The 144,179-nt window shown below is 37.2% G+C and overlaps 3 protein-coding genes, 1 long non-coding RNA gene and 2 pseudogenes across 7 annotated transcripts in view; 2 read left to right on the forward strand and 4 right to left on the reverse strand.

Annotated features, from left to right (window-relative positions):
- The first annotated feature begins 2,140 nt into the window (after nt 1-2,140).
- On the forward strand, nt 2,141-13,914 carry LOC148878309 (uncharacterized). Its single transcript, XM_088952666.1, has 3 exons — nt 2,141-2,588; nt 3,478-3,501; nt 13,214-13,914. Exons 1-3 carry the CDS (start codon nt 2,369-2,371, stop codon nt 13,537-13,539), a joined length of 570 nt encoding a protein of 189 aa, XP_088808792.1. The 5' UTR covers nt 2,141-2,368; the 3' UTR covers nt 13,540-13,914.
- Nucleotides 13,915-14,158: 244 nt separating this feature from the next.
- LOC148878310 (alpha-1,3-arabinosyltransferase XAT2 pseudogene) lies at nt 14,159-19,556 on the reverse strand (annotated as a pseudogene). The gene is made up of 3 exons (XR_016101665.1): nt 19,305-19,556; nt 16,157-16,307; nt 14,159-15,858 (listed from the first exon to the last, which is right to left on the reverse strand). The product of XR_016101665.1 is annotated as an alpha-1,3-arabinosyltransferase XAT2 pseudogene (transcript).
- A 5,300-nt stretch (nt 19,557-24,856) lies between these two features.
- LOC148878311 (uncharacterized) lies at nt 24,857-45,503 on the reverse strand. Its single transcript, XR_016105807.1, has 5 exons — nt 45,370-45,503; nt 28,006-28,124; nt 27,620-27,859; nt 27,425-27,538; nt 24,857-25,617 (listed from the first exon to the last, which is right to left on the reverse strand). It is a non-coding gene; the product is annotated as an uncharacterized LOC148878311 (long non-coding RNA).
- Nucleotides 45,504-47,538: 2,035 nt separating this feature from the next.
- Nucleotides 47,539-48,563, forward strand: LOC148878312 (putative pectinesterase/pectinesterase inhibitor 41 pseudogene; annotated as a pseudogene). Its single transcript, XR_016107741.1, has 2 exons — nt 47,539-47,602; nt 47,685-48,563. The product of XR_016107741.1 is annotated as a putative pectinesterase/pectinesterase inhibitor 41 pseudogene (transcript).
- Nucleotides 48,564-49,394: 831 nt separating this feature from the next.
- On the reverse strand, nt 49,395-52,992 carry HPL1 (hydroperoxide lyase 1). 2 transcript variants are annotated; one of them, XM_088952667.1, is made up of 3 exons: nt 52,821-52,992; nt 50,731-51,075; nt 49,395-50,615 (listed from the first exon to the last, which is right to left on the reverse strand). In XM_088952667.1, the coding sequence occupies exons 1-3, from the start codon at nt 52,929-52,931 to the stop codon at nt 49,584-49,586; spliced, it is 1,488 nt and encodes a 495-aa protein (XP_088808793.1). In that variant the 5' UTR covers nt 52,932-52,992; the 3' UTR covers nt 49,395-49,583. The 2 variants fall into 2 exon arrangements, with proteins under 2 accessions (XP_088808793.1, XP_088808794.1); XM_088952668.1 differs by having other exon boundaries at nt 50,731-51,341; nt 52,821-52,941.
- A 73,957-nt stretch (nt 52,993-126,949) lies between these two features.
- EMB2795 (condensin complex subunit) overlaps nt 126,950-144,179 on the reverse strand; it is a 19,137-nt gene continuing 1,907 nt past the window's right edge. Inside the window, exons 4-13 of the mRNA XM_088952672.1 lie at nt 140,684-140,754; nt 140,554-140,614; nt 140,269-140,469; nt 139,880-140,163; nt 139,583-139,736; nt 139,236-139,492; nt 138,850-138,883; nt 137,813-137,952; nt 132,997-133,107; nt 126,950-127,359 (exon numbers count right to left, since the gene is read on the reverse strand). Coding sequence (XP_088808798.1) covers nt 127,147-127,359; nt 132,997-133,107; nt 137,813-137,952; nt 138,850-138,883; nt 139,236-139,492; nt 139,583-139,736; nt 139,880-140,163; nt 140,269-140,469; nt 140,554-140,614; nt 140,684-140,754 — 1,526 coding nt within the window. The 3' untranslated portion in view covers nt 126,950-127,146. The remainder of the gene's footprint in view (nt 127,360-132,996; nt 133,108-137,812; nt 137,953-138,849; nt 138,884-139,235; nt 139,493-139,582; nt 139,737-139,879; nt 140,164-140,268; nt 140,470-140,553; nt 140,615-140,683; nt 140,755-144,179) is intronic.

The raw sequence follows: 144,179 nt of genomic DNA on the forward strand, positions 1-144,179 counted from the left end.
GGAGATGTTCTTAACATGCAACCGCAGTCATTTGTTGGGACAGTGTTGAGAGCATTTTGTTGGTAGAAGATCTTTATCCATATCTACTATGATAATGCAAAACCACCATGAAACTGGGACCTACCGGCCACTGTGTCTACAATATGTAGATGCAAATCATGTTGAAATGTGTTGGAGCATTTTTTTTATTGTGAGCAAATATGACCTTGACAATACATTGAAAATAAAATCCCCATTATTTATTTATTTATTTTTTGGTAATAGAATCCTCATTTTTATTTGCAATATTATTATTTGGTTAAAATTGAACTGAAAATTTCAGTTTAGGTTTTTCAGTTCTATTATTTTGGTATTACGAAATTTCAGTTCAATTAATTCATTTTTTAGATATTTTGGATTTGGTTTTTAGAATTGAAAATTTAATTAATAATCACATGGATTTTCATTCATGGGGAGTTTTTGATTGATAAAAAGCCTATCCAATATCATGCCTTTCTCATCATAGATTTTTCTTATATTCAATATATGCAATGAAACCCAGTATTAATAAAAAATTATTCAATTTCAATTTTCAATCAATTATTTCGATTTATTCCACTCAATTTTTAATGAAACTAATAAGCGTGCATGTGTTTTGCACGTGGCAATTCTAAATGATGACAATGGTATTAATAATATATCCAAAAATTTCTATAAATATGTATTTCAATTTTTTATTTTTTATTATTAATCGGATGTAGATTGCAAAATCCAAATATTACATAAATACCTCATCCAAATATGCGATAATCAAATCGAGTTGTGAAGTTTCAAATATCATTAACAAGCCTACCTACTTTGCTAGATTCTTCTTTTTGTATGTTTTATCTTTTGGGTGTATTTTTTTATTAATTTATCAAAAAAATAAAGAGTTGAATGAAGTGAAAAGTAGTAGTTCAATTTACAATTTAAACCTCATAATTAAATACAGACTAAATTAAAAAATGAGTATTTTAGTCAAAAGAAAGTTTCACAATCTTATTCATATTTTTAATAGCAGTGTAAATATAGAATTATAGATGTGCTCAATTTTTTCATTAATTTTTTTGTATTTCTGTGGGTAAAAATAATTTTGATATGACACACTTACTTTTTGTTTAATATGATAGTTATATGATATTATATATGTGCTTGGATTTTTTTAGAATTCATATATTTATATATTTTATTAATTTTTTTTTATTTATGACATTAAATGTCAACATATTTGTCTCAAAAGTTTAACTATTGATTTTTTCCAAACATTAAATTGATTTTATTTTTTGGTTAGTTCTAAATTATGTATTTTATTTTCATTATCAATAAAAATAATTCTTGTTTATTACACTTTTTTTTTAATTTTGATTAATAAAAATATCATAAATGTATATTATTTTTTCTACATTTTTGTAATTTTTTATTTTTATTCCTATTTTATAAATTTTATCACCTAACTATGACTTTATAGGCTGATCTTTTTGATTTGGATGATGGATTATAAAAAAAATTGGTTTGGATGATTGAATTGCTTAGCCACCACTTAGATAAAAAGGATTTTGTTTTTGAGCCAATTTTAAAATATATGAGTTTATATTATTAAAAATATTGACATATATCTAATTAATAACATCTATTAGTAGAAAATAACTTAAATATAATATTTAACAAGAGAAAATAGAGTTGATACCTTAAGTATAAGACTTAATGAGAGGGAATTAAATGGGGTGAAAATAATAATTAAAGTTATATTTTCAATAATTACAATTAGAGATGGACTAAATACGCAAATATGGACATTTTAGTAGCCATAAAGACCGTAACAAAACGATTTGTATATCTTTTCTCAAACAAAGAAATAGAGAGTAATTTTAATAAAAAAATTTCATTATACATTCACAAATAAGTATAAACTAGTAAGTATGCACGTGAGAGGTTATCGTGATAATACATTCACAATATTATTCATTCATGGGAGGTGTTATCAATGCATAATGAGATGAACACGTAAAGTGGTTGTGAGGCGCCCTATGTGAGGAACTGATCCCAATTCGGTTTAAGCGCATTAATTGGTTGGGCTCGGCCCTGACCCTGAATTAATTAACGCTGAAGTGGATATATATATATATAATACTCAAACAAACACGTAATCTGGTTTCTCAAAATTTCCCACCATTACCAGCACGCTTTTACGGCAGTGAAGTCGACTGCCAAGAAGGGCCGTCGGTGATCGCTATACATTGGCTTTCGCAGTCTTCAGATCTGTGGCACTACTCTCAATACGCCATTGAAACTGAAATTTCCGGTCAAGATCCTCTTCGCTTACCAGATTACAGAGAGAGAGAGAGAGAGAATGGCTGTGAATCGGACTGGTTTGTGTAGCCCCGGCGTGTTGAAGGTGGCTTTAGCTGTGATGGCTATGTGCTTGGCCGGATACATAGTGGGTCCGCCACTGTACTGGCACGTTACCGAAGGTTTGGCTGCAGTTAGCCACGCCTCTTCTTCTTCTTCGGCTTCTTGCCCTCCTTGCAATTGTGATTGCAATTCTCAGCCCCTTCTCTCCTTGCCCGAAGGTGATCTTCCCTAACCCAGTAGATCTGTTTATAATAGTTCTTATTTGTTTAATCTCTAAAACCATTTAGGTTCCTTCCATAATTTTTTTTTTAATTCGATGTCTAATCGAGTATAAGTCTGTCTTTTCCAATCTAAAATCGAGAGCCGATGGTATTAGTAAATTTCGATTTGGTAATAATTTATTTTAATTCGTACCCCATAGTCTGCGAGAAGCCTCATTGCTATAATCGAGAGCCTTGACCTCAATATCGTTGTTGTAAAACTGAAACTTATTTTGGAACCATTTTGAGGGCAACTATGCATTTACCATTTTGATTTGCACGGCCCCTTATTTATGAAAATAGCAGAGCTAAGCTACTCTTTCAGATGACGGCTTTTCTTCATATGTAGTTAATCCGGCTAGTTATTTTCTGAGGCATGGGAGCGCATGCTCGTGCTAAAGATTTATGACTCTGGATTTTGTTTTCGTACTTTTTTATCTCTTTTTTGTCCAAACATGAACAAAACAATTACATGTCATGGATGAAGTAAGTGCTGTTAAACATGGAGTGTGTTAGGTCTTGGTATGGAATCAATTTTGACATATCTCGGAATATAATCTCAAAACATGCACAAAATACATGGAAATTGTGTTTTCATTTCTTTGCTGATTGATGTAAAAATTATATATTCTTAATGTACTTGGTTAACATCATCAAAGATATTATTTTGTACGTTGGGCTTCATTATATAAACCACCAATGCAAAGCCTATCCAAGGTTTCCTTTTTGCATTTTTGAGAATTGCATTTCTCCACTTATTGTTTTTTTTTTTGTATTTTAATTGCTTCTCACTTGGTCAGCATGTGCTCATTTTATTTTATGTTTTGTGTTTGCACTTTCCATGCAGGGTTAAGCAACTTCTCCTTTACAGGTTAGTGTTCCTTGTACAAACCTGGGGAGGTAAAATGGATTGATTTGATATACGAAACCAGATTTTCTATTAGTTCTTGGCTGATATTTATTCATCTCATATGTACCATTGCAAATGCAAGTAATGTCAGATATATTATCAGCATTATCATGTAGTTTTTTTTTCTTTTTTTAGTTATTGTGTATTTAATTTGGAACTTTCACAATTATAAGCATTAGGTAATAAGATACATGTCTGCCATTATGTACATTTGCATTTAAAGTGGAAAGCCTTTTCCCCTTCTATTTGGGGGTTAAATTTGCTTAACATTGAGGTTTCTAAATTATTATGTAAAACTAGAGCCAATGTGGTCACTTTCAGCCTCGTTTGGATTATATGTTAGGTATTTAGGCACCATCCATTCCTTTCAGCCTCTAAGCATAGCTTGCATGTATGATCATTGAAGGTCATACTTCATCCAGTCAACCTGTCAACAGTGAGGTATTCAGAAAAAAACAGTTGCCTTTATGATTTATGGATGGAATTTTGGAGAGGACGGATGATACACAAAATTTGGTAATAATGGAAGTTCCCATGGTGCAATGTAGCTACCTAGAAAAGAGTGAGTGACCTGTAAACATGCCTGAAGGATAAAAGGATGATCCATCCAGCTTCTAGCATCAAGCTGGTTCACATCTAGGGGATGGTTTTGATATTCCTTATTTTTGATGCCCCAGTTGTTAAAGTCTTGGAGGAACCTTAAGTTCAATACAATCTCTTGATTAGGACTTAGGATCTCTTGTAAGACTCATGATTACGGCATCTTTGTTGTCTGTAGCCAAATGAGGATGGAAAACCACCATGCAAGGACCTATTAGACAATTTTGCTGATAAATCATATAATTATTCTCATCATCCCTTTAACTCATATCACCATATCCCTACAACTTAACCCTACATTGAATTTCCATCTTCTCACCATCCAAAACTGTCTAATAGGTCATTGCAAGGAACTGTAGAGGTGAGCGTAGACAGAAATGGCATGTTCATCGCCACAAGAGGCTTGGAGAATGAAGAGAGGAAAAATTTTTTAAGAACCCGTTTAGTTGGTGCAATCACCACCACGAGACAGTTAGTGGAGATTAAAAATTAGGTCATCCGAGGATGGAAGGTTAAAGGTGGCTTGAGGTTACTGAGGCTGCAGGATTCGAGGATTCTCTTCATTTTGCAAATGAGGAAGAAGCCAAAAGGGTTTGGTCCACCAGAGATAGGAATTTTGACGGGAGAATTGCTTCATCTAGTCTCGTGGGACATGGGGAGATTGTATTGGAATGCAGAAGGAAGGCATACTAGCTAAGAATCTTCAGTTTACCTCTTCATCTCTGGATTACTAAGGTGGTGGAGAAGATTGGGGATCTCTATGGAGGCTATCTAGAGACTGACAACTCAGATTCAGCTAAAGAAACATCTTAATGGATCAAAATCAGAATGCAAGGCTATCCCCCGACTTCGATAAAGGTGTTAGACAGGGACACGATGGTAGAACTAACCATATGGCCTAAGATACTCCCAGAGCGAAAGGCAAAACCAACTAGTTGCATTGACTCCATGCCTGTATTGCAGGAGTGGATTTGAAAGTCACTGGCAGGCTCAGACATCTCATTGGATGTGGGGAGAAGATTAAAGGGAAAGGAAGTGCTTAGAGAGGAAAAGTTGGGATGGGTGGTCAAGGTCGGGAAAGGTGGTAGAGACATGGTGAAGCAGGTGGTGGAGGTGAATGAAGGGGCCCACTAGGCCAAGCTCAGGGGTGATGTTGTGGGTTCTAAGAGCTTTGACTCTGTAAAAGAAAGGATGACCATCGAACCGGCCTGTGGAGAGGACACTTAACGGATGCTTTGAAATACTTGGTGAAATGGGGATAGGGAATTGGAGCCGATCTGAACACGTGGCAAGAAGGGAGCTTAACCCTAGACTAGATCTTGCCCCTGGCCTTAACCCTATTTGTGCATCAGATATGGGACGGGTATAAGAAATTGGGGGCGTGTGCTCATGAGACTGAACCACTCTTTGTTGAGGGGGAACACCTTGTTCTAATGACTAAGTTGGGGTCAACCCAAGAGCTCGGTGGTCCAACCAGCTCAGGTCCCTGTCCAATCCACAACCAGCCCAACCCACATCCTCGTAACTCTATTAATCAAAAAGAGGGGCTTTCATCCCGATTTCAACCTTCGCCTCCCCTAGTTGAAGAAGCTATGACAAATGCCAGCCTTTTGATGACTGAACAAATTGCTTGAGGTTTTCAAAGGGAGCTACCATTGAGAGCCACCATTATGGAAAACAATGCTACTCAGGGCACCCAACAATTAGAGGCTTCCTCTTTGATAGATGGAGAACTTATAGGTCCCAACGAGTAATAAAGCAGATTTGGCCTTAGTACTTCATGGAGATGATACGAAGGATTTGGAAGACAACATTGAAATGATAGAGGTGAGTCCCCCTGTCATTAGTTTCAGCCAACTGGCTCATGGTGGGAGAGGCTTCAAATAGTTCACAGAAAGGAAGATCAAAGAATGGAAAGGAGAACTTGGTTCTAACAGGAGGTGGATCTATTACTGAGCCTTCTTCTTGGGTTTTTTCTAAGTTCATGGAATTTGGTGTGTTTCTGGGGTTGTCTTTCAGGGGTATGGAAGAAAAAACTTTAGCCTTCCTAATGGATGTGGAAAGAATGTTGGAACAAAAAGGCAGGAAGGGCAGGAAAACTCAAAGAGAACTTTTTAGGCTTGTGTGGAGGTTAAATGATATCGCAAGAGCAGTGGCAAGAGTTGGAAAGGAGGGTAGGAGGGGGGAGGACCGCCCCTTAAAGAAGTCGATCTCTTCTCCCTTAGACAAAATCCGGGAGTCAGCCATGAAGATAGTCTCTTGGAATATACGGGGCCTGAATTCTGGTCGCAAGCTCCTATGTGAAACCTTGGGTGGCAGCTATTCTTTGTTTGCAAGAAACTAAGATGGAACTTGTGGAAGACCACATTATCAGACGTATTTGGTGCGACTGTAGCTGTGGCTGGGTATCTCTACCGAACTGTAGGGACTTCAGGGAGTTTGGTAGTCATCTGGGACAGATCTGATCTGAGTGAAGGACACAGAAGTGGGGAAATTCTCCATCTCTCTATGGTGCTACTTATTAAAGGATGGCTGGGAGTTCTCTCTCACCTCTATCTATGGCCCAAATGATTGATAGATTGAGGGAAAGTTTCTGGGCAGAGCTTGATGGAGTTAGATAAAGAAAGGGGGGGGGGGAGTCCAGAGTGAATAGGGGAATGATTGGTTTTGCTGATTTCATGACTAGATGGGGAAGAAAAAACTGAAAGCTCTAAAAGGAAAAATATAGGTGTAGAAATTTGAAGTCTTCAAGGGGCTGGAGAAGAAAAAAGCAAGTTTTTGGAAGCAATACAAGAAGTAGATAGGGTAGAGAAGGAAGGTCAGATATCAGAAGAGCACAAGAGCACAAGACTATTTGCTAAGTTAGAATTTGATATGGTGGCCTTCCAAGAAGAAACTAAATGGAGACAAAGAGACAGATGTCTTTGGCTCAGAGAAGAAACTAAAACATGTGCAGTAGAGTTTTTCTGAAAATCTCTATAAAGAAAATTGGAAAATTAGACATAATATTGATGACCTTGATTTTGAGGGGATTTCAGAGGAGCAGGCAAGGGAGTTGGAAAAGGAGTTTAAAGAAGAGCAAGTGAGAGAAGCAATCATGGAAATGAAAGGGGAAAAGGCTGCGGGACTAGACGGTTTACCATGGCTTTTTACAAGTGCTGTTAGGATTTCTTGAAGACGGATATAATGATGGTACTAAAGGAATTTCACACTTATGCAGCTTTGGAAAGGAACTTAAACCCAACTTTTATTTCAACTATTCCAAAGAAAAAGGAGCAGAAGAGCTTAAGGATTTCAGGCCAATCAGTTTAATAGGGAGTATATCCAAAATCATAGCCAAAGTGTTATCAAAGAGGCTGAAATTCATTCTGAACTGCATCATTTCTGAGAGTCAGGATGCTTTTGTGGAAGGGAGATTGATGGTGAATGGGGTCCTCATTGCAAATGAACTTTTAGACTAAGGCTGAGAAGTGGTAGGGCTGGACTACTTTACAAAGTGGACTGGGAAAAGGTGTTTGATTATGTGAACTGGAACTTTTTAGATTATATCCTTGGAAGAAAGAACCTTGGACCTAAATGGAGAAATTGGATGAAAGTGTGTGTTACCACACCCCCTTTCCTCTTCATTTGCATTATGGAGGCTCTCAGTAGAATGGTGAAAAGGGCTGCTACAGATGGTTTTATAGAAGGTTTTGAACAATGTTTAAAAGGTGGAGGCGTGATGTGAGGCATTCCACTACCTAGAGGCGTGATGCGAGGCGTTCCACTACCAAGAGGCGTGAGGCGTAGTTTAGAATGTAAGAGGCGTAAGCCTCCTTAAGAGGGGGGGGGGATGAGGAGGAAGGGGGCGTTAGTTCACCTTTTCTTTCCCACTTTCTTTCCCCTTAAGAGGTGTAGGAACTATCTCAATGGGCAGATGAATTGGGATGTAAGATGGGAAAGTTATTTATCGAAAACAAAAAAGATGGGAAAGTTACCTCTAAAATACTTAGGAATGCCTTTGGGTGCAAGGTGCAACTCCAAATCTATTTGGGAGCCAATTATTGAAAGAGTTGAGAAAAAACTCGCCTCCTGGAAAGCAAAATGCATCTCCTATGGAGGCAACATTACTTTGGTGAAAAGTGTGCTGTCCTCCCTTTGTATTTACTCTCAATGTACCTGATATCCTCAGGAATGGCCAATCCTAGAAAAGAAAATGAGGGATTTTCTTTGGAGAGGTTGGAAAGAAGAAAAGATGTTTCATCTAGTTAATTAGAGCAAAGTATGCAGACTGAAAACCCAGGGTGGTTTAGGGGTGAGAAGAGTCGAGGATTTCAATACTGCCCTTCTAGGAAAATGGTTTTGTTGTTTTGGGGAAAATCAAGGGGGTTCGTGGAGAAGAGTGATCCTTGCCAAGTATGGCAACAGAAATCTAGGGTGGGACCCAGTAGCTGCTAGCCAGTCCTATGGATGCTCAGTCTGGAAAGGGATTGAAAAGGTTTTTGGTGCTTTTGCAAAAGGGGTGAAGTTTTGGAGGATGTTTGATGTGGAGAAAGGCCATTGGCAGAAGCTTTCCCTAATCTCTTTGAGGTGGCAGTGGATAAAGAATCCAAAGTAGCCAACTGTATGTAGCTGCAAGATGGAAGTGTGGTGTGGCATTCTCATTCCAGAAGAAATTTAAATGACTGGGAAGTGGACGCATTGATGGAAACGTTGCATCTGCTATACAACACAAGTAGAAATTGGGAGGGCTGACTATAGAGTTTGGAAATGGGACAAGGCAGGAAAGTTCTCAGTCAAATCTTTTCACAATGCTTTAACCTTTAGAGAAGACCAGTTAGTTCCTGCGAACATCATTTGGTGCAAGAATTTTCCCTCAAAAATTGCGTTCTTTGTCTTGACTGCTTAATTAAACAAAATCCTAACCAGAGGTAATCTCCTGCAGAAGGGAATGCTTTTGGACTCATCAGATTGTGTTCTTTGTGAAGGCCACTCAGAATCTCTGGACCACCTGCTGTTACATTGCCATTTTTCTGCTGTGATATATGGTCCGGAGTAGCTCAACCTTTTGAGGTGCAAAGCTGTTGCCTAGGATCAGTAGCGGGGTTTTTAAATGGATGGAGGGTGGAAGGTCTGAGAAAAAGAGGAAAACTCATCTGGAACATAATCCCAGTGGTGGTGTTTTGGTGCTTATGGCAGGAGAGAAATGCAAGAATCTTCAAAAATAAGATTAGCTCTTCAGATTTTGTTTTTCAGAAAGTTTTGGGGAAAATACACTCCTGGCTAATGGCACATTCGTTTTTTAAGAATATATGTTTCAATTCCCTTTTTATATATGAAAATCTGTTTGTAAAGCAGGTTGGGGTCTGCCAGGGCAGTTTTGTGATTAGTCCCTGTGTACATCATCTTGTTGTACATGCTTGTTTTTCTTAATATATTCTTACCATAGTTGTCAAGGCGATGCCTAGGCGACAAGGTGCCCTTTTGAGGCATGCCTCACCTAATCGCCAAGCAGTTTTGTACTATGGTCTATGTATTGTAAAATACATTTTTATACTTTATTTTTTGACATTATAATTATAAAATAGGCACTATTGAACTAAAATATTCATTTTGTGTGTTTATATACTAATTTCTTTTTATTATTTTCTCGTTTGTTAGGATTTAATCAATACAAACATTGCTAAATGCTGTGTTGAACCCTCAAAGACTTTAAAACCTGAACCAATAAGGAAGAACTTAAAATTTTGTCTAATCAACACATTTTCTACTACTACTATTACTACTACTACTACTACTACTACTACTACTTTTTCTTTTCTTCTTTTCCTATAACAAAAATAAGGGCTCAGCCCCCCTATACTTTTTGAATTTTCTTTTCCTTCGTTTTTTTTTTCTTTTCATGAATATGTTGATTTTCTATACTTTAACATCAACTCTATACTTTTCTTATGAAAATTATGAATAATTATTAAGGAAATATTGCTATGGTACCTAGGGAACTACCCTAGGATCTATGTTTTCTATATAAAAAAATCCATCACCTAGGCGACAAGGCGCCCCCCTGATGCCCAGCCTCGCCTTGGCGTCTTGAAAACTATGATTCTTACTTTACCTCCTTTCTCTTTTTTCTTTCTTTTCTTTTTTGGAGGGGGGTATGGGTAAAATTGTATGTTCTCAGGTCTTTTTGATTGCTCTCTAGCATTTTTGCAAACCTTCAACTTGCATTAGATTACTCCTTACTGTGCAGTAGGTGATTTTCCTGCACTTTAGACGTTACACTGTTATACCTCTAGGTGGCTTCTAGTTCTATGATTCTAGTATTGCCTCTCATTTATCTTGACACTCTTATCACTACTATATTATTCTATAAATTTTGTGCTTTTTGATTGCCCTATGCTCTGCCCCCATAACATTGTTGGTCTTACAGGTCTCATGCATAATTTTGCTTTTGATCTGATTAGTTTCCCTATTACACCACTCTAGACATGGCTGACATGCCTTGGCACTAATTTCATCCCAATCAAACTATATGAACAACCTCCTCTTCAATCTCTCCCTATAAATTATCAAACTAATATAATACAAATAGATGCTTTGAGGTATCTTTTACTCCTGTTATTCTAAATTTGCATAATGCGCGTCAGATAGACTTTTTTCTTTATTGAAACGTGTCTGGAGAAAAGACAGGAAATATTTAATTACCTTTGACTTCTTGATTCTTCTTTAGGCCTTTTTCCCCTCTGACATAAAGAGTTCTATTAAGATGGGGGAGACTGGGAGAGTAGTCTTTCTATGCTATTACTATAATTCCTTTAGTTCCATATTTATAGCAACTTTTCTTATCTGATATAGTAGGATATTTTTCCAAGCACCGATGTAGCTGGGAATGACATTGGGTAATGACCTTTTTTATGTGCTAGTATATTTCACCATATGTGTAGGTAGGCGTGATTGAAGAATATGGACAGAGTTTTTTCTTGTATGTATGCCTCTGTATATACATGGCCAATGTGTAAAACTTCATCTTTTTGACAGGGTACACATGCTTAAAAATATCAATGACGCATTTGTGGGAGTTATTAAGTATAGGTTACTGAGATATCCTCTTAAATTTTATCAGTAATGATAAGCTCAATCTGTTACTTTATTAATTAGATAAAGCTTTAGGAATTTATTTATGATGGACTGTCCATGGTATGACCATCCTATAAGCTCAATCTGATGAAGTGCTTGACTAGGAACATACAAATCAAGGTTCAATGAGTTGGTAGTAGAATGGCAAATGGTATGGCTGATATTTTAGCCAAGCAAAGGGCAAATAGAAACCTGGTTTTCGGGGCTGAACTCTAAAATGTGCAATGGGGGAGAGAGCTGGCACTATGCTCCAATGGGTTGTCTCTTGTATAGTTTATCTCCAAAGTGGTATACTTTTGCAAATTATAATTAATGAAATGTTGTTATTACTGATAAAATAAAAGGGGTGTAATACACAAAATTATACCTAAAGTCTAAAACACTGTTCACCAATGGATTGATATCTCATTATTGTGGGTTTGTCAAGAGGACCAGACCGGACGGTTGGACCAGTTGACCCAGGAACCAGTCATGAGTCCAGGTCTGGTTTTTGACCCCAAAACCATCCAACCTGGGTTTGGACCAGATGGTGAGACTGTTTGACCTGGGAACCGGTAGCCAAAACGGTTCCATTTCCGGTCCGGTTTTCAAAACCATGAACAGAACTATCCATGAGATAAAAGAGGACTCTCTCTTCTGTTTGATTTTTTTTTTTCTCTTTTCAAGCTATTACCTTGATTTCGTATACTTGGATATGCCATTTATCAACATCATTTATATATAATAAAAAGTAAGAGTCCAGTTTAGCCTTATGTGGTCTATTTTATTTAAAGCTATTCATTATTAAATTATCAACATCATTTATATATAATAAAAGGTACTGTTCATGATTTTCTATGCACATGAGTGAATCATTTTAGTCTATTTTCTTTCACTTTATTACTTATTAGAGTTATTTATAAAAAAAATAAGTCCAAACATAGTAGCAAAAAGGCATGATACCTGAAAAATTAATAAACCAATCAAAATGGTATTCATAAAATTTGATCGGGTGAGGTTTTGATCAATAAACTGGATTAATAAATGTGATAGCGAATAAGGTGTTGTTTATCAGAATTCATGGGTGGACTTTGATTGATCAAAACTCATTCCATACCATATCTTTCCCATATCACAGATTTTTCGAAAGAACAACTCATTAATAAGCCAGAAATGGTGTTTAATTGGCCAGTTACTGCCTGAAAATATTATAAGGGCTGTACCTGGTTCTGGACTTTTTATTGCATCTGGGCCCAGGCCTGACTAATATGCCTGAAATGGTCTTAAATGGTCCAGGTACTGCAAACAGAGATAAGAAGATTCGAAGAAAATGCAAAAGCAAGAGAAGGGAGGTGGTAAATGCTCATGGAATTAAACTTCAGGTAGATAACATTTTTGAAGAAAAGAAAAAGTATAATTTACAAATATGGTATTAGAATGGTAATCACACAGGAAACCCATATGGTCTATATCCTTGAGAAGAATAGAAGAGACCAACAAGATTGCCCAAATTTATCTCCATGATAATCTTCCCTTAGTTGAAGAAATGTCCCAGATAGAGTGGGAACCAATGTTTTGAAATCCAGACTGGGCTGACTGGATGTACTGGGAACACACCCCATTATGGTTCAATGATAACTGGCCGGTTTTGGAGGTTCTGAGGTTAAAAACCCAGCTAAATCAGGAAAACCTGGTAAATTCCTTTCTGTTTGATATCTGATAATAGTTTCCAAAACATTGGTGGAAAGCTGTCATATATAGGAAACTTCTACTCATAAATTTCTAGTGATTACTCCACAAACTTGATGGACTAACTCATGCTTGTTATAAAAATTTTTACCTAGTGGAATTTGGCTGCGATGTGAGTGAATATAACCATAAACTTATTGATTTTATTAAATTATTTGGCAAACTTTGGATGTTGCACTCCAGTTCTTTGACTGTAGCGTCTCTCATTTTCTATTGATAATTTGTGCAGACTGTGCAAAGCATGATCAGGAGGTAAACGAAGACATGGAGAAGAACTTTACAGATCTATTGTCAGAGGAATTGAAGTTACGGGAAGCTGAATCATTGGAAAACCAACAGCGTGCAGACATGGCATTACTTGAGGCTAAGAAAATGGCATCTCAGTATCAAAAGGAAGCAGACAAGTGCAATTCAGGGATGGAAACCTGTGAAGAGGCAAGGGAGAAAGCTGAAGCTGCATTAGTAGCACAGAAGAAATTGACTATAATGTGGGAGCTTAGGGCACGGCAGAGAGGTTGGAAGGAAGGAAGCACACAGTCTCATGCTCAGTCTTGAATGGATGTCCAGGTGATGTATGGGCTATTCAAGGGAAATATATTAGGATGATCTCAAGGGCCTCTTTCGTCAACATTACTTACTCTTATTGATGAATGACAACATTCTCAATAGCACACCAAAGATGATAATTTGGTGGGGGCTAACATGGAAGAGGTTGTAGGCTATATTGTGATTAGTGAATCTCACAAATCACAATTGGTTCACTCATCCGATTTATTGGTTATCTTTTTTTCTGGTTGGCATAGTAATATCTCCTAGTCAGTTTGGCTTCTGGAAGCTTGTTATATGTAAAAGAGCCAAGGCTCCAAAAGTGTTGAGCACGTTTCTTACTTTTAAGTTTACAAAGAGCAAGGGTCATCTGTCTTCTTTTAATGTTTTTGTACAAAGCCTTGGTAAGGAGGTTTCATGAATCAGCAAAAGAAGGAAAACCGCAAACAAAGCGAGACAAGAAAACTAACAAAAACAACAAAATACGAACAAAGACCAATCAAGGAGGATGTGACTGACTGGTGAGCCTCTAGAGTCTGAAGCCATCCTAAGGTCCTCATCCAAAAGATCAACAAGCCAGCTGGGAGTTGATTTTACATCCAATAATAGATCAGCATCATATGTAATTGGCATAGGGAATTTTGAATTTACCTTTTATGAAAATTTCCGCAAATTTCGTTCTAGTTGATTTTACATAACAAAATGATACAGTATGACTGAATCAGGATTAGCCTGTACATGATTTGCATCAGGACCAATGATATTTTGCCCCTATTGTAGCTAATTTAATAAAGAAGCAATATGCCTGACAAGTGACAACAACACTCTCTCCAGGACCAGGACCAACCACTATGTTCAAAGAAAACATAATTATAAAAGGTTGTACTTGGTTTTGATGGGCCTTGTGGGCCGAAAACCAAGGCTAGGCCTGGACTTTTAGTATGAATAATGTCGCAATTCACAAATGATGCTTGACCCATCTAGCACTAGAACTCCATCAGAGCTTTAATTAGGTGATAAGCGTCCCAGAAGATAAAGTGCGTGTTCAAGGGTCTCTTTAAATCTATCAATTTTGAGCCTAAGATCCTGGCCGTATAGAGACGCTGAATCGGTGATTACGGGGTGATCTCGACCGTATATTTTCACGAGTGTGCTCTCGTCCGGACTGATCCGGTACTCTATGTAATGTAGACCCATCTGGCGGACCGGCCCACCAAAGTGAGCGTTGGAAGGGCGGTCCAGACCCCATGGCACCACCTGCACCAGCACGGCTCCTGCAGGCAAGAACACGGCGTTTGTGAGTCCCGTCCCATGAGCCCCCACCAGAACGCTACATGAATTCACCAACTCAGACATCTTCTGTAAGTTGGACTTCCGGCCAGGCGAAATTACGGTGACTCGGAATCCTAGTTCCTTCGCCGCCCTCACCATATCACCTTCATTCAAGAACTTTATTGAATTCCTGCGTGAAATTAGGATGAGATTGAGCTTTTCTATCTCGAATTCATGCTTTGTTTTCAGGTTGAATGACTCTCGAAGGAACCTCTTGAAGTCTAGCATGGAGTATCCACCCGGAATACTACTAGTGTTGCAAGAGAGGTTGTCGTGGTACTTGAGCCCAATCACAGCTCCGGGAAAGCAATGCACCCTGTCGTCTTTGCCTGAATTGATGATCCCATACCACGATAATTTGGAAAGATAGGGACCGAATTTTCTGACCCACCAAGGCTTGAAATCAGTGATGATGAACCTGATACGGGACCGGAAATGGCGGCATGTGATGAATAGGGGGATGATGATTTCGTTGAATTCATGGAAGAGGTTGCCGGTGAGACCGCCGGAGGAGAATATAGCAGCAGGGACCTCGTGGGTGATATCACACCGCGGAGGGCTATAGCTGTTCGGTGTTCTGATCTCCACTGGAGTTACTTGTTTCATGCTGTTCTCGTCTCCCTTCTTCGCGTATGGTCGAATAGTATGACGCAAATTAGGAAGAATCTGATTGGATGACTCCAGATGAACTGTTAACGTACGCAGGTCAATCTTCACAGGCTGGTTGGCAACGCAGACATCAGAATGTAGATCAGAGTCGCATGAGAATCCGATGCTATCGAGCTCCACTCGATTTCTTCCTGTTTGCAACTATATATAGTTTCATTTTCCGTTCGTATAGAAACTAAACACACACACACACACACAGAGAACCTCGTACTAATCTTCTCAGATAGAACTTCAGAGGATCCTCCTCTTCGATGATTCCTGTGCCTCCGTCAACGTCTCTGCTACTGACGACGAATCTCTCACCCCAACCTGCTAACCGGTGCTCCCCTTCATATCAAAACAACAAGAATTAGAAATGGGGTACCCGTTTCTAGTTTTCATCAATCAACTTGAAGTACTGAACACTATTACTTATAACAAAGTAAGCTCTATTTTAGTACTAACCAACGCTTAACAACCAAGTTATTTCTCTGAACAATATCCTCCTGTAATTAATTTGATTAATCCATATTTTATTTAATCATCGTAATCGATCAAGAAGATCAGAAAATTAGAAATGGGGGGTACCCATAATAAACCACATCAGAAACAAAGGAAAGAGAAAAAAAAGAGTCAGGTGAATTACATAAATCGACGGAGGAGATATCAGATTGGAAGAGCACGGCGTAGAGCAGAGGAAGGAGAAGTAAGGCTAAGCAAGATACAGTACAGAAGGCCAGCCTTGGTGATTCATTCGCCATTCTCCACTGACCCGGAGAACATGGTGATCATCTCAGCTGTTAAAAGAAGAGGAAGTTGCAGATGTGGAAGAATCTCCTAATACAACTACGTACAGGAAGTACAGCAATAAATAAATCATAAAAACAAAAAACATGGTGGGAAGTCCACGCTCCCTGCTACCCTGTTTCTGCTGGTTCTCTTTTATTAGATCATTTACTTGGTCTTTGTTTAGTGTTGCAGAAACTGCCCGCTAACGTGCTAATGAGGTTTTTGAATTCGTTTCTTCTTCAAGACTTGGGATTGAATCCAACCTTCACCAGGAGCAATCTGGAGTTACAGTTGGTGGCTCCTTACCAGCTTATTCGGTTCATCAAGCAAAAAAGGAATAAAATTTTGGTAAATTGTAGATAGGTACCCTCAAAGTTGTAGGGGTATCCTGGATTTCCTGCCTGAATTTTTAAATGTGTCAATTTATTACCTAAACTTTCATAAATATATATTTAAGTCCAACTCGTGTTAATGGGAAAGGCAAAATTATGAAAATATCCATATTCTGATTCTCTATTTTCAATATTAGGCTGTATTTGGCATTTCTTATTTTAAGGACTTATCTCCTATTTATTGTTAAAATGCTCCTATGAACACTGAGATAAAATTCTTAAAATAAAGAACGCCAAATGCATCTTATGCCTGGACTTCAGATACAAACCAGTGGCATCAAAGCAAACTCGCCATTGTGGTTTGTGTTCAAAGTCTATAGGTAAAAGAAAGATGAACGGTAAAAAAGTGGAATCAAAATATGGATATTTTTGTAATTTTATCTCTCACCTTAATGTTAGTTTAATGGAATTGGATTTAAAGGCTCAGTTTGGAAGCAGTACAAATATAAATATGTATATAGGTTAAGAAATGTAAAATAAAATAGAAGGCTTTGCTCTGTACATATTTGTACTTGCACTCTTTCCAAACTAAGCCTAAATGTATATTCTTTTAGAAATTCAGATACTAAAGTGGCACATTTGAAAGCTCAGGAATTAAGAATAGAATTTTTTCTAAAATATAGGGTACCTATCTGCAATTATCTATAAATTTTTGCATCAGTTTTTGTGATAGATGAAAAGGTTAAAAAAATGACAAGCCAGGTGATCCCTTCTTTCTTCTTTCTTGACAATGAATCAGTCTTTGCTCAATGTTTTCTAACAATCATTTTACCTGCAACCAAACACCATAAGAAATAAAAAAATTTCAGACAATCATTCCTTTTTTTTTTTTCTTAATTTTACAAGCAACTCAATTGAGCCTACACACCCTTCTTTTTCAATCCCCAAAAGCGATGAAATAGGCAAATAACCATGGGTCAATCCTTGTAGAAAAATTTATACCAAGGAGAATTAATAGAACACAACACAAGCTTACCATTTAGGCTTAGGATTTTGGAATTTCGAATTTGACTTCTTATTTGGGGCCCACAACCTGATATGTTTGAATTTATTTCGTATTTTCCAACTATATAATTGTCATCCTCAATATTTTAATTTTTAGGCATGTGCTCACAAGCATATACCAAAAAAAAAACATATTTATAATAATTTATTATTGGCCTTAACTAAGTGATATCATCATAATTAAACCTTGAAAAATGATGGGTAGCATATTTATTTCCAAATTAGGTAGAAGTGACAGATTATTTTGTTAAATATTGGTGAGACAGCAGAAATAAATCAATAATGAAAAGGGAAAAGAACAAAACGATTAGAAATACGATTTGATATACATACATTTTCATCAAACGTGAAGGGTGACTGGTAAACAGCTTGGGGCTTTTTAATTTTACAACTTATTTTTATATTTATCTAAAGAATACGATATTACAACTAGGAAAAGGTAGTCTCATGACTCATCAGGTCGACAAGGCCTCTTAGCTGGATGGCCCTACATGTTTAATTTCTTCAGGTGAACTAACCAGGTGGCTAATCTGGATGGTTCATCAGATAACGGATTGGCCATGTATTTCAATTTTAATTAAGGGCATCTTTGGAACTGATGCCGTTTCCTCGGAAAATGGAGTCATATCGGTGCCATACAGGAGATTCGGTGCTGGGAAAATGATGTCTGTTTGGGTGGGCATTTTTTAAAAAGGAAAAAAAAAAAAAACTTTCTTAAAAAACGGCACTGGTTTTACCAAAGAATAAGAAAATGGCACTAAAAAACAGTATCAGTTCTAAAATTATCTAAGGCTCAGTTTGGAAGGAATATAAATACAAATATAAATCTATACAAAATATAAGGTTTTACATTCTACATATTTGTATATGTACTCCTTCGGAACGGAGCCTAAGGTGTAGTAGAAGTGATTGCAATTAGGGCTGTAAACGGATTAAGCCGAATTTAGTAAAAGGTTTATCTGATCCAATCTGATAAGAAATCCAATTGATCTGAATCTGATAAAAATCGGTTGAATTTTCAAGAGTATGATTTGATTTCAAATTCAAATATCTTATCAGATATCTGATTCGAATTTGATTGAATTGGAATTGTAATAAAAAATTATGATATAAATTTGTATACTATAATAATATATAATTATATAAAAAATATATAAACAATATTTTATAATTAATGGATCAGATCAGATTGGAGCATATCTGAATTCGATCTGTTAACTAAACGATTTGACTTTTCTGATCCGATCCGATTTGTTAGGATCAAGGGAGATATCTGAATCCGGCTCTTATGGGATCAAATTCAGATTCAAATAAGATCTGATCCAACTTATTTGCAGCCCTAATTACAATTGGGATGTGCCATTGGGGTGTGTTCTGTGGGATATCCTGTGGGTATGCTAGGTGGGAGCCAACATTATTATAAGTTGAAATTGACTCCCCCACAAAATGCACCCCACAAAATATCTCAAACGTGCATTGTGAACATCTCTCCATGACAAACTTTGCTATTTTATTTTTTTAAGGTAAAATTACAGCGTGTCAAGCGATATTTAAGATATGTGTATTGATACTTAAGGGCTTCAACTTTCATCTGTGACAACAAGATACCTTGTACTTTCAGATCCTTGATCCTTCTTCTAATTGAAAGAGTCTCAATGTTATTGTGCCTTTCCGGTGATAGACGGCTTAGTATTTAGATGCTCCAAATCTGCATACAAGAAAAATGAGAGCAGCAATACAATAAAGGACCCAAGACACTGAATCCGCTTGAGCAATGCACAGAATGGAATGGCTAAATCCGATTGAGCTGAATAAAATGGAGGTTAATAATCCTGTGTCAAGGTCTCTTTTCTCTTATACGATTTCCCTAAGATGAGATGACATTAAATAGAGGTTAGTCCAATGCTTCTTTCCCTACTTTTGAGGCGAAAACATAATAAATTTATACATTGCAAACAAGACCAATTCAAGCTCCTCGACAAGTGTTTCATTGAGGAGGGATCTCATTACTTGATCATCCCGTCCCTACACCAAGTCAAATGGCTTTTTCATTGACCATTGACCTAATAAGAGTTGGAAATAGAATCCAATGTAATCCAATAATAGTGGCATCAAAATTCATATTTCAAGTAATTGACCAAGTGAATTCGAAGGGTAAATTTTGTTTGCAGTGATATTTCATTTGCCCTGATGCAAACGTAGGCCGGTGTAAATTCTGTTTATTTTTGTTACCTCTTTTTATTTTATTTCTTTACATTGGAGATAAAGTAAAATAAAACCTGAACCAAAATAAATATTATCCAAAACAGATGTAAACCAGAATTTGCATTCTTCTTATTTGCACTCTAATGCATTTGTATTGATACAAATGAAATGTCACCACAAACAACGAGTTGGGGTCTGCTCCTCAGAGAGCATCTCACACCGATTTCACAGACATATTCCACCGTGTATCGAGAACATCTCTCATGAATAATAATACATAAATATAGGTTGAGTTGGGTCAGGTTGAGGGTCAACCAAAGCCCAACCTCAAGTTTAGGCTTAATCTGACTCAAGATTAAGTGCAAGTTCATCAACCTAAGCCCAACCTGAGCTTAATTCAGCATCTCAAGCTAGGTTTGGGTTTGGGTGTGTTGAGCTTTGTAGCCCAATTTTCAAAGCTCAGATCTGCTCCTTGTAGAGTGCACCTTACCAGGATGTCACAGCCCTATCCCACCGTATAATGGGAACATTTTCCCATGAATAACGACACAAATGATGATATGTTCCCAATACACAGTGGGATAGGTCTGTGAGGTCCTTGTGAGGTGTGCTATGTGAGGAGCAGATCCCGATTAAGTAGAATATATTAGGGGTGCTCACGGTTCAATTTTTTTAACCAAACCAACCCGATCAATTTTTTAAATATCTAAACTGAAACCGAACCAATGCACTCAAAATTAAAAAAAAAAAAAAGGGAAAAAGCCTTCCCTCTTGCAATCTTGCATCCCTAGTTAGTTCAATTTTGAATACCCAATCCACCTCGTTCATTTTATTTCTTTTTTCTTTTGTATCCTCAAAACAAATGATTTCTATCTATATAGAAACATGTCAATAAAGCCCAACAGCCTAGTGAAGATGTGGATGATTTTACTGATTTATCAGCAAAAGAAGCATACAGACCACCAAAACCATTTCATGCATGGGAGAATAAAAATGCTAATGAGTAGCGTGCTCTGCAAATGTCACCTATATGAATCATAGTAGGGTTCACCGGTTCAGGTTGTTTTGTTTACAAAATTTCCAATGCCTTGATCCCATGATTAAGCAGAAGTCCTTGAAAAGCACAGCCACTTGGCTGCATCTTTGACAAGGCAGTGTCCTGCAAAATTGGGTATCTGTGATGGGAGGAAGACATCTCAGACTTGCTCAAGCACAAGATTGCATTCAGAAGCCTTCTCGAGTCTCTTCCAAAGGGATGGATTTCAGACCTTCAGGTCCTTAGACTTGACCTTCCACAGCTGAAATTATCAAAAAAAAGTCAGCACTTAAATTTTCTCGAAGACAATAATTTGTTCAAGACAAACAAAGGAAGATAGGAATGCCATAATCATATTAAACCTTTGTTCAAATGAAAAAGGAAATAGGAGATGGATAATTTCACAACCTGTTGAATAGATGTTCCCTATGGGTGATTGATTATAGGACAGATCGATATCGATATGGCAGCAGAGCGAAGCTTTAAACCATCTTCTTCCCATTTAGACTGTGGAGCAGTAGCTCCAGCAATAAATACCTGCACAGTGCATATTTATAGTCTAATACACAGGTATGATTTTACAATATTGGCACAACGAGTGTACCTGAGACCTTCATCTTCCTTGATTTTGATCGTGCAAGTAGAGTATAAGGTTGCCCCATCTATACAATAAAAAAACCAGATAGAGCAGAATTTGATAACTGAAGATGGGTCTTTGTTCTCATATAAAGTAGATATACCGTGATGAAGACTTAAAATAGCTACTAAAAGAAATTATCCACCAACAACATTAAATCAAAATTTTGTCATCTACTACTATAACCTTGATCAAAACATCATTAAGTCAGTCCCATGGTCTATAAAAGAATTTATAGTCATGTTCTTAGTAATTATAAGCAAAAAGCAACTTAAATGGCAATGTGCTTCACCTTAGATATCCAAGCCAAAATATGAAATAAAATTGTCACCACTTCACCATTCCATGGAGCAGCATAGTAATAACTTTGAAGCCTACTATTCCAAGCCATTTCCTCTCCATCTCCCATCAAAATTTCTTCTCTAATGGTTCAAACTTTAGAGAGGAAAAACTTAATTAATAGAGTTAGAACCAAACACAAGTATGATTGCCAAAGAATTAAAATAAATAAACAAATGTGTATGACCGTCAAAGAATTAACCAAGACAAAATCAGTCCTATAGTAAAGATATTCTCTTTCTCTTGCATCCCTAGTTCAAACCACAACCACAACCATGCAATTTGCATCATAAAAATCACAACCACAAGTTCATAACTATAAAAAAATTAAGAAAACCATAAGGTTCACAACCACAAGTTTACAAGGACCACAACTATAAAAAAACAGGTTCATAGTTTCATACTTCACACTTCACAACTACAAACACAAGTTCCATAACCACTCAACCACTTAATCATCAATGTTGACAAGAGGATGCTCCTCGATCAAGGATAGCATTTATTCAATAGAAAGACAAATGCAAATATGAATTACTATAACAAAATAAACATGAACAAGAAAGACAAAATTGAAAAACACAAACTTTACCTGATTCTATATTTTCAAACTCATCTAAGTTCTCCTCTATATAAAGATAACCACGTGACATTCACAACCAATTTTGTCTACAAATGATAGCTTTTATCATTCTCGGAGTTAGAGAATTATGAAATGAATCAAGCACATGACTTCCAGTGCTAAAAACTTAGATGCAACTGTAGACACATGAATAGCTAATAAATCTTGAGCCGTCAAAGAATGCACTTGATATTTAGAGAAATTGGTTTTCCACCAAGCAAATATGTCAAATGATTTACTTTTTGGATCTTCACATTCCTCCTCTAAATATTTACCCAATTCCATTTTGTTCTTTACACCTCCTTGGCCTGCTTTTTGCTTGTTAATAATGAATTCATGAAATCAACAACATCCTCCACATTCTCAACTTTCATATCATTTGGATCCTTAGATTGATTACTTGAGTGAATATTAGGAAATGACTGGGCTAAATTATAAAACTCATCAATAGAAATCAAAACTTGTTTCACTTTCTCATTTAGCACTTTAGTAGTATCAACATCATATGACTCACTAATAACCCAATCCACATTCTCCAATTTACATAGGGGATCAAGAATAATAGTAATGAATAACATGGTGTTGATATTATTGACATTTCCCCAATACTTGTCATACTTCCTCTTCATCTTAGAAGTCATAAAACTAATAGAGAAATCATCACTCTTACACCTTTGAAAAAGAACAATTTCAATACCATAAATTTCTTTGATGTATTCATTTCTAGTTACATAAAGTGAGCTAGACAATTTCAATATAGTTTCATAGAAAATTTTAAGAATAGGTAGCAAACCACGAGCATATTCCCAATTTCCATCAGTAGACAAATCCTTGCTTTTAACATGAGTAATCTAAATACCTAATATCAACACTTTCTAATAAATCAAACACCTTTTGAAATTTCAAAGAAAATTCCAGCATTAAGTAAGTAGAGCTCCACCTAGTTTCAACATCTAGGAAAACAAGACCCCTACTCATTATCTTTTCTTTCTCCATACAATCCTTAGATCTTTGCAACCTTACTGGTGAAGATCTTATATATTTCACTGTAAAACGAATCTTGCAAATAAAATCATCTACCTATGACAACCCTTCTTTGACAATTAAGCTCAAAATATGTGCACCACATCTCATGTGTAAAAACTCACTTTTTAAGACACTTCACTTCCAATTATTAAGTCTTTTCTTCGGATATTGAATCCTTACATCATTAATTTGCATTGTCCATCATTACACTGAACACTCTTTCAATGCCCCAATCAAGTAAACACCTCTCAGTGGCCTTACCAATTATCTCTCTTGAATGACTAGAAATTGGACAAAATTTTAATTTTTTTTGTGCAATTTCCATTCATCGTCAATGAAATGAGCACTGACATACATATAATTAAGGTTTTGAGATAATGTCCGTGTGTCTATAGTGAGGAAAACCCTTGATGATAGTTTTTTAAAAAATTATTTCAACATTTTCTTCTCTTCTACATAAAGACTATAACAATCTATAGCTATTATGTGGCGTGAAGGAACTACAAATCTTGCTTAAAAGGTAATTCATCTACAATAAGCATTATAGCAAGTTCCTTTCTACATTCACCTTCGTCAAACTTGTAAGGCATAAGTGATGGTGTGATGCTACCCTCTTTAGAACTTTGAAATAAAGCTTCCAAAATCTTGTCGCTTGTCTATATTATTAAGGGGATACTGTTTACATCTAGACAAGTGATTACTTAAGAAACTAGTATCATTTGTAGATGGACAAGTTAGGTCTTTACCACAATAGTTACACTCTGCCCTTTGTTCACTTTTGTTCTTACAATTAAGTTTAGTAAAATGATCCCACACCCAAGATTTTTTTTTTCTAGAAGTGGTACAAACTTTTGAATCAATCTCTGAAGTAGTTAGAAAAGATGAATTGCCTGCATTAGTTGAAAGTGCAGGAGATGGGTTTATGCTTGTGGTTCTAATTAGATGATTGGCGCTTTGACTTTATGTCATTGTATTGTTATCCCCCGTACTTGACATATCTGATAAATAAAAAAAGCATATGTTTAATTAGAAAAAATAGACATTATTTAAGCCAAAAATCCAAATTTTCCATAAAATCAGAAAAAATACACATACGATTTATGTCAATTTAAGACAAAAATAAACATAAAATCAGGAATCATCTCATCTCTAACTTTCCATGTTAAATCAAGAATCATCTTTGTTATTTATGCAAATAGAAAATCCAAAACTAGACTACTATTTATTCCAAAAAAAGCATTTAATCATTCATTTATTCTATGTCTTAACAATCCAAAAAAATGAAAAATATACTACTGTTTAGGAAAGAAATATAAACATTCATTCATTCATTAATTCTAACAGTCCCAAAGTGTTATGGGCCCGGGCGTAGGATCTCATCACGGGGCGGTCCACGGGGAAAACTCCTAGCCTTCCCTTGCCCTTCCCTTTGTGTGCTGACCCGATTGTGGCGAACTAGAGGGTGATTTGTCTAAGAGATCACCTTAACTCTCCTAAGCTCTTTCCTTGATCGAAAATTCAATGCCTTTACTTCAATTCGTAGCTCCTTAAATAGGAGATTACAAAAGGAAATTCCTTGTTGGATTCGGCTAGGCTAGGGTAATCCAACTCAAACTCAAACTCCTAATTACCCACTCCTAATGGCAACACAACTCTTACTTAAGAAGATAAGATAAGATAAGGATAAGGGATGAGGAATGATGTAGCTGGCGGCAAGTTGGCGAGTAGGACTGTTGTGATAAAATAAGTGTGGACCCACCCTGATGAGCTGTAGTGTGGGCCCCACTCTACTGTTGCTGCAGGGCGGTGCAGGCGGTATGCGCATCTCACAATGCTGCTGCCGTGTGGTGCGTGTTGTTGTCATGCAACGCGTGTTGCTATCTAGTGCTACTGCCGTGCGGTATGTGCTGCGCGCTGCTGGGCGGTGCGTGCTGCTGTACGGCCTACTGTGTGTGATGCTGCCTATGGCTGTGCAGCAGTGTGCTGCCGGACGGTGTGTCCATAACATGCTGCTACCGGCCGCGGTGGTTAGGCTCGCCTACGAGTGTGTCTACTACTTCTGTGTTTGCAACACAAAGAATGAAAAATATACTATCATTCATTCATTTAAATTTCTAAATTCTAATAGTCCAAAAAAAAATTCATTCAAGTTGAAATGAAAAATGCAACAAACATTCATTCATTCTAAAAATACAAAAAAAAAAAAAAACCTAAAAGAGGTGGTGATTTGCCGGTGTCGGACTGGTTGGAGGTTGTTGTTGGCTGTCACCTGAAGTGAGATGAGATGAGAGACTGAGAGACCGTTGGTTGGTCGGAGGCCATCTGTTAGTGTGGGCTTTTTCCCGTTGGGGAAGACGAAGAGAGAAGAGAGACTGAGTGAGAACTGAGAGAGAGTAATTGAAAGACCGTCGATTGGCTGGAGGTCGTCCGTCACCGTCGGTCTAGGCTTTTTCCCGTTGGGGAAGAAAAAGAGAGATGAGAGATTGCGAGAGAGAATTGAGAAAGAAAGGGATTAGGTTTAGGTTAATTCGTAGAAAGAAGAAAGAAGGGGTATAAAGGTATTCAATTTTTTAAAATATAAAAATAAAACTATAATATATATATATATTATAGTAATTGAAAGACCGTCGATTGGCTGGAGGTCGTCCGTCACCGTCGGTCTAGGCTTTTTCCCGTTGGGGAAGAAAAAGAGAGATGAGAGATTGCGAGAGAGAATTGAGAAAGAAAGGGATTAGGTTTAGGTTAATTCGTAGAAAGAAGAAAGAAGGGGTATAAAGGTATTCAATTTTTTAAAATATAAAAATAAAACTATAATATATATATATATATATATATATATATATATATATATATATATATATATATTTTAAAGAGAGATGAGAGATTGCGAGAGAGAAATGAGAAAGAAAGGGATTAGGTTTAGGTTAATTCGTAAAAAGAAGAAAGAAGGGGTATAAAGGTATTTGATTTTTTAAAATATAAAAATAAAACTATAATATATATATATATATATATATACTGACTGGTTCGGTTAATAGAAACCAAACTGGAACTATCGATTTTTTAAAAATATCAAATCGAAGTCGAACTGACCAATTCAATTAACCAAATTTTTGGTTTGGTTTCAGTTGGTTTTTTCAAAATTGCAATGTTGAGGTTCGGGCTACCCAAGGTCTCAACCCCATGCCTAACCTAAGTTTAGGTTAGGCCTGAGTTTTATGGGCCAGCTGGTTGGGCTTGAATTGGGCCTATCAAAATTGCAATGTTGGCTCCTTTTGTGTCAAAATCTTTTAACATTACCCATACGGATCTCCACTTACAAGCTTCTTTCCGCTTTTAGTTCTCTTAACAATGCCCATGCATCACACACGAGTGTAGACTAGTAAAGCATTCCACGTGTTACCCACCTTCCCCTTCATCCATCCTCATTTTCTTTCAAGATCCCCATTCCAACTTTCTCGATTTCTTTTATAATTTTTTGGGTAAAATACAAAAACCTCCCCTGAGTTTTTTGATAATCATTAAAACCTCCCTTGTATTTTCATTTTAATAGAAATCTCCCCTGTACATTTTAGAAAATATGCAACTACCTCCCTTGGTTGAAAAGCTGATTTAATTTGCATGTTTTTTTAAATGCCTATTTTGCCCTTATGTCTATCTATTTAGATATAAATTTATTAAAATACCCTCCAAAATACTGTTTATTTTCTTAGAACCAAATCCGCCAGCCTTCTCTCTCTCTCAAGTTTGTTTTACTGTCTTTTGTTCGCCATATCCATCTCATACCCCTGGCCTTAATCAATTCTAGAGTCTCCTTAGCGTGTCTTGAAAATGTTTTACTGGATTGGCAACGGTACGAAACCCACCATTATAGTAAACGGAAGCATTTTAGTAGAATTTTTGGAGATCAAGTGCTCTGTAATTAAGTATCTTCTGTGCTTCTGGTAGGCAGTAATGAAGATCTAAATCCCCTCTGTGCTCTGTAATCAACGTTTCGTCAAAATTTAGAACACCATAATCAAATTAACACATATAGGTGAAATTAAAAAATTTTGAATTACCTGTGTAATTGAGAGTATAAGACAAACCATTGCAACCACAAGCTTTGACACCAAGCTTGAGAAACTAGCTTTGTCATTTCTCTAATAGATGGCCTATTCTAACCACTACAACGTCTATTAGACCATTAGCATAAGTATTTGTTACAGCTCTGGACCAACTTGTAAATATTATTTTTGGCTGTTTTTACCCTTGCTTTGATCTGCTCCAATTATGCTCATTTTTTGTCTTATCACCAGTTCCTACATTCCAAGAGAAAATACATTTTGCTGTTGAAAACACTCAAAACCAACCAAAGCCTAACTGTTTAGAAGATGATTCTCACCTTTGCTCGGTTGATGGATCGAAGAAGAAGAAGAAGAAGAAGAAGAAGAAGAAGAAGAAGAACCTTTGTCGCTGAAGTCGAAGCCCATGAGACTGGAGATGGTGTCAAATTCCGATTAGAGGTCTTGCAATGCCAAATTATGACTATGCTTCACATCAATGAAATCGGAGATGATAGCTCCTCTGCACATATTTGGTTCAGATAGAGAAACAAATATCAAAATCAAATAAACCTAGAGTGATTCCACCACACACGCCTTTCATTTATAATGCATCCGTTATACTTACATCCCTGAACCATCCATCCAATAATACTAAAAATGAACAAAATCGTAACTTTGCTTTTTCTTTTTGGTGCAAACATCTCTAATGGAGGGCAAATTAAAGGACAAAGAAGAAGAATACATAATGTATGACGGAGATCATGGGTGATGAGGAGGGGCATGTTTTGAAAATTTAATCAAGTAAGGAAATTTTTGTCTTTTACATGAGAGAAGACTGACGACTCTGGTCCTGAGTTCTCGAGAAAAAATAAATAGTGTTTTGAAGGATATTTTAATAAATCTACATCTAGGCATAAGGGCAAAATAGGCATTTATAAAAAACAAGCACATTAAATCGGATTTTCAATTAAGAAAGGAAGATAGTTACATATTTTCTAAAAAGTACAGGAGAGGTTTTTGTTAAAATGAAAATATAGGAGAAATTTTTATAATTGTCAGAAAACTCAGGAAAGGTTTTTGTATTTTACCCTAATTTTTTCAAAACCTACATAATTGAGTACTCACCAATGAGTAATGAACGTAATGTAATACATCTAAACGTCTTCTTCGTTGTCGTTGCTTTGTTTTCTCTAATAAACCAACCCTTAAAAGGAGTTGTTCTAATAATAAAACATATTTGACTTTTTCTTTTTTACGCTAAACAGATATTATTTTGGATTCTTAGCCACTTAGCCGAAATTATAGGAAATGATTTTGGATTCTCCCAATAAAAAGAAGTTTAGATTGGATAGATGGAAACTAAAAATAGGAACTATAGTGCTTTTCTGTTTTCTTCTTCTCCCGCTCCTTCCAATTCCCGCTTCATCATCTTCCTTTCAAATTAAATTTGTCTTGGGTTTTGGATATTCCTTCACAGACGTCTATTCAAGGATGTTAACTCCTCTCTTCCACCCTATTTGCTTTTTCAGAACAATTAACAATCTTATTAGCCCAAAAAAAGGAAAAATTCCCAATTAATACTAGTGCCATTTTCATCTCCGAACTTTAAAATCTGACAATTCAATACATAAACTTTTAAAACATGCCAATAGGGGTGTCAATGGTATTCGAAAATTCGATTTCGAATTGATTAGCCACGAGTATGGGGTTTCATACCCACACTCAGACTCTAGTGTGTGGTTTCATACCCACACCTAGTTTCTAATTTCTATTATTAGTAGTTTCTAATTTCTTTTATTAGAAGTTTCTAATTTCTTTTAAGTTGGGCCAGCTGACCTTATTGTTTCTAATTTTTGTTTTCTATGAACCTAAAGCTATAAATAAATAAGTGCATTGGGGGGGGGGAGATCATTAACCACTGAACCCCTTTTTTATTTTCTCCTCTCTTCACTATTCTTCTTCTTCTTCTTCTTCTCCTCTCTCTCTCTCTCTCTCTCTCTCTCTCTTTTTCTTCTTCTTCTTCTTCTCTTCGGACTTGTATTATTTCTCTAATATAGTAAACAATTCTTCTTCTTCTTTCAAATTGGTATCAAAGCCTTCGATCTAGGGTTTCTCATGTGAATTTAATTCAGCTGATCACATGAGAATTGTTTAGGGTTGAAAGTTCAGAAAGATCCTTACTTCGGCTGATTCTTGGAGGTTGCAAGAAGGCTTTAGCAGCTGTCCTAAGATTGGAGAGTGCTTCTTGTAATCAAGAAGAATCAGACAAGAATTGAGTGATCAAAATCGATTCTTGATCAAGACTAGAGGTGCCGATAAGCTTTTTCTTGGTTCTTTGATCAAGACTCAAGGTGTTGACAATAATCGATTGATCAAGTTTGAAGACTGAATGTAGCAATCAGTTTTTTGGGCATTTTTCTTCATAAAGTAAGTACATTTTCTTGAGATTGATATTCAAAAGGACTTTGTTATTCAGAGGTATGGATAGAAAATCTCATGACTGATATCAATTAGTACAGGACTGATATCAATCCCAGGATAGTAGTTGATTGCTATCTAACTGCAAAATCATTGTCCTAGGTCAGCTGTTATCAGCCTTGAAATACAGTTTTTTAAAGCCTCTTCTTAACTTAGAGTGGAATACAAGAACCAAGGGGAAGGTGCTTTTGGGACTAGTGGTTCAGGTAACATCACTGAAAACACATTTTAGATTACAACTGTTAAGTTTGATTGATCAAACTACATAGAATGGGCCCAATCAGCCATGATGGCTATTGAGATAGAGGAAAATTGAACTTCCTTCTAGAGATGTGAAGGAACCCTATAAGTAGGACCTCACTTATGCTAGGTGGGTCCAAGAAAACTTTTTGGTGATGACATGGCTATGCAACTCTATGCAACCACACATCAACCGAAACTACTTGTGGGCCAAAACAACTAAGGGAATATGGGATGTTATAAAGGAAACCTACTCTAAGCCCCTTAATGTTGCTAGGGCTTATGAGCTAAAATGTGAGGTTAAAAATCTAAGGTAAGGAAAGAAACAAGTCTCTGTTTATTTTTCAACCTTAAAATCCCTATGGCATAAAATTGATCATCTTGAAACAACTAAGTGGGAGAGTCTGAAAGATGCACAAACATATAGAAAGCAGGTTGAAACTAACAGAGTTTTTGAGTTCCTAGCTAGTCTGAATTCTGAATATGACATTGTGAGACAGTAGTTGTTGACAAGAGATAGTGTGACTTTATCACTAGCCTATTCCCTAGTGCATAGTGAAGAAACTTGGAGAAATGTTATGTTGCAGCAATAGGCATCCAAATCAGCCTTGGCAATAGTTGTACCTAAACCTAGGGGGATAAGGAGAAGAAAGAAGCTAAGGACTTAGTATATGAACACTACAAGAAACCTAAACATCCTAAGGACACCTGTTGGAAGTTTCACCCTCATCTAGTTCCACTGAACCCCTTTTTTATATTCTCCTCTCTTCACTATTCTTCATCTTCTTCTTCTTCTCCTCTCTCTCTCTCTCTCTCTCTCTCTCTTCTTCTTCTTCTTCTCTTCGGACTTGTATTACTTCTCTAATATAGTAAACAAATCTTCTTCTTCTTTCAAATTGGTATCAAAGCCTTCGATCTAGGGTTTCTCATGTGAATTTAATTCAGCCGATCACATGAGAATTGTTTAGGGTTGAAAGTTCAGAAAGATCCTTACTTCGGCCGATTCTTGGAGGTTGCAAGAAGGCTTTAGTAGTTGCCCTAAGATTGGAGAGTGCTTCTTGTAATCAGGAAGAATCAGGCAAGAATTAAGTGATCAAAGTCGATTCTTGATCAAGATTAGAGGTGCCAATAAGCTTTTTCTTGGTTCTTTGATCAAGACTCAAGGTGTTGGTAGTAATCGATTGACCAAGTTTGAAGACTGAACGTAGCAATCAGTTTTTTTGGCATTTTTCTTCATAAAGTAAGTACATTTTCTTGAGATTGATATTCAAAAGGACTTTGTTATTCAGAGGTATGGATAGAAAATCTCAGGACTGATATCAATTAGTACAGGACACCTGTACTAAACCTAGGGGGATAAGGAGAAGAAAGAAGCTAAGAAGGACTTAGTATATGAACACTACAAGAAACCTAAACATGCTAAGGACACCTGTTTGAAGTTTCACCCTCATCTAGTTCCAGCAAAGCTCAGAAATAAGAAAGGGAAATGCTAATATGGTTGTCAATACTGATAGTACAACTTCATCAGGAACAAGAGGCACTCCTCTAGATACCCTAGCTGCAGTCTGAGCTGCTCTAACTCAACTAGAAAATGAATTTAGTAATTCAGCTTAACCTACATCTGCTCAATAGCCTACTTTAGCCCTTGCTCATATTGGTACAAGAGCTTCTGCTTGCCATGATTTTATCCCAAGTAATATTAGACCTTCTTAGGTAATAGATTTAGGTGCTTCAGATCATATAACCAACATATCTACTTTATTTAGCACCTATTGTTTATCCTCTAGGAGAGAAAAAAGTTTCTATTGTTGATGGCTTTTTTGTACCAATTTCTGGCAAGGGAGACATTAGATTATCAGATACCATCACCCTATCCTTAGTTTTGCATGTTCTCAATCTTAGTGCTTACTTACTTTCAATTAGTAGTATTACTAAAAATCAAAACTGTTTGGTAATTTTTTTTTCTTGATCAGTGTATTTTCAAGATTTAGAAACGAAGAAGTTGATTAGGATTAGCCATGAGATGAATGGAGTCTGCCTACTGGAACATTCATAGGGGGAGCAAAGTGAAGCAGGGAAATTGTTTGTTTCTCAGTTTTGTAGTAAGATTATGCTTTGGCACAACCGCTTAGGCCATTTATCTTTTGGCTCTTTAAAGAGTCTTTTTCCAAACTTGTTTGAGTCAGTAGAAGTGTATGGGTTAAAATGTGAAAATTGTGAATTTGCAAAACATAGTAGATCTTATCCTTTAAGTAATAAAAGAAGCAACATTCCTTTTGAGATTGTGTATACCGATGTTTGGGGGCCCTACCATACTCCCACCATGGGGGGTACAGATATTTTTTATTATTTGTTGATGACTATACCTGTTTTTCATATGTCTATCTTATGCATTCTCGAGATGAAGTCCCCTCTCTGACCCAAGCTTTCCATCAGATAATCCTAAGTCAATTTGAAACCAATATCAAGATTCTTAGATCTAATAATGCCAAGGAATACTTTGCGAAATCCTTGGCACCCTAACTCCTTGATCATGGGATCATTCATCAGAGCACATGTTCTCACACACCTCAACAAAACGGGGTTGCTGAGAGAAAAAGCAAGCATATTTTAGAGGTAGCCAGAAGCATCATGCTCAACTCCAATTTTCTCATACGCTTTTGGGGAGATACAATCCATACAACTATATACCTCATTAATAGGGTTCCTTCACAGGTCCTAAACATGCAAACCCCGTTCAGTCTTCTATATCCAGATAAGGACCTATTCACAATTCCCCTCAAAACTTTTGGGTGTACTTCTTTTGTTCAAAATTTTGGACCTCATCGCTCCAAGTTTGATCCCAAAGCCACTAAGTGTATTTTCCTTGGGTATGCACAAAATCAAAAGGGATATTGTTGTTATGAGTCAATTTCAGGGAAGCGTTTTATGTTCATGGATGTCACATTCTTTGAGGATATGTCTTTCTATCATAAGACTTCTCCTCAGTGGGAGAATAGTGAAGAAGAGATTTCAATTTCAGCTCCAAGAGTTCTTTACTTGTCCCGATTACTAGAGGGGAGTTGAGAAGAAAGTTGTCAAAAACGCAGGGAGTTGAAAGTGTATCACATAAGGTTGTGAGGCAGGTTGATTCTTGTACTCAACAGCAATCCAGGCCAATTCCAACATCTTCTACAACTCCAAATCCAAACACTACTACTACTTCCACTGTTGATTCCATTGTTATAGATGTTCAACCTTCACCGACAGATGACCTTGATCTTTCAATTGATATTCATAAAAGGAAGTGCCATTGCACCTCATCTATTGCCCATTACATCTCCATGTTCGTTTCCTATAATTGTCTCTTAGAATCCTACAAATCTTATTGGGCATCTATTTCTACTATTCCTATACCTAGAAAAGTGCAAGAAGCTCTTTTGACACCTGAATGGAAGGAAGCAATGCAAGTGGAGATGGATGCTCTTGTCAAGAAAAACACATGGGAACTAGTTAACCAGCTTGAAGGGAAGAAACCTGCTGGATGTAGATGGGTGTTTACTATGAAATATAATGTTGATGGTACTATAAAGAGGTATAAGGCCAGATTGGTTGCAAAGGGATTCACACAAACATATGTCATAGACTATACAGAAACCTTTGCACCTGTTGCAAAAATGAACACTATCAGAGTTCTTTTATCCATTGCTGCGAACTTCTTATGACCACTATTTCAGTTGGATGTTAAGAATGCCTTCCTTAATGGAGACTTGCAAGAGGAAGTATACATGGAATTACCCCTAGTTTTTATAGTACAGAAGCATGAAATAAAGTTTGCCTTTTGAAGAAGGCATTGTATGGGCTAAAACAATCCCTGAGAGCTTGGTTTAATAGGTTTAGATTGGCTTTGAACAAATTCGGACATACGGGCTCAGTCAAATCACAGTCTCTTTTTTAAGAAGATAGGTCATTCCCTAACTCTACTTGTAGTCTATGTAAATGACATTGTGATAATAGGAAGTGACACTAGTGAAATTGAAACCTTTAAACAACACATTCACAAGGAATTTTAAGTGAAAAGCTTAGGAAAGTTACACTATTTCCTAGGAATTGAGGTAGCTTGATCTAAGCATGGCATTTTCATCTCCCAAAGGAAGTATGTTCTAGACTTATTGGAAGAAACTAACAAGATAGAAGTGAAACCCACTGATACTCTCATTGAGCCTAACCATAAGATAAGTGCAAAAAGTGGAGAACTCCTTGAGGACAGGGCTATATACCAAAGGTTGGTTGGGAAACTTCTTTATCTTTGTCTAACCCGATTAAATATTTCTTATATTGTTAGTGTTGTCAATCAATACATGCATTCTCCTAGAACCACCCATTTCCTTGCAGTAGAAAGGATCCTTGCATACTTAAAGAGATGTCTAGGGAGAGGTATACTCTTCAAGAATAAATGTCATATGAAAATGGAAGTGTATACAAATGCGGGTTGGGATGGATGTGTTGATGATAGGAGGTCTACCTTTGGATATTGTGCATTTGTGGGGAGAAATCTTGTTTCTTGGAGAAGCAAGAAACAAAATGTTGTTCATCGCTCCAGTGGAGAAGTAGAACAAAGATCCATGGCCAATGGTGTTGCAGAAGTGTTATGGATGAGATCCTTGCTTAATGAGTTGGAGGTTGATTATGAGAAGCCTCTGATGTTGTATTGTGATAATCAAGCTGCACTTAATATTGCCCATAACCCAATACAGCATGATAGGACTAAGCATATCAAGGTTGATAGACATTTTATTTGAGAGCTAGTCGCATCTCAAGAAGTATGCCTTCCATACATTGCCTCAGACATGCAGTTAGCTAATTTCTCCACCAAAGTAGCCAAAAAAGCATATTGGAGACAGATTTACGCAAGTTGGGCATGACAAATATCTACTCCCAACTTGAGGGGTAGTGAAGAAATAATTGGTTAGCCATGAGTGTGGATTTCCATACCCACACTCAAGCTCTAGTGTATGTGGTTTTATACCTATACCTAGTTATTTCTAATTTCTTTTAAGTTGGGCTGGTTGGCCTTATTGTTTCTAATTTTTGTTTATTTTCTATTCTTGTAGGGAACCTAAAGCTATAAATAAAGAGGTGTATGAGGCGGCATATCATTAACCACTGAATCCCTTCTTTCTTTTCTCCTCTCTTCACTCTTCTTCTTCTTCTTCTTCTTCTTCTTCTTCTTCTTCTTCTTCTCTCTCTCTCTCTCTCTCTCTCTTTTCTTCTCTTCAAACCTGTATTACTTCTCTAATACAGTAAGCAATTCTTCTTCTACTTCTTCTTCTTCTTCTTTCAAGTGAAAATAAAAATAAAAATACCATTTTTGCCCTTAATAAGACACAGGCAATACTCTATTGGATATATTTAGTCAATTTGTTTTCTATACAAAAAAGTGTTAAAGGTATTTTTGGAATAAAAAATCATGGGCCTAATGGCAAAACAAACTCTCCTTAATGAAAGGTTGATTAAATAAATAAGTTGTAAAATATATGGGATGTTTTAGTAAAATGAAAACTATAAGGTAGGTTTAAGTAAATATGTAAAACTATAAGGTGTATTCTAGTAAATGACCCTAATAGAAACACATAAAAGTACATAATTGTTTTATATTTTCAACTTCTAAAATAATTAATAATTATTCATATTTTGTATAATATTTTTAATAAATTTTTTATAATACAAAAATAATAATAATTAATTTCAGTTAGGTTTATTCGTCAAACTGATGAAACCGATCAACTTGACCCGAGTTGGTCGGTTTTCGAGTATTTTAGGTTGGCTTTGGCAAAAAAGTTTCTCAATTCGACCAAGTTGGATCAATTTCAATTTGGCCATTTGTAAACCGACCAAAATTGAACGACCTAACCATGGATATATATTAATATTTTATATTTTAAATATAATTTTTAATATGGAAAAGTGGGAAATGTCCCATATTTCTTAGTCTAAAATGTTTTTTATCATAAATCTAATTTTTAAATTTAATTTTTTAATAATTGCATTGTAATTTTTAAAATTAAATTAAATTTTTAAGTTTAAATCTTTTGAACCGATTGACCAAACAAAAAAATTAATCCAAACCGATACAACTTGAGTGGGTTGGTTTTCATAAAAAGTCAGTTGGTTTCAACTGACCAACTCCCCAACCTGACCAGGTCAGATTGGTTGGTTACATAACCTACGACTGAACCGAACCAACTCATGAACACTCACAATTTCTACTAAATTAATAGTCTCACCTTTGATAAACAATAATAGTTTAATCTCCAATAATTATTGAAAATTTATAGCAAAAATGCAAAATTATTGAAAATATATTGATAATAAAAAATACAATAAGTACTAAAAATATATTATCTTAGTTAATAAATAGTATAATCCCAAATAATAGTTTAATCTTTAATAAATATTAATCAATAAGTTATAACAAAAACACAATAAATACAATAAATTAAATTTAAAATTTTCAATAATAGTAGTTCAATCTCTAATAATTATTGAAAGTTTTCTGTTAAATAACAAAACAAAATAAATTTATACATAATCATTAAAAATACATTTATCACAAAAATAATAAATAATTACTGAAATACAATAAGTATTAAATTTGGTATATATAATTATATAATAAATACAAATTAAGAGTTTAAAATATTATTAATAAATTTTAATATTTTTGAAAGTTATTTTCTTGAATTATTACTTGATATAAGTGAAATTAGTTATTTACAATATTATATAAAAATATTAAATTATTATTAATTTCAATATTATGTTATAATTATTTTTCTACTTTTTAGATTTTTTTAATTTATTGCATACTTTCTTTATTTTAACTACTTAAAATATAGTTATGTTAAATATTTTGTTCTTTAAAATATTTATCTATTGATGCCAAATCCATGGGTAGGATGCGGTTTATAGGGGGGCTACTAGTAGACTATGGGGGGTTATAATTTAGAATTCTGCATTGAGTTGCAGTATACTTGACCCAAAAAATTAAAATAGAAAAAAAAAAAACTCCTCGCATACCGAACTCAAGAGATTTTCCATGTTTATATTTAACAATATTTTCCATATTTATATGTTAAATTAGGAAAATATTTCTGATATGTGACTGAATGCCCTCAACATATTCACATACTTATAGAATGTAAGAACAAAGTTACAAATCACTCCCCACAAAAAGATGTATGAATGAAAGGGGGTTAACAGCTCGACTCGGACAATCCTTGTATTGTTCGAGAAAGGTAACTTTGCTCTCAAATTCAAAGAGGGCAAATTTAGAACTTAGACTTCAAAAGCAAGGCTAACCGTGAACAAAGAACATCTAGTGTTAGTAATGTCATTGACAATCCATTAAATAATGAATAAAATAATAGGAAATGTTGGTGTGACTAGGTTTAGGGTAAAACAGTTTAGTGGATTGTGAATTACGTTACTAACACTGGACATTATTTGCTTAAGATTGGCCTTATTTTTGAAGTCTAGGGTCTAAATTGGCCCTTTTTATAGTTCGAGGGCAAAATTGCCTTTCTCAAATAATAAAAGGGTTGTCAAAGTCATTAATTTGAATGAAAGGGGGGAGCAATGTTTTTGAACCTTTGTTGATCCAGATGGTCGGACCGTTCAGCCTGGGAACCGTCTAGGCAACCGGTTCTGTTTTACCCTAAACCTAATCCCTAGCCAAAAACCGTTGAATTGGTCAATGACTCGTTGACTCGGCGATTGAACCGTCAACCCACTTGACCTATTCAATGATCTTTGGCCTTTTTTATTTTGATTGTTGTTTTTATTTATTTATTTATTTTTGTTAAAGTGGGTTATCCCAGAAACCAGTGGCAAGGACGATTTAAGTTCTAGGTCATTTTTTAAAATATTGGGGGGGGGGGGCAAAAAGTTACTAAAAGCTTAATTTGGAAGGAGTACAAAAACAAATATGTAGAGCACAAATACATGCAAAATAATACAAAATACAAGGTTTTACACTCTATATATCTGTATATATTTACACTTTTACTCCTTCCAAACTAAGTCTAAATAGTATAAGATGTGGCATATCTTGCAAGCTTGTGAACTACCTAATTACACCTTCTTAAATGTAACCAAGGCTGTGTTTAGTTGCAATGCAAATAAATTTGCATGATGCAAAACTTTGGTAGTGCAATTCTGACTTATTTTTATTTTAAAATTTAGCTTATTTTGTTTGATTGCATTATAAATGAAGTAAATTAAGACATGAAATAGAATAAAGTAAAAGCCAAAACAAAATTAAATGAGAATTTGCATTTTTTTTCATTTGCAATCCCATGCATTTGTATTAGTGCAAATAAAATTACACTACAACCAAACATAGCCCAACTTCCACAATCAATGAACAAATGCAACATGGTGGTTCTATAGATTCCACTAGAGGTGGATTCAAGCTGAGCTGAATACATGGCTATTCGAGCTCGATTTGTTGAAACCGTATTAGGCTCAAGCTTGACTCGAGCTAGAGACTTGAGCTCGAGCTCGGCTCGTTCAAACCGTGTTAGGCTCAAGCTTGATTCGAGCTAGAGACTTGAGTTCAAGCTCGGCTTGGTCCAAAGCTCACAAGTTCGAGCTCGGTTCGAGCTAGATTACAAGTCAAGTTTTTTTCTAAAAAATAAGAAAATATACATATATAAATATATTTTTTATTTTACATACAAAAATTAAGAATTATAAAAAATGATTTATTATTATACATATAAAAAGTAAAAATATTCATATAAATAATGTTTTTATTTTACATACAAAAAAATAAGAATTATAAAAATTATTTACTATTATACATAAAAAATAATAGTATGCCCGAATAAAAATAGACATGTAGTTATATATCCGGCCTTAGTATGCCCAACTTAGGCGAGTTGCATGCATAAATAGAAGTAGGGAGCCACTAGGGGTGGATTGGAGTTAAGTCGAGCTGAATAGTATCAGGCTCAAGCTCGGCTCAAGTCAAGATTTCATAAGCTCGAGTTTGGTTCAGCTCGGCTCATTTTATATTTTATAAAAATATTTTATTATAAATATATTTTATAAAAATAAAAATTTATATATATATATATATATTTTATATTTAAAAAATTAAAAATTATAATAATAATTAATAATTATAATATTTTTATGATATATATTATTTTCTATAATTTTATTATATATATTCAAGTCAACTCGCAAACCTCATGAGTTGAGCTCTACTAGACTCAAATTCAGCTCGTTTAACAATTGAACCACTGAATTAGACTCGAAATTGATTAAAATCGAACTAAGTCAAGCTCGAATAACTTATGAAAAACTCGTTTTATTGCCACCCATCCATTAATCCATTCCACATGCATCCCCCTAGGGAAGTCTGGCATTTCTGTCCGTTTCCATCTGACACACAACATCTGGGCCTCACCACCTATGACTTGCTTGTCCATGACCATATGTTATGCTAGCTCTATTAAAACAATGAAAACATAGGTCCTACGTACCATCCATGCATGTGTACGAATTGGATTTATTGCAAGTTAGCCATGAAAATGAAAAAGTAGCTCCCATCAGACCTATTGTCAATTATAAGAAATTTATGGAAGCTATTTTACAGATAAGAAATTAAGTACAATTTTTTTTATACTCTTTTGGTAAAAATAAAGTATAAAAGTTGCTGGCCTATTACAACCCGCCAATAAACCAAATGGCAAATGCCCCATTAATATTTAATACTGTCCATGTGGGTGACTCGTCACCACTCACCACTCACTCGTGCCTCAATAATTAATAATTCAGCTATTTTTACACACATCTATTCTTTCATCAATTTTTAATAGGTGGTAATTATTTTTATATATAAATATTTTTCTAAAAATACAAAACATTATTCTTCTCCTTTTCTCCTCTTAGAGGTGTAAATGAATCATTTTTTGAATTGAACTAGACAATATTCGAATTTGAATCTAATTAGAAAATTTAATATCTGAATTCGATTCGATATCTCATGATTATTGAAAATTAATATTTGAATTTAAATTCTATTAAATATTTGAATATTTGATTTAATTCGAATTTGATAAATTAATTATTTTAGGTAATTAATAAATGTTTTATTTACATGAAGTATATAAATATATAAATTATTTATATATAAAATAAATAAAATGTATAAATATTCGATTTGAATGTTTGGCTCCCACCACCCTACCATTAAGAAGAGTTTCCAGATTGTTGCTGAAAGTGATGTATTATGTCAAATAAAAATGAAATGTGGTCCCTATGGGGGGAAGAAGCCACCAGAATTACTAATTTGATTTGTCGTTCAGCCTAAGTCATTGGATCTGTTCAAGCTTGGGCCACTGTATGAGACCGGATCTACTTCTCACACCTGGCATCTCATATGCACATCCTACCATGCATTGGGAACATCTCCCGTATTTATTAATTATTATTTAGGGGAGATATTCCTAATGCACAGTGGATGTGTATGTAAGGCGCCCATTTGTGAGGAGCAGATCCCATTTCCCACTGTACAGCTTTGAGACCCTGGATCTTAGGCTTAAACAGCAACTAGTTTTGTCGTTTTTCTCTGCTAAAGAAACGCAGTGAACACTAAACAGCAACCGGTTAACTGGTTTACACCACAAAGAGGAGATAAAAGGGGAAGAAATGTCTTTTGTGGGTAAGGGTAACCATACAAGATTTATTGTTCAAAAATAAAAAGTTTAACTTATGCATAAAAATAGGTGTTTTATAAAAAATAGTATGTAATTAGGGATTAATGCTTGCGTAGCAATTGCGAAGTTTTAAAACACTTACTCACATGGGGTGGGGACAAGTGGCATGTTTTAATTGGGGTAGTATAGAGGAGAGTAGATATTACTTAGTAGTAATTCTTCAACGTGTAATTATTACATGGACCCTACTTTGGTTCAAGCAAATATACAACAGTGCAAATATATGGATAATGTTAGATACATTTGGGAAACTCTCATAAAACCCATAAATACATTAGTAATACTAAATTTAAGGTTCAAATAATTATGAATAGTTTTTTCGAAAAAGCATTATCAATAAATTATAAACACATAATAAATGCATACTTTAATCTATCTATTCACCATGCCTCTCCCTGCTTCAAACCCCTTTTCCTAATTTTCTGTTTTTTTGAATTTTTTAGTTTTTTAGTTCTACATAATTACCCATTAAACCAATAAGGAAATAACATAGGTTTAACTATTCATGACAATCATAAAGAAAGTGGGATTTGCTTTTATAATGTTTAGCTAAGTGGCACTACTTTCCCCCACTTTCTCCTAAATTGTCTCTTATTCCTTTTTATCTCTAAATTATCTCTAACTCCTATTTATCTCTTAATTTATCTCTAATTTAGTACAAAAATTCCCTCCTAAACTATCTCTAATTCCTATTTATCCTCTCCCCCACTTTTTATCTACATCTATATAAAGAAAGTTTCAATTAAAAATTTCAGAATTATTTAAATATTATAACAAAATTACATACTAACTTTAAAATATTTATTCAAAACATAAAAATTAATTATAATAAATTTAATAATATTAAAAATATTAATAACTATATTTTTACAAAATTTATCATGAAATTATGTAGTAATAATATAAACTATAACTTTTTGAATTATTCAATTTAAATGTTATTCAAATAAGAAAAACTTAATATAAAAAAAAATAAAACATTACTTAAACATTTCAATAACTAAATATCATAAATAAGAAAACATCAAAATTAGCTAAATAATTATATAACAAAATATTTCATATTATGTATTAACTTTAAAATAAATAAAATTCAAATAATGAAAATTTTAAATATTTTACATATTATTTAAATATTTAAATTATGAAGTATTTAACATGACTAAATTTTAAATAGTTAAAACAAAGAAATCAAGTAATAAATTAAAAAAAAAAATCTTAAAAGAAGAAAAATAATTATAGTAGATTTTATAATATCCAAATTAATAATAATTTAATATTTTAATATTGTAAATAACTAATTTCACTTATATCAATTAATAAATATAGAAAATAACTTTCAGAAATTTAATATTTATTAGTAAAAATTTTGCAATAATAGTGTATATTTATTATATAGTTATATGTACTAAAATTTATATTTATTATATATTTAGTAATTATTTATTGTATTTTTTTGATAAATATATTTTCAATAATTATTTATAAATATATTTTTGTTTTTTATTTAACAAAAATTGGTCAATAATTATTGGAGATTAAACAATTATTATTTAACTTTTGAAATTTAATTTATTGTATTTTTGTTATAAGTTTATTTTTAGTTATTATATATATTTTATAATTTATTGATTAAAATTTAGTAATTGTATCTTCATTATAAATTTATTTTCAATAGCTGTGTATTTTTGCTATAAATTTTTAATAATTATTGGAGATTAAAATATTAATTTAGCTAAAATTGGGAGTGTTCATGGATTGGTTCAATTCAGTTGCATGTTGTGTTGCTTACCAAATTGACTTGATCAGGTCGAGAGTTTGTCACCTAAAACTAACTCACCATTAGTGAAAACCCGCCAACTCGGGTTGTATCGGTTTTGGTCTATTTTCGATTTGGTTTATTTGTTCTAAAGATTTAAGCTTAAAAATTAAATTTAAATTTAATAAATTACAGTGGTATTATTAAAAATAAAGTAAAAAGAATTAAACTTATTATATAAAATATTTTAATACTAAGAAATATGGGAATTTTCTCACTTTACAGTATTAAAAAAATCATATTTAAAATAAAAAATATTAATATATATCTATGGTCGGGCCAGTTCAATTTTGGTCGGTTTACAAATGGCTAGACCAAAATTGAACTGACTTGGTCAGGTTGAAAAGTTGCTGAACCAATGTCAAACGAAAAATACTAGAAAACCAATCAACTCGGATCGAGTTCTATCGAATTGGTTATTAAAAAGTTAAAATATAAAACAATTATATACTCTTATGTATTTCTATTGTTTAGCTTTCGCTTAATAAAGCCCATGCATCGCATGCTCCATTACCCCACCCAACATTCTCCTTGACTCTCTCTCCTCTCCCCTTTCCACTACTCCCATTAAGCCATGCCACCATTCCCAACTCAACTACCTAAAAATATTCCTGGAATCTCTCTCATAAGGTATTTCCTCTAAGCCATTAGGAACATATCATGTTACCCCGCTCCCCAATCAATTCCTAAAATCTCTCCTCCTAATCTATATCTAGTATCTCTCATAAAAAAAATCATATTAATTAATAAATAGTTAAATATGGTTAATATTTAATCCAACCCATATTCAATGAGTATTAAATAGTGCTATTACCAAAAGTTAATAAATACGGTTAGTAAATTATCAAAATTAATAAATATTACTATTAATTAACTCATCATGACTTTTTAAAGTATTTTGTGTACATATTGTTATATTCATGTTAATTAACAACATTTTATAAAAATTAAAAACTCTTTAACCAATTTCTATAAAATTGAGAATTATATTTAACAATTATCAAAAAGTATAAAATTTTAGTTATTGCTATTATTACAGTTAATAACCGAATGCAAATGGGGAATCAAATATTATAATGTTGGAAAATAAAATTATTAATTAATTTATATTGAAAAAAAAGAATAGTTAGTGTAATTTTATTAGTAAACTACCTAATAAAAATTTAAAATAATTTTCAGTAAATCTCCATAATTACACAAACATAATAAAATTTTCAAATACTTTCACAAACTACATTTTCATAAAATAACATTTTGGACTTGCCTGACACTAGAGACGGGGTAGGGATGGGGTAGAGTATATTGACTACGAGGTGGGGACAGGGATGGGTGCCCCGCCCCGTTGCCATTCCTATATGATTGTTAATTATTAATGAAATTAATAAAAATGTTACCTTTTGTAATTATTTTTATTCATTTAATGTCAATCAAAATTTTATTTAAAAATAATGAAAATAATAATAGTTATTAAAATTATTACAAATGATTAATAAAATTAAATTTATTCAAAATATTTGTTCATATTAAATTAACAATAATTATTTTTGTAAATCAACATTAAATGAAAATACAATTATTAAAATTTTAAACATTAACAATAACCTTGAATACTTTTTGTTAATTAACAACAAATTTTGATTATTAATTTATCAATTAATTAATAGTAAATAAAATTATTCAATCTTTTAGATTTTCCCATACATCGTATGGATCCCCACTAGTAGTTCATATGAAGAGATGTATTACAATCATCAATAGCGTAAGTAAGAATACATCAAATTAACAATATTTTAAGCTTTCAATTGAGGTGGTCATTAAAAACTGAAAAATCAAAAAACCAAACTAATGATGACCGACTGGTATATGCATAAATGAGTGCATATACATACAATACATGCATCTCTCTCTCTCGCTCGCTATATATATATATATTATTTATTATTTATAATATAATGTTTTATATGTATTTCTAGTATTTTTATTATATATTTATTTATAATATATATTATAAATATAAAAAAAACTGACAAAATAAATTGGTAGTTAACTGAACCAATCAACCAATTAATCGATTTTCTTTGGTTTGGCTTCGATTACCGGTTTTCCAAAAACCGATAATACTAATTCAGTTAACCAAATTGTGAACACCCTACTTTCAATCTATTAAAAGAAATTATTTTAGTAATATAAATATCATTTAAGACATAAACTAAATTATATTTATAATTTTGAATTTTCTATTTTTTAATCCCAAAATATGTATATCAATTGAACATGAATGATTTTTTAGGCAAAAAAAAATATTAATATGATGGTTAAATAAAAAAATAAAACTAGCCCCAACTCTGCAGGTTGGGAGTGAAGAAACAATTCCAACTGTAATTAGGACAAATTAACATTAATGACAAATTTTGAAATCTTGGAAAATTTGATAAAATAAATTCAGAAAGCAGAAATTATACCAATGAATGCATCATATCCATGCGTATCCATCCTCACCCACCAATAATTTGCATCAACGTGGTCCATGTGGTACTGGGCCTATTGGCATGGGTAGATTTTATGCAAATCTGTCCACTCCATTAATACCATGCATGTATCCACCTGATCCCTCTTGATATAAATATAAGTAGTAGCAGGGGCTGGAATAGAACCGTCAACTTGTTGACCCTTTGACTTGGTCTTTGGCCAAAAATCATTGAATCGGTTAATGATTCATTGATCTATGCAGTCAAATTATTGACCTGTTGACTTGTTCAATGGTTTTTTGCTGTTTTTTATTTTTTTAATTGGCCATCTAGGCAATCGGTTCCATTTTATCCTAATCTCGGTCTGTAGCAAAAAGTCGTTGAATCGGTCAATGATCCGTTGACCCAGGCGGTTGAACCATTGACCCATTCAATGGTTTTTGGTCATTTTTTCATTTTTTTTTTAATTTTTATTATCTGAATGGGCCATCTGTTCAAACTGAACAGTTGAACTATTGACCCAAAAACTAGTGGCTAGAACGGTTCCATTTTCAGGTTGTATAAGTCACACGCTCGTGACATAACATGTATGGTAAGGCTTAATGGACCTCACACACTCAATTTTTTGCATGTAATTTTTGTTGTTAGAATGGGTCATCCATTTTTTTTTATTGAAAACTGTCCAGGAAACCAGTTCCATTTTACCCCAATCCTGGTCCCTGGCCAAAAATCATTGAATCGGTAAACGATCCATTGACCTGAGTGGTCGAACTGTCAACTCATTGACCCATTCAATGGTTTTTAGTTGTTTTTTTTTTTTTTTAATTTTTGTTGTTATAATGGTGTTGTCCATTCAAACCAGACGATCGAAACGTCGACCCAAAAATCGGTGGCCAGAATGGTTCCATTTTTGGGTCATATGAGTCATACGCTCGAATGACATAACATGTATAATACTGCTCAAAGGACTTCACACACTCAATTTTTTGCTTGTAATTTTTGTTGTCAGAACAGACTATCCATTCAAACTAGACGATCAAACCGCTGACCTGAAAACTAGTGGCCAAAACGGTTCCATAAATTTTTGCTTATAATTTTTTGTTGTCAGAACGATCCGTCCGTTCGAACCGGACGACCAAACCGTCGATCCAAAAATCGGTGGCCAAAATGGTTCCGTTTTTGGGTCGTATGAGTCACACACTCAAATGACATAACACATATGTATGATACTACTTAATGGACCTCACAAACTCATTTTTTTGCCTATAATTTTTGTTGTCAGAACGAATCGGATGATCGAACCAACCTGAAAACCGGTGGCCAGAATGCTTCCATAATTTTTTGCTTGTAATTTTTGTTGTCAAAACGGGCCATCCGTTCGAAGTAAACGGTCAAAGACTCGGTTGTCAAAACGTTATTAACAACATTTATCAATAATAGTAAGTAATTATACTATTTAATTAAATAATCATTAATGATAGTTTTAATAATATTATTTAGTTATTTTTAATATAACAATAATTATTAAATTTATGAATAGGATTTATTAACAATATTCATTAAACTAATAATTACCAAAATTAAATTAAATTAATAGTATTTATTAGTAATAGTCAATAATTATAATATTTTATTAAATAATTTATTAACAATACTTTTAATAACATTTTTAATTATTTTGAATATAACAATAATTACTATATTTATTAACAGTATTTATAATTTTAATTTAACTAAATATCTATTTAACAATATTTATAATAACAGTAATTATTAATTATAATCACTAATTATATATTTATTAAATTACTATAATAATCAGTAATTATTAAAATTGGGTTACTAAATTTGTTAACAGTATTTTTTAATAACAATATTTATAGTTTTAATTTAAAGTAAAATTAAAGTAAATATCTAGTTATTTATAATAACATTAACTATTAAATATAATCACTAATTATATATTTATTAAAGGGAAAATGTCCAAAACCCATCATCAGTTTTTCCGAATTCTCTTAAACCCACAACTTTTTGAAACGTCAAAAACTCACCAACCGTTAAAGCTGAATGACCCAAATTGTCCACGTCAACCTAAATGAATATTTTATGACTAAACTGCCCCTAAATGGTGACTCAACCTGTTAAACAAATTTTTTGACTGAAATGCCCTTAGGCACCCAAAATGGCACAGCAAGCCGAATGAGCGAGAGTGTCGAGACTGGAGAGTGTACTCTGAGCGAGAGAGAAAGAGGAGAAATCATCTTTCCTTCCTTCACAACAACTCACTCTTGGACCCAAATTCGTAGCAGCGAAAGCAAGTCCATCTCTGGTTATTGAAGCAAAGGCCAGAGGGAAAGCAGCTGTAGTTGGACAGGGGTTCGTCGCTATAAATATAACGGCTCGCAACACTGCAGGGGCAATCAAGCACCAGGCAGTGGTGGTTCGGAATGGAGGAGACATGTCGACCTTCTACAGTTGCAGCTTCGAAGGCTACCAGGATACCTTATACACCCATTCCCTTAGGCAGTTCTACAGGGAATGTGATATATATGGAACTGTGGACTTCATATTCGGAAACACTGCCGCTGTTTTCCAAGACTGCAACATATATGCTCGGCTGCCGATGCAAGGCCAGTTCAATGCTCTCACGAACCAAGGCAGAACAGACCCAAATCAGAACACCGGAATTTCCATTCACAACTGTAAAATTATGGCAGCTCCAGACTTGGCTTCTAGCAATGGCACCACAAGATCTTATCTGGGGCGGCCATGGAAAGAATACTCCAGGACTGTGTATATGCAATCTTTCATTGATAGTTTTATAGATCCCACTGGTTGGAGAGAATGGTCTGGTGACTTTGCACTGAGCACGCTCTACTACGCAGAATACAACAATACAGGGCCCGGAGCAGTGACAACAGACAGAGTTACTTGGCCCGGTTACCATGAGATAGATGACACAGACGCAGCCGATTTCACTGTCTCTAATTTTGTAGTAGGTGACTATTGGTTACCTGCCACAGGAATGGAGGCTAGCTGTGAAAAACACTCTGAGTCTGAGATGGGTTTTACTTCTATTGTTCATCCTTTTGCCTCTTGTTTTGTATCGATCGTTTTAGTTAATTAAACAGAGATGCTAATCCTTCAATTCATAATAGCTGAATGAAGAATACGTTCTAATGTTTTAATGATCTTTTAAAGCCTTAACTACTAATTAAGCACAAGAGTTCATAACCCTATGCCTTATCTTGATTGTTGATGGCTGGGGAAGGGATTGCTCACTGGTGACCTATGCTCACACGGACACACCTGTCAAATGTATTTAATACCTGTGTCGAATGTGTTCTCACGGGTGTGCTCTTGGGTGAGAAGCTGTCTCAAACAGTTAGGGTTTTTGGTTTTCTCAGATGGGAGACGCAATATTCCGAATGTCGATGAGAGAGGCAGTAATCCGACGGTTCTTCTTCTTAGACGATGAGAGAAGCAGCGGCCGGTGAGAAATTGCGGACTGTATTCGGACTGCTCTTCTTCTCCTCAGACGAAGGGAACAGTCTTGATATGCACCCGGCCGTTCTTCTTATCAGACGAAGGTACGAGAGTTCTTCTTCTCAGAAGTTGTGGACTGTTCTTCTTCTCAGAGACTCATCCTGTTCTTCAATCTCAAACAAAAGGGAAGAAAGCAGCGGCTAATGCTTGGTTTTTGGGTTGAATAATGACGGGGGTAATTTTGGTATTGCAAAATGGGCCGAAAATAATAAAAGGTAAAGTGATAAATTAATGATATTCGTTAGCGAAGTTACTGGTATGAGTTTTTGACGTTTTGAAAAGTAGTGATGAATAGACTTTGGAAAAACTGACGGTGGGTTTTGGATAATTTCTTTTTATTAAATTATTATAATAATCAGTAATTATTATTACAGTATAATTAATAATATAATTATACTATTAATTACTGTAATTAATTAATAATTAATAATTAATTATTAAAAATGGGTGTTCGCACGTGGGAGTAGATTCTATTTCTGAGTGCAGAGAGCACTAAGATAAACCCCATATATTGACTATTGAGCATATTCTATCGATGCTTTGAAATAAAGAAAAGGCATATGCCATGGACCGGTACAATGATTTTATTTGGACAAATAAAAAAAAAAAGGGCACACCCATCTTGAGATGAGAAATTGAGAATGCCTCCTCAGTCCTCACTCTTATTTTGCCTTCTCAACGGCTGTGATGGAGGAGCCATCGGTGGTGAACGAGTCGTACCTCAGAAACAAGTCCGCTAAGAACAGGCACGCCGTCACAACCACATGGTCCTTGGCTGCACATTGCTTATTGGACGTGCTGGGTGAGCCCGTCTGCGGTCCATTGGACCAGTAGAGATAGTTCAGAAGCTGTTGCCCTTTCTCTTTTGTAAACCGTTCTGGTTGAAATGTCTCCGGCTCATCGAACACTTTTGGATCTCTCATGGCCAGTAGTTGGTATCCACACAGGAGCTCACCCTTCTTGATTTCGTAGGACGAGTCATACGAACTCAGTATGAAATCCTTCCTAGCTCGGGCAAATTGCAGAGGAACCGGTGGGTTGTACCGGAGTGTCTCGTAAACAAATGATTGGACGAGTTCCATTTCCCTCACCGAGTCAAAATCGAGTGACGACGACCCAACCTTTTCCCTCACCTCCTGTCTTAGCTTATCTTGTAACCCTGTTTTACCACTCCCAAGGGTGGTTATCAGAGAAGGGAAGAAAACCGAGAAGCCACCGAAGGCGTTGAAACCTAGGACGAAGAGTAAGTTGTGAATGGTTTCTTCTTCACCCAGTTGGAACTGTGTCTCACCTCTTTCTATCACCTCCCTCCCTTCTTTCTTTACGAAGTCGTAGAGTTTCTGGTAAGATCCTTTGACCAAGAAGAATGGGTAAGCAAAAGAGTGGAGAAAAATCTCCTCCAGAGGCTGCAAAATTCCAATCTTCACAGTCGGGAGGAGCTGAAGCGCCAACCATGCATCCAGCATGGCAAACCCATTATCGGCGATTTCAGGTGAGTTTGACGTGTCGGCTCCAACCAGGCACTTGGTGAGAAACCGAAAAATGCACCGCTGCAATGGTACAGGGAAACTTGCACTCCCCTTCGCCGTGATATCCTTCTCGATGGTATTCCACATGACGTCGAGGTTAGAGACGAACTCGGAGGCCCAGATGCCGGAGCTCCTTTTGAGGATGTCAGTGGCAAAGTTCTTGACCTGAGTGAAGACAATAATTATATTGTTTGGTGTTTGTCAGCTGCCAAATGATCCAATTGCAAAAATGTATTTCAAATTAAGGGCCGTAACTCTGAAAATTAACTAATTAACAAACCAGAGCGTGTTTGGATTCCGACGGATCGAGATACACACTGACGCGAATGTTGCCGGTGAAGCTAACACTAGGCATGAAATCACCAACAAGGACATTTTTCTTGTCGACGAGGTCCATGTCAAAGAGGTGGGAGAAAGATTTGCAGTCGAGGACGGCGATGACATTCGGGTTCACGGATGGGAAGAAAGGGAAGGTCGGAGGAATGTTAGTACGAAAGACAGTGCTCTTGTATTTCTCCATTCGTTTGCGGAAAAACGTCTCGGAACCTTGGAACCAAAAGTAGTCCAAACGGTCCGACAGAGGGCCGATCAACGGCAAGCCATGGGTGCCGGGAATTGTTCTGATCTGCGGCACCGGATGCGTTGGAGTTAGCGAGGGCATGGAGGATGCCGGCGGTGGAGTCATCATCTTCAACATCGTCATTGCCATTGCTTATGATCTTTTATTTACTATGCTGTGTTTTGTACGAGTATATAACGCAGCTTGAGTGGTAAAGTCAAAGGAATCGAATTATTAATTGTGTCATGAAGACCCTTATCTCCACGCGTTATACATATGACCACTTGACCAGCAACGAGAAAAATCATATATATATGTCATCGCTTCCAATCCTTACCACACAGTCACCGGTCAGAGTCAGGAGGAAGGAACAGTATAATGGGTTAACATTAACTCTTGTAATGGGTTAAGGCGTTAAGCCTTAGGGAACAGCATTAAACCCTCCCCGAGTTTTCTACAATTATAAAAACTTTCTTCGGTTTTGATTCTAACAAAAACTTCCCTCATAAATTTAAAAAAGCATACAATTAGCCCATCAACATAACGAATACAGATGAACCAATCCGGATCGATCATGTAGGCACACACACTATAAGCAATTGGAAGCAACGTTCTAAATATCGATTGTCGGTGCTTTTTTTGTGTTTTATTATTTTTTTTTCAAAAATAAAAAATGATCTGACCCGATACAACCCTGTAGTATCGGGAAGCTCTATGTATCGGCCGATACAGGCCAATATGTATCGATAAGGGTGTTAATGGATAAGTTTTAGATTAGACCCCGTTCAGTCCAAAATCAAATTGAATGGATTGGACGGACCAACAATACATATTGGATTGGACCAATCCAGTCCAAAATATTTATTAGATTAGATTGGACCTGGTCCATCTATAATAAATTTATATTAAATTGGGTTGGATTAAGCCAATATCTGGTCCATTGATATAAGATAAGAATATAGGTGTCAATCCACCAGGTTTAGATTAAAACCAATCGAAATCAAAACGAATTTGAACAGATTGGATGGTCTAGATATTGAATTGAATTGGTCCAAAATATTCATTGAATTGGATTGGACTTGATCTATTTATAATGGACTCACATTGGACTGGATCAGATTGGACTAAATCCAGTCTTATTAACACCCCTACTATTGATACTATGAACCTTGATTGGAAATATTTTTAACACTTGTCCTTTAACAATACTTACATCTTATATATTCTTGAAAAAGATTAAAATCAAATCAACTTTTGATTTATTGTGTTTTACAACGTTGCGCCTATTAGATCAGGACTCGAGAAATTCCTTTGTTATAACTTAGGATAAATTTTTTAAGCTATCCTTGTGATTTAATTAATTTACTAAGTATATCTTACACTTACTGTTTCTAACAATTGACTAATTCTTCCCCTGTGATTAACATCGGTTAATGCTCGTTACAATTTGTGCGCATATGACCCATGTGACAAATTTTTTGAAAATCCAATATTACCCTTGTCCTCTCAGGCTTGAACCCCCACTCTCTCCATTCTCAGACTTCCCCCTCCACCTCAGTCTCTGGTTTCTCTCCCCTTCTTCTCTCCCCACTCTCTTCCCTTGTCCCCTCTGCATTCAGAAGAAAAGGACAAAATCCCTAAGGTGATTCTAAGAAGGAGCACTCTGACGACTGACGTATGCATGTAAACTTGAGTGATTGGCTAAATTGAGCTGATAGCCGAGCTAAAGACTTTGGAAAGCAAAAGAGCAAAAAAAAACCAGCAAACGAGAGAGCTAGAGTGTGAGAATGTGGAAGAAGATAGGTAAATACCAACTCGAGAGTGCCATTGTATTCCTGCTTGAAGGACATGTGTTGTATCCTGAGCTCATCTTCGACCGAGGTTCCAACGGTGCACTCTGCATCTTCTACTATGTGAGGCATAATGAGGAGTGTAGAAGGTTGGCTCCATTTGTAGCCAATGTAGCAGAGCTGAGGGCTTGTGGCAGTCCATTTTAACTAGACTGCAATTCCCCACGCCACACATTTCCCTTTTCTCTTTATTGATTGTCATTGGAAATCTAAACTAAATAGAAATTTCCCACGCCACACATTTTCCTTTTCTCCATAGAACCTTACCATACCATACATTTTCCCTTTTTCTCTATATTGATGGTCATTGGAAACCTAATCTGATTAGAACTTAAAACTACTTTGCAAGTCTGACACTTGCAAATAAGACAAATTTTCTTTTCAGTGGATTAGAAACAAGTTCCACGAGATTAAAACAAACAGAAAATTACGGATGGGCACAATGCAAATTCTGATTTCTATTACAGAGTTATAAATATTCAAAATGTCAAAAACCCTCACATACCAATGTCTGCTTGCAAATTGGCATCAATTTCAAGCTAATACTCACTCTCGCTATAATTTGGACTTAAAAATTCTGACCCTAGGAACCGTTATTCTCCCTGAAGAAAAACAAAAGTATTTTCTTCATCTTTAGTAATTGTAGGATCAACTTTTGAAATAATTTCCATTTTTTTAATTATTTGATGTGTTTATTATGGATTTCTATTTAATAATATCTCGGAAAAAAAATATTGAAGACAAGAAAGAGATCTTCATCTTTTATAACAGTACAATTGAAGTTTAGAAAGAACTGCAATCAAAATTTGCTAAATCTTCAAGAAAGTGAGGTTTCCTTCTAAAAAATAATTTAGTTAACAGAGGGTTCACGTTTGTTGAACATTTATTGGGAGGTTAGACAAATAGGGACAGGTGGCCTGATTTGAGTGGGTTAGTAGAGAAGAGAGGAGGAAGAGGTTAGCAGGAAATCCGAATTGACAAACAAGCATCCTCCTCTTTATCAGGATCACCTCCCAACAAAATATGTTCAAACTAGACCTGTTCATGGGCCGGGCGGGCCGGGTCGGGCTCGGGCCGGCTTTTAGTGCTCATTAACAGAAAAATAATAGGCCCGAGCCCGAGCTCGGCCCGACCAACGGGCCTAGAACTTGGGCCCGAGCCCGGCCCTGATAAAAAGCTCGAAGCCCAAGCCCGAGCCCGAAGCCTGACCTAATAAAAGAAAATCAAAATTTTCCCTATTCAATAGACATTATCTATTTGAATTCAGATGTTTTTCCCCTATTTAAATGAATAATGGGCCTACAAGTGAATCAACGACCTTCTCAAATCAAAAAATCTATTCAAATGGGCATCACATAGGGTTTTTACTTAGGTTTAACTATAGGTCGGGCCGGGTTTACTTAGGTTTAACTATAGGTCAGGTCGGGCCGAGCTATTTTGGCAAAGCCCGAGCCCGACTCGAATTTTATGCAGACTGGGCTTTTTGGCCCGAGGTTAAGCCTACGGGCTAAAAAGCTTATTCAAGCCCGTCCGAGGGGTCGGGCCGGGCCAAGCCGGGCCGGCCCGTTAGGCCACCCAGCCCGTGAACAAGTTTAGTTCAAACACCCTATCACTACATCTAACATTACACATCTCATACATAACAGGTCCCACTTTTATGGTGGGCCCTAGTTTCATAACAAGATGTACGGTGTTGGATGAAATGAACAGGGTGTTGGAACTTGTTTTGTTGGTAGGTGATCCCAACTTATATATACATGTTTTTTCAAATGAAGAGAGGAATCCAAATCTCTTTCCCCATTGAAAGATGAAGAATAATAAGAAAGCGACAACAACTACATCACAATCAACAAAGGAATTTCTCATTGGTTTGAATCTGTCATTCGATTCTGTTGATTGACTAGGTTAGTGTTTTCCGCCCTTGTTATTATGGATTAATTTTTCAAAATACCTCCTTATTCTTATGGATTTTAGTTAATTTTTTATTTTTTATTTTTTGCAACGATGAACCGAGGATTTATTTTAGGCCCTGTTTGGTTCGCTGGAACAGGGATCTAGAATCGGATTCGGAATAGGTTATTCCAATTCCCACCATTTGGTTAGGTGGAATTGGAATCCCATTCCCTTTCTTGTTGGAATGGCACATTCCCCCATTTGAGGGAGTGGTCATTCCTTGCCCCTTGGGAATGAAATCTCATTTTTACTGATTCCAATTCCCACTCCAATTCCTATGGGAATAATATAAATTATTCCGATTCCGACTACAAACTAAATGAACCATTAATTGTTTTTTGTACCAGCAGCAGCTTTGAGATTGCAATCGCACCACAGCGGCACAGCCCCTTATTACTCACTAGCCTTTTTCCGTTTAACTATCGAGCTTCAGATATTATCATGGTCCTCACGTTGAGTCCAATGGCACATTTGAAAGCATTGAAAAGTAGGTATTTCCTCCCTAAGGATGACTTACATGGATGTACCTGGTTTGTCAAAGTCTGATAATCATCTGGTAAGCATTTCTTCTATCCCGGATAGTTCCAGAATCTGGAATTTGAAAGAGTATAAAATGGTTGAGTTTCAAATTCCATTTAACAATAATAGTTGTCTGTGATGTGTTGCTTACAAGTTACAACCTTTCAATATAATCTAAAGTACAAATCCTTTATTCAAGAAAGAGTTTGCGCATGTAATCGTGCACTAAGCCTGAGTCATCTCTTGTTTCTGGTTCCACCAGGAGACTGGCTCTACAGTTGTTGGGCAGAGAAAATGGAGGGGGTTATATATGCTGATTCAGGGTGAATGGCCAATAGTGAAGAGAGTGGAGTACATAATGCATACTAGCAACAGCAAAAGCACAAAGACATTGGCTTTCTGTAGGAACAATTTGCTATTTGGTTGTCAAGAGCTGGTTCTCGCTGCAAGCAACAACTGCATGCCTTGTACAAAAATAGCTTGCGGTTGCATTGAGAATTAATGAAAGCATTTTGGTGATACGAAGTAATAGAAAGGAAAAATGTGAGGTCAGTGAAGAATGAAAGTGTCTGATTGGAAAGGAGAGCCTCCCCCAAGTTTACAATCTCACGCCTGGGAAAGTTTTGGATAGGGATGAGCATGGGTTGGTACGGTTAGGTTTCATGGCAGAACCTGGAACCTATCTTGTAGGGGTCGGCTTCAGGCTTTTGGAACCAAAACCTATCTTGTGAAGGTTGGTTCCAAGGTCAGTTCTGGCCCTGGCGGTTCTGGGGTCGATTTCAGGGTCTACCCGTGGAACCTGTTCTTTCTTCACTCTTCCCTTTTAGAAAAAAAAAAATGAAACATGTCCTTCAAAAACTTGATTTTCAGTAATGATAATATATAGTTTAAAACTTATATTATTTTTATTGATTAAAATGAGTAATTTCATATGTAGATTATCACAATATATTATTATATGGTTGAAAATTTGTCATTATAATTTTAATTTTGTAAATATTAACTTTTGCATTATTTATTATACACATACAAATGTTAAGATGAAAACAAATGATCAAATCACTTAAATAATTAGATGGTCAAATGAGACCATAGCTTTTATAACCATGAGTGCTTGGCTTAAATCTTCACATCATTAACAATATTTTGTGGTTTATTTTAAAGCTAATTCAGTTCCAATGCCGATTCATCATGTTGGTTTGGGTAGGTTAAACCTCTAGACCCTGGATCCAAACCGGATGGTGGTCTGTTCCAAGAATTTGTAATCAAACTCTACCCTGTAATAAATCGGATAGGATTGGTTCAAGGTTGGTTACAGGTAGAACCTATCTATTTACTCACTCCTAATTTGAGATGTCAAACAATTGGGATGCCTCCACCATTTCAGAGTTCACATCAGTGCCCCACAAGGGAAACCCCACAATGCCCCACAGCACATCCCAATTATGTATTGGGAACTATCTCCGGTGATGTCTCATTATCTCTTGTGATTGTCATCGGGAGATATTCCCAACATACAGTTGGAATGCTGTCGTGCATTGTGGTGTACCCGCTTGTGGGGCACTGATGTGAACTCACTATTTCGGCCATGAGGTTTTTGACTGGCCACGGTGGAAAAGCTTCCTCCACACACAAAGTCAAGACTGTTGAAGTCATCATATCTTTTTTTTTTTTTTTTTTGGCACACAAAAGCAGCTTTATTGATTAGAAAATAATTGTACATGATTGTGGGTAGTAGAATGATATGCTAGAGTGACTTTACCCTTACAAGGAAAGTAAGCAAAAAGATGGGCCTTTGGATTTAACTCTCTATTTACATGAATGAACAAAAAGGATTGAAAACTAAGCAGCAGACTCTAGATGTGAGCCCAATGCATCTGTTCTACCCATGAACTTGGTTTGACATGAATTGTGAAGAAATTAACAAGTTTTTGACAATCAGAATATATTGTTATATCAACTATATGGGCTGTTGAAATTGCTTCTAGACACTAAGGCATGAAGCTCCGCATCATAACTTTCTACGACCCAAAAATTCTTCCATCAGCTATTGTGAGGTTTCTACCGGTGTCTTGAAGATTGAAAGCCTGTCCTGCAACAACTGTGTTTGGGTCAAATGAGTCGTCTATGTGAAGAGAAGCACAATCCCCTATACCTATCCTGTTAATGTGTTGTGTTTGCATACCCCTTTCCAATAGATTGTTGTCACTGGAGAGGTAGTATTTGGCTTTCTTATTATATCAAAAGACATCACCTCAACTCCATCAAATATTTTATTTTTGCGTGCTAACCATAGTAGGTATACCATTGATGAAGGGTAATTTGGCCCGACCTATAGACAGACGACACGTATACGTGACCCAACACAAGCGACAACCTGACATAAGCCAGTTTGGTATAAAGCGAGCTCGGGTATGCTAGTACTCCGAACAGGAATCACCTCAGCCCAAGAACACTTCAGCATTCACAAAGGCAGACCAAGGCACGAGCTCGAGAAACTCGCTACTCACTAGCTCGCTACCAAGTAACCGGGTATCCCGCAGATAGCCCATCTACCGTACAAACCTCCGCATGGCCACCTCGAGGAATGCACCCCTTTTTTCCTAAACCCCACTGGACCGTACTTATAACGGTAACATTAGTTCACCAACTCCCCGTTCTGGCGGGAAGTGACAGTATTACCATTTGGTGGCGCTTCAACCACCTAACACGCGACAAGTCCCATCCTAACAGGGGTTCAATAACCGTTCCACCTACCCACCTGAGCCACTGTATAAAAGACCCCGCACTCACCTAGGGCAGAGGTATGTTCTATTACTATTATTGATTGTGCAACATCTCTACTCTCTGAGCTCTCATTGTTATCATCTCCAAGCTCTATACTATCACTGTGTTCTAACTTAGCCATCGGAGTATCCACGCTGGGTGAGTCACCCCGGGATCTCTGAGCTCCTCTCTTTTAGGAACCCATTCTTGTCGTCGTTGGAAGCCAGGTCAACTCCAGTAGGGAGTAGCCAGATTACACCACATCAATTGGGGTCGTTTGTGGGAACCTCTTACAAAAAGCCTTTTTATCCCCCTTTCTGAACACCTAGAAAGTTCAAAAACCAGACCTATGGTCTCTTCCAGCAATGCCGAACAACTCAGGGAAACGAACGCCTCTGGGGGACAACTTCAGCCCCAACTATTTGTGTAGGCCAGTTCACCATACCGCTTCCCGCTGATGGGATCCCAACACCTGTGGTTCCCCAACCATTTGGGCCTGGGAGCACCCCATTCCCTCCTATAGTAACCCCAACCTTCGTGGAACCGTCTGTAGCTCCACTGAGAGTAGGACACAACCAACTAAACGGCCTAGTATACTACCTACGAGCTATGCAAGCCCAAATGCAGCAGGTCCAACAGTTCCAACAATACCAACAACAAGTTCTGCACCACATGTACCAGTAGCAGTTTCCACCACTGCGGCAAAACCAGCAACCAACCCCACCTCAGTGCCCAATCACCCCGAGCAAGCCACACCGCCAAGGCAGCCGCCCTGACCAGGAGGAAACCTCCCAAGCCTCGCCTCACGACAGAAAAGAGAAACAAGTCCACCCCACCTCACTCCAAGTGACCAGGTCGAAAGATACTCGACACACCAGAGTCATCCCACCTCGGCCTTCACGACTTGAAGGCCTTCTTACAAAAAATCAGTTCAGAGTCCTAGCTGAGGACTCCAGGCAAGGCCTCTCAGCCTGCAACAGTCGGCAGTCCGAGTCACACCCGACCAAAGCACCATCCGACAGTACGGAGGTTAGCAGCACCGCTACGGAACCATCTGAGCAATGCCAAAGGCCTACCGAAGCATCAACCTGACCTAAGCAGCCTAAAGGTAGGGCACGAGTAAGCTCGAAGGTCACCAAAACTGCTCCCCTCCTTTTTGTACCCTCTCTGCTATCCCCCGAGCTCCTAGCTTCCCCGATGCCAACAAACTTCAAGGTTCCTCCCCTGGACAAGTATGACGGGTCTTTCGACCCCAATGACCACGTAGATTCGTTCCAGTCCCAGATGCATCTCACCGGAGCTGACGAGGCCTGTATGTGTGTTGCCTTCTTCACGAATTTCAAAGGAGTAGATTGCACTTGGTATAGAAACATTACGCCTGGGACGGTTAAAAGCTGGGCTCAGTATAGTCCAAAGGGAAGGAGAGTCAATCAGAAGCTACATCAAACGCTTCAACGATACCTGTTTGTTGATCCCAGACTTAGACCCAGCTGTGAGACTTGCGGCAACCAAAAAGGGGATTACTCACAGAGAGTTTAAATGGCACGTGGTTGCGAAAAAACCCAAGGACATTATAGAGTTCTTGAAGCTCACGGATCAGTTCATCGGCACTGAAGAAGAAATGAACCAGTGGACCGAAGCCCCAGTGGAGAAAAGGAAAAGGGAAAACCACAGCTCGAACAACGGAGTTGGCAAAAGAAAGAAAAGCATGTCCCCTGTCAGGGGGAACATGTCAGATTTTCACCCCCGAGCTCCCCCGGTTGAAAGAACGAGCTTCACGCCCCTCAACACGAAGCGTGGAGAAATTCTCATGGCCATAGAGGATGCCTCCTTTGTAAAGTGGCCGCCCAGGTTGAGAAGCGACCCGACCCATAAAAATAAAAATGTATATTGTCATTTTCACAAGGACCACGATCATAGCACCAAAAATTATAAGAACCTCCATGACGAGATTGAAGAACTCATCCGTCGCAGGTACCTGAGGAACTTTGTACAAAGAAGTAATAAAGGCCAGACAGACCAACGAGGGGAGCAAAAGAAAGACCCTCTCGAGTCCAGCAGAAGGCCAAGTGAACAATGACAACTGCCTGAGGAAAGACTAGTCGCAAAGTAATCAATACAATCACCAGTGGGTCGGTTGTTGCGGGCTGTTCCACGACAGCGGGAAAGATTTCAGCTTGCGAGCTAGAACATGAGGAGCAAAACCCTCCAAAGTGGCCGCGAACTGAGGATCCTATATTCTTTACCGAGGATGACGTGCGAGGGATTCAATACCCCCACGACGACGCAGTGGTCATCAGAATGAAGATCAACGACTTCGAAGTCAGGCGCATCCTGGTAGATTCGGGAAGTCCGACCGATATCCTATTCAGAAGCACCTTCAACAAGCTACGGCTCTAGGAAAGCGACCTCCAACCTGCCAACACTCCTTTAGTGGGTTTCAGTGGAGAAGAGGTCAAACCCCTCGGACGAGTTTCCTTACCTGTGGAGATCGGTACATGGCCCAACATCGTGAGGTTCGAGCATGCCTTCCTAGTAGTCGCAATCCCCTCCCCATACAACGCCATTGTAGGGCGGCCCGTCACTCACACCCTTCGTGCAGTGGTGTCAACTTACTACCTGGCCATGAAGTTCCCCATAGACTTCGAGGTAGGGGTAGCTCAGGGCGATCAGCTCGAGTCCCAAAAGTGTTATGTCGCTGCTCTCAAAGGAAAAGACAAACTGACGGATGACCTCAAATTAGAGCGGCCTACGAAATACTTCGAAGAACGAGCCACGACCACCGAAGGAACAATCCACATTCCGACCTCAACGGAAGACCCAACCAGAACTCTCCAAATGTGAACCATGATCGAGGAGCCCCTTTGCTCTCGGTCGGTAAGTTTTCTACTTGAAATTTTTGATGTATTTGCCTGGTTCACGGCAGAAATGCCCGGTATAGACGCTAAGGTTATAACTCATAAATTGAACACTAATCCTTTAGTCAGGGCAATTAAATAGAAAAGGCCCACTACCCGAGCTGGGTGGCTAACCCCGTTCTAGTAAAAAAGGCCAACGGTAAATGGCGCATCTGCGTTGATTACACCGACCTGAATCGAGCCTGCCCGAAGGATTGTTTCCCTCTCCCCAAAATCGACCGTCTAGTGGATTTGACCTCAGGGCACGAGTTGCTGAGTTTTCTCAATGCATACTCGGGCTACAACCAGATCAAGATGGACCCTTCCGACGAGGAAAAAACAACGTTTACAACTGAGCTAGGCTTGTACTATTATAAGGTTATGCCTTTTGGACTATAAAATGCCGGGGCAACCTTTCAAAGACTTGTCAACAAACTTTTTGAGGTGTTAATCGGCGATAAGGTTGAGTGTTATGTAGACGACATGGTCGTCAAAACCTGATTTTCAGACAGTTTAATAAGTGACTTGCAGTGCGTTTTTGAAATCCTGTGCAAGTATAATATGAAGTTGAATCCTAGTAAGTGTCTTTGGTGTCACCAAGGGAAAATTCCTAGGTTACACAGTTAACCAGCGTGGAATCAAGGCAAACCCCGAAAAAGTCAAGGCTATCCTACAAATGAAGCCACCTCACATGTTGAAAGAGGTTCAAAGGCTGAATGGCCGCATGGCTGCCATAGGTCACTTCCTATCCAAGTCGGCAGATCGTTGCCTCCCCTTTTTTAAGGAAATAAAGAAAAGTAAAGACTTCGAATGGACTAAAGAGTGCCAGCTCGCCTTTGACGAGCTAAAGAATTACCTAGTTAGTATCTCGGTTTTGACCCGACCCGAGGAGGGTGATATTTTAAAGTTGTACCTCTCCGTGAGTGATGAGGTAATCAGCTCGGTACTAATAAAAGAAGTAGATTGGGTCTAACGACCTATCTACTACATAAGTAAAGTTTTGCAGGATGCAAAAACCAGGTACCTAGAAATCGAGAAGTTGACGTACGCACTGGTCACGGCAACTCGGAAGCTCCGCCCATATTTCCAAGCTCACACTGTCGTAGTCCTCACAAACAAGCTTTTGAGACAAGTCTTACTCAAGCCCGAGGTATCTAACTCAGCGAATACGACCTCCAATACGAACCTCGGATGACAATTAATGCCCAAGCCTTGGCCGACTTCATAGCAGAGTGTACCTTCAGCACCGCAATCCCTGAACTACCAGAGATCGAACATGGAGAAGAGGCTTCAGCCAGTACGGCACCAATCCCGACCAAAGCAGGGCCAACTTGGGATGAAGAACCCTGGATCCTTCATGTGGATGGGTCATCCAATCAACAAGAAAGCGGAGCCAGTGCCATACTACACGGACCAAGCAGAGTGAAACTAGAGTACACACACCGGTTCGAGTTCGCAGCATCCAACAACGAAGCTGAGTACAAAGCGCTACTAGTCGAACTCGCATTAGCAAGAAGTACAAGGAAAGCACATCGTCGTCTGCAGTGACTCCCAGCTCGTGGTCAATCAGATCACCGGAGACTACGGAGCCCGTGATCCTACCATGGCCGCCTATTTGGCCAAAGCCGAAGAAATCCTATAAGACTTTCGGTCTTATTTTATCAGGTAGATTCCAAGGTCTGAGAACGTTGAGGCTGATGCATTGTCCCAATTAGCCAGCATGAGCAACAACACCAAGAGGACCATACACATAGAAAATTTGTTTCGACCCAGCATTCTCAGGGGGGAGAAGAGGTCACTCCTATTATACAAGCTGAACCAAGCTGGATCAATCCACTCGTGAGCTACCTACTTCACGGAACCCGACCTGCAGATCGTAACGCACCCATGAGGATAGAACGAAAGGCAACCAAGTATGTCATGATAGACGGGCGATTGTACCGAAGATCCTACATGCTCCCCTACTTGCACTGTTTGTGACCATCAGAAGTTGAGCTCATTCTCCATGACACCCATGAAGGCCTATGCGGCGGACACTCGGGGGGTAGGGCTCTTGCACAAATGTCAAAGATACGCCAACATCCATCACCGACCTGTTGCCAACCTAAAGTACCTCACCAGCCCATGGCCCTTCGCACAGTGGGGAATCGACATCCTCGGACCATTCCCGCCAGTGACAGGACAAGGGAAATTCTTAGTAGTAGCAGTAGATTATTTCACAAAGTGGGTAGAAGCAGAACCCCTAGCAACAATCACAGCTCGAACCGTGCAGAACTTCTTTTGGAAGAACATAGTATGCCGCTTCAGATTGCCCCGAGTGCTCATTTTCGACAATGGTAAGTAGTTTAAAGATATCAAGTTCCAGAATTGGTGTGTGGAAATGGGGATACAACAGAACTTCACTTCGGTAGCACACCCCCAGGCAAACGGGCAGAAAGAAGTCACGAACCGAGCCATACTCCACGGACTGAAAGCTCGCTTATCACGAGCTAAGGGGCTATGGATGGAAGAATTGCCCAGCGTACTATGGGCCTACCGAACTATAGCCAAGACTGCCACAGGAGAAACCCACTTCAACCTCACATATGGCACGAAAGTAGTAATCCCAGCCAAAATTGAGATACCCACACTACGTCTAGAAGCCTACAACAAAGAGGAAAATGGCGGCGAGCTCCGCACCAACCTCGACCTAATAGAAAAAGTACGGGACCTTGCGGAAATCCAGGCCGTAGCCTACCAACAAAAAGTAGCCCGGTATTATAACGCCCGAGTCAGAAAATGACACTTCTGCATTGGAGACCTAGTCCTCCGAAAAGTCATGGTGCCCAAATCCGGTATAAGTAAGCTAGGACCGAACTAGGAAGGTCCCTACCGAGTGAAGTGGATACTAGAAGAGGGCACGTACGAGCTCGAACCCTCGATGAAAAGAAAGTGCCCCGTGCATTGAACATCAACAACCTAAGGCGATACTATCTTTGATTACGAACCAAAGCATCAGCCCCAAAAACAAGTAAGCAGGCTCTAACTCTCAGATTGTGATTTCTAAGCCCGCCATCTAATATGGGAGTACTAACTTAGCCATCGGAGCAACCCCACTGGGTTAGTACCCTGGGTCCTCTAATAGCTAGTTCCTTACAGGTCTCCAAGGAGCAACTAAATCCAGGAGCGGACTATGGGTCCCTCCCTAAGCCTAAGGGCCACAAGAAGACCCTAGTTGCCACTTCAGCATGGGTAAAATCCAGGAGTGGACTACGGGTCCCTCCCTAAGCCTAAGGGCCACAAGAAGACCCCAGTTGCCACTTCGGCCTGGGCGAAATCCAAGAGCGGACTACGGGTCCCTCCCTAAGCTTAAGGGCCACAAAATGCCAAACTGACAAGAACCTGGTTATCTCTAACCCTTAAGGAAAAGACAACTCGGGTATGAACCCTATGGTGTCTACACCCCTGCAGCTCTTACTCAGCACGGTAGCCCGATAGTTCAGAGCAACCCACGAAACCCGAAGTAACACAACTTCACTCAGTCCGGAGCAACCCACGAAACCAGCACAGAGTCCACTCACACTTAGAAGTATTTTTGCACTCAGAAATATTCAAAAGAAACTATACTTCATTAAAAAGTGAGTTCAGATACAAGAATTTTTACCCGAGCTCAAAGGCTCGGGACAGTACATTCATAGTTCAGAAAAGGGAAAAAGAAAGGAGCCGTCACTCAAAAGGGTATGCCGCCTCGGCCTCAGTGTCGCCCTCCTCCCCCGAAGAGTCAGGCTCTACGTTTGCCTCCTTGGCCACTTCAGGGTCCAAGCCCGCCATCGTGATCCCACCAAGATCAAGGTCGGGAAACTTCTAACAAACTAAGTAATGACACAACTTGAACCCTGTGTGGTAGGAGTCTGATCCATATTCAACATGCAAAGCCTCGAATTCTACGGACTCCTTGAAGCTCTCCACGACCTTGATCCTCTCTTGCGAGATAAAAGCCTTGAGGTCTGTAATCTCTCGCTCCAAACGCATTTTCTCCTCGCTCAGTGAGGAAATCTGCCTCTCCTGAGTTAGGATAAGCTCCCTCTTGGCCCTAAGCACCTCACCCCGAGCATGGTTCAAGTCACGGTGGAGACTTAGCATCTGCGTTCTGGCGTTGATAGCATCCTTCGTGTGGATCACCGCTTGGAAAGCCAACGCATGAGCAGCGGAGTTAACCTGCAAACCAGAAAGCCGAGGTCAAAAAAAAAAAAAAAGAGAAGAGAAGAGAAAGGGGGAGAGGAAAGGTAGAAAGCTCACCACCATACAATGGCTAGCAACTAGTCCCAGGAGAGCGCTCGGAGCCAACTCGGCCCACTTCGAAACTTCTTATTCAAAGACAGCCTCCCGACTTTTCCACATGGCCTTGACATGGTCCATGATGTTGTCCTTCATAGCCAAAAGATAACCTTCTGGTCCATCCACAGGTATAGACAAACTCCTCGGCTCTTCGGACCAAACTTCCTTACGCGGGACCTCAGCCGAGGGGCAGCAGACTAGGCCTCCTCCTGAGGTACGAAAGATGGTTCCACGATGACGACCTCGAGAGATTGCTCGGCTTTCATACGCGATCTCTTCGTGCCCCTCTTCCTCCCTTTCTGGGAGTGTTGAACATACAATTTATCTATAATTTATGAGGTCTTTGCATGGATTATTATGTCGGTTTTATTTAATTTTGCTCTAATTTAGCTTAATGCTAAGAAAAGATTTCAGGGGTAATTAATCCAAGAAAAAGAAGGCAAAAGGTAAGAAAAGAAGGTCCAAAAAGACCAAATTCAGCCCAGCCCGGTGATGGAAGCAAGAGAGCACACTTCGACCCGAGAAGTACAAGCTGATTCCTTGAGAAAACCCAAGAAAAGAAAGCCTAGCAAAGAGTAAAATTCGGCCCAGTAGAGAAGGCCCATTCTCAGCCCAAAAGAGCAGCTCAGAGTGTAGCTATCATGTGCTAAGAAGGAGCCTAAGTGCAGCCCAAAGAGCTAGGGGCGGAAACCCTTAGAAGGCTTTCAAGAGAGAACTCTAGAAAGTTCAAGAAGGGGGTGAGGTTTTCAATTGCTCCCTTCAAGAAGGGGCAAGAGCCCCCTTGAAAATCTATATAAGGAGGCCTCTAGAGGGGGAAAAGGTGTTGAGGTAGTAGGTTTTCCTGTGCTCGGGAAGAACATAGGAGGAGTTTTTCTTTATAGACAGGATGGTGGAAAAGGTGTTGAGGTCAAGGGGAAGACAATACTCATAAAAGAGCGAAATGGTCCCTACCACATTACGAACAAAGTTCGGGTGTAATTGATCTATGATTATCTTAAAAGACTTTAGGACCTTGGTGATCAAAGGATGTAACAGAAGACGAAGACTAGCTGCGAGCTGCTCTTCAAAAACCACAATCTCGTTATGATCGTGCTCCCAAGGAAAGTTACCACGAGGAAGGCTATAGGAGAACTCCCTCGGGAGGTGGTACCGGTGAACTAGAGCCTGAAGTCGGTCCGAGGTCATGGTTGAAGGACCGAAGTTGTCTGGCTCCCGACCTCGGCAAGAGGTGGATGCCTGACCACCCAAAGCCTCTCAGGGATCCTGTTCTTTAGAAGGGCCACGATCTGCCCCCGAACTCACAATGGCCCCGTCCTGGCCACCGACCAGGGCCAAGGCACCCACCTCAGCCTCATCAAGAGGCCCATCGGAACTAGAAGCCGACATGGCGATAAAACTGAAAAAAAAAAGAAAAGAAGCGAAGGGAGACTCACCAAAAAATGGACGACCTAACTAGGAAGGAACAACGAACCGGGAAACCCAAGCTGAAGAAGCAAGCATGACCTCAAGACAAGAGCTGATGGATTCGTAGCAAAGGAAAATGGGTCCCAGAGGACACTATTTATAGCCCCAGTGCCGAGAAAGCAACGGTCAAGATTAAAATGATCTGATGGATCCTAAGAAAACCGGCTGCACAATCCTCGAGACCAAAATCAATTTAGCGCATTTTTTGGCATCCGTAGAGCTTATAAGATCGCCTGACGTCCGCGCGTAAATCGCACATGGTCCATCCCACATTAGCTTAAACTCTGAGTCAAATCCACTTGTCACATCATGGACTTCTAGCACCAGGTTAGGACCCCTAGCTCGGGGAGTGGGGGGCAATTGATGAAAGGTGATTTGGCCCGACCTCATAGACAGACAACGTGTGTAAGTGACTCAACACAAGTGACAACCTGGCATAAGCCAGCTCGGTATAAAGCGAGCTCGGGTATGCTACTACTCCGAACTGGGATCACCTCAGCCCAAGAACACTTCAGCATTCACAAAGGCAGACCAAGGCGCAAGCTCGAGAAACTCGCTACTCACTAGCTCGCTACCAAGTAGCCAGGTATCCCATAGATAGCCCATCTACCGTACAGATCACTGCATGGCCACCTCGAGGAATGCACCCCCTTTTTTCCTAAACCCTATTGGATCGTACTTATAACAGTAACATTAGTTCACCAACTCCCTGTTCTGGTGGGAAGTGATAGTATTACCGTTTGGCGGCGCTTCAACCACCTAACACGTGATAGGTCCCATCCTAACAGGGGTTCAGTGACTGTTCCACCTACCCACCTAAGCCACTATATAAAAGACCCCGCACTCACCTAGGGCAGAGGTATGTTCTATTACTATTATTGATTGTGTGGAATCTCTACTCTCTGAGCTCTCATTGTTATCATCTCCAAGCTCTACACTATCACTGTGTTCTAACTTTGCCATCAGAGTATCCACGCTGGGTGAGTCACCCTGGGATCTCTGAGCTCCTCTCTTTCAGGAACCCATTCTCGTCATCGTTGGAAGTCAGGTCACCTCCAGCAGGGAGTAGCTAGATTACGCCACATCAACCATCACACAAAATTTTCCAAAGTAATATGAGATTTCTTGCTTGGTCATTTGAAGTTGCCAAGAACTAAGGCACTCTTCAATTAAGAGTTGTAGAGGTTGCGTCACCATTGCATCCGGATTAATCCCAATATGTGCTTCACACCAAACATCCCTAGCATAAGAGCATGTGAAGAAGAGTTGATGAAAGGTAGGGGTGATAATTTTTAACCCACCCAACTGGCCCATTTACTTGGTGGATTGTGTGATCAATTCATTGCCCAACTCGCCCATTTAAATGGGTTGTGGATAACCATTGGGTTAACCATTATAAACATAAGTATTAAATCCTTAGCCTTTTTTTTTTATTTTCTTCATTTGAATTAAATAATTTATAATTAATGCATTAATTTTCTATTAATTATTGATTAAATTTAGTTTTATCTTGAATCAATACACTTCACCCAATATAAATCCAAATAAAATTGACCCGAGTCCGGACCAGTTCAACACGGTTTGACCCGATCCAGCATATATTGGTCTGGGTCGACGCGAATTCGAAATAGACCTCGGATGGGATGGTTCGTTGCTGCTTGCTCTATCCGTTCTGGGTCGTTCGGTCCAACCAATATGCGCATCCAAAACAATTTCGTGAGGGATGATTCAACCTCCGCGTGATTTGCCCGATCTGGACCGCCCACCCAACCAATATCCACACAACCCGGCCTGAATCTGGACCGACCAGATCCACTTACGTTGACCCGATTCGGGCCAGCTGTTCTGGTCCCAAACCTGTTATGGTCCTGTCCAAGTCAATCCACCATTGAACGAACTGGTCTGGTCCAATCCGACCGTACTTATCCAAATCTAAATGGTTCAACCACCCTTGATCCTAAGTGGTTTAAGTTGGCCTGACCGGTTTGAACCTAAGTGGTTCGGTCAAACCCAAAATCTGAACATAGTCAAATGGCTTCCCCACTTGTGTAAAAATTACATGCATGTAATGTGATTTGAACTTTCATCACTTGTGTAAATGGTAACTACAATTACCACAAAGCTATGACCAACTTATTTGTTAAGAGAAAGATAGCTTGTTTTTTAAGTCCATAAATATAAGATTAATGGGTTTGGGCGGGTTGGATTGAGTTAAAGCGAGTTTGGGTTGAACCCAACCCATTTAATTTTATATAACTGGGTCTTTAATGGGTTTGTGAGTTAGATGGATTGGGTTGAATCTCAACCCAAACCAAACCCAACCTAACCTGCCCAATTGCCACTCCTAATGACAAGTTTCTTGCTATTGTAAACAAAAACAACAAATTTGATCATGTGAAGATAGCCATTTAGCAAACTTGTCCTTTGTTAATACACCATCCCATAATGTTTCCAAACAAAAACCCCAGAATTGGTTCTTTTCCAAATCATTTGATCCCTTACAAGATCTGTCTGAGGTCTTATTTGTTTGGTGTGACTCATTGTAGCCTCATCAAAAGAATTGTTGTAGCACTCTTAGATCCCATGTACCTTCCCCACTTGGAAGGTCTACTACCTTCGGCTTCAAGGGAGCTTTTTATATTTTACACTAAATCTTAGGTATTATAATCATAATTAACAACATAAAGTTTGCAAATTAAAAAAGAAAAATCAAAATTCAAAAGATAAAACGGAAGAGTGAGCTCTATTGTCTCCTCCTATGACAACGGAGCAGGCTCATTGTGGGAATCATACTTCCCATCCCTAACCCTGATTTTAAATAACTTCTAAATCCTGAGTTCGATGTAATCGGGCCTATAAAAGATTCTCCTGACAAAGACTGCATTTGGGATTTCTTATTTCTTCCAGTTAAAAATTTAGTGTTTATAGGGATAATTTTAACTAGAAAAAGGTAGGAGTGAACTAGAAAAACCAAACTGAACCGAAAATTCTAGTTAATTGAACCAACCAATATACATGCATACATATATATATATATATATTACAAATGAATATATATGTATTATATTACTTATTATTTATAATATTTTATATTTATTATATATAATATTTCAAAAATCAAAAATTCAAAAAAACAATGAACCGAAATGGTGGTTAATTGAAGCAATCAACCGGTTAACCAATTGACTTTGATTCAATTTTCCATAAATTAGTACCATCGGTTTGGTTAAAAAAAAACAATGATTAGTTAAACGAACCGTGAACACCCTTACAGATAAATCCTTAAAATAAAAAAATGCTAAATTTAGACTAAATCGGATAAAATTTGAAGTCATAAGAGGAGTGGAGTAAAAGAGAGCTGGCAGGATGCACCCCTGAACATTGCCAACACGCAACTACAGAATAAGCCTTAGTGTATACGTAATTTAAAATTGATACGAAAATAAGCAGACCCATCCACGCATAACAACTAGAACCGATCCCATTATTTGTCGGGCTTGTTTGGTTTGATTCATCATGCACCAATTATAAATGGAAAAGTCACTGGTCAGTTATTTAATAATATTGTACAATATACCTGCTAGTCTTATGGGCTTGTTTGGATTGATCCATCATACATCAAACGTATGTAAAACATGAGATCATTAACTTGTGTAATATTACATTAGGGTAAGCAACTTGTGCCAGTTGGGTTGAGAATTTGTTAAATTTTCAATGGGTATGGACTCTCACCTTAGCCTAATGTAGTCTGATGAAGGGTGATTTGGCTCGACCTAACGAAAAGGGGACACGTGGACACGATTTGACCAAGAGATAACAGCTCAGCCTGACAAGATTATTTCGCAACAATTGAGCTCGAGTATTCAATCACCTCAGAAAATGGGCCACCTCGGCAAAGGCTCACCTCGACACAGGGTCAACTCGGTGCAAGATCACCCCGGTGTATAGTAACCTCGGCATCGAGGCACCTCGGCACGCAATCTAGTTTAGAACTAAAGACAGAAATATCAGCTCGGGGCTACCGATCTAGACCATCACGTAATGATCCCAGAAGTCCCTCCAACAAACTCCGAACCTCACGGGATCACATCGTGTAATGGCAGGCCTTATCTTCTCCCTACCCGGTTCGGGTAGAATTGATAATCTTTATTAATTGATAATGTTACCCCCCAATTAAAGCGAAAACGGATCCCATCAGGGCGAAGATCCCGGAACCAGTCCGCAAAACCCGCGAGGGCTCAACTATATAAAGGCACCGACCCCAATGACACAAGTTATGCGTGATTTTTCTACTCTATAGCTCTCTACCTCTCTAGGCTCTCGAAGCTTTTTAGCTCGCATTAGTTTACTGACTTAAGAATCGGAGTGACCTCGCCGAGTAGCAACCTTAACTTCCTTCAGTCTACATTGGCCAGTTCACCATCCCACTTACTACGGCTGGGGTTCCAACACTGGCCATGCCACCAAACACCACACAGGTGAACGCCCCACTTCCCCCAGTGGTAGGCACAACCTTTTCTGAACCATCTATGGTTCCCCCCGGAGTTGGGCAGTCACAATTTGACAACCTAGTGCAGTGTGTGCAGACCATCCAGATCCAAATGCAACAGGTTCAGCAATTCCAATAGTACTAGCAGTACATGTTCTACCAGCAGTTCCCCCCACTACCGCAGAGCCAGCAGCCGGTTCCCCCTCGGCACCCAAGGGCCCAGCAGAATCATAACAGACCACCTCGCGTGAACCAGAACATTCGATCTCCCCACCGAGGCAAAGAGACCTCCCAAGTCCCAGTTCCTTCCAAGAGTCAAGTCTCACCCCACGGGAGGGGAGACGGTCAAGTCACTCCACCTACTTCACAAGGGAACCTCAATAAAAAGATCTGAGGATACTTAGCCTAACAGGGCTAATCTTCCTAGGCGTTCGCAGCAAGAAGGTGGGTCGCTCGCAGGTAATCGGTTCGGGGTTCTGGGTGCGAACTCAAGGCAAGGCCTCTCCGTCCATGACAGCCAGCCCTAGAATCCCATGAGGAACTAGGAGTTACCTCATGGCAGAATAGTACCGAAGCATATCGAGATCAGTAGCACCAATGCTGAGCCAATAAAGAAGCAGCAACAGAGGCGTCGCAAGGCACACCGTACTTCAGCTTAGAGCAGTCATCCAGTGAGACCGAACCAACAACAAGAACAGGCTAAAGATAGGGAGGAGGCGAGCTCCGTAGCTGCAAAGGCCACTCCTCCCTACTTTCCGAGTCGTCCCCCTTGTCTCCCGAGCTCTTGGCGATCCTGATGCCCAAAGATTTCAAGATGCCTCCCTTGGACAAATACGATGGGTCTTTTGATCCTAATGATCATGTGGAATCCTTCCAGTCCTAGATGCAACTAGTTAGGGCCAACGAGTCTTGCATGTGTGTGGCTTTCTCAACCATTTTCAAGGAGGTAGTTTGGACATGGTACTGGAACCTTGCACCAGAATCGATCAAGAGCTGGGCGCAGTTCATAGAGTTGTTTACCTCGCATTTTATCACCAGCAAGAAGTGCCAGAGGTCGTAGGAGAGCCTCCGCAACGTGGTTTAGAGAGAATAGGAGTCGATTAGAAGCTACATCAAACACTTCAATGACACCTGCCTGTAGATCCCCGACTTAGACCCAGCGGTAAGACTCCCTACAGCAAAGAAGGGAATAACTCACAGAGAGTTCAAATGGCATGTGGTGGCCAATAAACCAAAAGACATCATAGAATTTCTCAAGCTAGCCGACTAGTTCATCGGAATCGAAGAGGAGATGAACCAGAAGACTGACAACCCGACAGAAAAAAGAAAAACAAACAGTGACAAGGCAGGTAATGATGGGCATAAAAGAAGAAAGAGTATGTCCCGAGCAGGGGAGGAAACAAGTCTGGGAGCCGATCTCCTTCGCGATCTCGCAAGTCAAGTCGGCGCTCCAGGACCCCACCTGTTGAAATGATGAACTATACACCTCTCAACGCTAAGCGAGGAGAAATCCTAATGGTCATCAAAGACTCCTCCTTTTTCAAGTGGCCTCCTAGGTTGAGGGGGGATCCTGCAACAAGAAACAGGAACATCTACTGTCACTTCCACAGAGACCACGGGCATAGTACGAAGAATTGTAGAAACCACCGCGACGAGATAGATGAGCTCATCCGCCCGGGTACTTGAAAAATTTTGTACAGCGAGAAGAAAGTAGTCAGGTAGATTGGCAAGCAGACCGACAAGGGGACTAGAGAAGGAATGCCCCCAATTCCAGCAACAGGAAGAACGAGCAACCGCCACAGCAGTTGCCTGAGGAGAGGTCGATCCATGAAGTAATCAATATGATTATTGGCAAGTCCATCATTGCAGGGTGTACTTCAGCAACCAGACGAACCTCAGTCTATGAACTAGAAAATGAGGAGCAGAACCCGCCAAAGCGACATCGACTTGAAGAACCAATTTACTTCAAAGAGGATGATGCGTGGAATCCAATATCCTCATGATGACGCTTTGGTGATAAAACTGAGGCTCAACGACTTCGTAGTCAAGCGCATTCTAATGAACTCGGGTAGCTCGGCAGACATATTGTTCAAGTACTCCTTCGACAAGCTACAACTCCAGAAAAGCAACCTAAAGCTGACAGATACTCCCCTGGTAGGCTTCAGCGGTGAGGAGGTCAGACCTCTCGAGAGAGTTTCAATACCCGTAGAGGTCGGCACATGGCCGAATATCGTAAGGTTTGAGCACACATTTCTGGTGGTCACAAGTCCCTCACCTTACAATGCCATAGTAAGTCGACCCATTACGCATGCCCTACGTGCGGTAGTATCCACCTACTATCTAGCAAAGAAGTTCCCAACGAACTATGGGGTAGGAGTTGTGTAAGGTGACCAGCTCGAATTGCGCAAGTGCTACATAGCCTCCCTCAAGGGGAAAGCAAAGCTAGCGGCTAACATCGAGCTTGAGCGACCAACGGAGTATGCCGATGAGCGAGATACAACAACAGAGGAAACGGTTCACATCCCGATCTCCGCCAATGACCTAGCCAAGACTCTCCAGATCGGCGCTTCGATCGAGGAGCCACTTCGCACTTAGGAGTTAAGATTCTTATTACAAAATTATGATATATTTGCTTGGTCCGCGACAGAGATGCCCATAATAGACTCCAAGATTCTAACTCATAAGTTAAATACCGATCCCTTAGTCAGGCCAGTTAGACAAAAAAAGTGCAACCTCGCCCCAAAAAGTTGGAGGATAGTCAATGAAGAGGTCGAGAAGCTCTTAGCGGCAGACTTCATCAGGGAAATCCATTACCCGAGCTGGGTAGCTAACCTAGTTCTGGTAAAAAGGGCCAACGACAAGTGGTGCATGTGCATCGATTACACCGACTGAATAGAGCTTGCCCGAAAGACTACTTCCCTCTACCCAAGATCGACCGCCTAGTGGACGCGACCTCAAGGCATGAGTTTTTGAGCTTTCTCGACACCTATTCCGATTACAACCAGATTAGGATGGACCCCACCAATGAAGAAAAGACTGCCTTTATAACCGAGCTCGGGTTGTATTGCTACAAGGTCATGCCCTTTGGACTAAAAAATGACAAGACAACCTTTCAAAGACTTGTAAACAAAATTTTTGAACTGTTAATCGGCAATAAAGTCGAATGCTATGTTGATGGCATGGTCGTGAAGACCCAGTATTCAAATTCTTTGTTAGGTGATTTGCACAGTGTTTTCCAAATTTTATGAAAATATAACATGAAATTAAATCGCAACAAGTGTGTCTTCGGGGTCACCTCGGGTAAATTTTTGGGCTATATAGTCAACCGATGTGGCATCAAAGCCAACCCGGAAAAAATAAAGGCCATCTTAGATATGATACCACCCCGCAAATTAAAAGAGGTTCAGAGACTAAATGGCCGAATAGCCGCCCTGAGCCATTTTATGTCTAAGTCGGCAAATCGCTGCCTATCCTTTTTTAAAGCCATAAAAAAGAGTAAAGATTTCGAGTGGACTGCAGAGTGTCAGCTCGCATTTGACGAGCTAAAAAGATACTTAGCTAGCGCCCCGGTTCTGACCTGACTCGAGGAAGGGGATGTATTAAAGTTGTACCTCTCCATGAGTGACGAGGTGGTCAGCTTGGTACTAATCAAAGAGGTAGATCAGGTCCAACGACCCATCTACTACATTAGCAAAGTTTTGCAGGACGTAGAAACCAGGTACCCGGAGATCGAGAAACTAGCATACGCGCTAATCATAGCAGCTCACAAGCTTCGTCCATACTTCCAAGCCCACACCATCGTTCTCCTCACCAACAAGCCTTTGAGACAGATCCTGCTCAAGCCCAAGGTGTCCGATAGATTGACGAAGTGGGCTATCGAACTAAGTGAGTACGACATCCGGTATGAACCTTCAACGACCACCGAAGCCCAAGCCTTGGCTGACTTTGTGGCAGCATGTACATTCAGTACCACAACTCCCGCACTGGTCGAGCTTGAATAAACAATGGAATCATCAACCAGTGCGGCACCAGTCCCGATCAGAGTAGGTCCAACCTTGGACGAGGAGCATCCAACCAACAAGGAAGCGGTGCAGGAATAATTTTGTACAGCCTAAGTGAGGTGAAATAGGAATACGCACTCTGCTTTGGTTTTGCGACATCGAACAACGTAGCAGAGTACGAAGTGTTGGTTGCCGGGCTCACCCAAGCAAGAGAAATGAAGGCAAAGCTCATCATCATATGCAGTGACTCTCAGCTCATAGTTAACCAAGTCAGCGGCGAGTATGAAACCCGCAACCCCACCATGGCTGCTTACTTGGCCAAAGTTTAGAAGATCCTGCTCGGCTTCATTTCTTACTTCATCAGATAGATTCCGAGGTCCGAGATCACTGAGGCCGATGCCTTGTCCCGATTAGCCAGCACAAGATGCAACACCATGTGGACCGTGTGCATAGAGGACTTACCTCAGCATAGCATTCTCGTGGGGGTAAGAGAGGTCACTCTTGTAGTACAAGCAGAACTGAGCTGGATCGACCCACTCGTGAGTTACCTGCTTTACGGGACCCTCCCTACAGAACGCAATGCAGCCCGAAGGGTAGAGCGTCAGTCGGCTAAGTACGTCATTATACATGGATGTACAGAAGGTCCTTCACGCTCCCTACTTGCATTGCTTGCGACCCTCAGAGGCTGAGTATGTGCTTTGCGACACCCATGAAGACGTTACGGTAGGGCTACTACTGGCCCACGACGAAGGCAGATGCACTCGAGCTAGTCAAGAAGTGCGATGTGTCAGAGGCACGCTAACATCCACCACTGACCTGCTGCCAATCTGAAATACCTCACTAGCCCGTGGCCTTTCGCACAGTGGGGAATTGACATACTTGGCCCATTCCCACTAGTGACAAGACAGAGGAAGTTTCTAGTCGTAGAAGTAAACTATTTTACAAAGTGGGTGGAAGTTGAACCTCTAGCAACAATCACAACCCACAACATACAAAATTTCTTTTGGAAGAGCATAGTGTGTCGCTTCGAGCTACCTCGGGTACTCATCTCTGATAATGGGAAGCAATTCGAGGATATCAACTTTCAGAATTGGTGTGCCAAAATGGGAATTCAGAAAAATTTCACCTCGATACCACACCCCCAGGGAACGGGCAAGCGGAAGTCACCAACAGAGTTATACTTCACGGACTAAAAGCTCGCTTAGCTCAAGCCAAAGGATTATGGGTAGACGAACTGGCCTACCAGACTACCATGAAGACCGCCACAGGTGAGACTCCTTTTAATCTCACTTATGGCATAGAAGCGGTGATCCCAGCAGAGATCGAGGTGCCTACACTACACTTGGAGGCTTACGACAAAGAAACGAATGATGACGAGCTCCGTACTAATTTGGACCTGGTGAAAGAAGTACGAGACCTGGCATACATCCAGACTGCAACTTACCAACACAAACTAGCTCGGTATTATAATGCCCAAGTCAAAAAGTGACAATTCCGCGTTGACGACCTGGTTCTTCGGAAGCTTATGGTACCTGAGCCTGGTGTCGATAAGCTCGGACCGAATTGAGTAGGTCCATACCGTGTAAGATGGGTATTCGGGGAAGGTACGTATGAGCTCGAGACTCTGGAAGGGAAGCAAGTACCTCGAGTGTGGAACATCAGCAACCTAAGAAGATATTATTTGTGATCACCGAATTGGAGAGATGACTGCTACTGAGTAAGACGGGTATTCAAGGAAGGTACGTATGAGCTCGAGACTCTGGAAGGGAAGCAAGTACCTCGAGTGTGGAACATCATCAACCTAAGAAGATATTACTTGTGATCACCGAATTGGAGAGAGGATTGCGAGTCACTCCCAGAAGCCCAAGGGCCATGATGCCGAGCTAAAATAAGACCTTGGCACTACGATAAGTCCCAATCGCCTCTTCGGCATGGGAAGACAAGTCCTAGTCACCTCTTCGGCATAGGCAGACAAGTCCTAGTCGCCTCTTCGACATAGGCAAATCAGTTTTCATGCCTAAGGCATACACAGTTCGGGTACAAACCCTACTATGTCTAGCCCACCTTGGCATATAACGACAGGTTAATCCCATTGGAAGTCAGTCCCGATGGCTCGGCACTGAAGGATAACTGGCACTTAAGCGAATAGCCCGTGTGCAGACAGGTCGAGTATATACCCTACAATGTCCGCCCACCTTGGCGTACAATAATGTGAAGTTACCCTTACTCGGAGTCCAGTTCGTTAGCTCAACAGTTCGGGGTAACCAATATTGGAAAAAGATCTACTCCGGTTATCCCTACTCGTAGTCCAGCTCATTAGCTCGACAGTTCAGGGTAATCAACACTTGGAAAAAATTCTCCTATTTGGTTTAGTTCGCCAATTCGAGAGTCGTTTACACTTAGAAAGTTTATTGCACAGAGATAGCCAAAATAATTGTATTTCATTAATGTAAAGTTGAGTACAAGAAAGAAGAAAAAAGAGAAACTTTCACTAGGAACCAAGCTCGGAGGCTCGGAGTATACATCATAAAGGATCAAGAAGATGCTTCTAATCACTTCGGGGCTTCCTACATGCAGCTCTCGCCAGCACTGGTCTCCTCATCGTCATCGAATAGGTCACTGTCGCTTTTTGCTTCGGAGTCTGAATCTTCAGCAGCTTCGGCGGCCTTTTCCTTTGTGATCCTTAAGGTAGTAATGACATTGAGGTCGAGTTGGGGGAACTCACGTCAGGTCATCCACCTACTAAGTTTAAAACCTTTGCAGTAGCTCACTATCCCCACCTCGACCATCTCCCTTTAGTACTCCACCGAAGTCTTGTACTCCTCGACGGCCTTAACCTTGGCCTCCTCCACTGCTTGAAGAAGTATCTTAGTCCACTCCCTCACATGAGCCACGAGGTTCTCCACCTCCCTCTTTAGCGCTGCCTCCCGCTCCGCGAGCTCCTTTTTCAAGGCCGCCTCACGCTCTTCGAGCTCCTTCTTCTCGGACATTAGCAACATGATCAGCTCTTTCTTAGCCCATGTGTCCTTCTTCAGTTGGTTATTATCATTGCGGGCTAAGTTCAGCTCGGTGTAGGCCTTGCGGGAAGATTCCTCAGTTGCGAGGGCCCGCTTCAAGTTCACCTTGGACTGATAAGCCAAGGCCTGGATGGCGGAATTCACCTGCCAAGAGAAAATAAGTGTCAGCATACAAAAAGCAAAGCACAAGACATATCGAAGAAGACAAACCCGGAAACTTACCACCATGCAGTGAGTAGCCGCTTGGGCTCTAAGCTGAGCAACCGGTAGTTCAGCCCGGCTAGCAACCTCCTTGGCATACACTGCACCTTTGCTCTTCAAGTGGCCGAATTTCAGAGTCAGAATGCTCTGAGCTGCATCGTCGCTACCTGAAGAAGCGGTAGCTGCCGAGGCAGATTCCGAAGACAGAGCCTCCTCGGGCATGTAGGGCGAGGAGAGCTTGCCTGATTCCTCCTCGACCAGGTCTACCATAGGAGGTTGCTCAGTGGTTGATGGTTGCTCGGGCTCTAGGACGGCAGCCGGCGGGGACTCAACGCGAACTCTTTTTGAAGCTTGCTTCTTCTTCCCCTTTTTCATACTCCCGAAGAGTTCAGTCACAGGGGTGTCCATGATAGCTGCAACAAAAATGAACTGTCAGAAACAATACCAAAATAAAACAAAGGAAATACAATAAAGAATGACCTACCAAGACTCAGATTGGCCTGCACAAGCTTCTCTTCGATTACAAAGTCTACGAACTTCATGTCGAGCTCTGCCCAAGATCGGAGTGCCTCCCTTGTCTTCAGGTCCAACTGGACACCTAGGTCCTAAATGGCTGCCCTCCAATGGGTCGGGAAAGGCCACCCCTTAGTGTTGCGGACCACAAAATAACGCCTTTTCCAGGCTGGGACCTTGTTCAGGAGCTCATGCAAGAGTTTGAAGCCGGGACGAGGTGACAGGTAATAAGTTCGCCTGTGCTCGGGCAGAACACAGGACGAGTTCTTTTTAATGGAAAGAATAAAGGAAAAGATGTCGAGGTTGAGAGGAAGGTTGTAGTCATGGAAAAGGGAGACGGTTCCTACTACGTTACGGATGGAGTTCGGGTGCAACTGGTCTATGGTGATGTTGAACAACTTTATGACTTCGACTATCAAAGGGTGAAGTGGAAGACGAAGACCAGCTACGAGTTGTTCCTTGAAGATCATGATCTCATCGTGACCGTGCTCCCAAGGGAAATTACCTAAGGGGATACTGTACACGAGGTCGTTGGGAAGTCTGTATCGGGCTACTAGGGATAGGAGCCTGTCGCCATCATTGTCGATGGGCCAAAGTTATCTGGCTGCCGACCTCGATGCGAGGTGAATGCCAAGCCACCAGAGGCCTCTCGCTCCCCCCGGGGTGAGTCCACCTCGAGAGGTGGAGTGCATCTTGACCCCAAGTAATCTCCTTGGTAGGACGAAGATCGACGGCCTGAGCCGATGTACCCACCTCGACTCCAGCGGATTCACCGCTCCCGTCTAAAAGGCTATCGAGACTAAAGCTAGACATAATGGAAAGATGCAAAATTGAAAAGGAGAGCTAGGGAAGTCTCACCAAAAGAAAGATCAGAGAAAGGAAGACGACCTCGAAACAACACCGAACTGAAGGACTCTAGCGCGACCTTAGATTGAAGATAGCGGACTTGTGGCGAAGAAAATGAGTCCCTTACCCTCTATTTATAGCCGGTGTGTCCGGTAACCAACAGTCGAGATCGTCATGATCCAACAACTCCTAGAAAACGGGTTGCACAACCCCAGAGGTTGAAATCGGTTTAGTGCGTGTTTTGACATCCACGGAGTTTATAAAATGGCTTGACGTTTGTGCGCACACCTGACACGACCTGGGTTATTCCTAGTGAACTGAGTGGCCGAGCTGGTCCGACCAATGATTCGCCCGTCAAGCTGCCTAGACCTCATGTCAAATCCACCTGGACTTGTCATGAACTCCCCGCACCGGATTGAAACCCTTGGCTTGGGGAGTGGGGGCAATTGATGAAGGGTGATTTGGCCCGACCTAGCGAAAAGGGGACACATGGACACGATCTGACCAAGAGATGATAGCTCAGCCTAGCAAGATTAGTTTGCAACAATTGCTCTCGAGTATTCAGTCACCTCGAGAAAAGGGCCACCTCGGCACAAGGCTCACCTCAGCACAGGGTCACCTCGATGCAGGATCACCTCGGTGTATAGTAACCTCGGTATCGAGGCACCTTGGCACTCAATTCAGTTTGGAACAAAAAGACTGAAGCATCAGCTCGGGGCTACCGATCTGGACTGCCACGTAACGATCCAAGAAGTCTCTCCAACAAACTCCGAACCTCATGGGATCACACCGCGTAACGGTAAGCCTTATCTTCTCCCCGCCCGGTTCGGGCGGAATTGATATTCTTTATTAATTGATAACGTTACCCCCCAATTAAAGTGGAAACATATCTCATCAGGGCGAAGATCCCAGAACCAGTCCGCAAAACCTGTGAGGGCTCAACTATATAAAGGCACCAGCCCCAATGACACAAGGTACGCGTGAATTTTCTACTCTCTAGCTCCCTAACTCTCTAAGCTATCAAACCTTTTCAGCTCGTATCAGTTTACTGACTTAAATAGCAGAAAGACCTCATCGGGTTAGCTACCTCGGGTTCTTTGATCCTTTCTTACAGATTCACCTATCTTGTTGCTCGATTGGAAGCCAGATCATCCTCCAGTAGGGAGTAGTCAGATTGCACTACATCATAGTCGAAAATCTTCAAATCAGATATCCCAACTTGTAGCCATATTTCTACAGCCCGAAGGCCCTAAACAATTGATGTTGCAAAATATTGTGTAAGACCCCAAGTACAGGGGATTTGGAATTGAAAATCAAAGCCCGTTGTAGTGCAAAAGGTAGGCTTATAGCTTAAATCCAATTATTTGTTGGTTCATTTTAGTAATGAGATTCTTTAATGGGCACTTCTCTCCTCCCAAAGCCAACAGCCTATGTTGTTGACAACATTCTTGGCTGTTGGGGGCCAACAGCTTATGCTGTTGTAGAGGTGTAAAGTGGACCATGTCGTGCTGGCCTGCGGGCCGTCACGGGCTGTGCCACCCTCTTCAGTGAAAATTTTGATAGTTAGCCTAGCACGACCCATGGCCCAGGCCCATACGAGCCCGTGCTGTGTTGTGTCATGTCGCAAGCCTGGATCGGGTCGAGCTATAGGCCGGGCCAGGCTATAGGTCGAGCCGTAGGTTTGGGTTGTGTCGGGCTGGGCCACAAGGCGAGCATTGGGCCTGGGCCGAACTAGGCTAGACTGATTTTTTTGACTTTTTTTGTTTTTTTTTTATTTTTTATTTCTTTTCTAAGTAAAAGTGTAAAACTAAAATATTTAACTTTCCTTTAAACTTTGGAAGCTATTTGAAAAATTAAGAAATGAGAAATGAGAAATCGAAGTTATCTAACACATAAATGAAAAAAAATGCTTAACCAAATTGAAATTAGAATGATGGAATAACAAACTGGAAGAAAAATATGAATTTTATTTCATTTAAATTTGAATGATACAAATTACAAATACAATGATTGGATCATTGGATACTTGGATGAATAAAATATGGAAATGGAATAAATTAATAAAATATAAAAAATACAATATAATTACAAATTTAAAATACAAAATTACATTTTAAAAAAATTAAAAAATAGCAAATAAATTAATAAAATTAAAAAATTACAATAATTTGAAAAAATAAAAAATTCTATACAACTAGTCAACTTCATGAATCATGACTTTCATCATTTGTTTCAGGTGAAATATCCAATGTAATATCATGCCCTCCTTTGTCTTGTAATCTATCTTCTACATCTAGCCAACACGTAAAACAAATGCACATCTCTATACTTTCATCGTTCATGCAGCTTCTCTTATCGTCCAACACCCTTGTACCTGCACTAAAACATGACTCTGATGGAACTGCAGACATCGGAGGGGTTAGTAGATCACGTGCCATGGCGGTGAGAACTAGATAATTTTTTGAATGTTCACTCCACCAGGCTAAAATATCAAAATTATTTGTTTCCTCACCTAGAATAAAAAAAATTGGCTCGTAAATAAAAATTAAGTTCAATAAATGAAGTTGTTGTGGAAATAGCAGATTTCTGCCTTCTACTTATTAAATAAAAAAGTTTTTCTCTTCTACTATTGGGCTCAAGATCAGAAGTAGAAGATGCTATATAAGTTATAGGAATATTTACTACAGTTTCAGATTCATATAAACTATACATTTCAAATAACAAATTATTTCTTCTATTTTATTTCCAATTTCAATATTCATGTTTTCACAATATGTTTCAAGTAAAATATCTAAACCATCTTTCCTAATCCTAAGGTCTAATATTGTAGCTAAACAATAAAGGGGAGAAATGTTCTCTTAATATGTTTTAAATTTTTTTCCATAATTTCAACAATACATTGAAACTGTGGATTATTTCTAGATTTTACAAAACAATCAATAATTACCATTAATTAATAAGGTAAATTACAACTAGTTGGATAATAAACACCTGATAATTCATTAGTTGCATCATAAAAATGTTTTAAAAAATCTCTTATACAAACTATCATTTTCCAGTCTTCCTCAAATATAATATCATTAGGCATTTTTGCATTATAAAAATCATTAAGAATAGAAATATAGCTTTCTAACATAGCATAGGTAGAATTCCACCTATGTTTTACATCTAATATAAAATGTTTATATTTTAAACCATAATTTTGACATAAATATTTAAATTCTTGTTTTCTTGCCCCAAAACTTTTAATATATACAATACAATTTCTAATTTTAGAAATATGAGTAAAAATAATATTCAAGGCATCTTGAATACATAAATTTAAGATGTGACATGCACATCTAATATGAAATAATTTACCATTTAAACATGGTTTTAATTGATATTTTAAAATATTTATTGCAAAATCATTATTGTTGGCATTATCAAAGCTAATAGTAAATAATTTACTTTCTATTCCATAAGCGTGCAAAGTATTTAAAATACATGCAGCAATAGCTGGGCTAGTATGTAGCCATTCAAGCCTAGTAAAACTTAAAATTCTTTTATTTAAAAGCCAATTTTTATCAATAAAATGGCCAGTAACACAAATATAACTTATGTTAAATTTAGATGTCCAAACATCAAAAATAATTGCAACTTTAGAATTAAGATTTGATAACAAACAAATTAAATTTTGTTCATATGAATAAATTTTTTTTAAAGCATCCGATCTAATAGTATTTGTAGAAACTTTTTTATATTGTGGATTTATAGAATTATGCAATCATTTTTCAAGCTTAAGATTTTCAGCTATTATAAATTGTTGTTCTGCATGTACAATATAATTTGCTAATTCTTGTCTCATTTTTTCTTGTGAATATTTAAATGTACCAAAACTCCCTCTCCCAATTTGTGTGTATTGTTTCTCTCCCTTCTTTTTATTCTTTCTCATGTATGAGCAAATGTCTGCTCAAATGACCCGTACCACCCTTACTACAATAGCTAAAGTCTTTTCTACATTTTTTGCAAACTACTCTTTTTTCCTTCCCCTCAATATCCTTTACTTTAAAAATTTTCCAAACCAGGCTACTCAACTTAGAGGCCCCCTTTTCCAGAAGAGCCATCCATTTTTTTTTATTCTTAAAAGATAAAAATTAATTTAATTGGACTTACCCAGATTGCCGATTTAGAATCCCAACTTGATTTCAATGGTTAAAGCCTTTCAACATCCAAGTCTCCCAAATTAAGATACTTGAACTGGTTGAGCAAGCCTTTTTCTTATTGAAACTTTAACAAAATTGATACTTGAGAATTGGAGAATCAGACAATTAGCCAATTAGAATTATTCAGATTGCAGAGAATTAAGAATGTATGAGTATAGAGAGAGAGAGAGAGAGAGAGAGAGAGAAGAGATTAAGACAATTGTTGAATTGGTGTGATGAGATTGGTGGAGGACAGAGCTATTTATAGGAATCGAAAATAATTCAATTGCCCAAAATACCCTAAGAACTAGTTTTTTTTTAGTTGTTGTGAGGGGTATTTTGATCATTGTAAAGTTATTTATAATTTTACCCAAAAAGCCCCCCTAAACTAGTTATATAGCTGTTGGGGGAATTTATGTCATTTTCTCTCCCCTCCATAAGCAAAATACATAAATACCCCCTTATATAGCTATTTATAGTTAAGAGGGGTATTTATGTAAAAAACCTCTAAAAAGTTACAACTAGCCATTGGGGGGCCCAATGGCTAGTTTTCAAACAGGCCGAGAATGGCCCACTACAAGCCTTGAGGACCATGTCATGCTAGTCTATGGGCCGCGGGCGACACGACATGGACCATCGTGCCAAGCCTGGCACAACCTGTAGGCTGTCGTGTCGTGCCGAACTGGGCCAATCCAATTCTGTGTCGGTCCGCCTACGGCCCGGCCCAATATACACCTTTATGATGTTGAGAGTGTTTATGGGCTGGACACATTCACCCATTCATGTCCATGTCTATCTTTTGGTCAAAAGGAAATATAAGGGCAATTAGTATTTTACCCCACTCTCATGATAATGTGGCATTCCTAAAAATGTAGGCTGTTGGCCCTGACAGCCAAAGTTTTTCTCACCATCTCACATCTTGACTGGGTCAACCTATCCCCCTTTTTTCTTTCATTTAATAAATTTTTATCTAATTTTCAATATATCGGTGTTAAAATAAGAGAGAAAGATGTTTAAAATTAACACCCATTTAGTTGTTGTTTAGTATTGATGGTGTGCGATCTGGCTACTCCTAACTGGATTCAAAAATGGAACAAACCTTATCTCCACAGCCTGAAGATCCCAGAGCTCTTCCGTAATGCCCATGACTACTCTAATATATAAAGACATGAAACCTGAAGGCAAAGATACGCTTGATTATTCTATTCACTAGCACTCAAGCTCTTAAGCATTCAGCTCGCATTCACAACATAAGTACTGACTTAAGCATCGGAGCAACCTTGTCGGGTTAGCTACCCCGGGTTCTCTGATTCACTATTTTGTAGACCAGTCTAGCTCACCGCCCATTTGGAGTTCGGATCACCTTCCAGTTAGGAGTAGCCAGATTGCACACCATCAATTACTCACTAGCACTCAAGCTCTCAAGCATTCAGCTCGCATTCACAGTATAAGTACTGACTTAAGCATCGGAGCGACCTTACTGGGTTTGCTATCCCGGGTTCTCTGATTCACTGTTTTGCAGACCGGTCCAGCTCACCGCCCAGTTGGAGTTTAGATCGCCTTCCAGCTAGGAGTAGCCAGATCGCGCACCATCAAGTATCAATGGCATTTATAAATTAATAAATGCTTCATACGATTTTGTTAAAAAATTAGACAAAATCTGCTTTAAACGTTTTGTACGATTTTTTTTTACCACAGTGCCATTAGGCACCATATACGCCAAACAGTAAAGAAAAGGTATTGAAGATGGAAAACATCAGATTTTGCAATTTTTTATAAACGACTCTCACGATTTTTGAGTGTTGTTTATCAATCAAATGACTTTTTCGGCATTTTTTTTTTGTTAAACATGTCTATGATACTAAGCTGGCACCATTGCTCCGAAAAGCTACATCGATACCAAACACCAGCTTACTATTCATCACACACGAGATTCCCATATGATCTTACTCGGACATGGTGTCTTGCGAATTGGAAGTGTAGCATATTGCGCAGGAGATCCAGATTCAGCCCTACAGTCATATATCTTTTAGGGAAAAATAGGATTAGGGAAATTGTCTAAAACTCATCATGACTTTACGAATTCTCTTAAACTCACCATAACTTTTCAAGACATCCAAAACTCACCGTATCAGTAAGATAACACTAACTTGACTAACTGGTGTTGCTAATTTACTATTTTCCCCTCTCTTATGTTCGACCCATTTTACAATATCCCAAAATTACACCCGTCACTTTTCAACCCAAAACCCTAATAGTTTGAACGAAAGAGAACACCATTGCCGCTGCTACTTCCACCGTTTTTGAAAGGGAAAACCATTGCCATTTGCCACTGCTTCTCCCGTCTGAGAAAAAGAAAACGATTACCATCGATCCTTCCACCGCCTGAGAATGTGAAAACGATTTCTGTTGCTTTTTTCACCATTTAAGAAAGGGAAAATCATTTCCGTTGAGACCTCTGGCGACGGTTGTCTGATCGGTAAACTAATTAAAGACGGTTTCAACAGAAGTTATTGATTAAAGAGATTTACAGGAACATACCAATCCTAGTTCCTTTGTTTAATACTATTAGAGGCGATGATAAAAGAATTATCTAGGAACTTTAAGTTTCTTTTGTAGAATGATGATGTGGCCAAACCAATATAGATTAGAAGAAGGACGCTCTTTATTTACCTGTTAATTTTAGATCATATTTTTTCAGCATATTAGACCTAACTTCATCTTCAGATTTTATAATTAATTTGCATCTTTAGTGAGAGAGAGAAGGAGAACTAGAATATCATTCCAAGCTGCTGTCCGGGTGATCCCCTAAACTCTGTGTTTATTCGGTGTTCAAGAACCCAAACCACAATGCCAGTAAAGATGAAGGCTACAAACCGTCAGCTATAGATCTCAAGTCAAAGGCTTGAAAATAACCAAGTATTCTTCCTATGACAATCTTTGATTGGCATCACCATAGCTTCTCTTGATTCAGTGTAAGGCAATCTAAAATCCACATACAATGATTGTTACATCTCCCACCACATCAAATTCCCGTTCATACCGAATGGATTTAATCCACTCACTCCTCAGTCCTGAAACATGAAATTTCTCCACCACATACAATGATTGGGTCTCCACCACAGAAATATTCTAATGGAGACCCAATCAATTAAGTTGTTCGTTTTAGAATTTAGTGGGTGATCGGTGCTTTGGAAATTTTGTTTTCTTCTGTGTTCGTCAGCCCCTTCTGGTTAGGGAACCAGTAACATGTGGTTTTGGAACAAAAATCCACCCCCATGCTCAATGAAAAAACGAGTGCCCTAATTAAGCAAAAATGAAAAAAAAAAAAATGAAGGTTAATTGGTTATAGGTTCGTTGGACGTTGAGAGTAAGAAGATTCTTTCTTGTACGTTGAGAGCAAAGACTCATCCTTGGATGTTGAGAGAAAGAAAGAGTCTCATCTCAACACGCAGAAACCTTATATATGAAAGAAATTTGATCGCTTAAGGGAACTTCAGTTAAAAAAATTGTTTAACAAGCTGACTCACTATTCAAGGGTAGTTTGGTCCTGAAACTTGCATTTAGGTTGATGTCGATAACTTGGGTCAATAAACTTTAACAATGCTCTAAGAGATGGTGAATTTTGGAAAATAAAAACTGACTGACATGGTGAGTTTTGGATGAGTTTAAGAAAATCCGTGAGGTCCACATTCATTCAAACTCTCAACTGTATGAGCCCCATATATTTTATCACTAGTTACCGGTATCTATCTATCTATATATATTAAAATTGGTCCTGACATGTCAGCATAGTTCTCCTTTGAGAAGCTATTTATCTATTTTCTACTTTATTTGAATATTTTTTTTTAATTCCATGTCATTTTTGAAACAACCAATGAGATGTATTTTCCCAATAACCTAAAACATTCATTTTAATTTAAATATTCTAGCAAAATTATATAATAACTTTAAAATATTTATTAAAAACACAAAAAAATATAAATATATTTTACAAAATATATCACGAAATTATTTACTAATAACTTAAATTATGTTTTTTTTGGATTATCAATTTAAATGTTTTTCAAATATTTAGTAATATATAATAATTTTAAATAAATAAAAATTAAATATTTTAAAGACTTTAAATATTTAAATAACTAAATTATATAAATATTTAAATAACTAAATAGTTAAAATAAAGAACTTATGTAATAAATTTAAAAATTTACTTCAAAGTAGAAAAATAATTATAACATAATATTCAAATTAATAATAATTTAATATATTAACAAGGAAGTCTAGAAATTCTCTCCTTTTTTAGAAATTTTTATTTTTTTAATTCCATGTCATTTTTAAACAACCAATGAGATCCACTTTCCTAATAACCTAAGTAATCTCTTTTCCTAAAATTACTCCTAAACTACTTCCCCACTTTCTCCTAAATTATCTCTAATTCCTATTTATCCTCTCCCCTACTTTTTATCTATATCTATCTAAAGAAAATTTTGATTAAAAAATTTAAGAATTATTTAAATATTCTAAAAAATCTAAAATAAATTCAAAAATCTAAAATAAATCTAAAATAATTATAACATAATATTGAAATTAATAATAATTTAATATTTTTACATAATATTATAAATAAATAATTTCACTTATATCAAGTAATAATTTGAGAAAATAACCTTCAAAACATAATATTTATTAATAGTAATTTTAAATTCTTAATCTGTATTCATTATATAATTGTATATACTAAAATTAATATTTATTGTCTTTTGTGAAAAATGTATTTTCAATATTTTACGATTTTATTGGAGATTAAATTATTATTATTAAAATTTTTAAATTTAATTGATTGTATTTATTGTATTTTTGTTATAAGTTATTGATTAATATTTAGTAGAGATTAAACTATTTTTTGAGATTATACTATTTATTGACTAAGTTAATATACTTTTAGTACTTATTGTATTTTTGTAATTTTTGTAACTATTGTATTTTTCATTATCAATATATTTTCAATAATTGTGTATTTTTGCTATAAATTATCAATAATTATTGGAGATTAAACTATTGTTATTTATTAGAGTTAAGATTATTAATTTACCTGAAATTATGAGTGTTCATGAGTTTGTTCGGATCGGTTATAGGCTATTTGGCCAACCAAATTGACTTGGTCAATTGGTCAGCTGAAACTAATTAACCTTCTGTGAAAACCGACCCACTCAAGTTGTATCCATGGTTAGGTTGTTGGATTTTGGTCGATTTACAAATAGCCAATGTGAAACTGATCCAACTTGGTCAAATTGGGAAATTTTTTAACCAAAGCCAACCTAAAATACTAGAAAACTGACTAACTCGGATCGAGTTAATCGGGTTGGTCGGTTTCATTAGTTTGATAAATAAACTTAACTAAAATTAATTATTGCTATTTCCGTATTATAAAAGTTACATTAGAACACACTTTCAAGGATGGCAATTTTCCCTTTCCCCAATGGGGACCCGACTTCCTTGACCCGATGGAGCTAGTGTTTTGGCAGGGTAGGGTTGAGGTCGGGGATGGGGATTGATCCCCATCCCACCCTAACCCTGATTTATATATATATATATACAATGTTATTTATATTAAATATACTTTTATATTATTTATATTATATATATGAAAACATATTTAAAACATTATATATAATTTAAATTTTTTATTTATTTTAAATAAATTAATTTAAAAAGTTCTATTATTTGAAAACATTTTGGGGATTCGGGTCCCCATGGGGAAACTATCCTTGTTGAGGATTAGGGATGGGGGTTAATTTTAGAATCGAGCTTGGGGATGGGGAATATGATCCCCGCCCTGTATTTAGTCAGCATTATGCATGGCTCGCCTGATTAGCATTCTTCGGGATAAAACTGATCATTGATCTCAGAGGAAATTTTTGAAGAACTCTATAATCAGCGATCATGTGTTTGTGTTGTATCCGCCATGGGTGAGGAGACTAACTGAATTATAGTTGTTGTTGTCAAATATGGAGTCGAGTGCAACAATGTAATTTTCAGCGTTCAAGGTTGACGATTTCAACCTGCTAAGAGAAAGAAGATGTCAGAGGTCTCGGGAGTTATCTTAGGGGCAGAGATTCCGACGGTCAAGTTAACCGAGAGCTATGAGGGGTTGAACCAAGCAAGAGAGGAGACTCAAAGCTTAAGCTCCAATGTGTGTTTACCTCAATGTGGGAGCCCCTTCTTATAGTTGGAGTCGCTTGAGAGGAGTATTTGGGAGCAAGTGGTGGCAGTTGGCAATGGTTGGTGATGGGTGGCTAGGATACGTCCGGCTGACGTTAGGTGTTAGGGTTTGCTAGATGGTTGGGACGCGTCCAACCAACGCCATGTGTCAAGATCTGCGGGTCAGTCGAATACCACTATATCACTTTCACCCCACTCTCGAGGCCGTAGCGATCGAGGTTGTTTGGCAGGTTGCTTTGGGAGCAAACTTCAGCCAAAGAAAGTATAGTGTACTTGTGTGGAGGTGTTGGCCTCGGCTGTAGAGCTCTTCTCATGGGTTGTGCGACAACTACTCCTCCGTTCTCCGTTTGCATCAATAAAGGACCATCTTGGGTCAAGGGTTCATAATCGTGGCCCACGTGGCCATAGGCTGTCCACATCCACTATCCATGCCTTGCACAAGTGTTGATGTCTCCCATCATATGTCCATACACAGGATGGGCATCACATGTCCATACGTAGGATGTGCATCGGGGTTGACTGAATGAGGTCGTGCACGAGATGGTGCTAGGGGTCCAGTTCAGCATATCATTGAGCCGGAGTCGAAGGGTCAACTAGCCCTATCTCTTGGCATCATTTTGTCACCTGAGGTCCGTGCCACGTGGAGCCCGTCAGTTCGGGTTGCCAGGTTGGCAAGTCCATGGCCGTTGGACCAATTGAATCTGAGCCCTACATTTTTCTTTAAATAGGGAGGTTGGTTGAGCGACTCCCCACCATTTGCTCGAAACCATCTGCTTGGGAGCTACTAAGAACACCTCGGCTATCAACAACCAATTCCCTTAAACTTTCTTTAACAAACATCTTTAGGTAAAGGATTCCTATCCTCAACATGTCAACCTCAGATTCGGGTTGTGAGGAATATAACCTTCTTGATTGGAGTACTCCTAGCAACACTCCTAGTAGTGATGGTAGTGACTCCAAGAGCTCCTCTCGGACATCTAGACCTCAAGTACTGAGGGAGAGAGTTGCATCCCACGAGACTGAGCACAATTAGCAGAGTGTAGGCTCTACCAATGAGAGCACCGGTTGCACGCGACCGAGGGCCGACGCCCCAAGGAATGTTCTTGGGCACCCTGATGTGGTGGATGTGGAAGAGGTCAAGGGGAGAGCTGAGGCTGAGCGCAGAGGGCTAACATTGGGGTGTTACCCCCGCTCTGACTTAAACAACACTCTCAGCAAGGTGCAAGTTAGTGCGTTGGCCGAGAGGTACCACATTCCAAAGGACTATAGTGTTTGAGTCCCTTGCATGGGTGACAGGCCATGGCTTGCTCCTGAAGGGGAGGTGTGCATCCATGAGCATTACCTTCACATCGGGCTACGATTTCCCTTCCACCCCCTCATCCCTTAGATCCTAAACCGTTACCACCTCACCCTTAGCCAGCTCGCCCCCAATGCTGTTAGGATGATAGTGGTCGTATTGGTGATGGCCAATCTCTGAGAGGTGACATTGATGCTGAATATATTTTGGTGTCTATTTGCATTGAGGAAGGACCCTGACAGGGAGGGCTTGTTTTACTTTCAAGGCCGACGGGGAAGGGTGGTGGACAACCTATCGTCTGTCCACAACTGGAACAAGAAATTCTTCTTCGGTCTTATTGGGGGAGACTAGATACATTGACCGAGATGATTAAGCCATGCAGTAGCATGAGGAGAAGGCCATGATGACTCAGCTTTGGTTGGGTGGGATGATTCACACCGGAACCTTGGTGAAGGAGGAGGCCTTGGTGATGGCCGGCCTTAGTCCTGCCCCCTCAGTATGGGCACTCCCATTGTCTGCCAGTTGTGAAGTTGCTTGAGTTTTGTTGGCATTCTTCTAACTTGTTTGCTTCTCTTGTTCGTAGAAATGGAGAGTGGCAAGAAGGCAAACTTGCTCGCAATGGTGTCTAAGAGAGCCGTCAGGAAGGAAATTGCCAGGAGCACGCTTCGATGTCATTCGGAGGAGGAGGATGCAACACAACGGGTCGAGGCTGAGGCGGCTTGTTGAAAGACACAGGCGAAGAAGCGCCCTACCAAAACAGCCCGAGACCCTTAGTCCAAAAGGCTTCAACTATGCGAGCATCATCGGCCTGAGGGGACCTTGGGTGAGTCACATCACGCAGATCCTTGGTCATCTGATCTGCGAGACAACAAGCCGCTCATTGCTTGTCGGATCCTTTAACAGACATGGAGTATCCAAGTCATTCTTCACTTAGTCCTAGAACTCTTTTCCTTAGTGAAAATGAAGGAAGTTGATTGTGGCTGAGGCCAACATCATGCTCAATGCATCATTGCGCAGGTGCTTTGTGGCCGAGGTCACAAGTGGTTGCCTTAGTGTAGAATCGTTATTTACTTAGTTCATCGTCGTCATGTGTTTTTTATTAAGTCATTGGCCGACGTCGGCTTGTTGGCCTCCAAAGACTTACTTCTTTAAGGGTCTTTGAGGCCGAGGCCAGGGTCATGGCTTAACTTATCACCAGTAGCCGAGGTCCCGGAATTCCTTGCCTTAGTCACAAAAAGTGAAAAGGCAACTAGGTGTATGACTTGCAAGGTGTCGTATCCCTTTGGGCCGAAGTCTTCTCCAAGCTTATAACCTTAAGGAAGGTCATGTGCTTTGGGGCTAATGTCTGGTCCAAGCATATAACCTTAAAGAAGGTCGTATGCTACGATCGGTCGATCGATGTGTCCTGCGGTTGGATCGAACGAGAACGTTTACACAAAAAGATATCCGAGATGAGAGGAACTTTGCACTTTTCATTCAAAATTTTTAACTAAGGTATTTACAACTCTATTGATAGTACATTCGGAGATTCTCAGAGTTCCAAATACGAGGCATCGGTCTTCCACTCATGTGTTCCTACCGAAAGGTGTCGGGTCCTACTACTTGCTTGATTCTATAGGGTTCTTCCCAATTTGGGCCAAGCTTTCTGACATTGGGATCAAGGACCATGACTTTTCTAAGGATGAGGTTGCCTTCCTTGAAGTGACACTTTCTGGCTCGGGAGTTGTATTACCTTGCAACTCTTCATTGGTATGTCGTGACCCTGATTTGGGCTTCTTCTTGGACACCTTCCACTATCTCAAGGTTGGTCCTTAACTCATCACTATTCTCAGCGTCCTACTATGCCTCGGTTTGGAGCATCAACTAAGCAATTTCTATTGGGATGACAACCTTCGTCCTATATGTCAGGTCGAAGGGAGTTTCACCTGTGGCAGTCCGGGATGTCGATAGGTGTGCCCAGAGGATATTGTATAGTTCATCCACCCAAAGCCCCTTGGCTCTGCCTAATCTTGCCTTTAGTCCATCTAGGATTGTCCTATTGGTGACCTCGGCTACCCCATTAGTTTGAGTGTAGCCGACCAAGGCGTACTATTGCCTTATCCTAGGCTTCCACACCATTCTCTGAACATGGCGTTGTTGAACTATTGGCCATTGTCAATGACGAGCACGAATAGGATGTCAAACCGGCAGATGATACTCTTCTAGAAGAAGCTTTGGATTGTTTTAGACATAACGGTCACCAAAACCTCAGCTTGGATGGGGCACACTTGTCTCTTTTCAATTTTAGGATGTGTCAGGATTTTCATGTGCACACTACGGCCCAGGGCCAACCCTGAGTAGCTGGCAAGTTTTGACAGGGCATCAACTTGTGTGTTTTCGGCCCATGAGACCTGGTGCAGGGCAAAGTGTTGATAGTGGTTAGTTGGATCTCAAACTTTGTTCAAGTACCTGGCCATATTTGGCTCTCTAGCTTCATACTCTCCATTCACCTTATTCACAACCAATTATAAGTTTTTGAAGACTTTGATACATTTGCTTTTGAAGGTTTTTGTGAGCTAGAAGCCAACTTGCAGGGCCTCATACTCGGCTTCATTGTTGGAAGTGGGGAAACCAAACCACAATGCATACTCTAGCTCGCTGCTATTCGGGGTAAGAAGTTTGAGGTCGGCTCTGCTTCCCTTGCATTGGAGGATCCATCTATGAACAAAGTCTAGGTCGGCAATTGCTCTTTCTCATGGTTAATGGCCTAGTTGTGATCATGGTTGAAGGTGCATTCAACCAAGAAGTCTACCAATGCTTGCGCCTTTATAACAGGTCTTTCTCCGATAATTCGATAAACCATTTAGTTAGCTGACCTGAGGTCTTGGGCTTAGAGAGTACCAATTTGAGGGGTTGGTCAGTTAACACCGAGATACTATGGGCTTTAAAGTAAGGCCTCAACTTCTTGGCTGAGATCACTAGCGCAAAGGCTACTTTTTCTAATTTTGGATATATGGTATTGGCCTCATAGAGCACCTTGCTGATGTAATATATTGGCTTCTGAACCTCCTCGTCTTTCCAAACCAATATTAAGCTAACGGCCTCATCCCCAACCAAGAGGTACAAGAATAAAGTCTCCCCCGGAAGGGGCCTCGTAAGCAAGGGTGGTGACGCAAGGTAGGAATTTAACTCTTCAAAGGCTTTCTGGCATTCTTCTATCCATTGAAAATCCTTCGACTTCTCGATGGCTTGGAAGAAGGGTATGCACCGGTTGGCCGATTTGGACATGAATCGGCTTAGGGCCGCAACTTGGTTGGTGAGTCTCTAGGTTTCTTTGATCGACCAAGGGGGCTCCATGTCTAGTATGGCTTGTATCTTCTCAAGATTGGCCTCTATGCCTCGTTGTTTGACTACAAAACCCAAGAATTTTCCCAAGGTAACCCAAAGGCACATTTGGTGGGGTTCAGATTCATGTTGTATTTTCTTAGTATTGCAAAAGTCTCGCCAAGGTCCGAGGTGTTCCGGCTACCCATAAGGCTCTTTACAACCATGTCATCGACATAGGATTCGATATTTCTTCCCATTTGCTCCTTGAAGATCTTCTTCACCAGCCCCTAGTAGGTGGCCCCGGTGTTCTTCAATCCAAAAGGCATCACCTAGTAGGTGTCGTGCTCGGTGATAAATGAGGTCTTCTCCTCGTCGTCCAATTGCATCTTTATCTAGTTGTAGCCAGAGAAGGTGTCCATGAAGCTCAACAGCCCATACCCTGTGGTGGCATCAAGGTGGTAATTAATCCTCAAAAAAGGAAAGTTGTCTTTGGGGTAGACCTTGTTGAGATCTCTCTTATGAAGCCGCCGCCAAATATCTTGTCTACCTCCTCTCTGATGGCTTTCCAATGCTCCAGTGCAAAGTTCCGCTTCTTTTGTTGAACCGACCTACAACTTAGGTCCATACTCAGCCTATGAGTAGCGACCAAGTGGTCAATTCCTAGCATACCAGCAGTGGACCAAGAAAACATGTTGGTATTGGCTTTGAGGAAGCTTACCAGTTCGAAAAATGTATCATGAGGGAGGTGAGACCCAACGCGTACCATTTTCTAGGGCTTAGCCTCGTCTAGGGGAACCGAGATAAGGTCCTTGGCCGACTGGCCTCGGCTTGATGGTTCATCCCCGAGGTCGAGCCCCTCCAGGGGTAGGGCTTCCTTGTTCTTGACTTTTAGCATTGCCATGTAGCACTGTCTTGTAGCTTCCTGGTTCCCCCTAACCTCTCCTACATCATGCTTCGTGGGAAACTTTATTGCGAAGTGGTAAGATGAGACGACCGCCTTGAGCGCGTGAAGGGTTGTCCTCCCTATGATGGCATTGTAGGGTGAGCTTATCTTCATGACCAAGAACTCAGTCATCCAAGTGATGTGCCAAGGTTCAGTCCCTATGATGACCGGTAGGGTTATCTTTCCTTCGGGCCTGACGAGTAGCACGTCAAGGGGTTGTAGCTGGTCTGGTGTTAGTTGCATCTTCTTGAGCGTCTCATGAAATAGGATGTTGGCTAAGGGGTGGTTGTCTATGATGATCCTCTTCACCATGAAGTTGGTGATGGTCATCGATACCACCAACGCATCGTCATGGGGCATGGATACCCCTCATAGGTCATCATCCGAGAAGGAAATGAGGTCCTCCGACCTCGGATTTTTTGCTTCTTGGCCCTAGATGTTGTACTGACGAGTGTATGTCTTCCGAGATGAGGTGGATACTCCTCCCGAGGCTGAGCCTCCAGATATGACTTCAATGACTCTGGCCATGAGGCAATTATTGCAAGGCTCAACTTGTGGCTGCTGGGATGACGACAATGGGGCATCCCCTTCAACAAAGTGCTTTAAATGCCTGAGGCAAAGGGACCTGATCTTGTTATTGAGCCCGTAGCATTCCTCGGTGTTAGGCCAGTAGAGGCAAATTTGAGTCGAATATGGCTTGATTCGAATATTCGATATTCGATATTCGATAGTTTTTTTAAATAATCATCAAATTCGATTGACTGTAACAAGTTAAGTTTTTAACCACTCAAACTTAATTTAACAAAAGAACATAAAATGAATTCGATTGACTGGGTCACTCGTTACGTTTAGAGAAAAACACACATCGGAGAGGAATCGTCGACCAATAATCCGTTATCTTATTTATTCAATTCAGGTGCAATCATCAGATTTTCACCCGTTTCTCTTATGACCTAGTTGAGAAGTCAAGTTTATTTTACTCAGCTCGACAAAAATTGCTTGCAGGTCTAGTAATTGTTTTCAAAGAAAAAAGATGCCCACTTGTCTAGTTTTATGAATAACCCTTTCCACATAACTGAGTTACTCTCTATCTCTCCTGAAGGTTCTTAAAGGAAATCTTAACATATAGTCGTCCCCTGAGATAGAAATAAGTCAAGTTGAAAAGCTCTAGATTTGATTCAAAGCTTTGACTGATGTTCCCAACCTGTGATTTGCAACTTACCTCTTAATAGGGAGAAAGATAAGAAATGATGGAAAAGAGGGAAAGATGTAACTGAGAAGAACAATGGAGACCGCGAGGAAAGGACGGAGACGAAGACAGTGACGACAGAATGGAGACGATGTGAAATGAAAAGGTAAGGCTAAAGGATAGGCTGTAAGCGAGCTTTTCTTGCAAAATATTAAAAAATCAATTTTTATTTCAAAAGGTAATGATAGCTTCTATTTTTGTTGTCTTTTCATTAACTTTTTATTATTACAATAATATTATATTGAGCGGTTTTACCGAAAGTCATTATGCATTGTACTTCAACTATTGATAAAATGATACACTAATATATTTCATTTTAAGAAATCAATATTTATGATTCATCATCACAGATATTGTTAAATAAATATATAATTTATATATTTATAATATTGTAATGATACACTAATCTCGAATTCGAATTCAAATTTTAGAATTATATTTATATGCCTAGTCGGTGTCATGGCCGGCGCCACGGTGGTATTTATAGTATTTTTTCAGGTTCCCTCTTCTTAGGTTCCTTTTCAATTTGACTGGCCACTTCATGAATTCCACTTTTCCTATTTGTATCAGTATGTGCATTCGAGAGGAGTTTAGTGTCGTTTACATATTGAGGGAAAGGGCTGACAGCTTCTTATCTACACCTTTGTTGGTGGGATTGTTGTTGTGGCCATATCTTTTCTTCCTTTTCTTGTCATTGGGCCCTCAACTGGCCTCGGCTTCTAGTTCTTGGAGGCACCTGTTGCCTTCAACCTCTTCGCTAGCAACGTACTTTTGAACTTTCTTCAAGAACTCTGCTTTAATCTTAGGCAGAGTCTTGGAAATGGAACAACTAAGGGATCTAGGCCGGAGGCCACTGATGGCCGCGTGCATAGAGACTGAGGAGTGTAAGTCCTTGACCTTGAGTTCTTCCTAGTTGAACCTCTTCATATATGCCTAAAGGCTCTCCCCACACTTCTATTTGACGGACACCAAGGAGATGACCGTTTTTTGGCACCATTGGCTGCTCATAAAGTTGCCCTGGAAGAGATCTGCAAACTATTCCTAAGAATCGATGGAGTGTGGAGGCAGTGTGGAGAACCATCGACGCGTTACTCCCGTGAACATGGCTTGGAAGCCCCAACACATGAAGGCACTAGAGTACCCATGTAGGAGCATGAGGGCTAGGAAGCTTTCGAGGTGGTCCTCGGGGTCTGTGCTCCTATCATAGGTCTCCAATGTCGGGGCCTTGAAACTTAGTGAGAGGGGCTCGGAGAGAATGGCATCTACGAACGCCTCCATTCAGTTGGATGAGAAAAGGCAACTGGTTGAGGCATTACCTCAGCCCTCCTTTACCTGCCAAAGTCGGTCCTAAAGGGCACCAATTTGTGCTTGAATGTCTCCGAGGTGCTGGTCGATGTAGGGCACCGTTGCTTCAGAATAATCCTAATTCTCTCGTATGCGGAACAAGCCAGCCTTGTTCCCAGAGTGCTCGGACGCCAACACATCCTAAGCCTTACAAGCTCGGCAATCATTAAGGACGTTGCAGAGGTTAGAGACTAGTAGAGGAGAGGCATGGCATCGGCCTCCCGCCCTCGAAGGGGGGCCATGGTGGCCTAAACGCTCGTCACCATCCCAATTGGTTGCAGCAAGACAATGCTAATAGTCGTGATTCTTGCGACCGGCATGGGATCCTATGGGGTCACCCCCTTGGCACCAGCCAAGGGGTCTTGGAACGGGGCTTGCTAGCTTGTCGGCTGTTACTATCGAAATCTGAGGTGTCAGCTCCTTCCGGGCCCCAAGCATTGGTTTAGTGGGGTATGGGTGGATTGCCCTTCGCGTTGTCTGTGGCTTCCACCGAGGTGGCTACCTGTGTGTGGCTTCCTGTCGGGTGCCTTATGTTGTCTAACTGTTGGGCCAAGCTTTCCAGCCTGCTTAGGACCAGCTCAAACTGGTCAATTGTGACGAAGTTTCAAACGTCAATGATGGGTTCTTGCTTGTTAGCCATTTCAGGAACGTTAGCCGATTAAATTAGATTAGTTTTTTTCTTGAGGAAAAGTTTTTTATGACGTTTCCCACAAACAGTGCCAATTGTTATTGCCAAATATGGAGCCGAGAGCAACAACATAATTTCCTGCGTCCGAAACCAATAGGTCCAACCTGCTGAGAGAAAGATGTCAGAGGCCCCAGGAATTATATCAGGGGCGGGGATTCCAATGGTCAAATTAACTAAGAGATGTGAGGATCGAACCAAACAAGAAAGGAGACTTAGAGCGTAAGTTCCAATATGTGTTTATCTTAATATGGGAGCCCCTTTTTATAGTTAGAGTTGCCTGAGATGATAAATAGTTGGATGCATATTGATTAGTAGTGGTTGGTGATGGGTGGCTAAGATACGTCTGGCCAACACCTCATGTCAAGGTTTGTGGGATGTCCGGGACGCATCCGATCAACACCACGTGTCAAGATTTGCAGATCGGCCGAATACTACTATATCACCAGTCTTAGCCGAGCTTCTGCATTCAAAATCACCGTAGTAATATTCTCTAGAGCCAACTTGCATCTTGCCTTCCACATATGCCAAAGAAGAATGGCACCTCTACAAACAAACAAGGACACCTTGTACGGGGAAAAAGCTAGCCTCGTCAAGTTTAACCCATATCAATGAATTGGTGTTATCTGTGGGCATTCGTAATCCATACGATGATACGATACAAACCAAACTGCTCTTGCCCAATCACACTAAAAACAGAGGTGGTCAAGGGATTCTTCTTCCTGATTGCACATCGAGCAAACACTATCCACATTTTTTTATTTTTTGACCATGCAGTTCAGCTCTAACTGGAATCATCAATCATGTTATGGATGCAGCGCCAAATGAAAATACGCACCCGAGGAGGAATGTTCTTTCTCCAAAGTTTTTTTTTTTTTTTTCTTTTCAGTTGAAGTCCGCAAAAGCAAGATGGGAAATGGACGATTGGCCTTCTTGTTGCGCGCTTTAAGCATTTGCATGCAGTTGAAAGATAACCGTGGGTAGATAAAGACCAAACCAGCAAATCTTCACAAGATTCTAATTGTTCAGGCTGTTTTATGTTAATAATTTTGGGGCAGATATCACTCCCAAAGATATCAAGAATATCCTAGCTTCTCCCTCCAACATTTATTCCCGTAGTCAATGAGAATAGCAACCTTCAACTTTAACTGATAGGGATCTGCAACTTTTTCTGTCGAAAGAAGTATATACCGCGGGATCCAGGGGTGCCAAGATATTCCAGCCATTGCCAATAGTCCACGGAGCTCCCAAGGACAGCTCCCACCTACAACTTAAGGTCGATGTTGTTCCACAGAGGCATAGAGTCGAATACCTAGCCCACCATCAGTTTTTGATAGAGGTTACAAATACTTAAACCCACCATCGGTTTTAATTCGTACGTTGCATTAAATCCCAACTTCTAAGAGGAACAGATTTCTTGTCTTCGTTGTCACCCCACCAGAAATTCCGTTCTAACCTCTGAATTGCAATACAAAAACTTTTCGAATACAACCAAGAAGTCATATGGTAAGCTGGAATTGCTGCAGTTGTACTCTTCAGAAGGATAGTTTAATGAGCTTTCCAGCTTTGGAGTCTGGATCTCAATTTCTCAATAATTAGATTTTCTTCTTTCTTCTCTCCCTTATCCAAGAACAAGAAATCATGCACCCAAGTATTTCTCGTTTTCATTAATGGACTTGACCCTCAAGTCCATCATAACTTTTTTCCTTTGTCTAGGGAGAGTATTTGGACTGAAATAAATGGAGGACTTCTCAAAGTTCACCCGCTGATCCTACCACGAAGGTATCCAAGATCACTTCAATTTTTTCCACTTCATGATTGTTACACCTTCCAATTAGTAGAAAATGGCGCCACATAAGTGCCACATCAGAAAAAGCGTTGCTTTTAAGACCACACCTTAGTATCCAAGATCTCTGTTCTTCTCTTGTTCGAACGAACAGAGGTCACCCAGAAAATCACACAACCCTAAATCGCCTAGAAAATTTCACAACCCTAGCTATAAATCGCCCAGAAAATCGCACAACCCTGGATTTTCTTCCCAACTTTCTTGCTCATGAAGAATAACTTGTCTTCTTCAAAATTTCTCTGCAAGGTTCTCCTTCTATCTTGTCAAACAGAAGGAAAACTCGTGCAGGAGAAAGAATATTTTTGCCTCCCTGCATTTCTCCACACTGGTCCGTTGTAAGGTTAGACCGGCTTAATTCCGGTTCACAGTAAAACCCACCGAATATATATTAATAACCGCCACATCATCCATTAAAATGAAATATAGGAAGCGGTCTTCGAAAGCTTATCGTCTCAGATATCGCTATAGCAGCGGTCACAAAGACCGTCAGCTCTAAACCGCCAGGTCAGGCCATTTTTCTTGTAGTGAAGGGTGAGGAAAATACAGAAAAGTCTTGATCAATCTTAAACAATAGAAGGTACTATATATTTACTTTATTTCTTCTAAGTATTTCTTTAGCTGTATTTGACCTAGGTGAAAGGTCCTATCATGATACCTAGACAATGCATTTAGATAACACCAAGTTGTTTTTGTTTTTTTATTGAGCTGAGTACTTGATATCGCTATAGCCACAATCTTGTATTTCCAATTTTCTTTGATGTTGTGTTTGGTTGCAATGCAAATAAATTTGCACTGAAGCAAAATCATGGCAGTGTAAATGATTTGAGTGTAAATCCTGTCCTATTTTTGTTTCAAATTTTAACTTATTTTGTTTGATTGCATTATAAATAAAGTAAATTAAGACATGAAGCATATTAAAGTAAAATCCAAAACAAAAATTAAACAAGAATTTGCATTTTTTACATTTGCGCTCCCATGTATTTCTACTAGTGCAAATAAATGTGAACAGCAACCAAACACAGCTTTAAAAAAGTTTGTTTTACCGTAAAAAATTGTCATTTAGTAATTATTCAATTTCTTTAGCAGGTAGTTTTAGAGGTTCGTTGGACATTGAGAGCAAGAAGACTCTTCCTTGGACGTTTAGAGCAAAGACTCTTCCTTGGATGTTGAGAGGAAGAAAGACTCAATGAGTGGAAATCATATATATGAAAGTTTGGTTGTTTAAGGGTATTTCAGTAAAAAAAAATTGTTTAACAAGCTGACTCACAATTCAGGCGCAGTTTGCACATGAAACTTGCATTTAGGTTGATGTGGACAACTTGGGTCAATTAACTTTAATGGATGGTGAGTTTTTAGAAAATAAAAACTGACTGACATGGGGAGTTTTGGACGTTTTGAAAAGTTATGGTGAGTGTAAGATAATTCATAAAAAGTCTTGGAGAGTTTTAAACAATTCCCCTATATATTTTAACTAGTTGGGACCCATGTGGTGCACAGGATTTATTAAGCGAAAGCTAAATAATAGAAAGAGTCATTTATTAAAATGTCTCTTATAATTTCATGGATTTACTAAAATCTACCCTATAGTTAGCATTTTACTAAAACACCACTTATAATTTACAATGGATAGTAAAAAATGATAGTATTGACCCTAATGTTCATTTAAATCAATTTAATCAAAAGAAAATAAAAATAAAAATACTATTTTTTCCATTAATAAGACATGGGCAACCACTCTATTGGCTATATTTGGTCAATTTTGTTTTTTGTACTAAAAAAAGTGTTAAGGGTTTTTTGAATAAAAAAACATGGGCCTAATGGCAAAACACTCATTAGTGAAAAGTTGATTAAGTAAATAAGTTGTAAAATATATGGGATGTTTTAGTAAAATAAAAACTATAAGGTATATTTAAGCAAATATGTAAAACTATAATGTGTGTTCTAGTAAATGACCCTAATAGAAACACATAAGAATATACAATTGTTTTATATTTTTAAATTTTTAAATAATTCATAATTATTCATATTTTATATACTACTTTTATTAAATTTTTTATAGTACAAAATAACAATAATTAATTTCAGTTAGGTTTATTCATCAAACTGATGAAACCAACCAACCCGATCAACTCGACTATAGTTGGTTAGTTTTCTAGTATTTTAGACTGGCTTTGGTTCAAAAACTTCCCAATTCAACCAATCAGTTTCACTTTGGCCATTTGTAAATCGACCAAAATCGAATGACCTAACCATGGATATATATTAATATTCTATATTTTAAATATAATTTTTAATATGGAAAAGTAGGAAATTTCTCATATTTCTTAGTCTAAAATGTTTTATATCATAAATCTAATTTTTAAATTTATCTTTTAATAATTGCACTATAATTTTTAAAATTTAATTTAATTTTTAAGTTTAAATATTTTCAATCGATTGACCAAACCAAAAAATTGACCCAAACCGATATAACTTGAGTGGGTCAGTTTTCACAAAAGGTCAGTCGATTTCAACTAACCAGGTCAACTCATGAACACTCATAATTTCATCTGAATTAATAGTCTCATCTCCAATAAATAACAATACTTTAATCTCCAATAATTATTGAAAATTTATAGCGAAAATACATAATTATTTAAAATATATTGATAATGAAAAAATACAACAATTACAATAATTACAAAAATATATTAACTTAGTCAATAAATAGTATAATCTTAAAATAATCATTGAAAATACATTTAACACAAAAAACAATAAATAAGTACTGAAATAAAATAAATATTAATTTTAGTATATATAATTATATAATAAATACAGATTAAGAGTTTAAAACTATTATTAATAAATATTAATTTTTTGAAAGTTATTTTCTTGAATTATTACTTGATATAAATGAAATTAGTTATTTACAATATTATGTAAAAATATTATATTATTATTAATTTCAATGTTATGTTATAATTATTTTTCTACTTATCAATTTTTATAAATTTATTACATAATTTCTTTATTTTAACAATTTAAAATCTAGTTATGTTAAATAATTTTTTATTTTAAATATTTTAAATACTTAAATAATATGTAAAATATGAAAATTTTAAAATATTAATTATATATTGAATTTAATTATCCATAAAATCATAATTTATACTATTATTACCTACTTTTATTATTAATTTTGTAATATATTAAATTATTATTATTTTCAATATTATGCTATAATTATTTTTCTACTTTGAAGAATTTTTTTTTTAATTTATTACATAGTTTCGTTATTCTAACTATTTAAAATCTAGTTATGATAAATATTTAGTTATTTAAATATTTAAATAATCTATAAAATATTTAAATTTTTTTGTTATTTGAATTTTATTTATTTAAAGTTATTACATATTATTAAATATTTGAAAAACATTAAAATTGATAATCTAGAAAAACATAATTTAAATTGTTAGTACATAATTTTGTGATATATTTTGTAAAATATAAAATTGTTTTTTCAATAAATATTTTAAAGTTATTATATAATTTCGTTAGAATATTTAAATATTTCTTACATTTTTTAATCCAAACTTTCTTTAGATAGATAAAGATAAAAAGTAGGGGAGATGATAAATAGGAATTAGAGATAATTTAGGAGAGAAACTCTCTTTTAAATTAGAGATAATTTTGAAGATAAATAGGAATTAGAGATAATTTTGGAGAAAGTGGGGGGTATTTTACGAGAAATTTTAAGAGAAGATATTATTTAGGTTATTGAGAAAGTGCATCTAATTGGTTGTTTAAAAATGACATGGAATTAAAAAAATAAAAAATTCAAAAAAGGAGAAAGTTTTTAGACTTCCATGTTTTAATATATATACTAGCGGGGACCTGTGCGATGCACGGGATTTGTTAAGGAAAGCTAAAAAATAAAACATATAACAGTATACAATTGTTTTATATTTCTAACTTTTTAAATAATGATTAATTATTTATATTTTATAATACTTTTAATAACTTTTTACAATACAAAAATGACTAATTTATTTCAGCTAATCTTGTCCATCAAACTGATGAAACCAACCAATCTGGCCAACTCAACCCAAATTGCTCAATTTGTAATATTTTTGGTTGAAATTGGGATCAGTTTCTTTGTGACCATTTGTAAATTGACCAAAATTGAATGACCCAATCACAGATATATATTAATATTTTTATATTTTAAATACTTTTTTAATACGGGAAAGTGGGGAAATTCCCTTATTTCTAAGTCAATAAATATTATATCTAAAATAATAGCTTAATCTCTAATAAATATCAATGAATAATGTATAACAAAAATACAATAAATACAATAAGTATATTAAATTAAATTTAAAAAGTTAAATAATACTAGTTTGATATCCAATAATTAATAAAAATTTTATGTTAAATAACAAAACAAATATAGATTTATACATAATTATTGAAAATATATTCATAAATAACTATAAATAATTACTAAAAATACAATAAATATTAATTTTAGTATATTAAATATATAATAAATATAGATTAAGATTTTAAAATCATTATTAATGAATATTATTTTTTTGAAAGTTATTTTTCTAGAATTATTAATTGATGTAAGTGAAATTGGTTATTTAAAATATTATTTAGTTATTTAAATAATATCATTACCTAAATTTTATAATTTTAATTATTAGTTGAATTTAATAATATATAAAATTATAATTTATTCTATTATTACATAATTTCATTATAACTATTTAAAATATAGTTATGTTAAATATTTCGTTATTTAAAATATTTAGTTATTTAGATATTTAAAAAATATATAAATATTTGAAAATACTCATTATTTGAATTTAAGATATTTAGTTATTGAAATATTTAAATAATTAAACATTTTTTATGTAATTATTTATCCTTTTTTAGTATTTTGTTATTTAAGATATTTAGTTATTGAAATATTGAAATAATATTTTATAGTTTTAATGTTAAATTTATATTATTTGAGTAACATTTAATTTGAATAATCTGGAAAATCATAATTTATATTGTTAGTACATAATTTCGTGATGAATTTTGTAAAAATATAAAACTATTAATAATATGAATATTATTAAATTTATTATAATTATTTTTTGTGTTTTTGATAATTGTTTTAAATTTTATACTATTATTAGATAATTTCATTATTAATTTTATAAAATATTAAATTATTATTAATTTGAATATTATGTTATGAGTTTTTTTATCTTAAGATTTTTTTATTTTATTGCATATTTCATTATTTTAACTATTTAAAATATAGTTATGTTAAATATTTTGTTATTTAAAATATTTAGTTATTTAAATATTTAAATAATATATGAAATATTTAACAATACTCATTATTTGAATTTAAGATATTTAGTTATTAAAATATCTAAATAATTAATATTTTTCTATGTAATTATTTAGCTATTTTTAGTATTTTATTATTTAAGATATTTAGTTATTGAAATATTAAAATAATATTTTATTTTTTAATGTCAAGTTTCTATTATTTGAATAAAATTTAATTTGAATAACCTGGAAAATCATAATTTATATTGTTGTACATAATTTCATGATGAATTTTGTAAAAATTTAAAACTATTAATAATATGAATATTATTAAATCTATTATAATTGTTTTTTTTTTGTGTTTTTAATAATTGTTTTAAAATTTATACAATTATTATATAATTTCATTATTAACTTTGTAAAAATATTAAATTATTATTATTTTGAATATTAAAGTTTATACAATTATTATGTTATCTTATTTTCACTATTTAAAATATAGTTATGCTAAATATTTTTTTATTTAAAATAATTAGTTATTTAAATATTTAAATAATATATAAAATATTTAAGAAATTGTTTGAATTTAAGATATTTAGTCATTGAAATAATTAAATAATGAAATATTTTTTCTATGTAATTATTTAGCTATTTTTAGGATTTTACTATTTAAGATATTTTATTGAAATATTGAAATAATATTTTATTTTTTAATGATAAATTTCTATTATTTGATTAACATTTAATTTGAATAATTTGAGAAATCATAATTTATATTGTTAGTACCTTATTTTGTGATGAATTTTGTAGAAATATAAAACTATTTATAATATGAATATTATTAATTCTATTATAGTTATTTTTTGTGTTTTTAATAAATATTTTATAGTTATTATATAATATGCTAAAATATTTAAATAATTTTTAAATTTTTAATTTAAACTTTCTTTAGATAGATATAGATAAAAAGTGGCAAAAATGATAAATAGGAATTAGAGATAATTTAGAGAGAAATTCTCTATTAGATTAGAGATAAGTTATGAGATAAATAGGAATTGGAGATGATTTAGGAAAAAGTGAGCGAGGTTTAGGATAAGAGATTATTGGAGAAGAAAAGCATCTCAATGGTTCTTTAAAAAAATGATATGAAATAAAAAAAAAAAACAAAAAAGAGAAAAAGGAAATAATTTATTGTCCGCTTTATTTTAATATATATATATATATATATTAATTTCCGTTGTTCTAATCCTAGTAGAGTTGTAGTTTCCCAAAAAAAATTGAACAACTAGCCAAATTGGAAGCTCCAAAGAAGTCTCCAAACTCTCTTTTATAAGAAGTGAAATAACTCTCAAAGCCCAAAAAAAAACTCTCTCGATTTTTCATTTTCAAAGTTAAAAAGATTGAAGATTAAAGAACTGAAGTCTAACGATTGAAGATTGAAGAACTATAGAACTTCAATCATTATCCAACAAGCAACAACCCAACAGGTCTGATTACTTTTTAATTTCGGTTCATTTGATTTTTTTTATTTTTTATTTATTTCGTTCCATCTATTTGTTTAGATTAATTTCTGTGTTGCATAAAAAACCAATAATATATATGCAAAAAAAAAAAAAAAAAAAAAAAAACAGAAAAACCAACCCGACCAGTTGCACTAATGTTCACTCAAGTTCAATCCGTTTTGGGTGGCCTATTCATCAACCCTAGTGGGTCGGTTTGGTTGGCCAACTTGACAATCAAACTGACCCACCTCAGCCTCTAAGGCTCTAAGTTCATGGGACCCACTATCATAAAGTGACACACATGCCTATACAAGGGATTTTTTTAAGGCTTAAAGTATATTTCAATCATTCAAGAAATTGATACAAGTATAGATAAATGCCAACAATGCCAATCAAAACCCATATACAATTTCTCAAGAAGAGCAAAATATATAAATGGATTAAAGAGAATATAACAAACTTCTACAATCAAACAAAGGTGAATTAAATCACCAACAAAAGTAGATAAGCACAATTCTAATTCACCACAAATGGTGAAAGAAATGACAGGAGAGGTTCCCCAAAGAGACTGCAAAGAGCCGGTATAAGATGGTTGGGGTAGAACCACAAAAGACGGCAAAGCCCAAACATTGCAACCGTTATCAGAGACTAGAACTGCCTTTGATAACTGCATTCGTCGGAGAACTGCGAACGGAACTGACTATGAATTGCATCTACCAAATAACCACGAATGGACTTTACCATGGACAACAAAATGTAAAACAACATCCACTAGAACTGCCTTTCATAACTACATTCATCAGAGAACTGCGAACGGAATTGACTATGAATTGCATCTACCAAATATCCACGAATGGACTTTACCATGGACAACAAAATGTAAAACAACATCCACTAGAACTGCCTTTCATAACTGCATTCGTCGGACAACTGCGAACGGCACTGACTATGAATTGCATCTACCAAATAACCACGAATGGACTTTACCATGGACAACAAAATGTAAAACAACATCCACTGATATTAAATGCCCAAAACAGGATCCAAGAGAAAGTAACCCCTTCTTAAAACACTTGCAGAAAGAAGAATAAAAAAAGCACAATAAAAAAGGAATAATAGAAAGAAGCAGATGGAAAAGGCGAGGGAAAAGATGGGAGGAAAACATTTTACTACCATTTGACTTGAAGATTTTATATCAATTTCCAAAATAAAAAACATTTTATATGAAAAAAAAAAAACTTTTACACGCTTGAGTATATCATATCAACTCATAATGGCTTGGTTGGTTTTGAGACCAAAACCTATTTGGGGTTATGGATGATTAGACCTATTCATGGACCAGGTCGGACTAAGTTTGGGCTGGGCTTTTATTTGTCATTAATGAAAATATACTAGGCCCGAGCCTGGCCCCAGTAAAAAGCCCGAAACCCGAGCCCGAGCCCGAAGCCCAACCTAATTGAAAAAAAAAAACAATTTTCCCTATTCAAATTAGAATTAAAAATTCAGATAGTATTTTTTTTCTATTTAAATGAACAATGGGCCTACAAGATGGTATTTTTCCCTTTCTTTTATATTTTAAAACACAATTTTACATTCTTAAATTAAAAAATTTATTCAAATGGACATAATCACATAACTAATTTTAAGTTTAATATTAGGTCAAGCCGGGCCGTGCTCGGACCGGGCTATTTTGATAAAAAAACGAGCCCGACTCGAAATCATTATGGGCCGGGCTTTTTGGCCCGAATTTAAGCTTACAGGCCTTTAAGCATGTTCAAGCCCATCCAAGAGTCGGATCGAGTCGGGCCACCCGGCCCATGAACAGGTCTATGCATTGCACAGAGAGACCTGTGCAATGCATCGGCTTGTGTTAAAAGATGCTCATGTTTTATAGGGAAATTATTACATTCGGTTTAAAAACCGAATTGGTTGTGGATGAATTTAAATAGTTCTCCAATATATGGTTTTTATTATTTTTAAATTCAAAAAGTCCCAATATTTTAAGAAAGCAATGTAAGGAGTTGAAAAAGTTATCAAGAAAAAAGGGTATAGGGGTTTTTAACTTTCTTCATTCGATGGATCAAGTATCCATAATTAGTGCCTTGATCGGCCGGAGCCTCTTTGTCATAGGTTGAATCAATGTTTTAAAAAACAATTCGGAAATGGAATCATTATGCCCATCGATTTTTGGGTTAATAGTTTAATCGTCTGGTTCGAATGGATGGCTCATTCTGACAGTAAAATTAAAAAAATAATAAAAAAATAAAAAATGATCAAAAACTGTTAAACGGATTGAAGGTTCAATTGCCCGGATCAATGATTTGTTGATTTTTTCAACATTTTTTTACTAGATTCCAGGTTTTGGATAAAACAGAACTGGATGCCTGGACGATTCCCAGGCCAAACGGTCTAATCATCTGAGTCAATGATGATTCAAAAACATTGGGTTGAATCATCATAATTCTCATTATTAAGTATATGCTTGATAATGGTCTGGAGCAAAAGGCTATCTCCAACCCTATATTTAAGTTTTTTTCCTATTCTGATAATAGTTAATTAATAAAATTCGAATGTAGTCACCTCTTTACTTAGGCTATATTTGGTTTGCGGGAAAAGTAAGAAAAGAAAAGAAAATTGAAGAAAATCTTTACAAACTTGTATAAGTTTTGATATCTTTTCCTTTCTTTCCCTACTTTCCTTTAAACCAAACATAGCATTAGAGTAAAGTTTAGGCTTAAAATAAAAAGGACATTCCTTTTGGTGGTCAAATAACATGGTGGGTTTAATTGTTATTAAGGATTTAAGGATAATAATTTGTTTCTGTGTTAGGTTAAGGTATTCGGATAAATAAATTGATACAATTAATTATTGTTCATGTCAAATTTTTAAGTATAAAACACCGGTAACACAACACGATCCATAAACATTCAACACAATTAACCTGTTTAAATTAAATAATAAAATAAACATCAATTAACCTGTTCTTAAATAAATTCATAACAATCATTAATGACATCTTTACCTACCATACTAGCATTTCATCCAAATATACATTCATCATATAATAAGTGAAATTTTGTATCATAAACAGATCATTTTAGAATTAAGTGAACCAACCCAAAATTGACATATTACTTAACCGTGTTCAACAGATTAATACAATTTTCACACAAACACAATGAAAATAAATTCAAATCCACTAATTTCGTATTATCCTTGCGCTGCATTAAATATTATCAGCCCTAATTGTTATTCCTATTTTATTTATAAAAGTACATCGCAATTCCGGTGCCATTATCAAATGCCGCACTAATGTTATGCCCTGTGTTGCTGGGTACACTAGATTTTGACGAGATCATATCTCCCCCCCACAATGCCCTACAGTACATTCCCGTCGTGTATTGGGATGATGTATCATCAGGACTGATACTATCATTGGGAGATGTTCACAATACACGGCAGAGATATGCTGTAGGGCGGAGATGTGAACTCTATTTTGACACGTTTTATGTATTAACTTTTGATTAATTTATGTTCCTATCAGTATGTTAATTTACACTCCATTTTCGATAGTTTTTGCTTATGAGCTTTGGCAATTGATCTGTGAAAAACAGGCCAAAAAATGTTTTAAGCATTTGATCATAGTTGCTTTTAAAAAACATAACAAATCTAAAAGCGAAAACACTTTTTTAAGTCCCATGGATTGGAATTTGGGCTTTTTTTTTTTTTTTTGGCAATTTGGACTTTGGGGTTTTGGGCTTTAAAATTTTCATCCAAGTGTAACCCTAGTTTTGCTCCATCCAAAAAAAAAAGGACTAATCTTAGAAGCTCACCCCTATGTATTACCTGAGCCCACCCCATGAAGGGACTTTGCCAAGGAACCCATATATGTCGTCCTATTTGATCATTTTGCCCCTCAAATTCTCTCTACAATAGAAGATTAATCAATCTGACCAACTAGTCATAGACTCACAGCATCATGTTATGGACCAAAAACTCTTCTCTCTTAATACCAGAGTGAGGAAAGCTGCTTTGGATGTCAAATATGAAAAAGGTCTTAATGTACTTCAGCCCAAACTTGGCCCGGCCCACCAGAAAGTCAGAATTCAGAAACTGACACGGGAAATCCTATGTTTAAGGTAACAACGAATAACGATTCTGCTAGAAAAGGAGTCCAACAAAACCTAGTATATATGGGATTCATTTGAATCCTGCACACCATATGAGAGATAGAGTTTAATATAATAGTGGCCCGTAGAAGTCTGTACTCTCTGTACTGTGCGAGAAGCCTTGCTCCAATCAAGGTTCAAGCACGTCATGTTCTCGATTTCTCATTGCCCTTATCAAACATTGTTGGGATTCTTGGGTTATGCTTCTCTGTCTAAGAATGTGGGCTTACCAGGCAACCCTTGTATATTATTTGTTTACAACTCTACTCAAGCAAAGATAAGTTAAGCCCCACCCAAACGGGCCCTATTATATGGTCTGCTACTTTGCTCTACCGACTTCCTGAGAGACATGGACATGGAAACTGGAAAGGAATCCTTTGGGAGGAGAGAGAGAGATAGCTCTTTCATATTTTTGCCACATTGAGGGGCTATTCATCCAAACTGATCCACCAAATAAAGAATCCTCTAGTTGGATCATCCGTTCAATCCTCCTATACATATCTGCAGGCATGAGGCAGCGTTCTGCTCCACCGTTTAGTAAGTATTTGAAAGTTTCAACATTGTAGCAGATACTATGAAGTTTCTAAAAGAATAAAGTTAATTCTAGCCACGTGGCAAGGGGCGACAGTCTCACAGGTATGCTATAACGGGGTTTGCTCGGGTGTCAATCAAGTTAAATCGTTAGCGTCCATTCTATCTTAAAGATTGAGTGTTCATATATAGATGCGAACAATGAGCCTTCTTCATATGCAATTTCAGGACGCGTACAGGAAAACATTGATCTCATCAGATAGGACGAATTAACCCACCATGAAGCCTGGAATTAAAACGGCAGTGTCAATGTTAAAGTCACAACTACTAAGAACAAAAGTGGGAACCATAGAAGTGTGGTCTCATGGTTGGCAATGAAGATAACGATGTGACTAGTCGTCTATGGAGGCTCTCCATCATGTGGACCACAAGCCTTCTGCTCCTTTCTATCCTCAATTCCCCCCCCCCCCTTTTTTTTTTCTTCATTTGATTTCTCTCTCTCTCTGCTCGTATTCAATGTCAAAGAGCAAAAAGGAATGTTCTCACCACCACCACAGAGAGAAAAAAAGAGAAAAAGGGATTCGACTTTTAACATAAACATCCAAGCACGTAATCCTAGAAAAATATTTCAGACTATAACATTCCTCTCAAAGAGATTACACAGCACCAATAAGTAGGTGGGATATCCTTTCCTATTTTTGTTCCTCTAACACAGACAGACAGCCCATGTTTATGTTGGATTGTGGGGTCGTGCACACATAAACATTCTCTCTCAGAGAGAAAGGGAGAGAGAGAGATGCCTATCACTATGTTGTCAATCCTTGATTAACAAAAATTTAAGAGGTTTGTTGATCAGTGAAGGGGTATGTGTTTGTAGTTTATAAAAATAAAGTGCGCGCATTTATTGAAATCAATAGACTGTCTGATAAAATGCAACCTTTCCTAAAAGACCATCATCAGCCTTCAGGCTTCATTGTAGAACCATGGATTTGTCAAGCTTCACCCAAAACACTGAGCAATTTTGAAATATATAATATAATTGAAACTTTGGTAGCTTTACTTTACCATGCATCTTTTGCTATCGTCTTATCTACTTCTTGAGGATTTACCAGAAATAAAATAATCTTCTTCTTGAAGGAAGCTAATTTAGGATAGCTGGATTCTAACACCATTTCTATTTCTGTTTCTTTCTTTTAGCTCTAGACCAGTTAAAGACCACTATCTACTAACAGTACGTAAATGCTACAAAAATCTTTTATTAGTTTTCTGGAAGAGTTGATTGTTGTAGTTTTAGTAAATGCTACAACTTACTTGATAAGGATAACAATATACCGGAGATGATACAGATGATGTCTAATTTACATTAATACAATGTCGAAAATTTATGATTTAAAAAAACAAGATGAAATACAGAAACCTCCCCTGAAGTTTTTGAAAATTATAAAAAAATTTTCTATTGTTTCACTTTAACAAAAACTTTCCTTGAACTTTTAAATAATTCAACAAAAACCTCTCTTCCATCACTGGCCCAGACGAAAAGTGTTAAACCGTTGCATCAATTTCTTTCAAGTACCCATTTTGACTTTTTATAAATTAATTTACATATATATTTTTTATTGAAATACCCATGTTTGAAGATCGACAAAAAAAAATCTCTCTACACTTGGTAGAGCAACAGCTGTCCCAGGGATCTGGCATTAATGATGTTCCCCTGGATCCACCCTCTCCTAAGTCTTCCTCTAATCTTGATCAAAAGCCAATCCATCATAAGTTGTTTGGTTTTCCTCATAAGAATCAACACAGAAGAGAAGCTTGGCTTTGGAATCGTAGATAGAAAAGTCATCACCAACGAAGAAAAGAGATGTCTTAAGCACCGTAAGCTAGGTTTCCTCTTGGTAGCAGAAACCCTCTCGGACCAGAATTCCTCCTCTCATGTTCATTAACAACTGCTATCACTAAACCACTTGTTTCATTCAAATCTTTTATACCCATGAATAATTAACTCATTCTCCTATAGATTGAAACTTGGGACCGGGAGTTGAGGGAGTGCGACTGACAACTGCAACTTATGTAGCAATCATCACTTGTGGCCTTATATTCATACTCGATGTCCACGCTTTGACAAACCTCTCTGTCTCCGTCTCTCTCTCCCTCCCTTCCACGTTTCAGCTCAAATATCTAAGGCTATTTTACACTTTGTTTGAAATATATGGAATTGTCCATCAGATTGGAACCAACTCATTTCCAACAAAAATTCCTCCTTACTGGAACTAACTCAACTGACTACTGAGTAGTAAAATCAGTATTCTAGAGAAGACGAGTAAGAGAGCGAACTGATTTTCTCATGCAATTCGATTTGTTACACACGTGGTGTATGGTCTATTACCTGCTTGCTGCTTTGTGTAAAACAAGAGCACCCACATTCATTATCTGGATGGTAAAGAAAAAAAAAAAAGTTGTGGTAAAGCTAGAGAAAAAGCTCATCAAATTAATAAACTCGTCATCACATCAATCAAGATAATCAATTGTCTGGGACAAGCCAAGTGATAAAGTGATAATTTTAACTTAATATAAAAGTTCAATTTCCTTATTTTCTATTTGCCACCATTAAAGGCAAAAGTGGAATCCCAAATTTAATTTAATGAAAAATCAAATGGGTTAAAACTAGGGGTTTCAATGGATTTGAAATACTTACTGCGAATGAGAGGTGAAATCATATCAGAAATCCTCCTTTCTTGAGTTTTAAGCAGAATGTAGATATCTGTGGATGGGTTTCTGTTTTCAACCTTTCATTTGGGCAGCATGATCCAAAATTACAGTTCATGCTATTTACTCTCTACATGGGAATCTAGTTGAATTTCCTTCTACGGAGGAATGCACCACCACCCCCTTCACCTTTCCGTCTAAAAGTGAAAACCATAATAAAGCAACATTACCGACCAACGCTGTGACAACTGGAGCAATCTGTGATCTTCTTTACGAGGGCAAAACTTAAACTCGGTTAACTGGTATGTAGTAAAGGGCCCAGGAATCCCAACCACCCCACCCATTCTCACAAATCGGAGGAAAAGCTAGGTTTGAGAGATGCGAGAGCAAATTCGTGAACTGGAAGTGACCATTTTGGTCGTAGGTGGCGGGATTGAGGCATTGATAGGGAGATTTCAATAAAAGTATATATAATTTACAAAAGGGTAAAATGGATATTTGAAAGTAATTGATGCATTGGTTTAAATCAAATTCTTTAAAAAGTACAAGGGAGATTTTTGTTAAAATGAAACTGCAAGGGAAATTTTTATGATTGTCAAAAATTCTAGGAGAGGTTTTTGTATTTTACCCAAAAAAAAAAAAAAAAGATAAGTTTCCCTATTCAATAATTCGATCGCTAGTGAACATATACAGATGTTCATTTCTTTCGTGGATTGCACATTCCTCATAACCCATCCACCGAACCCTTCAACGTCAGAACATGAGAATTACATCAGACATTCCTCAGTTTCTTAATGGGTATGAGATAGGAATCACTGAAGCAGTTTTCCTTTACCAAATTGATTATTAGCCAAAAATCTTCTAAAGGATTTGAGACCAGATACTGCTATGACCAACCTGTCTCATACCCGTTAACAATCCGAGGAATAAAGTGAAGGAAATGGACTGAAAAGCTTCCTACCAGCGCTCCGTTTTGCTCATGATTTGTAGTTACAGTTACTTCAGTTTGCTTCTTAATTCAATTTTCTTGAACCTGGCAGAGGATGATATGAGCATTTAGTTTGCCCAGTTCATTGATCCTATCATCAGTGATTTAAGAAAAAAAAGAATGGAAACTGGGTCTTTATTTTAGGCCTAGTATATGATTCGCTTGATTTAACCCAATTTCTGAATTTGCACGCCATTAACCAAGAAATAATTCAGGAGAATCAATTCATGGCTCATAGGTAATATGGTCAATATTCAAGGATCAAGATCCAACTTTCTCCACAACCAGTCAGAAGAATTTTTTCGTGCCGCCTTTAGTTTGTCATCCCAAACAACTTACTTCTTCTTCACAGGGGCGGAGCCAAGTTATTGGGTGGGGGTTTTGGCCCCTACAATTAAACTTTTCCCATCTCTATACCTAGCCCGAAGTTAAATAGGGTTCATATTTTTTTACCTCAACCGTAAGAGAAACTTCAAACCAAACTTTTTGGTTGGATTTTAGATGAAAAACACATCTCCTCGGTCACTGTAGAAAAATTTTGCCTGGTCTCCGTTGTCCATCACTGATTCTTGAATCTTGAGCCTTAGCAAGCAAAGTTGAACGTAACACTATCAGTCTGTACATCAAAATATAACTAGGAGGAAGATGAAAGCATATATAATTACAAAGTACTTAATTTCATGGAGTAGCTAGCCCCATTGTGGAATTACTAGCAACTAGCACAGAATTCTTATAATATAGCTAGAATAAGTGATAATTAAGTAACATTTGTAAAAAGATTCTTACAACCACGGTATTACATATGTATATAATATATGCAAATACATACATGTTTAAAAGAATCATATCAGCTTACACATGATCCTTTTCTTTCTCTGTTCTTCTCCTGCATCAACGTTTTCTTAGCTTTAGTGATCAGGCCAGATCAACGACCTCTGGCATATCAACTAACCCTAGCTTTCTCTATTAACCAAAGAACACAAATTGTACACAAACCCAATGAGGCGAACCATAGATTTAAATAGTATGGAACACCTCTCTGACCCCCATTAATGGACCTCGATCGACTGATATAATTTATATGAAACATGTTTTAGTAGTAAATTAAGAAAGACTAGCTAGAGCTAATATATAGCTATTATCATCAGAAGGCCTTTTGGTAGAACCCATGAATCTTTTTCCACGACTCCTCCCTCTGTATCTTGAGCTGCTTATAGAAATTACTGATGAAAGTCTCCGCCTTTGTGTACAGTTCTTGTCCACTGAGACCCCCCACCTCATCTTCTTCCTCGTCGTCTTCTGTCATCTCTTCTGCTTCGGCTTCCCCGCCTCCTATGAAGAAGAGGCTTGGCATGGAGGGACACTTCTTCACCTTCTGCACCGTCACAACTGTGACGATCTTCTCGGAGGCCGATTTTTCGATCGCCTTATAAGACTTCCGTTCTGTACAATCGGTGACTTCCTTGCCACCAATGGCGGCTTTGCTATTGGTGTTGATGGAAGTCATCTTCTCAGGAGAGGCTTCTGCAGAAACGACTGAAGCGAAGACAGCAGAGGGCTTTGGTGCAACAACAGCATAATGATCAGGTTTCTTGTCTTGTTGGGGAGTGGAGGAAGAAGAGAGGACGCCAGCTTCGGCACCCAGTGCGATAATAAGGAGATTCATGAGGAAATAGAGATAAGGAGGCCTCATCGACGTCGATAAAAGTGGAGTGATGAGGAGGAGGATGGCAATGAAGGAAACCTTGGCAATCTGAGACTTCTGAAACTTCTCCATGCGGATGTCTCTTAAGCTTCCAGGGTTGATGAGGTTGAGTAAACGAATGAAGCCTGAAGGGATGGACTAATCACTTTCACTAATGGCGGTTGTAGTAGCCCATGTCAAGACCTGGGTACGTATATATAGAATTAAAGATGGAGATGGCCGGATAAGGATGAAAGAGAGAGAGAGTCTGGTTAGGAAGATCAAGGAAAGTTCATAGATGGGAAATGACGTATAGTAACAGCCTAACAGGTACAGTGGGAGACTGTGTACCATGCAAGTGATGCAAGTGGAAGTGGGGGAGACCGGAGAGAGGAAGGTTGATAGATGGAAAGAAAAGTACGGGAACGCATAGACAACGGAAGGAGGGTAGGGTAGTTCAAATTTAATTGGGGTGCAACTGCAACTGCGACAGCAGATAAGGTCGGTGTGTGTATGGTGAGTATATTCCCTCGCTTTTGCTGAAAGCTCTGCCTCTAGAACGTGCGGTGGCTGGTGCTAGGTTTCGGTCTGTGGGTCCCAATGCCGGGACCCACTAAAGCCCCTTTTTAGGATCTTTGTTTGGGGTCCTGACTCCTGAGATGAAGAGAGAGAGAGTCAGAGTGAGTCAGAGAGAGAGAGAGAGCAAAAAAGCGAATCTCGTCCGCCAACTTCCACTTGGATTTGTGCGCTTGTGGACCCCCCACTCGACCCGTATGTACACCCAATGTCCCAGATTCATCTCTCTCTCTCTGCCGTGCAACAGTGAGTAAACCAAAGTCCAATATTATGGGCCACAACCCACAAGAACCCATCAGTGCCCAACTTGAAATAGGTCCAATAACTTGGCCCAATGTGCGGACCTATTTCAAGTTGGCCACAACCCACAAGAACCCATCACCCAAGGCTCAACTAAATAGGATATTTTGCTTAATTATTTTCACCTCTACCCTTGATTTAGAAATAAAACCTACACAATTTTATTGCTTTAAGAATATGAAGGGCATATACAAAATATATTTTATCATTAGTTGTTTGTTATTATAAAACATTACACATAAATAATCAAATAATTTAAGGACTGTTCGGTCTATAAACACCACTACGTCAGTGTCATATAGGAGTTTTGAGTTTAAATGGTCAATTTTCTGTTTGGTTGGAGACTGTTTTGAGTTAAAACAGTTATAAAACATTTTGAATGAAAAATACTAAGTCAGGAGGATTAATCCCTGACTGATGTGACACTGACACTGATGTGACACTGATGTCACATTTTGAATGAAATTCATCCAACAGGATTCACAAGATCGGATTTCATCAGGGCACACCGTTCTAACAGCCTTTTCTAACTTTACATTGAGAAATAAAACACATAAGTATACAGATATTCTCAATATAAGGCAATAAAAGCTGCTCAAACAGATTTTGCCCTGACTGAAGCTGAACTCTAAAGATTGATGTTTGTAGTTTGTACTGCAAGTGTAAATATTGTTCAATTTCTAAACACTACGAATTGAAACACCAAAGGGACCAAACACAACCTTTGAAATTCCGAGGTTTTAACAAAAACTGATTAAACTGAAGGCAAACCCATGGGCTAAAAAGTTACCAGTCGGTGAAAAATGAAAATGATGTATGGGCCCTAATTTTTCTTGACCGGAAAGTCATCACAACGGCCCACAAGCCAAAGCGTCAGCACTTTATTTGGGTCTTCCCCACCAGCAGAGTCCAAAGAGATATTCATTAATAGAATTGGAATACTCATCTGATTTGGGCAACCTTTTTCTCGTTCAAAGGTCGTCGTGTTCTAACGCCTTTTTCTCCTGTTGGAAGAATTTAGACTCAGAAGAAAAAAAAAATGGATCAAAATGATCTAGAGGTCTGCTGCTAACGCAACTAATTTCAGATATCCCACAAAGCATTGACAAGACTCGTTACGTCCACCCGAGTTTATCCGAATATCCCTCTCCCTATAACCTCCCATTTTCTTGACTTCCAGATATTTCTAACGCTAATGGACAACAGTGAAGAACATGATCATATGATGTCCCCAATACTAACTTCACTTAAAATGCTTTAAGGTTCAAAGCTCTGGATTTCATGTCATGGACTGGGCCCTACTATATAAGTGTCCATCTTATTTGGTTTGAACTCGGAAGACCCTAGGGCCTAGAGAAACCAACTCTTTGGGCTTTTTATGATCATACAGCCCAATCATCTTTAAGTCATCTAATATTCTAATGGGAGTTGGGGGTTTATTTATCTGACTCTCAGTGTTGTAAGATTCAGATCGAACCGGACGGTTCGACCATGAAAGTTAGGGGCCGATGACTTTTTCTGGTCCTGGTTAAATGACAGTTTTACAAATTGAGTGGGCCAACTGTCTGTTTAACCGAAAAAAAAAAACGATGATCCATCGAACATTCCGGTTTTTAGTCCGGTCCAAGTCCTTTCCTGCAAGAAATTGTCTTCCACTCTTTTTCCCTTATTAATTTGACAAACGGAAAAGAATCCACGTGAATTTGAATGAAACAATTGTTTTGGATTACATTTTATGAACATATTATCAACTACTACACTCAAGCTTGTACTTAAAACCCTAAACCACCTTTAATTTCCACCTACTAACTAAAAGATTCTTCGTCCACTGCTGGTAGTAATAAGGGTTTTTTGTTCTGGTTCTGATTCTAGTTGTGGCAGTGGCGTTCAACTAATTTGGTCTGAGTTTATGGTGATGCCCTAAACACTTAGAGATGGTGCTGGATATTCATATTCTGACTTGTGAGTATGATTCAGTGATAATGCCAACCCAACGATCAATAGTCGAAATCAGTTGGGTAGTGGAGGAGGGTATTGATGTTTATCACTACAGAGTAGAGTACAGACAGACGTATAAGTGACAAACGACAATGACATTGTTGGATTAATTTGACTGGGTTTTTATCCAGGAAACCATACAAAGCAAGAGGGAAAAGATTTCCTTGACAATACATATTATTATTCCCTGATGCTGAGAACAACACTATCAAGTCCAACTGTGCTTTTTGCTTTATATTGTGAATTTGTGACGATGAGGAGGGCATGCTCCTAAATCCTAATGCATGTATATACGCTAAACATGGAGCTTTGTTAAATCAATTACAAAACATGCAGAAAATTTTGAACAACCCCTTCACATCTTTCGATGATGGTCCGATTTGATCTCATATATTCGGATTCGGATGATGTCTATTAGTATATATATATATATATATATATAATTGGATTGGATCTAGATTTGGTTATAATATAATATTTATTAATTTTAATATAAATAAATTTTATATAATTATATTTAAAATTATAAAAATATATTCTATATATTACATTATATATACTTTTAAAAAAAATTGGTAGTGGAATCGGATTAAATCCAAACCCGTTAAGATTCGGACGATTGGATTCGAATGTATGTTATCAGTAACTGGATTACAGCCCTAATTGTCTCCTCATTAATTTTCCTATTATGCGTCCTGTTTTTCGTGTGGGTGGTGGAATTGTTACCACAGATCCAATTATATTAGTGTAGATGTAGTTTCCACGTACACTGTTCGTGCCTCTATCAATCAATCATCCTCATACACCATTGCTGTGGATCTGGTTATTGTTACTCAGATCTGCTCTTTTTGGAAGAAAACAAGGTACTGGTGATGATGTAGTGAATGACATCGATCGGAAATAAATAATAACGGCTAGGAAGTAGGAACTTTTCCTCCAGGTTTTAATTGGCATTACCACTTCCGGTGAACTTGGAATTGGAATTGTTAAAATTTTGTAATGGTCAGCCATGACCACATCATGCCGTTTTGTCTCTTCTGGCTGTTGTTAGGGGCATGATCAGGGGACTCTGGATCTCCTGCCCCTTTAGAAAAACAAATGCAACCTTTACTAAAAAGGAAGTCCATAGGCTTTGTATTCATTCTCACTTCAAATCATCAAATCAGTGTAGTAAGTTGGTGAAAAAATACAATCTCTGCAATTGACTCTCACTCCTCTCCACAGTGGTGTAGAATCAACCCCCAACACAGAAGGTCCATAATAGATAGAGCATCATCATCAAAAAGAATTGGGATCTGCTCCTCACAGTGTGCACCTCACATTGATCTCACAGCCACACCCTATCCTATATTGGGAATATCTCCCATGAAACTATATCTATATCTATACTGTTTATAAAAGTGTGATTGAGGTATTGCTTTTTCCTAGAATTTTTCACTAAAATACCCCTCCTCTTGAATTTAGTTCATCTTCATTGAGAGAGCAGAAAATGAAATTATAATAATACTATTAAGTAGATTCAATTACCTCTCATTATATCTCATATTTAAGTCATTAAATAAATCTCATTTTCTCTCACATTGAATCCAACATTTATACTTTTGCTTCTCATCATTAAATTCCACTAATAAATTCATACACAATAATTATTAATTGAATGAAATTTTATATTTCAAAATAAACCTAGAAATGAAACCATATTTTCCATCTAGGTGGTGGGTAAATAGTTCAACAATTTGGGTCAAATGGATAATTCCGTGATGTTATAAATAAATAATATAAATTTAGACATATAAAAATTTTAAAAAAATAAAAAATAAAAAAATTTTGAAAAAAAATGACACATTTCTATTATTATATACTTGTCATATTAAAAATGATAAGTATGACAAAATAGACAGACTTATTAATTATGGACTTGAAATATACAACTTAAAACCGATGGGTAATGAAACTTTTTTCTTATCTAGAGGGTGGGTTAACGGTTCAACCTTTTAAGCCAAACGGGTTAACCCATGATGCATAATTAAAAAATAAAAAAAATAATATAGAATAGTAAAATAAACAAAAATAGGTGCGATAAAATAAACCTAGAAATGAAACCATATTTTCCATCTAGGTGGTGGGTAAATAGTTCAACAATTTGGGTCAAATGGATAATTCCGTGATGTTATAAATAAATAATATAAATTTAGACATATAAAAATTTTAAAAAAATAAAAAATAAAAAAATTTTGAAAAAAAATGACACATTTCTATTATTATATACTTGTCATATTAAAAATGATAAGTATGACAAAATAGACAGACTTATTAATTATGGACTTGAAATATACAACTTAAAACCGATGGGTAATGAAACTTTTTTCTTATCTAGAGGGTGGGTTAACGGTTCAACCTTTTAAGCCAAACGGGTTAACCCATGATGCATAATTAAAAAATAAAAAAATAATATAGAATAGTAAAATAAACAAAAATAGGTGCGATAAATTATAATTATCTTATTAATGATATAAATGAAATGTAAAATTTTAGAACAATCTGAAAATGAAACCATTTACATATCTAGATGGTAGTTCAACGATCTAACCTTCCTGGTTAAATGGGTCATTATGATGACATAACTAAGTAATAAATGTTAAAAATATATATAGAAACTCAAAGAAAAATATAAGCTTTGTATAAATATTTTTGATACATTTCTAATGTTATATATTCATCATTTTAAACAAAAAATAAATGTGAAAATAAGAATCATTTTTATTAATGATGAAAATTGAATGCATGATTTAAAATCAACCACAAAAGCAAAATGGTTTTTCCATCCAAGTGGTGGGTTAGTGGTTCAATTGTCGATATCAAATGGATCAACACATGATGTTATAATTAAACAATAAAATACTTAAACTTCTAGAAAATGTAGAAATTTGTAGATAAATATAGGCACATTCTATAATATTATATACTCATCATACAAAAAAAAGTGTGATAAATAAGAATTATTTTCATTAATGATAGAAATGGGATAAATTTTAAGAGGAAAAAAAGGGCATTAATGTACAAATGACCCCACTAACCATATCAAATGGTTCAATGATTTAATTAATTAAGTCACTATAGCAAGTGGTTTAGTGGATTTGTCATTCTAATCAATTGATTTGACTATAATATTAAAAACCAATATCCAAACAATATATTGGAATTGCATTTCCACCTAATAAATAAGTAACTTTTATTAAGTCATATATTAAATAATAAAAAATAAAAATATATAATGTTTTATACATTTAAAAAAAATTGAACATGCATTAATATTATGCATTTTTCATATTAAACAAAAGTATGTTTTAAAAAAAATGAAAATTAAATTTAGTCTCTCTCTAATGTGAGGGCACAAAATGTAATTTGAACCACTACATTTTCCCCATTCAATTCCCTATCATTAAGTCTTATATTTAGGGTATTAACTTCAAATCTCTCATTGAATTCTATATCTAAGCTATTCTTTTCACCAATAAATTATATCACTTAGATTTATCTCCAATACTTTTAAATATTTAAAATACATGTTTTTTTTAAATTAACCCAAAAATAGAACTATTCTCCATCTTGGTGGAAAGTAAGCAAATCAACCTTTCAGGTCAAATGGGTTAATCCGTGATGTGATAATTAAATAAAAACTTTTAAAATAAAAATAAATATAAAATATAAAAATATTGGGCACACCTCTAATGTATTATATTAATCATATAAAATAAAAATAAGTGTATAAATAATAACTACTCTTATTAATGCTGGAATGAAATATAAATTTAAAACCAATCCAAAAAAATTATTTTCGTGGTAGAGGGTCATCAATTCAACCTTTTGAGTCAAATGTGTCAACCCTTGATATCATAATCAGGTAAAATATTAAAATAGATAAAAAATACAAAAAAAATATTATGTAATAATAATACAAAAATTTTGTAAAGAAATTATTTAAGTACTTATCTAATATTGTATATGAATCATATTAAAGAAAAACAAGTGTGATAAATAATAATTGTTTTTATTGATGTTGGAAATAAAATATAAAATTTAAAAATGACCCAAAAATGAAATCGTTTTCCTTGTGTCAAGTCAATGGTTCAACCTTTCGGATTATATGTATTAACCCTTGATCTCCTAATTAAATAAAAAAAAATTAAAGATAGATAAATATATAAAACTCTATAGAAAACATTTGTACACATCTCAAATATTTTTTACTAATCACATTAAAACTCAAACACAATAAACAAGATTTTTTTAACTTTTTATTGATAATGGAAATTAAATACAAAATTTAAAACTAACCCATAAGTGAAATTGTTTTCATGTTTGGCATAGTAGATCAATAATTCAACCTAAGTCAAATGTGTTAACCCATAAAATCATAATTAAAAAGATAAAAAAATAATATATATTATGCATAAAACATTTGCGCACTCTAATATTTTATATTAATTAACCACATTAACAAAAAAATTAAGTGTCACAAAGAATAATTATTTTTATTAATGATAAAAATAAAATACAAATTTAAACCAATCAAAAAATGGAATTATTTTCCTATTTGGTGGTGAGTCAACAATTCAACATTTTGGGTCAAATGTGTCAATCCTTAATTCATGATTAAATAATAATAAAAACTATAAAAAGATGAAAATACACAAAGGTATAAAAATACAAAAAAAAATTAAAAACTTTTGAGAATGTTTATAATATTGTATATTCATCATATTAAACAAAAATCAATGTGACAGAATAAGAATAATTTTTGTAGATATAGAAATATAAAAAATATAGAAAAAAGATTACTATCACCATTATCATAAAAAAAAATGCCACGTGCAAAACACATGCATACTCACTAGTAATAAATAGAAGTATGGGAGATGTTCCCAATGTGTGGCCAAGACATACAAGGCCGTCGTGAGGTGCACTCTGTGAGAAACAGATCCAGACTCCTTAAAATATAGCATGTAAAAATCGAAAGGACAGCAAGGTCTATTCCTTTAGCTCGAGCAACCATGTAGTCACCCTTATGGTCATGTACAACTGAGGATTCGTTTGGTTTGCAGTCGGAATCAGAACCAGTATCAAAATCCTTCAAAATCAGAATCAGAATCAGAATGGTTTATTCTCATAGTCTATTTAGTTCAAACAGGAATGAGAATGAAAATTAAAATAAGCAGGAATGGGATTTCATTCCCAAGGGAGGGGCAAAGTATGGTCATTCCCTCAAATGAGGGAATGTCATTCCAGAAGGAATGGGAATGGAATTCTGATTCCGCCCAACCAAACAGTTGGAATCGGAATAACCCATTCCAATTCCAATTCCAATTCCAGACCCCTATTCCTACAAACCAAACAGAGCCTGAATTCATATAGGCGCCCCACAGCACATCCTAACCATGTATTAGGAACACCTTATGGCAACTGGTAAGAACCGGGAAATGTTCCCAATGCACATGGTTGCTATTCATAGCGATGGTTTCTAACTGCATGTGGAAGAGATTTGTTTTAGAGGTGCAACACTATTCATAGAATAACCAGGTTAATACATTATTCAACTGGACATGGAAATGCATAATGGCATTGCATTGATTCAAAGGCCTCTAATTTAAAAATACCAGCATCTCTTGCAAGTCAAATTTGGCAGTGTTTTCAAAACCAGATCGGATTAAACAGTCGGACTAGAAAAACCGGGAACCAATGATCAGATCCATTTCACCCTAAAACCATCTTTTGGCCAAAAAACGTTGATTTGGTAAATAAACTATCAACCCAGACATCAATTTTTGGCTGTTTGTTTTATTAATTTTTAATTCTTTTTTTTTTTTATCAAAGCAGGTCACCCATTCAGACAGGATGGTCATACATTACAGTCCAAAAATCCCTAATGTATAACCAAGTCCAATCGGGTGAGACCCAACTATTAATCGGGACAGCTTTAGATCTATGATTGATTAATAATGAGGACGGAATTAGCTGTCCCAAGATGAAAACAGATACGAAATGATCAATACTTCAAAGTTCAATCTGATATGTCAAGTTCTAGTGAGAATTTGTTCATGCTCAGGCAATGCACAATTGAACATTGAACATTAGACAAATGCAGAAAACTCAGGTATTAGGTGCAGAAGTACAAGAAAATCGCATGACGGCACATATCAAACACGTTTACACCTGGTTAGTGAGAAAGGATAGGAATCAAAGAATGTAACAAAAAACTTTGCACGTGAAGATATCAGATCATCATTATCATCAACCAAGCCTTCTCCCAACTATATGGGGTCGGCTACATTGAATCCTATCCCAACAGTCCGTTCTGTTTAATGCCACATGAAGATGTGAGATACTTCTCCAATCAACTGTAAACACGTACATGGACAAACACAAGTAGAAATGTGGCCATGGTGTTGATTAGATCACTTGACCAAACAATTCTCCACATAACAAGGAATATTTATTTGCAGATCATCCAGGCTTGGGCAATCACGGATACTCAACCCATGCTCATTAGCTAAATGCAAAAGGCATATGAAACACAAATGAGGAGAGATATCCCCAGGAGCTGCTGCTTGACAGTCATCAGGAAAGCTGGCCAACAATTGCTTGAAAGATACTGTAGTCTCTTTCCCCTTTGGATTAGAAGTATCAGGTGTTAACAAACTTATCATGATAATAGGAAAATCCGAATATCAATCAGCATAATTACAGTGTATGCCCCAACCAGGAAGAAGTAAAATAAAATAAATAGAGCAGAATAAAGTACTAAGCATATTTTTTTCAGGTCATACAGCACAATATGGTCTTAAATGAATTCAAAGAGAAAAGGATCATGATGTATATGAATGTAAACAAGACGATGAATCATAAATGAAACTCTAAAGATTCAGAGACCAAGGGATATGAATTGACAAATGAGATAACAGTAAATCCCATTCATCCAAATTGGCAGTCCTTAATTTTACACTCATTGTATTAAAGAAGAGAATTCAAGGCTGCTGTTCACCTAATAACTGGATAAACTTATCCATCTCTAAAAAATACACTTATAATGCCTGCAATTAAGGATAGAACTGCCACAAAACTTCAGTAACTTGCCTTCCTATAGAGGGAGGGTGACTGCACACCGGCCTGGCCCATCAGCAGAGGATTGGAGCACTTACAAGCCTTCCAACATATAGGATCATCCATGTGGAACCCCAAAAAATACTCTTTAAATGCAAAGATTGTATTAGTAATTCCCACGCACACCATATAACTGCAAAGATTGACTAAGTACCCAACCTCAGCAACATTCCATTGACGGAGCATGCAACAGGCATGCCCCAGGACCTCCCAATTAAGACAGACCAAATACATGAATAAACAAATAAAATTGCCTTGTCTTCAAGCAATGAAGAAGGCGAATAGCCAACTCCCCTTAACCAGGGGTAATGGCCACTTTGTGCAAAAAATGCCTAAGGTTAGGATCGTATCCAGTCTACCCCTCCCAAGACCCCAGATAAGATAGCTGGTAGCAGCATTAGCCTTTTGCATGTTGGGCAATCAAGAAACATTTCAAAAAAAAAAAAAAAAAAAGTGGCAGAAATGCAATTGTTAAGATAGATGAGCCAGAAAAGTAGAAAGGATTAAACAGAAATTAACTTATTTGAAAGAACCTATGAGTGGCTCCAATAGGTGAGGGAAAATAGACTACGATGGTTCAGGTATGTGCAAAGAAGACTCTACAATACAAGACTAAGACATATATTACAAGTTGAAGGGGCTAAGAAGAGCTAGGGGCAGGTCTAAAAGAACATGGGTTGAATTAGTGAGAAATGATGCAAGAGCCCACCAAGGTTCATATTGTGCGATTCAAAGGGGTGATACTCATGGTTAGATTTAGTTTCAGGTTTCAAGATTTGAACCAGAGATGCTTAGGAAGGGTGTTAATGATTGAAAATTGGTTTTCCTCCTAACTCTTAATATTTAGCATATCACGGTATCAGTGGTTTTTAAAACCGATACATATCGGTCGATATGCACCCATACATTGCAATTTTTTAAAACTTGGCACCTACAAATTAACAGTGGATATTTTATAATATATATATATATATATAACCTATACTCTATAAAGCAAATACTTGCCTTGGTTTGGTGCAGGTCATAAAAGTAAAATTGATTATTTAATATTAACTCATATCTTTATTCTTTAGGCTGCGTTTGGAAACAATGCATATGGAGTGTAAATCCCGGTTCAGGGTAAATTTGCTCTCTGGTTCACTTTTTCCGGTGTTTGGCAACATTACATTTATGCATTGACAAATGACAAACCAATGCATATTTACATTGATAATAAGATGTAAAAGTACATCAATAAAAAGAAGTAAATTTGCATTCAAGCGGGATTTTGATAAAAAAAAAAAGCTTATGCTTTATTCGCATCCATTACAACTAAAAAGTCTGTTTGGTAAGAAGGTAACTTTGTCAATGCAAAACTAACCCAACCTTGCAATTTATATGAACCGTTTTACACTCTAAGTATTTGCATCGTTTCCAAACGCAGCCTTACTTGTAGACATGCATAGTAGTGTTTTCAACCCACCATTGACCTGGACAGTCAATCCATTTGAACCATCACCCAGCCATGATTCCGGATCCAATTCTCTTAAAACCCAGTGATGGTCAAAAACCATCTGGCCTAGGCAGTTGAATTGTTGGCCCATTCAACCCAGTGACAGTCATGATTGTGGTGATCCTTTTTATTTTGGGTAGCTTTTCAAGATCTATGCTTCCTAAGGCACATTTTGGTGCCTTGCCCTGTTGTTTTCGCCAAAAGAAAACCTTTATGGCCCAAAATCCCAATTGTTAACATTTCTTACAAATAAAAAAATTAAAAATTGAAATAAAAAATATAATTTGCTGATATTCCATGTTTTGACCCATTTGGTCATTCAACCTGAACAGTCAAACCGATGATCCACAAAGCAGAGGCAAAAATAGTTTAGCCTCCAAGTCGGTTTTCAAAATATTGGTGCATAGCACGTGCCTTTACAGGCTTACAATAGTATGATTAAGGTTGTAGGCTTAGAAGCCCAGCCTAGCTTGGCCCATTATCAGGTCTAGCTGAGACCAAGTTCTTTCTTTATAGAAGACTGAAGCTGTTTATCTTTCCACATAAAGCCTACCATAGTTAAAAAGGGAACTCTGAAAAGCCAAGTTCACTTACTCAAGAGGTGCATTAGGGGTAGAAGGTAACCAAAAAACCTTAGAAGGTATGGAGGACTAAATGGGCCTGGGATGTCTAAGGCAACGAAAAAAAAAAAAAAAAAAAAACTAGGTCTCAATTTGCTTGCAGTGCAAATGAATGCATTGGTGTAAATGTATGGAAGTGCAGCTGTGCAGATAGGCGGAGTGTGAATTTTGGTTTACCTTTGCCTCAGATCTGACTGTCTTATTTGTTTGTGAGAAGTAAAATAATGTCTCCACCTTATATGAAAGAGAATGGAGATAGGAGAGTTATTTGTTTGAAAGTGACGTAAGAAGCAAGGTGATGTGGGACCCACTTTATATGAGAGAAACTTGATGCAGGAGGGAAGGGCAAATTTTACATTAGTTTTTGGGAAGCAAAGTTTGCACTGCCAGTGAGTGCAAAGAAGACAAGAGGTAGAAATTTTGTGTCAGGTATGAGTGCAAACCATAGCTAACAAAGAAATAGATGCAAAACCTGAACCGAGCACAAGATTTGTATCTGGTTCAGATTTGAACCACAAACAAACACAGTCTAAGGAAATCCAAGACAGGCCATGTTCTCCACTCATAAGAAAAGAGGACGCCACAAGCCTCCTCATTACAAGAGAGATGGTAAATCTTAAAGGTAGTATTCAGTCAGACTCCCATCACCCACCAAAGGTCAGACCACAATTTAATATGATCAACATCACCTTAACTTATATCTTATTTAAGGGAAAGAAATAGATGACCCTCCCCAAGAATGTGCTGTAACTTTAAATCTAAGAAGTTGATTGCAAACAAAAGGTGGAACAGTGTTTTAGTATGTTAGAACCCAAAACAACAATGGCTTCAAAACACAAGTCATGATTGTTATGTAGTTTATTCACACCGACTATCATATAGGATACTTATCCACACCCAACTTGGACTCTATACCACCAACAAGAAATTTGAAGTTTCAAAATTTTAACAAAGAAAAGGAAAAGGAAATCCAGACATGAAAACTTCTGCTTCCTACATGAGAAGGGTTAATGTGGCAAAAATGTTTCGTGGGCCAACACCCAGCCTTCGAACTTGTCTAACAAACCCATCACTGAAGCTGATGTTTGCTTTCTTATGCTGGACTGGTTATTTGTTCACCAAACTATGAAAATGTGGACGGAGCATCTTTCTAGTTCTGATATTTAGTTATGTTGGATCGATTTCCTGATGATGTTTGAGAAGTTTTCAATATTCATTGTAATCAAAACTAATAGAAGGTTGTGTGTGTGTTTCCAAGGTGATGGTTCATCACCCCTTCTTGTGCTTCCTCATTTCCGATGATATTTTCATTTTTACAATAAAAAATGCTCCAAGACAAAGGAAGATGTGGATAAGATATGGCTTTACTGAAAAAGGACCAATACAAATTTTTCAGCGAGTATAGGAAAATTAGATTTTGAAAAAGGAAAATACCAAATCAAGGTAACTTAGAAGACACTGAAGGCCTATTAGGTATCCTGGGTGAATGCGCTAAGGCTATATTTAGTTTGAGGGAAGATTTTGGTGGAATGGAAAAGGAGGGATGGGATGAGAAAAGGAAAATGGGTTGAAATTTTTCACATTCCATTGCTTGGTTGCAAAAGAGAAAATAGTAAGAAAATTAGCCCCAATAACAATTATTAATTCATTAATCAAGTAATTAATAATAGCTTATATTTTATACTTATTATTTTATTATTATTAATTACTTAACTATTTAATTTTTTGTTAAATATTAAATAGTTATTAACTAATTAATAATATTTTTATTATCAATACTTTATTTTACTATACTTATTAAGTAATTAATAAATTTAATAGTTTACTATTAATTAATAAATGTTTTCATTAATTATTTATTTAACTTATTTTATTAATGAATCTAGTTAAATTGTTTTATTAAATTTGATTAAATAATGAATAATTTATTAATGGATCATGGGTCTAATATTAACTCTTCAGAAATTCTATAAGGAAGGTGCTTTTTCATGTTAAATAAGTCTCCCCCCACCTTTCCCACTTGTTACTTGTTTCTCATTAAAATGCTGAGATGTGAGATCCCACTTCCCAAGAATTGAGAACTATGATCCCCACCTTTTTCCCATCCCATCCATGACATCCCAAACCAAACATAGGAAGGGAAGAATATTCAAAAATATTCATTTTTTCCCTTCCCATCCCACAAAACAAACAGAGCCTAAGAGATCAGAAAGTTCAACAAGGGCATGGATTCAGATGGCAGGAAAGGATATAGAGGCATGCTTTAAAATATATAGCCCTTGGTGGAATAAAATTGCAAAACTAAATTGATGTAGATGTTCCAACTTCCAAGTACATGGGAAAAGGTTCTATAGATGAGGATGACGATTAACAATAAGAAGAAAAGGCTATAGAAATCATAATTAGGTCCATCAATTGAATCTAGAATATAAATGGTATTATTCAGATTATTTTAAGGTGTTAAAAAAAAACATGAGCATAGCCATCACTAGCGAAAGTAGGAAGTCAAATTCAACTTAAATAAAAAAGAAAACAAACATTTCAGATCAGTCTCACAAATGTTCTTAATGGTTCAGTTCAGTTAGTACATTTACTTCACTCATTTGATTCTCAGTATTCCTTTTTTATGAATTCAATTCTCAGATATACTAATAATTACAATAAAATGATATTTCACCCATTAAACATTTCATCAGGAATTCAGGATTACTAATAATGTAAGCAACACCCAGGTCAAACAAGAGTAAAAACTTACCTTTTCAGGCATATTGGTAGATTCCTGTATATGTCAACTTAAATAAAAAAGAAAACAAACATTTCAGATCAGTCTCACAAATGTTCTTAATGGTTCAGTTCAGTTAGTACATTTACTTCACTCATTTGATTCTCAGTATTCCTTTTTTATGAATTCAATTCTCAGATATACTAATAATTACAATAAAATGATATTTCACCCATTAAACATTTCATCAGGAATTCAGGATTACTAATAATGTAAGCAACACCCAGGTCAAACAAGAGTAAAAACTTACCTTTTCAGGCATATTGGTAGATTCCTGTATATGATCCCAAAGTGTTTCTTTTAACACATGAACATCAACCTGTTTAGAGGTTTTGTCATACTGAACCTCAATTTTGTTTACCTGGATTTATCAAGACAGGAACAAGCATTAGTCCCAAAAAGAAAAGAAATTTTGTTTTGGATAATAAGATAAAAATGAATTTATCGTCCTCCTGTATAGAGTCAAAGATCAAGGTATAAAGATAAGACAAGTGATATGAAAAAAAAAAAGATAATGTACATATTATATTATTATTATTATTAATACCGTGGAAAATTGTGCAAAAGAACTATTAACAGGATAGAATATGTTTCTAGCAGACAAGCACCCCTTGTAGACCATATAGCAATGTTGTCAGACTTATACCAGACAGAAAACAGATGCTCACTTGTCATTTAAACAGGATTCAGAAAGGTCACTGGGTCATTGGTTCAACCATCCACTCTGGTCTGAATCTGGCAACCCTGGCTTTTAGCTATAAAAATATTATTTTTGTTCTTTTTTCTCTCAAAATATATTTTGGTGCATGGTATTCCTTAGGTAGTTTCTAAACCAACTGATGCAGGTTGAGAAATGACAAGAGTTTACTTTAGGTTTTGTGAGAGATACAAAGGAAGGAGGCCTGCAGCAATACTTTCGTTTCTCAGTTTGTTATCTGTTGGTTATGGTATTTGAATACTCAGGAAGAGTATGGTGAAGTATTAGTTACTTCGGAAGAGTAAATGTAGCATAGTCCTTGACAAGGACCAGCACTGTAGACCTAGTTTTCCCTTCCCTTAAAATCCACTGAATTGAACACTGATGGATGTAGCATCTGAACTCTGAAGTTTAGGTAGTGAGGCATTGGTGGAGCTTCCAGGAACCATCAAGGAGAAAACTTGATGGTTTGCTCAGGTTAGATAGGAATTTGACACACCATCAGGTCTGAACTCCTCTCCAAGGGTTTTAATTCGAGATTCTCTGAACTGTAACAATCTAGAAGCCAAATGAGACCAGAGGTACTTGTCGGTTGGATTAGGAATGATACCACACCTGAAGGCTATGGAAGTTACCACATTACATCTAGGAAGCTAGATCTTTGGCCAAAATCCCCATGATACAGAGTGTCTTTGATGCAGTAGAGCTGGAACAAACTAACACAAGATAGAAAGAGAGAGGAAGAGAGAGTAGAAAGGGTAGAGAAAGAGAAAAGAGAGAAATCCCAAGGAATCACTCCAAGGGGTCCTAGAATCACTCTAGGGTTTGTAGGAATCGCTCCATACAGCAAGAGAGCTCTTAAGAAATCTTCATTCATTCATTCCTCAAAAGAGAATACATCTATTTATAGAGTGACTTGTGTGGCCCGGAACACAGTTCACCATAATTACAAAAAGTGCCACTCTTTGTCTTGTGCATCAAGAAACACAATAACTTTCTATCTACTAATGCAAATAAACTGAAAATTGAAAGATAAGCCCTACTAAACTAGATGAACAAGGTTTTTTTTTTTGGAAAAAGGTAAAGTAATTTATTCAGAGAGAATGAAGATTACAACAAGGCCCAGACCACTAGGTCTACCTGGGCCCAAAACAGATTACAAGTGCATCCATGATTTAGTGCAAAATAAGTGAGATACATTCTGATTTTTAAACTCTTCATTCACCGACACCCAGGAACAAATCTTCCCCACCGCTTTCTGCACTACCTCTTCTGGGCTTTTAGATTGATTACAGAAGATTTTGTTGTTTCTTTCAGTCCAAATGGACCAAAGAACAGCATACAGAATGGTATTCCAAACAAGATTACCTTTCTTGCTAAGACCCTCCAATCTCCAACCCATTAGCAGCTCCTTCACAGACTTAGGCGTAGACCAATAAACCTCCAATTTCTTGAAAAAATGTTCCCAAATTGAAGAGGAAATCGAACAGTGTATACACAAATGCTCTGTAGATTCTGCAAAATTTCCACATAAAACACAGGAGGGATCAAGAATCTGAACACCCCTTCTCTCCAGATTAATCCTAGTTAAACATTTATCCAGAGCCATTGTCCAAACCAGGAAGTTAACCTTGGAGGGGCAGGTAGGATTCCAAATCTGCCTAGCAGGGATGTTTTTTTTTATTTTTAATAGTTATAGTTTTTTCCTAGCAGGGAAGTTCTCCTGACCTGAACTGCACATCTTAAGAAAAAGGAATTTAACTGAGAAGCTACCATCTGCATTCCACTTCCAAGACCATTCATCTTCCACACACAAATCAATTCTCTGATTTTGAATCAGCCCCAACAGATCCACATACTCATCCACTTCCCAATCCAACAAGTTCCCCTTGCAGAGAGGAGTCCAAGTGAAAGAATCCCCAGAGATGCAAATGTTATCAGCAACTAAAGAATCTTGATTCACTGCAATTTGGAACAGACGAGGAAAGACTTCAGCTAAGGGACCCTCCACACACCAGGGGTCCTTCCAAAACTTGATTCTATCCCCTTTACCAACTTTAAAACTGATCCCATTCATAAAAAGAGTGTTGTACTTAGAGATGCCTGCCCAAAGAGAGCTACCCCCAAATGGAAGGGGATCAAGAGTTCTCCAATCACCCCATACCACTCCATACTTTGCCGCAATAAGACTCATCCACCATGCTTTCCTCTCAGAAGCAAATCTCCATATCCATTTACTGAGAAGAGCATAATTAAATTCTTTCAATTTCCTGTTTCCCAGACCACCCACATCCTTAGGAATGCACACTTGCTCCCAATTGACAATGTGAATTTTCTTCTCATCTTCCCAACCCCTCCATAAGTTCCTTTGGAGCTGTTCCAACCTCTTTGCTATTTTGTTTGGGATTGGAAAGAGAGAGAAAATATGTTGGGAGGTTGGAAAGGATACTCTTAATCAATGTAATGCTACCACCAAAAGATAAATGTTTTGCCTTCCAAGAGGCCAACTTCTTCTCCATTCTCTCAATGATTGGGCACCAAATTGAGGAAGAAAATTTGGCCCCAAGAGGCAGCCCCGAATACTTTACCAGGAGGAACTCAATATGACAAGCCATCATTTGTGCACAATCATCCAAATTTGATACTTGGCCCAGTGGGATGATCTTACTTTTACTCAGGTTGACTTTGAGACCCAATACCACTTCAAACCAACTCAGAATTCCAAGCACTGTGTCCAATTGATGCAGAGAGGCATCCACAAAACAAAGAATATCATCTGCAAACTGAAGGATATTAACTTTCTCCTTTCCTGGGGAGATAGCAAATCCATTCCATAAGCCTAGTGTGCCTTCCTAAGGATACAGACAAGACTAGTTAAAATGGCAAAAATACCCATGCTGTCCAAATATACAAAGATACAGAAAATTTAAGAAATTTCCAAATTTGATTCTTCAGCTCCTGCATTAGTCTTTTAGTGGGGAACAGGGGATGGTAGCATGTTGGTGCTATCCCCCACTTTCTTATTCCCTTGGCTTTTCCTCTCTAATTTTACAGCCATACCACCCTTTCTTCTTTCCTCTTTATATTTCAATAAAATCTCTTATCAGTTAACAATCAGAAAAAGGAAAATTCTTTATAGGACTAGTTGTGTTGTGCTCAAAGAAATCATATGTCCTTGTTTCTTAGTGTTTTAAACTTGCAATACAACATCTTTTGAGCATTGCAACCTCCTCATTTCACTCAACAAATAGGAAATTTTTGTAATAGAGAATTAATTTTTGAATAATAAAGAAATATTCAGTTTTTTATCAGATAAAAGATATTTATTTTGAAGCTCCCTTTTGTATTATATTCTTAGTTATATATCTTTTTATTAGTTTTTATAGACATTATTGAGGATTTTGAGTGTTTTGAGGAAGAGTAATAAGGTGGAAAGGGTAGCATTTTCATGAGGATGAAAGTGATTACAGATGACAAGACTTATCCTGAAGAAGGAATTAAGTTGGGTGTTAGATGTAATTTTGGAAGGTGGTTAATATTGGTCTGTTCTTGTTGGGGATTGGCAAGGAGCTTAATTGTTGGCGTGCCAGTTTAAACATAGGGATTTTTCTTTTGTTAGATTTGAAGGGGGAGGTACACCATGTAGGGGAGAAAGGAATGTATTGTTCTTTCCATTTTCTATTTGGTCATGTCTTGTCACCTGGCTTTGTATGATTGTATCTTCACATTCAGGACCCATTTGAGAGGGCTAAAGCATTGGTTGAGCTACTTTGACTGAACTGCTTTGGAGAAGCCACTAAAAGAAGCTTCAGCAGAAAGCCATGTTTTTGGCTTTCCGACAGTAATTTTGAACTCCCCAGGGTTTTCACCAAACATGGCTTCTGGGCTGTCCGGGTGGGGCCCACCTCACAGAGCCAGAAGCTGCTTCATGAAAGCCTTCCCAAACAGGCACTCATGGACATAACCCCCAACATATCACTTTCTATTAACCCCTTGCTTTACTAGTGCATCAGCAAGGCTATTGACTATTGACTAATCCATGGACCCATGTCAATAATATCTCCCTTGTTGTGTCCCTGTAATGCAGAGAACCACTTTTGTTGTTTCTGAACCAGCTCACCAATACCTTTGAATCTCCTTGATTATATATAATTCTCAGGCCAGCAAGATATATTTCTTCCTTCAACCATTTCTCTGTCTTAAACTACCCTATGCTTAAAATAGAACAATAATCTTAGCAAACCCAAGTGGCAGATCCCCTTCACCAAAAGCATAAGCCAAAGGAAACAAAAACAATTAAAAATAAATGCAAGAAAACCTATTAACTGAACATGGGAATTATACAAAGTTAATATATCTGCAAACAAACCTGGCGGGGCTGAGAAACAAGTGAGTTGGAGTCTTCCACATCACTATGAACATTCCCATCATCAAAACTACCATTGAACACACTATCATTTTCCCATTCTTGAGATGGCTCAAAACCATGGCCTTGCTGCCTTGATTCATCTGATGGAGTAAATAATCATGATAATCACAATTTAATATTTATCTTATACATCTTGTGAGGTTGTAGATAAGGAATCATAAAGACAGCCATTGAGAAATGAGAAGAAAATGGGGAAAAAAGACTGTGTTGTAATTGGGGATTTGAAAAGGCATTGGCATTTTAAATTCTACAAAATAAAAAGAAACTAACTTCAGAAAAATACCCTACCATTTGACCTTGTTATAAATGTCTTAGAAATGTCAAGGATAATCAGTTTTCAGTACGATCTTGGTGCAAAAAATATCAACAAAATAGTATTATCAAAACAAAAATAGAACCATGACATCATAAAACTTGGGTTGGAAATTAACATCCAAAAACACTATTTATCCCCTCATTTATTACATATCAAATTATACTGAAATACCGATTAATGAACTATGATTTTTTCAAGTATACACAAGCAGAATTTTTCATTAATAGATTGGAGGAGATTTGTTGAAGTAAAAAACAAGAAAGTACAATCCCTGCCTCATTAAAAAAAAAAAAAAAGATACGATGAAAAGCCACATACAAAAACAACAAATAGAAAATGAAACCATTTATACATGAAGGGCAGAAGCCCTAATAGAATCCATTTTTCATTAATGAGAAAGACCTTGTATGATAAGAACAAATGGAAAAGAAGGTTGTCAAAAGTTTCAATAAAAAATAAGGTTAAAAAACTACGATTCATATCCTGAATTAGCATAGCAACTCCATGAATGATAATCTAGGAATATTGACCAAAAAAATGATAATCTAGGAAGATGTTATTTTATATACTAGATAGATCCACAGAATTCTAGATTGCAGGTTTTAAATCTTACAATCCTAAGAAAATACTCAAAGGACCACCACTGTGAAAAGCCACATACCAGAGGATTTCCTTCCTCTCCTCCTTGCGAAACACTAAAAGAAAACAGACAGTTTGTCACTGAATGCAACAGCAAAGATATTAAGGGGTCGTTTGATAACAGCTGAAGATACTGAACTGAAAAGCTTATTAATTTGTCTTTTAGTGAATAAGATTTTGAGATGTAGGCTACTTAATGACTGAAACTGAAGTGGTAGACCACTATTTTCTTGAAAATTTTATTGTTTAATTATTTTAACTAAAAGACAAAACAATAAGTCTTTCATCAGCAACTCCAGCTGTTATCAAATGGCCCCAACAAGTATTTAAAAAAAAAAAGCAAGGGCTTAGGAGCCGCTTTGATGGTAGGTCCTAGAACCTTACTGTTCTTTTGATGATCAAGCTTACCAAAACATTAGGAAGAAGAAACAATTTGACAAGATTCTCCGGCTGATAATGGCAATCTTCTGGAAGTGTGGTATTACAAGGCACTCTATTTGCAGGTAGCAGTAAAGACTTTGGATTTCTTGGAGCTACAAAGATATCTGGCATTTCTTTCTCCAATGATTTTGTGAAATTGATATCAACTTCTACCTGCTTCTTGCTTCTGGTTTTCTTACTTGTTAAGGGAGATCCACCTTCAGAAACAGGAGCATTCTCTAGATCTGTAAAATCAATCCCAAAATATATAAACCATGTATCGTCATACTAAAACTATACATGAACATGATAAAGCAAGTTCTCCCAGTCCCTACCCTTGGCTTTCCTATATTTCCAATGGTCAGGACCAGCCCAAGCATTTTGTATTGAAGTAAACCCTAAGCCTGGAAATAGAAAACCGGCAACCTTTTCAAATCTGTCATCTGAATCAGTCAAGTCAGATTCCTGAACTATGTATGGATCATTCTCCTGCAAAAGTAAACCAAAAACTTCTGTAAGCAATCCCCTAGATAATTTTTATTTTATTTTAATAAACAACAGATTAACAGAAAATTTGCAAATAAAGTTATAGAACTCAAATGAATGCATGTGTAGCATTAGGTGACTACCACCTGTTGACTTGGAAAAATAGGATCTGTGTAAGTAGAACTCTCATCAATCGCAGTTGATTGATCATCATGATCGAAGCTCCAGGCTGTACAGTTCTCAAATGTATCATCTTCAAACTCATCTTGGTTATCGCTAATTACTTCAGCATGCTCAACATTTTTCTGGCCAGTAGAAAACAAATTTGATGGCCTTCTATTGCACTCATCAAACTGATTGATAATATCTCTGAGTGTTGGTGAAATATCATTTTTTGTAGGCATTTTAGTTACCATCTCCTCAATACATTCTGTAATGAAATCAAAGAAAATTACCAGAACAAGAAAAAAAATTAATTTGCTATTAAAAGATGTGAATAGAATGATGAATCGTGCTACTAATAAATACAACACACCTCTGGCAAAAGAAAGATCAATAACATCTGATTTATCACATTGAGCTTCACATGACATACACTTCCCAGGTGCTTCCTGTGAATCAAAAATTACTCGACAGCCACCATATACTCCAAGGTTGTTCAGTAAGAGACCCCTTGCTCCGCCTTCATCAAACTGTGCAGATGTTTGATGATATAGAGGATCCACTGAAAATGCAACTGAAAAAGAAAAACAAGAAAATAATTATAATGCCAATAACTCAATCACTTAATGATAAAAAGCAGTTTAGGAAGTACAATTACCATCAAATTTCTTCACATTAAGACTATCAAAAGATGACTCCAAAGTTGATAAAGGTGACACCTGCATATATTTAACGCTGTGAGCTGACCATCCCTATTATCACATTTAAAAGAAGATAAAATTAACAACCTTCCTCTCTAAGTCTTTCTTTGAGCAGCCCTCTTCTTGTCCATTGATGCTGTCACCCTCCACAACAGTTTCTGTCATGATAAACCATAACATAAAAACACTAGCAAACATGAGCAGGATATGAACCGAAATGCAATATGGTCATACGATTTAAGAGATATCTTTCTTCTTATCGTTTGATTTAAGAGACACCCTTAAAGAATATGTATTTATTCTGTAAAAGAACTTTCAAGGGAAAAAAAGAAAGAAAGAAAAAGGCAAACTCAAGTCAAGAGCTTGCAATTTGGCTAGAAATTTCTTACTTGCAGCACAATGATGAAAAATGGGCAGTACTAGAAATTACCTGTTTGAGATAAGTAGTATTTTTTTCATGGGTTTAAACTTCAGGTCCTACTCAACACAGCCAAGGGGCCAAGGTAGTAGCTAGTTGTTTTACCTCCTTAGCCCCTAGGAGTAGTTGCATCCAGTAGTAGGTGCATAAGTTACCATTGGTTGGCAGGAATTATGGTTCTTAAAAAATAAAAAATAATTAAAAAACTAAAGACAGTGATACAACCACAGGCATCTTTGTATGTTAATAAAGACTATAAATTTGTAAAAGGATACGATTCAAATTGAGCAAATCAGTCATTCAGACTTTGCTGAGAATTTCTAGGATTATTAGAGATTCAAACATGTAATGTGATTCAGTTTAGTCTGATCTGAATTTTGATGTATGTTTGCTTTGGTTTGCAGAGTGTTATCTAGACACCTTGTGCCTATCTTTTTTAATAAATTCTTTTTATTTACTCTTCAAAAAAATAATAAACATTAATATCATAAATGAAAGCATTGTTTAGTATTTCAAAATACTGAAAGAAGAATAGACTTAGGTGGCATTTGGTAAATCTGAAGTCTGAAGTATGAAAAGCAAAAAAAAAAAAAGAAAAACCTCTGGAAAAGCTCGGAAAGCACTCAGTGGAAATTTTTCTTTCTGCTTTTGCAGACATCTGAATGTGGTGGAGTTGTTCGGTAATCTGAATGTTATAAGGTCTGAAAGTTTTGCATTTTACAAATTTATCCCTCAAGTTATTATTTAAATAATAGTAAATGAAAATGATTAAAATATTATGATATTATAGAAAATATTATAAAATAATAAAAAGATAAACCATTAAAAATAAAAATAATAAAATAAATAATATTAAAATATTAATATTATAAAAATAATAAAAACAAAAGATTAAAAAATTAAACAATAAAAATAATAGAAAATTTTAAAAGCAATAAAAAGTATTAATAAAAATTAAACAATAACGTAAAACAAAGAGCAACCAGCTACACACACAAACTAATGATTAAAGCCACATTACTCCACACATAAAATACTAAAAAACGATTCAAGCTTATATTATTAAACTGATATGATTAGAATATAACAATTATTGTAATCAAACAATTAAAGCATTATAAAATAATTAGAATTACAAAAATTAGGTGGTCTTAGTGATAACTACAAGATTGTGACAAGGTTGCAATGGGGACATATTACTGAGTGTGAACACAAAATGGTAATGTATAGCAGGGGTGAAAGATTGTAATGTGTCTAGATTCAAACCAATCTGGAAAGGAGAGAAGGTTCACAAGACGGTGATGAAGCCAAATTTGGTGATGTGATAATCACTGGTGAAGCAAGTGTGAGCTGGGGTTTCTTCCTCTGCAACACAAGTCACAAGGGTGATGGATTCCTGGTTCGATTCAACAATGTTCGTGAGTTCCAGCTGCTGCTAACCATCGGAGGATGATCATTGCCATGATGGATGCTCTTCCCTAGAGCTACAATGATTATTTTTTCAAGGGTCCAGCTGCTGCTAATGACGGTTTGTCCTTAGTACCTGTTTTGTTCAGGTCGTCTTTGTTTTCTTGGCTAGATGGTCATTGTCGTGATAGAAGCTTTTCCCTAGAGTTGCAGTGGCTATTGGTCCAATGCTCGCTTGAGGGGTAGAAAGATGAGGAAAGAGTGTGGGGAGAGAAGAGGAAGAAAGATAGTAGAGAGAGAGAGAGAGAAGAAAGAGGGATGAAAATGTGAACTGGTGGTGGCGATGAATCTGGTTCACTGATTCAGTGAAGACAGTGGAAAGAGAAACAGAAAGGAGAAAGGGAGAGAGGGGTAGAGAGAGAGAAGAGGGAAGAAGAAGATGATTAATAGGGATGAAATGGGTTTTTCAAAAATTATAAATGGGTATTTTGGGGAACAAAATGTCGTCTGCTACCTCTGAGCGCATTCGGAGGTAGCAGACCCGCTGAATCATTCTGAGGAATTTTCATAATGTAGAGGATGAGTTCGGAGATGCTACCAAATGACCCTGAAGCACCAAAAAGCACAAATTTCGGTGTTTGGAGGTTGATTCAGTGCTATCAAACACCATCTTAGTTGATCAACTAGAGACTGTTTGGTTCTAAATGCCAGGTAATCCAACTAGCTGTAAGCATCCCAATGCATAGTCAATGCCTTTACCATGCAGATTACATTCTCCACCCACAAATGAAAGATAAGAATGAATTATTGCATGATTTGAATGTCTAAATCCACTCCTACAAGCAAGAACCCACAATCCAGTTTTTATAGTCCAACCATATTATTGGACCTCATCATGTCAGAATCTGTTTCAATACTAAATGAGTTATTATGTATTTAAAACACATCATTGAAAATTTGAAACATATTGAAAGGAACATCCAGGTTGTATACTTCTTTCCACTCGATGTTCTGGAGCATGTATAATAATCACAAAAAAAAACACTATCTTGCTGATCCGACTACAAAAGGACCTCATATCTGAATGGATTTTGTTCTTGAAAACTGTGAGTCAAGCTTGTAAAGTTAAGCAAGTTTGCATCTTGATCCAAAAATAATGTAGTAAATTATCCAGTCTCTTGTAAGAGGAATCAATTTGCTAATTCTGCCTTCTCATCTTGCCACATCATTCAATTCAGCAAAATACTCTGAGAAATCATATTGATAAGTTTATTCCTCAAAATCTCAAAGCTGAGGGAGATAGTTTTCTGGAATCATGGTTCAAAATGTCCACATATTTCCACAACACATTGGGAAATGACTGTGGAGACTACCAATAAAGAATGAAAAGATATGGCATAAAGTTGTATCAAGTATTCATGGGCTTATGGATAATGATTGGGATGCTGGATTATCAAACAGAGCTATTCTTGCCTACTCTTGGTGTAAGACGGTGCTGGGGCTGTGGTTTATGGACTTCTGAAAGGTGCCAATGGAAAGATTAGGCAAAAAGACAAAGTTGGACTAGCAGAATGAGACAAAAAGTAATGGGATCTGATTCTGCTTATCCCGAGAGTGGTCTTAGGTGCCCTATATATAGGGAGAGGCTACCAATGCAGTTCCTGCATGTCCAAAGGTAGTTCTAGAATATTCCTTCAATGGAAAGTTCTCTAGTTAGTTATGCCAGCTTAGCACAAGTGGTTATGGACAATAATGTGA

Source organism: Nelumbo lutea, chromosome 1 (assembly GCF_056320005.1).
Source record: "Nelumbo lutea isolate HS-2025 chromosome 1, American lotus-T2T, whole genome shotgun sequence".
Taxonomy (NCBI): Eukaryota; Viridiplantae; Streptophyta; class Magnoliopsida; order Proteales; family Nelumbonaceae; genus Nelumbo; species Nelumbo lutea.

Excerpts from the sequence above, each read along its gene's own strand:
- HPL1 (XM_088952667.1), bottom strand. The coding sequence starts at position 52,931 with ATGCCTCACATAGTAGAAGATGCAGAGTGCACCGTTGGAACCTCGGTC. Across the intron at positions 51,076-52,820 it reads ACAATGGCACTCTCGAGTTG|ATCAGAACAATTCCCGGCAC; the intron begins GTATTTACCTAT and ends CCGGTGCCGCAG. Across the intron at positions 50,616-50,730 it reads CGGAATCCAAACACGCTCTG|GTCAAGAACTTTGCCACTGA; the intron begins GTTTGTTAATTA and ends GTCTTCACTCAG.
- LOC148878309 (XM_088952666.1), top strand. The coding sequence starts at position 2,369 with ATGGCTGTGAATCGGACTGGTTTGTGTAGCCCCGGCGTGTTGAAGGTG. Across the intron at positions 2,589-3,477 it reads CCTTCTCTCCTTGCCCGAAG|GGTTAAGCAACTTCTCCTTT; the intron begins GTGATCTTCCCT and ends CTTTCCATGCAG. Across the intron at positions 3,502-13,213 it reads AAGCAACTTCTCCTTTACAG|ACTGTGCAAAGCATGATCAG; the intron begins GTTAGTGTTCCT and ends TAATTTGTGCAG.